Source organism: Zosterops lateralis (genome assembly GCF_965231275.1).
Source record: "Zosterops lateralis genome assembly, chromosome: 1".
Lineage (NCBI taxonomy): Eukaryota > Metazoa > Chordata > Aves > Passeriformes > Zosteropidae > Zosterops > Zosterops lateralis.
This window is the reverse complement of record NC_139762.1, coordinates 29,431,387-29,553,282: the sequence shown is the minus strand read 5'-3', so window position 1 is coordinate 29,553,282 and position 121,896 is coordinate 29,431,387. Positions and strand designations below refer to the sequence as shown.

The following is a 121,896-nucleotide window of genomic DNA, read 5'->3' as shown; positions in this document are numbered from 1 at the left end:
CAGCAACTGAGAAAGTTGGTCAAGAGCAGAATAAAATTATTATAGGTTTTCACATTTAGAGTAACATTATTCTCTTGCAATTGCAGGTATGCTGGGATGGGTGTGTGAAAACAGAAGGAGTAACAACACAAAAAATGAGTGGCTGGTGATGGATGTTTTCCCTGAGAGGGCTGTATGGGAAGGAGAGGAGTGGTGGGAACATGGTGCTTCCCTCTTCCTCAGCTGGACTGGACAAGTGAGTATGGATAGTGAGATCAGAAAGGAGGACAATTGAAATGTTATGGCAGAGAGTAATATGCTCCAGAATAAAGTGTAATGAAACAATTATAATTTCTGAAACAAAGTAGTACAAAAGAAGTAACCTGAATATTGTTAAAACCACCGCAGGGAAATTATGCAAAAGCATGTTTCTTTAGTTGCCTTTACACCATTAGCTACAAAGTGAGCCCTCAGAAAGGTCTGAATGAGAAGCTGGACTTTTCTGGCTTTGGGGCTTTCCTTGGTAAAGGCTGAACTACATCAGATCATAGAAGCCTGAAACTTTGTATCTCACAGCAAGACAGCGTCATGAATACCTAAATTTAACACCTGATTGTCGTGATACCTGGAATTTACTGCTCAAAGAGAGGACAAATATAGTTGTTATGAAACCACATAATCTCCTTTGGTGAAGCCTGGCAGTTCAGAAAGGCAAGAGTTTTTGGACCCAGCCTTCCAACAGCCACTCCGTTCAAAGAACAGAAAGCTTGCTTTCTTAGAGAAGTCCTCCGAACTCCTGAACTTGGTAGGTCCTGGCACCACTACACCAGAAATTCCCCTAGATCCCGTGTACGTGCACTGCCAAATTCCGTCCACAAAACCTAGAAATTATGTCATCCTCGTAGAAATATAAAATTGCTTTCTATGATTCAACGGAGAAAAAAAAAAAAAAAAAAAAAAAAAAAAAGAGGAAAAAAACCCACCCCAAAAAGGTCTAGCAAAACACCCAAGCCGAGAGCAGCCATGGGCCCCGGGATGCCCCCACCAGCCCAGCTCGGGACAGCGCGGTGCGAAGCGTCTCTGGGCGCGCTCCTCACCCCCGGGCCGCGGCGCTTTGCGGGGCCGCTCTGCCGCCAGAACGGGCGCGTGTGCCGGGGGGGGGGGGGGGGGAGTGTTTTGCTGTACGGAGTCAGGGAGGCGAAACTTTTTCTTTAATTTTTTTTTTTTTTTTTTTTTTTTTTTTTCGGTGAATGGAAGCAGTTGCCTTGCCCACCCGGGGGGGCGTGGGGGACACGGCGTACCCGCGGCAGGATCCCGGGATAGCGGCGGGCAGCCCAGTGCGGACTCCCGAGGCGCTGCCCCGCCGGCGGCGCGGGAGGGTCGGGACGGCGGCGGGTCCGGGTTCGGGGCCGGTGCGGGGCGGGCGGGCGCGCGGCGATCGGCGATCCGGCGGGGGGCGCGGGGAGCCAATGGGCGGCGGGGATCCGCCGGCGCGGCTCGGGGGCCCCTGGAGGAGGAGGAGAGGAAAAACCACGGGATTGAGCTCTGTCAGTGGCGCTCGCGGCTTCCGAGGGGGAAGTGCCGGGGAATAATTAATGTTTTTATTAAATTTGGAGGGAATTTTTTTTTGCAGCCGATCGCCGCGCGTGGCCTTCAGGTGGGTCTTCCCCCGCAACTTTGCCCGCCGGCCCGCGGGATGGCGGTGGGGCTGCGGGAGCGATCCTGAGGGAGAAGGGGCTGGTGCGCGGGGCGGGGGGGCCCTGTGTGTGTGTGTGTGTGTGCGCGTGTGAGGGGGAGAGCGGTGAGTGCGCGGCCGCCGCCGCGAGGTTGGCCCCGCGTTCGCCATTTCGAGTTGAGCACACGCTCGGGGCCGGGGCCGCCGGCGCGGATGGCCCGCGGGCGGGCGCGGTGTAAATAAACCCTCCCTGCCTCCCGCCGGCCCCGCCGCGGAGGAGAGCTCCTGCTCCGCGCTGTGCTGTGCTGGCGGGAGCGCCTAACCCAGGTGAAGGCAGAGAAGGGAGGGTTGTTTTTATGAATGGGACTCTTTGAGGTTAATTAGGTATGCAAATGCAGGCAGTTCATTCATGCTGCCTTTTTTTTTTTTTTTTTTTTTTTTTTTTTTTAAATCTAAAAGCCATCTTGTATTCCCCTCTAGGCTGATTGGAGTCCAGATCCCGAGGAAATCTCCAGATCAAATGCCCAGTAAATAAAAACACTGAGCTAAGACTCGTGGAAGAGCTGCAGAATGGATGGATTTTATGACCAGCAAGTGCCTTACATGGTCACCAATGTGAGTGATCAGTTCAAAGTTGGTGTTTATAAACTTGACTCCGAGTTATTTCTGTGGGGGAGTTTTACAGACACAGTCTCTGCTTTGTTACGGCTGTAGGGGCGACTCTTCATCTGGGAGCTTTGCTTGCAAGATGAGCCTGTCTTCTTAGTTATTGCAATAAAGCATCGTGTTCTTTTAAAGACAGTTTTGGGATGATTAAAAAATCATGCACATGATTAGCGGATGAGGGAGGCGAGAGCAGCAGCAGCTGCATTCAAAGTTTCTGGCTGTGTTTGCCTGCAACGTTCAAAAGAATGAAGTTGAGGCAAACATTAACCTTTTTTTTCCCTCTCTTTTTTTGTTTTCTTTCGGGACTTTGCAAACAATTTTATAAGTAACACAGGGAAACAAAGCAGTCTATTATAATTTCATATCTGGGTTCTCCTGTGTAGCTTATGCTATGGGGATTTAATGGGCTATTGTGTAGGTTTGTATACTTTAGATGCTAAAAATACGACTGGTATTGTGTTGCTGCTTGAGCACATTATATATGTATTGTACAAATAGATGTCTACATAGATAGACAGAAATGTGTTGCATTTAGACATAGGAATCTTTTCCTATGTTAGGTGGAGGATGTTAGGTGCTCAGCAGTATCTTTTGTTAGAAATTGAAGGCTTGCAAGAAGCCCCTGGTTGAAAATATAAAGAATTTATGCCAACTTTGCATATTCCTGATTAAATAAAAAAAGCCCAAAACAAACCAAACCAAATCTCAAACCTCAGATTTCTAAAGTAACTGATCTTTCCTGTTTATAGAATCCGCGTGGGAGAAACTGTAATGAGAGACCGACAAATGTCAGGAAAAGAAAATTCATTAACAGAGACCTGGCTCATGATTCAGAAGGTGAGGGTTTGTTGTTCCCCCCCCCCCCCTTCTCCCTTTCTTACTAATGCAGAGAGGCTTTTTGAGAGCTCTTTATTTATTTATTTATGTTGGAGATAAATATATCTAGATCAATCTGAATAAACAAGACAAGAAAACTGCATTTACTAATGCAAAACAAACTGGCAAAGGCAATAAATTTATAAAGTTGAAAGTCTTTCCTTGACTTACCCTGTTGCATTTTTTGCACATGTGGCACACGGATGTCACGCACTGAGGCCAAGCCTTTGCAGCGTCTTACACAAGTCATGGCACCTGGCTTTTTCACCATCAGGCCTCTTCAGACTCAGGGCATTCTTCATCCCTCCCATTTTTTAACGTCCTTTTCCCTGGCATGTCTTCAGTGATGGTAGCAGGAGTGAGAGAATGTGGGTATGGAGATTTGATTTTCACCAGCTTTACTGTATAGTTGGGCTTCTGGTGCCTGCTGGCCTGTTTCTCTTGTAAAACACTAGCAGGGTTAAAAATCCAGGGAATTTCAATTAAGGAAACCTAGAGTGGAGAAAGTTTTGGGAGGCCAAAGATTTGTAACTTAGTCCCATCAGTAGCCACTCAGGACTGTAGTTTTAGAACTGTAGGCTGGTAATAGCTGTTAACACTTCTTTAGGTTACAGGGTCTGTATTATGCTATGCCTACAGCCCTGAAAGTACATAAGATGTACAGAAAGATATGTAGAGGCCTATAGCTTACCCCTATATAAATCTTATCAGGGTAAGAACACACTGACACAGTTTTCAAAACCCATACTTACCTGGAAAAGTAGATTGAAAAGCAAGCAACTTTCTGATTTTCAGTTAAATCATTTCCCAATGTGCATGAGAGGTATCAGTCCACAGGATAAATAAATAGCCTCTGTCATTTAAGTATATGTAAATAGTTATCTGTCAGCATTCATAAAAGAGGAAGTCTCTCTCAAAATGCAGTAAATTAAAAATAAACCATTTGTTAGTTCAAATATCCTACTTAGTCTTAGCAAACAGAATTTTCGTAACTGAGTATCTGAGGCTTGCAAGTAGGCTGAATGCTGCTCTGGTTTACACCCATTGTAAGTAACTGATTTCAGTGAATTGCAAAAGATAAGCTGCTGCAAAATTCAGTCCATGAAGAAGATGGTTTTAGCTTTAAAGAAGTACAGTGAGCATAGAGGAAATAGTGGTGATTCTCATGTCATACGACGTAAAACATAAGGGGAAGTACAAAAGATTTCCCATTTCTCTTTGCTATTGCAGCATCTCAGGTCATGGCTTCAGAATTTTTATATGATAGTTATGACCCTACTGTTAAAAATACTCGGTTATTGCTCAGGCAGAACTGTGGAAGTCCAGACAAGCTTTATCTGGGGCAGATATTACAGGGGGAGGCCTGAATTGTATAAGAAGAAACAGCTCACCTGTAAGAAATATTATGATTTTTAACTTTCCTATGTGTTGCTGAATGAGCCTTTTATACAACAGAGCTCTGTTAAGATTCTGGTTATTGTTTCAAGAGCTGAAAATACAGTAAGTGCTTGGGTTTTTATTAATAGGTGTAGAAAAATCAGTAACTGATGCCTCAGAATGCTTGCTTTTTCTGTACATTTTACTGCCAAAACAGAATTAATGGGTATTGTTCTTAAGGAAAAATATATTTTTGAATATATTTTAATCTTGTGAAGAGATTAAAGGTGTGAGTCTTTTATGCATATCTTTATCTTTTTGCAGAACTCTTTCAAGATCTGAGCCAATTACAGGAGACATGGCTTGCAGAAGGTAAGTGAAAAAACTGCTTGTAAAATACAAAAAACAACTCTGGAGGGGAAAAAAAAAGTCCTGAACTTGCTGTCTTAATGTTCAGCCCAATTAATTGAGCTCTAAAAGAGCCACCTCATGTGTCATGCATACATTAGAGCCTCTGATGAGTTTGTCTTTGGGGACTCTGGGGCTGCTCTACCCAGTGTCATCACAAATTACCAGGAGAAATTGCTTCCAGCTCACAATCACATCTGCTTTTGGCAAGAACTAATGCACCAAGACTTCAAGTTCTAAGCCTCTGTTCAGATTTTAATTGCAATTGATCAGGTTTATATTATTGTACCTCGAGAGACTACATACAGCCAGAACTGGGCTTGCTGTTTCCTTTTCAGCAGCACATATAATTATTTGGTGTTCTGGTGGAGTACTTTTCTGATGGCAGAAATTAGTTTCTCTGGGTTCATCGGGACGGGATGCTTCAAGATTTAAGTGCAAGTGTCTTCTTTCCACCTTGTTCACAACACAGAACATTAGGTGTGTATGAAATACTTAACCGGTACTTTTTCTTTATTTCCTTTTTTTTTTTTTTTTTTTTTTTCCAGAAACCTTTCAATATTTTGCATGTTATTTTTGTCTTTGCATTTGTAGTTGTGAGATTCTGTGCCGGGTGATTAGAAAACTAACATCGGTCTGTTTTAGGCATGCATGTTCTTTTAAGTATTTCAGATAATCTTGCAGAGCACATTCTAATGAAGAGACAAGGGTTAAGAACAATAATGTACAAGTCTGAATTTTGAGTAGTTGTTGAGAGATTCATTTAACAGCAACAAAAATGTGCTGCTGCATTAGGAGAACTTTAACAAGTTGCAAGGTACCTTTTTTCTGTATTTGTTTTCAGCAACATTTTCTGATTTTTTTTTTTTTCCTTTGTTACTTGCAATACTGTCTATTTGAAGCATAAAGATTTTTGTGCCTTATCTATTCTTAATATTTCTGGTCAATTTTTTATGTAAACTTCTGCATCTGAAATAGACATAAATTTGATGCAAGTTAAAATAATCTCTCCAGATTCATCCTGATTTAAATGAATGTGAGTATTCACATAAGCTTAATTTTTTCCTGTACAGGACTATGCACAGCTGTTTATAGAAGAGATATTCTGGTTTTTTGGTTTTTCGGGGGTTTTTTTTTAAGGTTTTTTTTTTTTTTTTTTTGGATGGAGGGGGTTTGTTGGGTTTTTTTGGTTGTTGTTTTGTTTTGTTCTTGTTTGAAAGGAGGGATGTTGGGGTAAAATGCTTGCTGTTGTTGTTCATAGAAAGGAAAATATTGCTGATGTCTACTTGCTTATGCCCTGTTTAAAAGGGCATAAGAAGCTGTTTTAACAGCTTCTTTAATAGTTTCTTTACCTATAAGTAAGTTGTGAGGCATTGTTTATTTTGATGACATTTTTATTCTGCTAATATTAGTTTTAGTACGGGGTTATTTTGTGTGTAATCAAAAACCCCTCCTGAAATTAATGGAACAGAGGATATATTTTCATGATCTAATACAATTCTTCCCTAATAATTGAAAACAGGATGTCCTGTACTAAGATCATTTTTGTAGTATAATGGTCAGATGTAACTGTAGCTGTCTCCCTGTGGTAATTTTCCTGAGGAACTCTTTGCATTGTGTTATCTCATTCATGTTAGCAAATCAGAAACATGTTAAAATGCTACTTAAAAGATACTATGTTTTAATTTAGAGGTTAACTTTCAGTTTAATTTTTTTCACAGGCATGGATGGTTTTGTTTCTGAAAAATGATTGAATTTCTATGATCTTAAGTGAGAAAAAACACAGGCTGGTTCATAATGTATGTGCAGATAATAATAGAACTTTGAAAAATAATGCAGAATTTAAGACTAATTTGATCATTTGCATAGGTACATAAATTAATGTAATAGCAATTTTTATTCTGAAGGCACTGCTTATTTTAGACTAGAATCACTTGTATGAGAGCCTTTTTACCTCTTTATCAGAGTGTATTTCACTGAATAAATTTAGATAGATTTTGAGAGAGAAGGTGTCTAGTCCCATGCCAGTTAGGTTGAATAACCTTGTAAAGGCAGATAAAATGATCTGGGAAATGTTTAAAAAAGAAAAAAAAAAAGTTACTTTTTTTACCTAGCAGAAAGTAATAAAGCTAAATAACGCTATTTGTCCACAGTATATTGAAACTAAATATTACAGGTTTTTCAGTGTTTGAGAAATACTTTAAGAAATCTCTTTTTCGGGCCATGCCATAGTTTGAGTTGTTTCATGAAACACAAACTTAGCGTAGCTTTTCTTAAGGCAAAACTAAAACTGAAATAAAAAGTTAAGATGACAACATCAAATATTGAGCTATTAGCTTGATCCCAAAGTTTTATGAAAAAAAACCCCACCCTTAGAAACTTCTTTTAGTCTTTATAATATGCTGGTGTTTGAGGACATTGTAGCTCTGCTCAAATGTCTATATGGATGAGCGTAGCCAGGAAACAGATTTTGAAATCAGACTTGTTTACCCATTGCTGGATGTGTCCATTTATGTTCTTCTGGACCTTCCTAGGCTAGAAGGCTGCCAATTTGGCAGCATCAATACTGTTTACATATTTCTTTTCATAATGCTCTGGAGCCAGGGAAATGACCATGAAATTTTAAAACATCTTGACCCTTTTCAAGAAAAGCAGTGGCAGCTGACCAGGTTTCTCCCACTAGTTCGGATACTCACTGGAGAGTAACCAGGTCAAAAATCTACTTACTAGTTAGGAGAGGAAAAAATTAAGTTGCATTTTATGACACACAAAATAGTGCTTGTGGATTTTTCTTTGTTTTGCTTTTCCTGAAGCTGTCCTTACTGCATCACATACTTTAGCCTGAAGATTTTTAGTTAGTGTCACCTGTGGCAAGTTGGTGGTAAACAAGTAAACAGAAAAGAAATGTATTCTTTTCCTCTTAGAAATTGTGGGAGGTTCACTTGTATTAAAGTATTAATCCAAATGTAAACAATTCAGTAACCTGTTTAATATTTTATTACTACATAATTAACAAGCTGAATACTACTTACAGAGAGCTCACAAATGTATCCCACTAGCTGCATAGTAGATTTTTATGGAAATGAATTTTGCTTCTTACTCTGTGTAGTATTATATATGTAAGAAAGACTCTAAATTATGATGTAAAACTTATTCTGAGTAAGGTTGCCCTGTGTCAATTGTTAGTCAAGACAGAAGATAAAGTAAAACAGTTTTCTCATGCTAGAAATTGAAAATAGGAAGTCTTTAATATTTTTTTTAGTGTTCAACCTTGACATAGTTAAAGTTGCCTATTGCTAACCAAGACAAATATAACTTGGATTTTATCTTTTATTTTGTATTTAAATAACTCAGTGGCAACATTTTGACATGATAATACTGTAAAATGACTTTATTGATTCCATGTATTTGGAATCAGATTGGTTCTGTCAGGTAGCAATTGTTTGGTGACTTGAAAAAAGCAGTAAAAATATTAATCTAATATTATTTTGTCATGGTAGCTCTTCCTACCTATTGTAGAACAAAATGGAGAGAGAAGAAATTGTTAGTGAGTGAGTGAGAGTCTCCTTTTTATGGTGAAAGCATTTGGTTTTGGGGAATATTAGATTTCAGATTTTTAAAAAATATTATTTAGATACTAATTTCTCCTACAGCTTGTTCAAGATACGTAAGAGGCATCCCAAGCGAAGACAAATAATAAATTTCTGCACTAGATCTGCTTCTTAGAACAACAGATAATAAGCTTCTCAGATGGTAATATACTAAAAATAAAATATAATGTTCTTTGTGTGATTTGAAGCACATAGAGAAAGACTACGTAAACAGTAAGTGGTTTGAAATAACAGCTACAAGTAACGGGTTCATGCCTCTACTACAACTCAGCTAAATTGAGTGGATGGCTTCTTCAGGCTACTGGTATTCAGAAGCCACTTTTTAGTATCTGAATGTAAGTCATTTCTCACAAGTAATTATTGGCCAACTTTGGAATGAACTTGAGGAAATAAGTTTCTTCCCTCTGTTCTCCTAATGGGAAGGTCCCACCAGTGTTGCAGTGATGTCTAAGCAAGTGTTGACTTGTAGTTTATTTCTTGAATGAGGAGGTGTGAAAGGAAATAGTTTCTAGGTCTTGAAGGATTGCTTTTAATTAAAGAGAGTACTGGATCTTCTAATATTAGTCTAGTTAGAGTGACTTTGTTTAATCTAGCTAACTAGCTTTTTTCTGCCAAAACGTTGTAAAATTTAGCCAGTATAAGGCAGATGGTATGTAGCCACATTCAAGAACTATCCACATTTTTGTAGGAGAAGTAAGAGTCAAGAAATAGTAATTTAATACCTTCTTGACTGAAATCTGCCTGACAGGAGCAAACTTAAAAGAGTGAAAACACATTCAGTTTGTAGTACAGAGAATTTTATTTTTTTTTTTTTTTGTGGACTCTAGTGATCTAATACTCACATCTCCTGATCATAAATATCTGCGCAAAAAAATGAACAGTTAGATTAGGCAAAATGGGAGGGAAGTGGATGTTATTTAAAAAAAAAATCAAAAATAAATTAACCCAGTAAAAATCTACAAGTCTGAAAGTCTATATAATAATAAACTATTTCATGTTTTTCTTGTTTTCTAAGAAAGTACATAATTTTACTCAAAAATCATAATTTTCAAAACCATAGAGGGGTTTGCTAAGCATGAGGAAATGTAGCGAAATATTAAATGTGAGTACTCCTTTTAAGCTAACCTTTTTTCTTATTTTTAATATAGCAGCAAATGAAGAACAGATTCTGCAAACCCATCTTCATATTCCTAGGGATTATTCACATAAGATAGATTTTTGAGATCTGCAGCTAGTTTTAATGTGCATTTAAGTTTATTAGTCAGAGCATCTCACATTGTGTAAAAAGGGTTTGGGGTTGTTTTGACAGAAGATCCAGTGCTTATGGGAAATAATATTTTTTACCATCTTGAAATTTATCACTGTTTTGCCTTCCCAATGCTTCTTTGTTAGAAACAGTTGTTCCCGTGGAAAAAGAAGAGCCATCAACCAACACCCCCCCCCCGCCCCCCCCCTCCCCCCTCCCAGCTCTTGCAGGAATACTTACAATTTAGCCAATCTTTCAGATATTCAGAAGTGACAGTGAATCAAAGAAAACTCAATAGATCCATTACTGTTGAGGCCCAAAGTCTTATTTTAGCTAAGGCCAAAATTCTGCTGTTCATATAGAATTTCCTGTCAATTTCAATTTCTTTTGCCACTTTGAATAAATGATGGATATTTTAAAACTAATTGCTCTTAGCTCTAAAAGTGAAGCATGAGGTCAGAGCACACAGTACCGCAGGAAGTGCTCTGCTACCCAAAATAAAGTTTTAAGTGAAGCATTTTCAGCTTCTTGTTTTTCTGGGCAGTTTCCAGGATTTTTTTAACAGGAACACCTTTCTCTGGAGTGCAGCTGAGCTTTTGGAAGCAGTTTGTGAGTGGGAGAAGGAAGAGTTAAGCTTAAGCCCTTTATAGTTTGCTTAACTTTTCATTTATTAAATAACGTTCCTTAGCAGGTCTGTGCTGCATCTTGAGACAAAGCAGTGAAATCACTGTGTTTATGCCTAAAGTTCAAGTTTACTTTGCTGTAGCTTTCTGGAAGGGTGTGACATGAAAAGCTTGTGGTTGGGGCCACATGGTTCATGCTGGACTGTGTTTTTGTGAATGGAGGCAGAACTCCAGTTCTGACTGCTTGTCTTGAGGAATTGCTTCGGAGATCAGCTGTCTCATTCACTGGCAGAAAGAATGACTCATACATCTTCTGCCTTGTTTGGCTCCAGGTCATTGTTACAGTGGATAGAGCTGGTTTTAATTAAATATTAACTCCTTTTGTCCTGGATGCTTGTTAATGGGGACTTTTTGTTTACTTGCAATGAAAGCATGCTAACAGGCCGAGTTCTAAACTTTTGTTTTCGCTCCAAATTGCTTTCCCTTTGCAAAATGAGCCGTCAGTTCAGCCTTCCAAAGAGTGTTTAAAGCTCTAAAAACTACAAACAAATATTAAGTATTTCTGTGCTGTGAATGTTTGCATAGCTCAGTAGGTATTGAAATCATAAAACCTAAACTGATAACATCTCAGGATCATCATTAGTGTTTCTGCATGCTTTCCAAATCCTCTTGAGACATTATAGCTGTAGTCAGAAGAAAAAAAAAAAAAAAACAAAACAACTTTTGGTAACATTCTAGTCTGAGTTGGATAGTTTATGCTGCAGATGTTGTCTGCTTCAGGAGTCTGAGTCTTGATGGCTGTGAATGTGGAATGAACTAATGTAGCTGCTTCTGCTATAAGCAGTAAAAGCCACGTGCTTAATATCCTTAAAAACCTTTTATTAGTCTTTTGGAATATACATGCCTTTTCAGCCCCCCATAATTAGGTAGCTCAAGGAAATGTTCTTTCAGATGGGTGATCATTTCAGATATCTTTTTTCAATTTTCCTCTAAGAGGCAAAGTAAAAAAAAAAAAAAAAAAGTTTTGATGATTTATGCATTGTGTCTTGTGTATGTTAACAGAAGCTTTTATGGCAGTCTTGCTAAGTTGCAGTATTTGTGAATAAAAGAGAAAATGAATGACCTATGTATATAAATGTGTAGACAGTTGTGACACTGCAAGTTACATTTTCCTTTCAGATAGTCATGTCAAAGTGTCTTTACCTGCCTATTTAATTTGCTGCAAAATCTACCTGTAATTATCCAAAATCCAGGTACAAAAGCACTCTTCTGCTTGAGCAATGGGATGATGTATCCCAATGAAACAGCATCTTACAGCGAAGTGCTGGTGGAAGGAATCTCTCTGTGACAATAAGTGTTTGCATTTCAGCAGTATGGTCGTGTGCAAGTTTCAGTTCTGCTTGTTTAAGAATAATATCAGGTTAAGGGAAGAAATCATTTAAGTTCTCATTTCTACCGGTTAGCAGGTCCTTTTGATTTCTCCGTATAGGCTTGTGGGTTCATTTCTCAGGTACCGATGCTACTAAATTTACATTCCAGTTGGAAATGCATGTTCCTAGTTTGAATGTTTTGGATGCTGTTATTTGTCTTGTTTATATTTGGCAGAGTTTTAAACACTTCTTAACTTGCCTGTGTTACTTTCTCTACAGAGGCTTTTAAGGCTATGTTAATATTGCATTTAAAGTAAATTTTGACAGCACAGTCTCCACCTGTTTCTAGAGTACCGATTAAGTGATGTGCTCCGTCCGTCTCTATTAAATATGCCTTCATAAATTTTGGGGATCTATGAATGAAGTACATTATTCTTGTTTACTCCATAAACAAGAGCAAATCAGGGGTAATGGCAGTAATGTAGTGGTTTCCATGACAGTTCAACCAGATATATTTTGGTTTTTTCTTACTCTATGGTTAGGGGGGAAAAAAAAGGACCTTACTTACTGATATATACATAAATCTCTACAACAGATTTTTTTTTTTTTTCTGGACTAAGTCAAATTAAATTGATAAAACCAGAATGAAGCACTGGTGAAGCTGTCCAGTGCACAGAGGATGCTCTCTGGAAAGTTATATGAAATTTCTATTCCTGTTTTGCAACCACTAAATGTAGCCTCTTTATTTAAACAGAAGGGGTTTTGTTTTCTTTGAGGCTTTTAAAGAGATCCTAGGTTCTCAAATTTATATATATATATCTATCTACATATACATGTAGATATAAAATGCAGGTGCACATTAAAAAAATTAATTCTGCTAGCCTCCTTGCTGCATTTGAAAATGATAGCTGGCTTAAGAAAAATGTGTGGGATGTGTCTTTTGTAAACAAGAAGTTACTTGATCCAATTACTTTAACTCTGAATGTGCTCACAGATGCTTCAAAAGCAAGTGGAAATATAAGAAATCTTAGGAACTGATTTTTAAGTAGAAGACCTTGATTTCATAATCAGATTTTTCTGTGACAGTCAAATAGCTGGCATTTTTGTAAGGAAAACACCAAACATTCACATGTAGTCAATTGCATGAAATGTCAGAAATTGCTGAGAATTAAGTGTTTAGGCTCATCCTGTCCCTGAGTTCATTCTTGGTAAAACTTCTGTGGTTTCTCTGGGAGAAAGAGAAATTGAGTGCACCGATATAGTGGAAATATTTAGGTTGGTAGTGTTTTATACAGTTTCAAACTTCAAGGAATCAATATGTCTTCAGAGGTACTGGTTTGTTCTAAAAGGATGGGTTACTCTCGGGTTTGATTTTGTTTGTTTGTTTTTAATTAGAAACCCAAACAACAAAGCAACAGTAGCTATGCTTTTTTTTGTTTTTTTTCAAAGTAAGGCTAATTACACTTAGTGTATTTATCTTACTCACACTTCTTTTCAAATCTGTATTTGCACATTTCCAAGGTAGTTTTTTCTTTTAAGGGGTACTTGCTGCAATTAAGACAGTAAGATTTAAAATCTTTTTTAAAACCCAGAGCAAATAATTTTTCAGTATTATGAGCCTGATTCTGAACTCTTTACCCAGGAAAAAAAACTTCCAGTTAAGTCATTAGAAATATTTCCTGAGTAAAGAAGTGGAGATCTGGTGCATGAAGAGCACCGTAGTGCGCATTCAAAATAATTGTGAGTAATTTAAATTCAATATATCTTTTTACTTCAAACAAATTATATTAAAACTAGTAGAAATTGCACGTACGTGCAATGGGGAATATGCACTTCCTATGCTAGAAAGTGTTCCAAAGGGCATTAAAGTTACATTTTATCATTTAACGTATTTGAGAACATTCGATAGTCGCAGTTTCGATAAATGATTATATAAGCAGCATTTACCTTTCCAGTCTTGTTGGGTAACCAGATCACGGCAGATGTTAACTTTTAATTAAGATTGTATGAATTATTTGCTTGTCTTTGGCCAAGAACTGCAGAAAGTATTTTTAAACAATAATTTTATGCAGCTTTGCTGTGGCGATTCCAGTTAGTGTGTATGTTAAGGAAAAGATGACGAAGTTTAGAGAAGATAAGCTGGATCTCTCTCGTGTTGTACCAGTATCAGTCATGCTCTGAGGATGCCGTTTCTCTGTGTAATGTTCTGCAGTTATTTGAATGTATTCATCTATAATAAACATTTAGTGGTATTTCAGCTTAAATGGTTTAAATGAGTTTACCACGCAGTTTAGGAGATGGCTAATGTCTTAGATATATAACGAAAAGGAAATGTGGTACCAGAGGAGCAAAATTATCTATCAGCAGACCGTGAAATGTTTGTATTTAATAGCTCAGGTTTGTGATGGAAGTTTCCTAAAAGCAAAGACGATCTTACAAAAGGCATATGGATGTTAATCAGGATTTTTTTCTTTAAGTAAATCTTTTTCGATGTCTGAAATGTTGTCATTTAACCAGGAACTCCATGGTCTGGTAAAATCGTTCTTTTTGAATATTTAAAACAACAACAGAAAATCCCTACTGTATTGGCTGACTGCCATGAACAATTGGAATCACTTTTAAGTAAGCCGAAGGTGTGGTAGTTTAAGGTTAAAGAAGCATTAGTGTTAATCAGTGGGATCTGGTTTTATGTGGACTTTATGTGCAGATATTTTGAAAATTAGCACTAATGAGTTTTACCAGTGGCATGGTAGGTCCAGACCCTAGAACAGGGAGTGAGGAAGGGCCAGTGAGCCCCCACATCCTCCCATTCCCATTGCTCTGTGCTGGGGCTTCTGTGGACTCACACTGCACCACACAGCTTCACCCCAGGGTTTATTTGATATTAAAATTATGGGCTTGCCTGATTTTCATACTCAACAATGAAGAAACAAAAAGTCATAATTTTATATTTGAATGTGCTTTAAATTAAGTACAAGAGTCTTTATTTATGCTTTAATGGCTTCTTTTAATTCTTGTTTCTTGTTTTGTTTTGGTTTTGTTTTCTTTTCTTCAGCTCAGGTACCTGACAATGACGAGCAGTTTGTGCCAGATTATCAGGCTGAAAGTTGTAAGTATACTACAAATCATCACTTTCTTAAAGTAAATATATTTGTATATCCATGTCTTCATCTTTGCTATTTATTTTGTCATCCATGGTCATGTGATAGCTCCTTTTGCTGATCTGTGACATCAGTGTGATGAGTAGATAAAGCAAGTGGCATTTTGATGTGCAGCCAAAAGAACTTGTTCGGCTGAAGGTATAACCTTTAGCATGAGGCCCTTTCCTGTTATTTTCACCCACAGACCCAAGGAAGCATGGAAAAACTTAGGTTGTGGAGGTGGAAGGAGTTTCTTTGACTCTAGTGTGAGCAGAGAAGCTTTTTAGCCAGTACAGATCAGATCCTGTGGGATGTAGGATGCATCTCTGCTGAGCAGAAGTTAGGCTGCTCAACACGTTTTGTGTATGAATAAATAAATAAAATTCTCCACATAATCAGTCAAATACAGCTGCAGATGAAACATTTTTAAGTTGTCTTAGTGTGTGGCATTTTCTCACTCAAACAATATTTTCCTTTTAGTTAATTGGTGAAAGTGGGAGTTATAAGCTGCATGCTTTGCATTGTTTTCTACTTACTAAACAAAACCCTAAACTTATTTTTATCAGCCTGTACCCCTCAAGTCTTGCCTCTACCTATTAAAATGCTCCTATTCTGTTAGATGCTGGCTCAGTTTTGCTGTACCTGCTGTTCTGTGGTATTGGGTGGTTGCGAGGGCATAGCATGAGAAGCATCTGACAAAGTCACAGACTTCGGGAGCTTCTTTTTGCAATTTTCTTCTTCGTGGCAAGGCTTCTCCCCATCATCAGAGGTCTCTTCTAAACAGTGTCTGCTGATTGTAGCAGAGAACATGGTAGCTTTTCCATTTTGCTGAATAACTTAAATAGTTTATCCTATTGGAGTGAATTACTGCAGTTCACTAAACCAGATAGCTGTTAAATACAGCATTCATGTACTGAAATATTAAGATTAATATTAGAGAGATTAGGAAGAATTGCATTAAAATAGTCTTTAATCTAAAAAACAAATTCACGCTTGCTGAATTTTTCCTATAAATATTTTAGATTATTTTTCCACTCATTAAGAAGCTGTTTTAAGAACAATTTATTGAAAGTATTCATTTATTAAAAAAAAAAGCCCACACTTTTTTTTCAATCTCCTGGAATTTTATAGTGCCCCTGCACAGCAACAATTTAAATTAGTTTTTCTCTCAAAGTTCCTGTGCATATGCTAACCAGCAATCATGGTCACTTTAAACTTTGAAAATTGCCTTTTATAACAGAAGGTTTTTTTTTTTTTTTTTTTTTTTTTTTTTTTTTTTTACCTCTGTCTTCAAAGACTTTTTCTTTAAAAAATTATAATATGAAAGACAAAACAATCTATAAATCGAAAATCAGATATGTTACTTTACATATGGATCTGTGTCCAAATATAGTCATTCATACATATACCTTTGTGTAAGAGTACAAAGTTCAACTGGGGCTTCTATTAACCCACAATTATCGTTACACAACAAGTCAATGATTCTTGGAAAATAATTTGTGGACTGTGAATGAAAAGCCCCATTGAAGCTGGCCACTGCTTTTGGTGATAAAGAAATTCTCCTAATATGGCTATTTTATTAATGCTGTTGTGTTTCAAAGTTCCTTAGCCACAGCTTACACAGTATTATCAAAGGAACATTTATTTCTTAATTTCAGTTGGTTTCTTTATCTTAAGTAAAGGTCAGGAGAGCTTCCTGGAGAGTTACTCTGGCAAAGGTTATGGAGTTTCAGACATATACTTGGATATAATGTATGTAGCTGTGGGCTCTGCAAAAAAGGAATGGAGATCAACATAACCAAAGCCATGGGGAAATTACTGCTGCAGAAGTAGCACAATTGTTTTCTCTAGGACTCAAGCCTGCCTTCAAACTCCATTATAATGGCTTGCTCTGTATAATCTGTAACTGTGCGGTACTGAGCCCGTTACTGGCAGCAGTCTGGCAGAAGCACTTGACTTCTTTATTTTTTTAAAACTACTTAAATTTATTTTATTTATTTTAGTTTTTATCTTTATTTTTTACATGGGAGAGAATGGACAATCTTTCGTAGATTTAGTGTTTAATACATTTAATTGAGCCAAAAATAAGAAAGGAGAGAAGTGTAAACTGATGGAGGGAGTGACAGCCACTTTAGTTCAAAGGCATCTAAACTAAACTGTGCTTTGCTACAGAAATTTTGTTCATGGAGCTGTGTACAGATAGGGGTGTGTAAGTGATGTGCAAAGTGTGTAAAGAAAACTGAAGTGTTGCAGTGAAACAGTTACAATCTACAGTCCAAGTACAATAAATAATGATGTTTTATTTCTAGCTTCATTTCTTGAGAAAGGGGCTTTAAAGCCGAGACAATCTGTTCTGTTAAATTGAAAGTTGTGATGTTAAATTGAAACATTAAAAGGAGACTTAAGAAGCTTCAGCGACAGTGGCAGTTCTGGAACAATGTGGTTAAAATTTTCTTGCCTAGAAATCACCAGCTTGGTGATTTGAAGAAGTCAGCTCTTGAAGCAAGATGTGGAAGGTAGTGGAGGAACTGATACTGGCAAGATCATGTGCTGTGTCCTAGCACTGAGCAGGATTCAGTGCCCCTTAAAGTGCTGTGGCTTTTGCATTTATTTTCTGTAATAATGATTTTAACTAGTGAAACTGCACTGGTATTAGTAACTAGGGGAAACATTTAGTTTAGATTAGATATACAGTCCACTTTATCCACTCAGGGATTTAACTTCAAAGCTAGCTTGGGACCATGAATATTTCAATTATGAGTTGCTATTAAACTTCAATCAGTTTTTGAAAAGCAAACATAATATGTGTATTTATAGTTAGGTGTGGGCTTTAGATATTATGAGTGAGATCAACAGCTAGCATAACTTCATGTGGTTTTATTGACGTTGTTGGAATTACGCATATTTCTGTTAGCTAAGGATCCAGCATGTCAAGCTTTAAGCTTCAGTTCACCTGTTAAAAAGTGAAATTTATTTTGTTTCTTCTTTATGTCTTCTGGAAAGAGGCCCTTCCTACCATAAGAATCTTAGTAATGCCTGCACTTTCAAACCTTATTTTTTTGTCATCAAAGCTCCGTCTTCTCTTACCTTTTTATTAAATATTTTTTAACTTGGCATACCTATCACAAAGAACCTTTTTGTGATTTTGTTTAGTGTGAGTGGAATTTAGAGTAGATAACAACTAGCTTGTTAAGCTGAAATTTGAAAAATAAAACGAAGGTTTCTTGTATCTTTCTGCTTTCTGTGAGTACTGAAATTCCTGAGTTCTAAGAGACAAAAATGTGTATAAAAATTTTTTTTTTGGTTTGAAGTTATACTGGAAAAATATTGAATTGCATATTAAATAGTGTAATTCCTTACTTTTTCGTTTCCATTCTCGCAAGAATTAAAAACTCCACAGGAAGGAGGAATCACTTGTACAGGCTTTTACTCAAAAATTCCATTTTAGGCAGGTTGGTTTTTGTCTCTCTTTGAATCTGCTTCTATAATGCAGTTCACTTGTTTGCTAAACATTCAAGTAACTTCCTAATGACTATTTTTTAACAATAACATGAAAAGTTGAGTAAAGCAAAGGTGAAAAAATCTGTTTCCTCTAAAAAGGTGAATGTTTTGAGGTGGTTTTTTTAATCAACATTCTGTATGTGACACTGTTTCCTAATTGGTATCCAATTCATAAAACCTACTAAGTTGCTTTTCCCTCCATATAAAGTCTGTATCTACGTTTGGAGAAGGGTGACCTGTGTTAACTTCTTCTGATAAGGTTTCCTATTGTTTCAAGTCCATTTTCATATACTGAGGAGGAGCCAGATCCTGAACTGGTTGTAATCAGTGGCAAGGCTTTCAGATACTGTAGAACAGCAAGGACTTTCCACTTCAGCAGCAAAAATGAATAAAGTGTTCAGTTTGCTTGAAGTCAATATCTGTTGAGGTGAAGATTACTTGCTCCCATTGTTTGGATGGTTTCTGTGACAGACACAAGAGGAAGTAGGTAGGATTTGCTGATGTTTAAAAGATGTAGTTGGCAAAGGAAACTTGGTATTGTCAACACTGAATTGTAATGTGACCTTGGTACAGTTGGTTACAAATGGGGATTGCTCTACCAAACTAAATTGCCTGGTGTTTTAATAGTTAAACCATAATAATGGTTTATTTTGTTTTAATAATATGTAATTGTATGGATCTACTTTTTCATAGTTTTCTTTTTCATTTTTTTTCTTTTGCCCTGAAATGTCAATTACATATTTAAAATTAATGATAATTTCTAGGTTTCGGCTTTTATTTGTTACAGAGTTTCTGTTAATTAGGATTTGTCTTGTGCTTCACCTTCTTGATCAGTTTCCTTCCTTCTCGTTTATTTTGTTCTTGCATTGTTTCCGAGATCATCATAGCCTTAACACTGCCAAGGGGTAAATTTTAGTGTTAGACCACATCTGTTGACAGTAAACGGGAAGGGCTGGCTGTAAAAATCTATGCTTCTCCATGTCTGATTAAACTTTAAGATAGGAAAAATACTTTTTTTAGTAATGATTTTGTCACTGATCTTTCATGACCTTTATTCTTTCTCTTACCTCTTTTTTTGTTCCTCCAGGTTTAGTAAAGGTGCGCTTTCAATGTAGATGCCAGGAATCTTAAATTATTCAGGGATTTGCTTTTTAGATGCTCTGGCTTCAATCTTTAAAAGCCTGTTAAAGAGAGATTCTTTACATAGGCTTCAGGTAGCTGTATTCTTCTGTCATTTTAACTAATGGTGTAGGATATTCCAAATGCAGTTTAAATGAGGAAAAGCTTTAATATGTATTTTTATATTTTCAGTATACAAAAGAATGAATTTTTTCTGCATTACCAGATAAAAAAAAAGCTTTGTTTGTTTTATTTTCTTTTACTTTCTTCCTGTGATTTAAATTTCAAAAGTGAATTTCAGAATTAGAAGAGCATTTTCTGCTTGCTTTAGTATAGCAAGAGTTGGTGAGAAATTGATAGAGGTTAATTTTCCCTTATTTTGACATTATTTTGGAGAAGAAACCCCACACAATTAAAGTAGAAAACACCAGAATACTAGGACTTCTGACAGGTCTACTGAAGTCAAAATGGAATTGACTCATATTATTTATTTACTGGAATTGTTTTTGGTTTTGATGCAGAATAGTTTAATTTTGCAGCTTCTAGAAAAGATTTTAGTGGACTAAAAAAACTGTCATTTTTTTCAATGTGATGATTCACTTCTTAGGCAGCTGGTAGTCATGTCTTGGTAGTGCACAATGTTCTAGAAATTACAGTTGGTAGCGTTTTGGTTGTCTGCGTGTGGCAAGTTGCACACACCAGCATCTTTTCAGGTTGTTTTTTTGAGATTTTCTTTTTTTTTCAAAAAAAATATTTTGCCTTTATTTAGAGTCTCTGTGTCTGGAATAACCTTTTTCTTGAGTGTAGCTCTGCAAGTGTGGTGTTACAGCAGGCAGTCTGACTAATACCCTGCAAGGTGGTGCTACTTATTCCTGATGCTGAGCTATTCTCTGGTAGGGCTTTCTGCTGCAGCTGTGTTTTGTTTCTTGCCACTTGTCTTGAAACTACTTCCTTCCATAGGTCAGATGTTGTCAAATACAGAGACATTTGCTTACTTCTTTTAGTGCATGCCCGACTGTGATGGATTATTTCTTAAGGGCTGTGAGAGTCCGGGCTCTGTGGTGTGTTCCTGCCTTTAGCTTTGCATGACCTTGGGCATGTTGCTTAACATCTTTGTTTCTGGTTTGAAGTAGGCACAGAAATGCATGTGTCACTCTGCTGTGAGGTACACAGCTTTCTTAATGATCAGTTATCTGGAGATCTCAAAAGCATTTTACAAAGACAGTCCAGTGCAATTGCTGTTGTAAGAGCTGGAGAGGTCAGACTGAGGAGTCGATGCTGACCACCTTATCTCCCTTCATAGTTGCCTTAGATAGCCTTGCTTCTTTCATTGTATCCCTGAGCACTTGTTTCCTTTGTTTAAAGCAGGACTGAAACTGTTACCACCTGTTAATTTTGGTTTTTTTCTTTTCCCTTTTTTTTTTTTTTTTTTTTTTTTTTTTTTTTTAAGTTCACATTCAAAAGAAATTAGGATTTGGTGTCTTTCAAAAAACTCATTTTGTGGCTTATTGATGGACATTAGCCTGTGCTAATAAGGGTTTTGTTTTTCTTCCTTTTCCTTCATAAGATTTTTGGAAATATTTAAATCTGTCATATAGTTGTGCAGATTTAATAATTGATAATTTATTAATCTGCCATAATTGCAAGATTTGATTCTTGAAAAAGTTTTACCATGAGAGAGGTAGTCGATCGTAATGACTTTAACTTGTGATCCTAACAGTGGAGCATTTGAGGGCTTACTTTGATTTTAATAAACAGTTTCTATTTATTTGCCTTTCTGCTTATATTTTTATACTAAATTTCCAGCTTTGAAGGTGCAAAGATTTAAGTTTCTCCTGGATTGCAGTAGTGGTAGTGTCTCACAGATTTTGTAAATACTGGTGGTGGCAGTAGCACCTTGAAACAAATTAGAAGACCCCATCAAGAACATAGCTTTTGATTTTTAAAACTTCTAAAGCTGAAGCTTTCTTTCAGAGTGCCCAGCAGCCTGTGATGTGAATTTTATTGCTAATGGAAGGGTACCTGTGGGCAACTGCAGAAACAGCAGATACCTTATGCAGACTGGTTTAACTTCACAGGACCAATCTGCACCTGATGGTTTCCAGTAGTGTGGGGCATAGGGGAGCCCAGGCAGCTGTACAGGGCTCTTTTTGTGGGGTTTTGTGCCTCTGTCTCTCCAGCGCCCTTCCACGGCCATGTTCCTGCTCAGCCAAGCTGAGTAAGTTTCCTTTCCTTAGAGCCCCGTCCTTTTTTTCTGCTTTATTGCAGATTAAAGGCTTGGGTTGCATGTGAAGGTTATCAGCTAATGAATAAACTTCAGTCATCCTGTCCTGTGATAAATCTGTCTCTTAGATCAAAGATGAAGCATGTAGACCTTTTTTCTTTCAAATGGTAATTTCTTAAGGCTGTCAGATCACTTCCTAAGGTCTGTTTACATGAAAACAAAAACGTTAAACATATTTTATTCAAAATGTTGAATTCTCAGTTTTGAAAAAACCTTCTATTTCCTCTCTGAGGAAGCCTCCCCTTCTTCCTTCTGTGAAGGTCTCATCTGTGGAAATGCAAGCGATCCTCACGTTGTAAGTTGTCATGGCAGTATTTTCTTAACACTACCGTTATTTCTGTTTCAAACCAGATACTTGTTAATTTCATCAGGACTATGTATATGTATTAGAACATTTTTCGGTTCCAGTTGTGTTTAAGTGAGCATAAACTTCTTTTAGCTGTATTTCCACACTGAAAACAAGCAAGGCAGATTGAAGAGTTTTTGTGATTCTATTTTGATACAAAACACTTATTCTCCTAACAGTCCTTTCCATGCAGTGTTTTTGCAAAATGAGTTTTGTATTTCAAGAGCAGTGTAAATACTGATTTGAAAATCTATACGCTCTGGAATGGTGTAAAATAAGGAGGCAGTCTGCAAGCTGACTTCATCCGCTTCTATATATTACATAGGTTTCTTCATGTAAAATGTATTTGCGGTCTGTATATTTTTTTAAACTTTTTATTTCTGCTTGCTGCCTCAGCAACTGGAGATAGAAATCAGGCTCTCTTACAGAGTGCTGTGAAGTTTTCAAGGGATATAGCAGTTAAAAAAAGGAGGAGAGAGTGAAACTCCTCAAGACATCAATTAAGCACTGAGAAGTCTGTGACACATTTGTGTCATGTAGGACAGAGGTAGCCCTCTGTAAGCATACAGGAAAAACAGCCCTTGTTTCAGGTTCTAAGTCCTTTTGTTTTGATCCTGTGCATTTCAGTTACTAGGAAGTAATTACACTGAAGCATGCACTGAATGAGCATAAATGATTATATTTATTAATTCTTTTGAGTTTTAGAAGTCATCAGTGGTTTTTTTAGGAATGGTTTAAACATAGTTTAAACTTGTAAATGGAAAACTGATTATTTTATCAAGGCATGTGCTTGTCTTTTCCCTGAGAAAGATTCTTTTCTTTTCCTTTCACTTATTCTTCATTCTCTCTGTCTTCAAGACATTACTCTTACCAGTTCCTGGATTCTAGTATGACCTTGATGAGGTGAATGGAGAAGTGAACTGTCTTGGTAAAGGATATCTTTCTTCTTACATATCTATTTCTTCTGTAAGCTGAGGATTATGCATGTTAGAAAAGAGTGAATCATTAGCAGCTTTATTTCTGGTCGTCTTTTTTCCTGTGGCTGTTTATGAACTTATTCAGCAAATGTGGTTGCCAGTAAGTTAATGTAGTGAAATATTTTCTAGCACTGACATTTACTGCCGAGTCCTGCAGTCACTGAATAGGAAGGTTACTGACTGGCCAGGTTTTTGTCTTTGAATTTATACATTATGAGTCGTCATCAAGGACATTTGAAAAATGACATGCAAAAACAATTCCCAGTCTTGCTAATTTGATCCTCTTTGCTCAAAGGTTGTTTCCTTTCTGCTTAAAATGTATACCTAGAAAAGATAAACAGTTTAATTCTTCTTTAATACTCTGTCTTCATGCTGAAACTGCATGCAATGTTTCCTTACTAACCATCTGTTAATAAAATTTCTCATGACCAAAGCAATAAGAGAAATGGAGACAACAGGGACTTTTTAAAGTGTTAGTATTCTGTAAAGACAAAAAAGTTTCAAGTATTTGGGGTTAGAATTTGGGAACTGGATTAATACAAGTCCATAAAGTCAGTTTATGTGTGTATGTATATATGTGCATACATTGATACAGGAAATACAGCATGTAATTGTCAGCCTTACTGACTGTATGCACATATAAAATAAGCATAAAACTTTAGGAATGTTTGGCTTCAGGAAACATCAGCAAGTGTATTGGTAATGGACGTTCAGTTGCGAGCCTCATATACATTAGGAATGCTTTAAGTAGCAGCAGAAGCCTTAAATATCTGTGCTGAAAACTAGCACCTGGTTGCAGGTGGTCAAGCTTACACTGGCTCCAGAAAGAGCACTTCGCTAAGAGTCTTTGAAAATCAGCCTACTTAAATATAGTCTTGACTTTATGTTCCCAGACATAACCACTTCTGACAATGGCTTCTTTGTTTCCCTGTTGAATCAGTGATAAAAATTGTGAGCTGAATTTTACTGTTGACTTATTTCAATGGCCCACACCTTTTCCACTGAAGACTGCAGGTCTTGCAGTAGTTTTTAGTAGTGAACTAGAGAATTAGATTTCAGCTTTGCTTGAATGATCTGTAAAAGCGATCTGTCAGAGTTCTTACTGATGAGCATTTGTGAAAAATGAACATTAAAGCATGGAGGACACATATATTTAGAGTGGTGACAGTCTCCTTCTCCATGTGAAGTAAATAAACATCCCATTAGCTACCTTGAGTTAGTGTGTACTTGCTTTATGAATATATACTTATTGTTCAAGGCAAAATTGAATTAAAAATAATCTCAAAATGCAGTTTTGTTCCTTTTTAGTTCCTATTATTGAGAACTGCTAAAATAAAAATAAACTGTAAATAATCTTTTAAATTAGTTGTATAATTCATGCTAGAGAGCACTCAGTGTGGAGTCCATTTCATTATTTATTGTTTTTTCTTGCTTTTGCATATACTTGAGTAACTAGCTGACAGGCATGATTATCCTTAAGGATAATCTTTTATTAGGATGCTCTTTTATTATGAGGATATTCAAGTTTTTATAGGGACACAAACTGACACATTGGTTATGGGTCTCTGAGGGTAGGCTCCTGAGGCTGAGCTACTTCAAACTAGAATCAACCTTCTGACACCGGTTGTTTGGATCATGGCAGAACCAGCAATTAAATCCAGTTTCTTTCACATTTTGTCCAGCAGCAAGAACAAGATCAGTGGCCCTCTCATTTATAGATGGCTGTTAGCCCTTTGCATGAATACATCAGAAAAAAAACCCCAAAAAGGTAATAATTGTATTGATGTAACTTGAAACTTTTCTGTACGAGGGGAAATGAGGCAGAATCAGTTCCTGTTTGTTTTCTCCTATAGACATCTTTCCTAAATATCAAGCTCATGGTACCTTTAAAGCAATAAATAGAAAATACAAAATGGTTAATTTCAGTGTTTATTGTTCTGGTTAGGAAAAATGCTTCTTTTAGCTCCCAGAGTTTTCTTCATAATTCTGTTTCTACAAAACCTATTTAAATCCAGACTTGAAACTGTCAAACTGCAGTTACCTGAAGTGGAAAGTGTGTGTGTGTATGTGTAAAATGCTAGGATATTACTGGATATTTTAGTAATGGAAGTTACACAGTGCTTAGCCATTACCTCTCACAATTTAAATTAAATTTTGAAAATTGCTGCAAATGGAAATCCTGTCCTCAGAAAAGCACACAGACCCTGATATAGTGGCCAGCTCTTCTCTTTGCATTTAACTTTATTGATAATTCCCAGGTAGGAATACAATTTAAGTTTTCTCCCAGGCTTGATTTTACATTAAGAACTTCCTCCTTAGCAGAAGCTCTAACAGTGCATTGCCTCTTTTTGCACCGTGCCTGGGAGCCTTTGGAGCCAGATGCATTATCAGTAACTGTAGGAACAAATGCCCCATATCTCCTCCCAGGATTTTAACAAAGCAAATGCAGGTGAAGAGCAGCCCTGTTGCTCTGTGCAGTCGTGGAGGTTGCAGATCCAGAATAGAGGGATTAAAAATTCTTTGGAATTTTTTTTCCCTCTCTATAATCATCTTCAGCTATCCACGTGTTTTAGTTCAATTGCTACAGAACCCAGCTGGTTTAATTTTATTAGGTTACTGCTTCCTCCTCCAGAGAGCCCTAAGCCTCTGTTTATTTTGGGGGCAGGGAGAGCTCTTCGTCCTGCCTCACCGCCCCACCTGCTCTCCTCAGACATCAAAGTCAGCCAGTTCACTCCTCCTAGCTTAATCCTTCCCCTCTCCCTCCCACCAATGTTCTGCAGTTTTCCTTGTATTCTTCTCAGTTATCCAGTGCCTGTGGTATTTGTCAGCAGGTTCACTTTTGCCCTGGAGGTACCTGCCAGGAGGCAGAGACCTCCCTGGCAGCACTTTCCACTCGACTGCCTGCAGCTGTGAGTCTCCTACAGCTGGACAGGTAAATTGTCTGGAAAGGAAGGAGAGCACTGCAGGAAGGGGACATAAATCGGAATAAAACAGTGCCTGTGACAGCATTTCTGTGGGATTGCTTCTTTTGGAGGCTAAGAAACTGTGTTGGTAGCTGCAGCTCCTGCTGCCTGAAAATACCTTCCAGACGATTCTTAACGGGAAAGTGGAAATTTTTGGGGGATAGAGGCAAGGGGGGATCAGCTAACCAAAATTGTGCCAAAATGTTCTGTGCTTGGGGGTAGGAGAGTAGAGACCCTCTTCTAATACCGTGTGGCAGTTCAGCCAGGTAGCAGCTGCCCAAATACACTGTCAGTTTATAACAAAGGACCTATAGTGCCTTACCAGGTATTTACTAGAAGCCTCTAGAAAAGTTTGCCTTGGAATTGGTCTACCTTTGCATTTAGTGAGTAGAGAAAGTTACTCCCCCTACCTCCCAGTCGGGTGGCTTACCCTTTGGGTGGGCTTTTTAATTTTTGTTATACTGAATATACTCAGTGAATATACTATGCAATTTTTGACTGACATGGTCCTTTCAAATGAAAAGCCAAGTATCTACAAATATCTGAATTATCTCAATGGTGCCTTCAGCACTTCTAGTGTCAGAAGCTGCAGGTGTACCCTCAGTAACTAATGAGTATTTTAGAAATTGCAAGTGCACATACAAACAAATTAGGGATATCTTGCACTAAAAGTGAGGATTTATAGCAGTGAACCAATTATTATACTGAACGAGCACTCTAATATTGTGCTTCTTGTCCCACACTAACTGGGAACCCCTCCACTTCCCAGGGGAGGCTACATCTGTCATGGCAAGGGGGCCTTAGGTTAGCTGCCCAGAAATAGCTATACTGGCAAAATTTTTTATTGTCTTAGCACAGAAGCTTTAGAGAATTCCAGTTAAAGAATGACCCTTATTTTCTTTTGTGAAGAAGCTTATAGAAGAATTTCTTTTCTGAACAGGGGCAGGACTATCGTGTTTAATTGTCAAATAAGCTGTTCCTACAGGGAAATGGCACAAGCCTACATTTTAGGGATGTTTTTGTTGGTAACCTCCTCCCTGTGTAAAAATGCCCTTGTATAAACCTGCCTGATGGACACTGATGCAAACTTGGTGTGTTATAGGTGCAGTGAACTCTTTTCTGTTTTCTATTTCAACACTTTTTTTGGCCTCAGGTGCTAATCTCAAAGACTTCATGTTCATGCCAGATCATAGTCAGGATCGGGAAAATTATGGTGAATACATTGAATTAACATAATCTAGAGATTCACAGGTGATTCAGTTAATTTAAAATTAATTGAATGGGTTTTTTGTCTTTTGGTCATTATTCTGTAATGCTTTTTGCTTTAAAAAATAGGAAAGAAAAAATCTCTCTCACCAAAGCAAGGGCAAGTTATTTTAGCAAACAATACTGGCTAAGATGGATGCATTACTGTAAATCTTAATGTCCAGAATTTCCCAATATCACTTGTAGGAAAAATGAGCTGTTATTTAGCATCTTGCAACTCCTTGGTAGTAAACAAAAATAAATTCCATCTTCTGCTGCAGTTCATTTTCACCTGCTCGCCACTTTTTCCTAAGTCAAATACAAAATCAATATTTTTTTTTCTATTCTCATACCATGTCATCTGAGAAGAGTCCATGTAGGCTTTGAGGAAAAAAATCCTACCATTTTGGGTTGTCTTTTATTCTTTACTTCCCTCCACCCCATCCTTTCCCACCCCCTAAGGATTGTAAAGACTACACTATAGTGTAGCGTTCATGTGATTCAAGTAGACTGTTAATTGACATGCACAGTATTGTTAGCTTTAGTCTGGAAGAGAAAATAAGCAATTTGCTTCATTTTACAGCCTGAGTTCTAACCGTTATTAAAGTGCATTTGTAGTTGCATATTTTCCAGTAAAGGTGACAGATTACTTCAAAGCTGGTATTTTCTTTTTGTTAAACAAGGTTCTCAAATAGATCCATCTTGCCCACGTATTCTATTCTTGCCAGTTGGCTTTGAAAGCTGGTGCTTGGGCTCATCGTTCAGAACTAGCTTCCAAAAAATGAGGTCCCATGCTGTTTCTATCTTTTGAGCTAGTAGGGGTTGGAAGGATCTGATCTGAAGCCAAGGCAAAGACTGAATTGATGGAATCATATATTACAGCTTTGCCAATACTGCCCAGTCGTGAAGTCCCACTTTCTGGGAAAGAGCACTGAGACAAGGGGTGGCAGAGCATTCTCTGTTTTAAGGGCTGTCCAGAGATTTCCTTTTCTGGATTTAGAGTGAGGCTACCACATAAGAAAGAACTAGCTTTTTATTGAATGCTTTTTCACACATTTAAAAGTTGTTACTTTCTTCTGCATGCTGCTTACCCATTTTCACCCCAGTTATACATATCCATCTGAAGAGGAAAAAGCTTTCTGCTCTTTATTTTACAGGATTACACGTATTTTGACCATATGTAATGTATCATTGCAGAGGCATGCTTGAACATTCCGTATGCTTACCTTCATTTGACTCTATGTGCCATACACAGTCAAATACTCAAACACATATGCAGATTGTTTCAGGTGAATGGTCACTACTTGGTGAGTCTAGATGGAGCCCATTTGTCTTTAGGTCTAAATTCTGGATCTTGAAGGAGTTCTAGTTTCCTAGATGCAACTGTCAGATGGAAAATAATACTGAGATAATGTATTTCTTAAAAAAGATACTTGACAGGAATACATAGATTCCTCCCATCCTCCCTTCCCTTGCTAACAGCTTTCATTTGTAAGGTAGTGAAAGTTGAGGTCTCTTGTCTATGTTCAGCTTTTCTATAAACTGCCAGGATAGTCTCTGAAACCACAGTGATGATACATATCTGTGTGTCAGATATCCAATTTGTCACCAGCTTCTTCCAATATCTGGCAGAGAGCAGGACCTAAATGAAATCCAGTTGACTGGAGCTCAGCTAAGATCTGATAGAGGTGACTTTGATAGATAAATGGTTGAAGAACCTGGTGGAGTCTATGTAGATCTAATCTGTTCAGCCACTTTTAAATCAGTCCACAGCCTTCAAGTCTTGCTCATTTCTGCAGCTGTTGCAGTGGTCAGAAACAAAACGGTTTTTTTTGCAAGAGCTCGCGTAGGGTGAAAACAACTGCAGATCTTGCCTCAGTCATCCATGCTTGTAGTCGCTTCTGTCTTCAGCTGAAGCAGTTGTATTTATTTATAGGCTTTTAATTCAAAATCATTGGGAACAGTTTAGCTGGAAATACTTGATTACCAGCCTTTACTGTCCCACCTCTCTTCCTCTGCCACCTCTCCTGCCTGATGTTTTTATTTCAGGTTTTGTTAGTATACGAGGCAGCATACCTCATTCAGCTGTAACACAATAATCTCCAGAGTAGGGATGAATGGCCAGCTATGGCAGGTACCTGCTTCTGATGACTCTTGAGCATCTCAAACTTACCAGTAAAACTTCTCATCAAAATATATAGTACAATGAAATTGAAAGGGCACCCTGCTTTGGCATCCTGATGTCTTTAATCTGATGCTTATTAAATGATTGTTGAAATTCAGAGTGCAGCTGTCTACAAAGGTCTAAAGCTCAAATCATAATGATCTATAAATAAATAATCAATAAATGTCTTCCAGAATGCAGAAGACTATTGTTTCATGAGTTAAATGCAGATTTTTGAAACCTCTTTAGAAAACATATATAAAGCCTAGCATTCCCACCTAGAAAGCTATAGAGAAAGTATTTAGTTTCATAGCTCATTGCATCAGATATGCAAATACTTCTACTGAATGTATGACTCAAATGTTAAGGTGACCGTTGCAAAAATAAGGCATTTCAGGACTCGTGAACCCACAATGTTGTGCTTGGATTTTTAAAAAATGTTTTTTGATAAGAGCACCAAGGTCATTACTATCACCTAAGACATAACTAGCATTTTATCCTCTTTGACGAACTGTTCAATCGACCGTTTAAAAGCAGATTTATTTTTTTTTTTACTAATGCCTACCTGTTGTACTTATAGCATAAATAATTTGTTTGAATCATCAGGTGAGTGCTGTTAAGTTATAGTGAGCAAGGAAAATGGCAAAAACACAAATTAGGGTCCCTGTCCTTAAGTGTATTTCAGTTTGCATTTTGATAGCAGTTTAGAAATGTTATCGCCTGTTTTGTCACAGACATAATTCACATCTTTCTTCAGGCACTGTAAACAAGAGAAATGGTTTAATGGCTCCATAAAAGGCACTCTGTGCTGATAGCTGAGATTAGACCCTTTAGTAATGGATTTTTGTGCGTTGGGGGAAGGGGAGGGCTTGGCAGAGGTAAATGTACTGGAAAAGAATCTTGGAGAGACTCTGATGTATCTGAAGTGCCTGCTGCATTGCTGTATGTATCGAGAGATAGATTTAAAGTGTGACAGTGTTGGCTTTATCAGTACAGGGGCCTTTTCTTCTTGCATTTGAAATTTTACCAAGTATTATCTTGGGTCACTTCAGTCAGTCCAGTACCTGGAGTTGCAGTGGCATTAGCTTCTTCTGTGTTTTCATCTTGCTGTTGAGTCAAGTCGCTTGTATTCAAGTGTGTTCAAAAAAATCTCTCAAAACTTACATTGCATATTAACAATTTTACCTCAATCGATGATAAAATTAGTGAGTTTATTTACAGAATTGTGTTTAGAGAATGATTTCAGAGCACAAATTTTAAAAGCAGCTCAGAAAGAGCATATTTAAGCCATGACTTACTGTTACTTCCTTTTCTCTTCAGGTATTCAAAGTCCTCAAGCATAATATATATGAGTGTAGTATTACTTAGGAGACATCAGAGTTCAATAGCAGGAGCAAGTGTGGTATACAATCAACTTCTGTCAATTGATTTTATACCACATAATAAATGCTCGTGACCCACAAGTGTGGGATAGGACATCTTTGTCTTTTTGTTCAGTGGAGTCAACATTGCCTGCCATTAACCAACATCACTGAATTACCAGTTATATTTCATGGCTTTTAAAAGTATGTTTAAAACCATTCTTCCTCAGAAATAAGATTTTATCATGTGTTCTGGGCAGGAATCTAAAGTTTGAAAGTTAAAGTGTTACTTTTTGTTCAAAGGAGAAATGATTTGCCATTTCATATAACATATTCCTCATTCCTTCTTCATCTTGAATAATCATCTCTTAAACTGAAAAATATTTTAAGCCATTGCTTAATGCAGTGCATTTCAGGGCTTCAAAAGAAGTGGATTCAGGTCTGTCTGTACAGAGGTGGTACACTTCCTGTTTCTCAGACTAGAAAGTGTACGTATCAGACTCCTCTGAGACAAACCAATTCCTCCTTTGATTTCAGACTTCTTAATGAAATTCTTTATTTGAGTGGTTTGGTTCTTCATTCTTTGGGTGTTATGAACAAAATGTTCAGGGATTAGGCTGTTGAGGTAGCAAAGGAGAACAGCACTTCTGAAGAATGGATGGCGGGTTTCACCTGTGTTTTGGAATGTTATGTGTGAGTTTACTTTGTGGTGAAATCATTATAGCTTTGTATAAAATCTAGGACTGTACAACAGCACATTATGTATAATATGCAAGCCCTTTTACTTTGAAGATATAAATAGATATATTTATGCACAGAGAATATGCATACAGTAATGTATTATGCCTTCATCAATTTGCTACAGATTGTAGCAGTCCTTCTGCTTGCCTTATGTCTGTGTGATGGCTTCAGAGATGCTCCAGACAGGGTCTGTGGGGCAAGGATATGTTTCTGATACTGATAAGCCTGACTTTGCATGGTGGTTGAGATGAGGTGTTGAAGACATCCATCTAAATACACATTGTAAAATTGTTTGCCTTTCAACTTCGGAGGTAGTTATCTGTAAGTAATCACTCGGGATGAAATCTTGGCCCTTGGTCACTTTTTAATAAGATCATTATTAAGGCAGAGAGACCCTTTAATAGGTTGAGACTTTTGTTCTGGGGTTAAGTAAAATGAATTTACCATCCGGGAGAAAGAAGTGGTGAGGAGCTGGTTGTTTAAAATGTCATTTTGTTAATTTGAATGTGTTGGTAGCTGGTATGCTGCACTAAAATTAGATTGTATAAATAAGCAACCCTGCTCTCCTCGAAAGAAAGAAGATTGAGAACATAATATAAAATCCAGTTTAGCAAAAGAGTCTCTTTTAATAGGTGCACTGTAGAATAGACACACTTTTAATAGGTGCACTGTAGAATGAGTGTCACACTAAGATCAGAAGTGACGGGCGGAGAGTTTCAGTGATGATACAAAAACTGCTTTGAATGTTTGAAATTTTATTGTTAAAATAAGTCTGTCATCTTCAGCCACACTTAAGATATGGTCTGAAAGGGCAAGTAGCCTTCAAGAAAGCCCCCCAAAATGCAGTAAGTATTTTTATCAGCCTATCTTTTTTCCTTTTTACCTATAAAAGTGTACACTTAAGGAGTTATAGATAAAGCTTAGCATGGTGACTGTGTCAGGGGACTGCCTGAGGAAGGCTTTAAATTTTACAGCTACATTATCTTTCTGGCTGTAGTTAAGATAAAGATCTAATATAAAATCACTTTGGTCTGTAATGCTTTCTCTAAATGAAGTGAAGGTGTTAACCTACTTGATTTGAGACACTTTACCCTAGCTTATAAAGCTGGGAGGAAGGTGAGGTAAACTTTAATTAAAACTACAGCACAGTTGCCTTCCAGCACTGTGCCCTGTACCTTACTAGGACTGTACAGTAAGCAAAATAAAATGTACCTCGCAGTTGAGGCAGCAGGCTGGAGCCGTGTTCAGTGAAAGTAATTTAATTAGTGTTGATCATGACTCCAGATGATGGTGATTTGATAAGGAATAATTTAGTACTTAACAGCCTTTTACATGCACCAACTCCATGTGGGAAGGTAAAGCAAATTGCACAAAATGAATGTGCTGCTTTCACTTGTGCCTGTGCCAGTGAGCTGGAAAACTGCCTGTTAGCAGACGTTCAGGCTCTCAGCGCTGTGATGAAATACCCAGCCAGTTCTCCGCACAGGGCTGTAGTGTGGGAGTCTCTGTACTCCCGTTATTTAAAAATAAATAAGGGAAGTAATTTTTCATAACAGATTAACTCCAAGGAAGTAGCAAAGTAAAAATAATAATAATAAAAAAATAGAGCAGCATGTGGCCTTTGTGCAAATATGTGATACTGGCTTTAAAAAAGAATCTTGTTGCAGTTGTGTTTTAATTTTTTGATTCAAGTTCAAGAGATTGCCTACCTTAGCATTGGAGACAGCATCCCAGAGTTGCAGGGCCCATCATATGCATTAAATGCGTGGCATGCATTATTTGACCAAGACATAGAAAGGGGAGTCAGCAGTAAAAGTTCACTAGAACCATCCTGAAACAAACTACTGGCTATCAGCCTGCTTTGCGATTACTTTGGGAAGCTGACTGGGCTACATTTTGCTATATTATTAAATCTGAGAATCGCTTTACAAGAAGTCCGTGTGGGCTTCTTTTTAGTGCAAGTTCAGACAGTTTTATTCAGGAAGAGTTCTTTTCTTCTTGTGATGTTCACACTTTCCATCTCTGTTTCCTAAGTTGTTGTGCTGTGCATAAGCATTTCTATATGTTTTATTGTCTGCTTCTCCTTTCTAATCTTTCCACATAACTGACTATTATCCACCAAATATAATAGCTGAATAGCAATTTTCTGCTAACTCTTATGATTTTTGTGAAAATACGTGGCAAAATAGAATAGTGTTATGTTGCAGATGACTCAACTGAAAGGCAGTAGTAGAAGCCGTCATGTAATAGGGTACGAGAGGATCTATTTATGAAAGAGTTCTGTGAACATTGCCCAACCATGAGAAAACCCATGGCAAAAGTCTGGAATCCACAGATGCCAGAGTTTAGTGGTTCTGATGCTCACTTCTTAGACAGCATTTCATTTCTCTCCCCACTGAACATTGGTGTATGTATGCAGATGCATTAGCATCAGAAAATACGTCATCTGTAACAAATCGTCTTTTCTATGTTCAGGTAAAAGAGAAGGGGTAAGATGCTGCTTGATGGTATATAATGATAGCCTGATTTTTGCTGAGATTCCCTAACAGGAACTGCTGCATGTACATGGATTTTTATGTGGATGCAAGTGTCTATAATCAGGCTGGAATGTGATGTTCACACTATGGTGTTTTGATGACAACATCGAAAATCAGTGGTAAAATTATCTCTGAATTCTAGGCATCTTGGAGTTCAAAATGCATTAACAACCTCATTTTATTTAAAACTTGACAGGTTTGTTTTCAAGCTGTTACACACCTGTCTTTTAGTCCTTTGTGCTCCTAGCTAGTTACTTAGGTTTGTCAATGTCAGATGAACTTTGAATTTTCTTCTGCTTTAATTTTGGTTAAGATTAGATATGAAATAAGGAAAGCTGTCTGGCATAAACTAATTTGCTGGTTAACATTGCCTTTACCTTTGGCCTTTCTCTTAATACAGACCAACTTGTGCATCTAATTAATGCTGCATTTCTGTCACACTCCCTCTGGGGTTTTTTTTAGCTTTTAAAAAGTATGACTCTTTTTTTTTTTTTTTCCAGTTTGTGTCAATATCACATTTATTATTGAGTTTGGTCAGGCCAGGATTTTATCTTGTTTATTTTTAAGAAAAATTACTTAAGCCATTTCTTCTGATATATTTTTTTAAATGTTATGTATAATTAAAAGTAAAATCACCTAGTTTCAAGGGTTTTGCTGCTAAGTTTCAAGCATTCTGTGGGACAAAAACATTACTGATCATATACTTGAGGCTGATATATCTCAAATTTATTTTGAGTCATTTATGTGGCACTCTTTGAAGTGGTCTACTATTGCATTTTTAGCTAAAAGCTACCTCTGATATTACTTAGAAACATTTGGTGCCTGGGAAGTATTTTGTCTCTGACAACATTTACAGTAGTTAAGCCAAATATAAGTGGGCTGTTATTTTCCTGCTAATGAGATGGGATGCTGGCCATCATTCTATTAAACAATAGAAGTGATAATAGCCAATGTTAAGGATCTCTGGTGTCTATTTTTCAGTTGACTCTCAGAGAAATATTTAAAATGTTTATTTCCTATATTGTTTTTTTATTATTACAATGGTTTAATTAATCATGTGTTTAATTAGCAGTGTTGAGCTTACTTGGGAAAGCTAATTGTTGATATTGTACTTGGGTTTTAATTGCATTCTCCTCTTTGCAGTGGCTTTTCATGGTCTCCCTGTGAAAATCAAGAAGGAACCCCATAGCCCATGTTCGGAACTTGGCTCCGCTTGCAGTCAAGAGCAACCATTCAAGTTCAGTTATGGGGAAAAGTGCCTGTACAATGTCAGGTAAAGCAATTGGGAGCATGTTTGCAGTGAGAACTGCTGGTTTAAATGAGGACTGACTAAAGAGTAATAAAACCATAATAGAGATCTTATAAAAGTTACCTCTTCAGCAGATAACAGACTGATGAGATAATGCATTTAGCTGATGAACACTGATGGATTTGTTTACAGTTGTATCAAACACTTACATAATAATTTTAAAACACTTTTTTTCATCAAAATGCACATCCTCAATTCCTCCTCCATGGGAGCTAGCCAAAGTTTAAAAACCCAGGGTGCAAGTGTGAAATAGAAGGAAAGAGTATCTTGTTTTCTGTGAGTCGTGTTGAAAGTACTTTCAAAATGCATTATGCACATTAGGAAAGAGAGATCTGTGTAACAGGCAAGGGATTGGCAGGTCTGAGCAACACATTAGGTATTTGACAAATTGTGCAGATGTTGTATGTGCATATTCCGGGGTGATTACCTTTTAAAACAGTGTTTCATTAGTCCTTGCATCTTTGGTACTTACTCAAAAGCAAGTTGTCTTCTTTTATAGGCATAGATAATAAAAGCTTCATTTATTTGTGGGTGATTGAGGGGCTTGATACCTCTTCATTCCTTATTGACTTTCTTTTGGTTGCATTTACATGCCACTCCTTCCTTTAGTGTCAGCAGTGAAGGATTTCTTATTGACGTTACAGTCTATTTTAGAATCTTTTATCTAGCTTTGATTCTCATTAATGTATTATGAAAACTGTTAGCATTTAAAGCATTATGACATTTAACTTTTTGGCTATGAATGGGGTGGAGGAAAAGACTGGCACTTTTGCAAGTTATAAGAAATGATTTTGGTTTCAAAAATCAAATGAATCCATTGATGGGTTTGATGGGTGCTAAGGGACCTGACGTAGGAAAGTATGCAAGCTTGTGCTTACTATATTCCTAATGTCTGCATTTCTCCTGGTTAGAAACAGGGATGATCAAAATGTTCTTAAGTCCTTTCCAGATTTGAGACACCCTTGAAAATAGCATCTATTTCTATATCTATAGCATGTATTTGTAGGACCAGCAGTTTATTTTTGAGTGAGAGAGGGGTAAAAAAAATCTGTTGGGAGAGGCTGCTGACATCCTAGTATGGGTAGCTAAGCCAGCATACCATTGTTTTTCTGGGTCAGATCCTTTCCCTCTGGCTGTATTGTTTTACTGTCTCACTTTGTGGTTTGTGCAAAAGAAAAAGAGCCTTGACAGGCACTGTCAGCTCTTTGTGCTCTAGTCCAGGTGCTTCTACTTTTATGTATTTTGTATACCTCCTGTTAGAATGTGACTGTAAGACTGAGTCCTTTAAAAATACATTTCTGTACTGCAGAGAAGAAAATGCTGTGCTGAATCACTTGCCTCTAACATGACTTCTTCATTGCTCTTCTTAGTGTAAAGCTGAGAATTCTTCTCCCCCAAACTGTTCATAAGTTAACTATAATCAAAAGCTTCTAAAGGGGGCACTTGTGATTTTTTTCTGGATGTAGATGCTATGGTTTTGGGTTTTGTTCTTTCTTTGGAAAAAATAACTTGCCTTGCTTTTCTGTTACCTTACTAATAGTGCCTATGATCAGAAACCACAAGTGGGAATGAGGCCCTCCAACCCACCGACGCCATCCAGCACTCCCGTGTCACCACTGCACCATGCCTCCCCAAACTCCGCTCAGACTCCGAAACCTGACCGGGTTTTCCCTGCCCACCTCCCTCCATCCCAGTCCATTCAAGACAGCAGCTTCCCTATGGATCACAGGTAAAACACAAAACACGTGAAGGACCCATGCAGAAGGTGTTCTCAATTGTGGCTATGACTCTCTTATGTAGGGTAGTACTGGCTTCCTGCCCACAACTATTTCCTTTTAGGCTGGGGGATCAAGGTGGAAACCAGCAAGGTTCTTAGTGTCAGAAGTGTGTGTGTTTATGAAAGGCTGCACCCGGCTTGGTGCACTAGTGTACAAGTTCATATTGGCAATGACAGAATTTAAATAACATGTTGGTTCTGTCTTGTGAGGATGATTACAGTGTGCTGGATAATCTCATCTAGGCTCTCTTTTGCACAAAAGGTTGGGCCTGATGGTCTTTCAAGGTCCCTTCCAACCTGGGCTGTTCTATAGTTCTGTGATTCACTTGAGGCTAGAAAGCCCTTCGAAGTGATGAAGTCACTAGCAAGTGTGTTCCGAACTATAAATATCTGGCCTCTCGCTAAGCAGTTCACCTATCTAAGGGATGAGTGGCCATGTTACAGTGTTCTTGCTTCAGAATATTCTTTAGAAGGGTGGATCATTTTTCCAAGCGCTTTTGTAATATAGCATTTCAAAAAAAGATGCCAACATAAACCGTGCTTAAATAACATTAGTCTGAGTAAAAGCCACAAGAGTTAGAGACTAGAATTAAAGCTTAAACTGTCCTTAAGTCATCCTGTTTTGTTTTGATATGTTAGAAATCCCCAGACAACTATCTTTCTTAGCTTGGTTTTGCAACAGATGTGCTCAGTGGATTTCCCTGTTTTTTCAGTCCAAACACTTGTTTGTGGAATTCTTTTTACCCTAACCTTTATTGCATGAACCTGTTTTTGTATGCTGAGTTTTGATGGCTCTTGAACATTTAAAATTCCAATGATGTGTAAAGAGATATATATGTTCAGAAACTTGTTTTACCTCTTAATCGTTATCAAATTAAGAAAGACCTGAAAAGAAAAACAGTTGTTGCAAGTGTGATTTGCATGCCTCTGCTCTAATAAGGACTGTTATCTCCAGGGATTTGTGCAGATCACTTCTGAAAGAGGTTGCTAACGTTAACACTGCTGTTTCGTGCTCTGCTGCAATAGCTTTAAATACCACCAAGGTTCTCTACAAGCCCTTCTGGCCATCAAGAAAACTGAATCGGCCCCTTCACCTGCCATAGTCCCCATCTCCTCCCTAGCAAGGGACTGTGGTCTAACCACAAAGGCCCCCAGTGAAGCAAGGCAGTGGTTTAGATTACAGGATGGTAGATAAATGTGTTTCTGTACATAGACCAAAGTCAAGCTGCCAGGAGACTGAAATCAGCAGAAAGTGAATGGCTTATGTGTAGAGAACAGTAGTAAGATTTTTCAGATGAAAATATCTTTTGTTATAAAGCAGCTTAAGAGAGAGCACTGAACCTGTATGTCAACCCTAACTTGAGTATTTATAGACATTTGCATACATCCTAGTATAATTTCTGTAGCCATAACTCTTGCTCTGTGCAAGCTTTGTAGGCTCTTTACATGATTTCTCCTCCCTCCCTCCCTTCCTCATCTTTAATATTCATATTCTTTACGGCATTTTGCACTAATGCTTCCCTTCTATTACAGACCATCAAATGTTCTAGTAAAGTCCAAAATAGCTGACTCAAGAAAAAAAAATCAAAAAAATCTCATTTTTCTCCATTTTTAAAGAAAGGTGGAATTGTAGTGGAAGATATGAAGATATTTTTCCCCATTTTCTTATTTATTTTGAATCTTGTGTACGAAGTAAATGTGCATTTCATATTTTTGTGAAATTCAAATTTTCCCGATTTACAAGGTGAGATACTACTACAATGAGCGTATTCAGAAAATGTCATTTAAACAAATGACCTGCCTTTGTGAATTCTTATATGAATTTATAACGCAAGGCACAATTTTTTTGGAACATGCATTGGTGGTATAGGATAGCATTAATATCTAGTACGTACAGCCCATACATCTTCATACAGAGCATGAGTATATGAACGATAAGTGGTCCTAACAAGTACCAACAGGAAACAAATCCACTTGTATAAACAAATGGCTTGATTCCATACAAAGCTTCCAGTACAACAAGTATTATTAACTTCCTTTGAGGCTTTGTGAGCAAGCCTGTTTCTTATTTTATCTTCAAGTTGCAATTTTCTGATTCACTCCTTGACAGTTCTTAATGATAATTTCTGCTTCTTTTTTTGGCTAATGAAAAAAGGAAAAAAAGGAAATGAATGCAGTGTCAGTCAGCCTAACTGTTTCATAATACATTTGAGTTTCTAAGTTTATTTTCTGCAGGTGTAGGTGGAATTGCAAAACCCAATGTTGCAGCGCACTACTCTTTCTACTGCAAAAATTATAGTATTTACAGCACTATTAGAAATATTCATTTTGTCTCCACTACTACATTGTAGCAGTTTTTATCTCAGTAGTTTCCACAATATTTATAATTAAGCTAAGATAGTAAATATTTGTCAGAACAAGTTACTGCAGTATTATGACAGATGGTAGTAGAGTTTAAATTGTTTTAGAAACATGTACTACCTATGAGTTGATAGTCAAGGACTGAATTGCTTGTGCAATCAAACCCCTGTGTTGTGCTTCACTCACAAAGTTTTCTCCAAAATAAAGTCTTTTGGAGAAAACTGTGTGAGTGTGCAAAACCATTGGTTCAGATCTTCATTAGGTCTTCATTTTTTTGTGTGTGACATTAAGAAGTTTCCAAAGAAAGGCAAAAGTTACCTTTTTTTAATAATGTGTCTTGCTGTGATAACAGGACTAGTAAACAGTTTGTTGCAAGAACATTGCATCTGCTGTTGTTAGTGTGGTGGTGGTTGTTAGTGCTGTGGTGGTTACTACTGTGGTAATCTGCAGGAGATAATGGGAAGACATCATGCAGTTCATCAGGGCCCAGTGGGAAAATCCTGGTATTCTTCTGTATGCTTCTGAACCTGCAGATGTCCAAGTAATTACATTCAGGCCCTTCAGTTCAGGTAGACAGGTTTTATAGAAGAAAAAACAAGCATAGGTTCTTGAGAGTAGCATTGCATGTAAATCAAGATAATTTAAAATTAAATTATCTTATGCCTATTGAAGAGCATTTGGGCATGGCAAATGGCAGTGTGGCTTGTACAGATTACAACTTTCATGTAAAAATGACTGAGGGGGAAAGTTAAGGCAGGAGAGTAATTAATTGTAGCAAAAAATTGTACCCTCTCCTTTTGCTGGGGTGCTGACATTCCCTTCCTGTTACAGTTGGAATGCAGTGCTATCTTTGATAGTCCATCTCTCGTGACACTACCCTCGAGAAGAATGAACACTAGACTTTTACGCTGGAATGTTTCCAAATGTTAGAGCAGACAATACTCTGTTCAAAATGTGTTTATTGTGGTCAGAATGGTTTCCGTGTAACAGTAAGATGGGTAAGAGTAAATTAGAGTATGAGCAAGACGTTGCTAACCATTTGTGAAAGAGCAGAGAACTCTACCTATGCCTCCTTCATGTCACTGTGGTAGAATGTCAGTCTTTCTACTGTTTAGAAGCTGCTGCATTTCCTGTTTGCCGCCTCTGTTGAGGGAACATATTGAAAGCAAAGAGGATGTGGTGAGGACAGGTCTTAGTGCTGGTATTACTAGGTGGGATTTTTGTTTCTTTGCTTGCCAATCACAGTGATCCTGATGGGAGCATTTTGCATGATCATAAGCAAAATGTTTGTTATTAAGAAAATGATAAAGCCACTAATAATGACTTCTGAAGATCTTTGGGAAATGGAACGTAGCTCAAGTCCTTTACATGACCTCTCTAATTTGTGTTCTAGATTTCGCCGCCAGCTCTCTGAACCTTGCAATTCTTTCCCACCTTTGCCTGCAATGCCAAGGGAAGGACGTCCAATATATCAGCGCCAGATGTCTGAACCAAACATCCCGTTCCCGCCTCAAGGTTTTAAGCAGGAGTACCACGATCCAGTTTATGAACACAATGCTATGGTTGGCAGTGCACCCAGTCAAAATTTCCCCCCTCCTCTGATGATTAAACAGGAACCTAGGGATTTTGCATATGATTCAGGTAGGTGAGATTCTCCTTTAGTTCTGCATAGCAAAGGAATATGTGAGTTCAAGCCAGTGCTTTTGATGTTTTGATCATATGAATTGAAACTTGCTCTTTTGACACTTATATCTCACAAATTATGTCTGAGACGGTTTACAAAGTATTAAGATTGTTATATAATACAGTGTGACTTGTGCCACCATTTCTTGCTCTTTGAAGGATTTAATTTCCTAGAAATGTCTGTCCAGAAACGTCAAAGAAGTCGAGGGAGAAAGTCATGGGTGCAGATTTGCTTTGTTAAGAGAGAACTTGTTCTGTACTATCTCATCTTTGACCTCTGAATTTTTGTGCTCCATTTTATGAGTTCTTCCATTTGTCGGCCAGAAATAGAGGACTCTTCCTCCTCTTGCTTGCATTAGTTTATATCAGGAGTAACTCCACTGAAGTGGGTTATACAGCTATAAAACCGATGAGGGAGAAGAATTGGCCAAATTGTGTCAGCTTCTCAGTTTGTGCATACTGCTGTGTTTTGTGGAGGTACATAATCTGAGATGCCAGGTTGCTGATGTAGAGAACACATTGTTGCTATTAATAATGTTTATTGTGATTGTGCTTATGGGGCAACTGGAATGGAACCTTATTGCTCTACATACAGTACAAAACAGAGGTGGTGGCAGAGTCTGTTCTCAATAGCTTCTGATCAAAATAGAAAAGATAAGCAATAGAAAGGATAGAAAAATAAATCAAGGGAATAACATTGTAAATGCTTGACAAAAATTCAACATAATCTTTATATTATAATTGAGAAATGAATGAGAGAATTAAGAAGTCAAAAAAGAAATTTAGTAATGAGTAGCAAGGTGAAGGAAGCTACAAGGAAGCAAGCTGGAAAGGTGGCATAAAAAGAAGCTGAGATTAAAACGTGAATGCTCTACGTGGGGTTAAACAGTTGATTGGTATGGAGCCAAGATAATACAATCAAAATATTTTTCCATTTTAGTGTAAGTGATTTCTGCAGCTTTCATACACATCCATGCTGACTTGGGCAGAAGGAATGGATGGCTCTGTCTGACTTTAGTCTGACTCCAGTCTGACTCCCCCTTCTTCTTGGTGCTGCTGTACTCTCAGGGCTTTCCTTCAGGGTTCAGTCTCTGGCAAGATGCTTTTGCAGTTTATGTTCCAAAGGTGATATGACAATTGAGTTGAAGTGTCCTTTGAAATTTTAGCTCATGAAAAACTATCTTTCAGTTTGATATAGTGAGAACTGTTTTTTTATTTTCTTTCTGTAGCTAACTTTACACTGTCTATTTGGTGGTGTGTTTTGTGGTTTCACTAATGTAAAGTGCTTGTTATAGAGTTGATCTCAATGTTAGAATGGGAGAATTTAGAAAGTAGAACTGCTTTTTCCTTTCTTGTTCTTAATAAGCAAAGAACCAATCCCTAAGAAAATTTGAGTTAGCTCTTAACAGGGACCAGGGTTGAAATATTTTCCAAGCTGAAATATAAGACAAGATAAAAATGAAATCGAATTACAAGGACCAGATGCAGAACTCAACCCATTCATTAATGAAGGTTCTGAGATCTGTGGCTTTGTGGAGTTGTGTCTCTCTAGTCCTAGAGCATATGGGAGAGACTGTGTAGTTCATGTGGCAGTGGGTAATAAATGGGTTACTGCAGCTTCAGGCACTGCCAGTCCCTTGCAACCTTCACAAGCACTGTTATTCATCCTGCTAAATTAAAGGTCAAAAAAGGCCCTTTTGTAAATACGCTTTTTATTTGGCTCAGAAGTGGGATCTCTTTGTTGCATACTGTTATTTTAAACCTGGATTGGCTGCTAACATTCATATTTCTTTGGAATATTCTGTACGGAAGAAAGCTGGAAATTTTATTCTGAAATGAAGGTGTACAAACTTGTATCCATTCCCGTCATGCTTCTTTATTTTGTGCCAGCAAGAACAACATTCCACTTTATAATAATGATTTTCAAGCAAAATTGTTGCTTCTTTTGTAGATGAATGATTAGTTTTTAAAAATGAAATAGCTGTGTAACCAGTAGTCATGAAAAATTAATCTGTTGGTATCAGGAAGTACTTTTATTGGCCTCAGAGTCACTGCATTTAAGTTGACACATCTGTACACTCCATAAATTGCAGTCAACAACTGTGGTCTGTTGATATTTTGTCTTGTTACCATCTGTTCTCTAGAAACCATCATTTTCCATCCTTGCTAAGAGTACATTAAATAACCCCTTAGGAAACATAATGTATTTGTCACTGAATCATTGATTTCATTTTTCACCTATGGATGTTCAGGGAAGGAGGAATGCTGGAGTAAAGAGTCTTTTCTTTTTTTTTTTCATTGTATTTTATTGCACCTCAGATAAGAATATAGAAACATATTTAAAAAGTTCATTGTAATGCACTGAGATGTTCCTTTTGGGATGTTTTTGAAAGGAGCTCATAAAAGTTCATCGCTTTTGTGCACTATTCTTTTATACTTTGTGGGAAGCTGATGAATGAAAAGCATTATTATAGAATGATTACAACTCTATTAAAACATGACATTAATTATGACATGGGAAATGGCAGATCAATTAGTTGTAATTGTAATTGCAGGTATGCAATTTCTACTGCAGAATAGAGATAATGGAGATGTTTGAGATAATGGAAAAAGAAAAATGTCAACAGAGTAAATGCTCTTTCTTATCCATCCACGCTTCTAGAAGTCACAGTGCATCATATATGTTCAATCAGACATTTTCTGCCATGGACTTTTTTTTTCTCCCCCACGTCTGACAGTCAGATGTATTTAGTACTTGATGGTAAATCTAGCAACTTAAGTCACACAAGTGCAGTCAGGGACAAATAGAGCTTTGAGATTTTGCATAATTAATGAATATACTCCAGAAGGCTTCCTAAGACCTTTGTTTACAAGGTCTAATAGTGGATATTCCTCTACCCCTAGCACTTCTAGAATTCAGTAATGTGTTCAGGTACTTAAACAAAAAGGCCAAACTTGATACAGCTCGTCTCTTCTGTGCTTTACTTTTGAGCAAGATCTTCACAGGCTTAACCCTTCCTATGTGATGTAGTGTATTTGCAAGTATACTAAGGTATGAATCTAGCTCTGTGTGTCAATTAATACTAAAAATCAAGTCTTTAAATGACATTGTAAGTTATTAAGTTTAAGTCTTATATTTGGTTTTTCCCAATCAAAATAGTTATCTTGGTTGAGAAATTTCTGTGACCATGTCTTTGGAAACTGAAATTTGTCACACAGCAGTAATGGAGATGAATAGAGGAGGAACGGTTGCTTGCATAAACCAATTACTGTTTGCCAGGAATTTTCTGTTGAAATTTAGATAGATTCAATACTTCCTGAATGTGTTACAGGCATTAACAGGGCTCTTCTCACAGTTTTATTTCAGGGTAGCCTCACAATTAATATGCTTGAGCGGACCTTCAAAAATTTGGATTCTCTCCCTGTCACTTCTGAGACAGTAGTCACATCACTTAAAGAATGAACTCTCCAGACAGAATTATTAGCCTCCATGTCTTTCTTTCTGAGTTGCTCATCTCTTTAATTCCTGAAGCCTCACAAGCAAATACCTTCTGTTGGCAAGTGAGAATGGATGGGGAACTGTCCCTTTGTTAAGAGAAATGAGCAGAGGCCAAGAGACAAATCAGATATATAAACCTGTTTGTTTTGGATACCCAGTTAGAACTGGGTGATTTTTAAAAGAACATTATGTACTACGTATGTTCAAATCCTAACTCCCAGGAACTTTCTTTATATTTCTAGATGAAGAATTATGGAAATATCTGATAAGGGTCTCACTATAGGCAGTATAAAAATACATAATGTCAAAAATCTGGCAGAAGCAATGTGGCTACTTTGAAAAACCTTGTTGGAGCTGGAATGGGCTTTACTGGGGCTTAAATTTGACCATTCAGCTGTATTGTCTTTTCTTTTCTTGAAAACTTCTGCCTCAGTACATAGACAATTTCCAGCCCCTGTAACAAAGGAAGCAGGGGCTCCACCTGCTAAGCTGTTTGCAGCATGGCTCTCCTTCCCACAGAGTTTTGACCTGTGCACTCAAGACAAAAGTGCCAAAGCAAAAGGCTGTATCATATTTGCAGCAAAGGATTTGTATAAAGTTTGTGCAGGAAGTTGTCAATTATGACACTTATTAACTTCCTAAGTTTGCTCATACAGGTATAGAATGTTGGTAGCATTCTGCCATCCCTGTTATAAACATATTTACCTAATGACAGGAAACAGAATAAAATGCAAAAATTGTCTCAAATACCTGATGAGGTGTTTCTTAAAAGGCAAGTCAGTGGGTGTTAATGTGGAAAAAGATCCCTAGTAGCTCATTTTTCCCTAGGCATCAGCCAATGTATTCTTAAATTTGAGATTTTGCAGAATAGCATAAGAGAAAGTATTGAATTGAAATTTCAAGGAAAAAAAATCATGTTGTATTTATTTGCAGGTTGATTTTCTTTCCTGTATTTCTTTTTCAAACAGTTGGTTATTCTATTTTACTTCTGAAGGCAAAATTTAGATATTTGGAGATGCTAATGTGAAGAGAAAAAGTCAATTGGAGACAGTGGTGGTTTGCTTTTTCCAGGATATTCTCTAGTTCATTGACCAGTGCAGCATTTAAAGTGACACAAGTCATGGTGCTCACTACTGTTTATGATTATATTGGCTAAGTTTTGTACTGTCTTCTGAAAATATAAAGTTCTGTGTGAGTGCTAAACATTATTACTACTATTTTTCCCCTGGGAGATTATTTCACAGAGACACAACAAATAGACTTCACAGTTAAGAAATATTTCTGGATCGTAAGCCTTAATTTTCTCTTTGATCGGCTGCATTCCCTTGCTCATAGCTACACCTCTTTGTAAACAATTTCTTGGTGTTAATGTACCACCTCTAAGTCACTGTAGATGGATTGTGTGTATATTCTGTCAGTGTGACATGTTGAGATCTTGTATCTTGCTTCAAAAGTCTTCCAGCTGCTTAGTCTTTTCCTCAAATTCTCTCCAAGTTTCCTTTCTTTTTCTTTATTTTTTTTTCCTGTTCTTATCAGGCTGCAAATACTTGCAGTATTTTTGAATGCATTTTTATAAAATGCTCTGTGAAACAAAACTGATTCCATCCTTTTCCTGGATATGGTGCTTCAGTACACACATCTCAAAACTACATCTCCTTATGGCCTTAAAGAAATTCTTGTACACAGAAGTACAATTGTTCTCAATGAAAATCAGATGACATAAAGGCAGGAGGGGAGAAGGGACAGGGTTTTCCTCTTGAGTTAGGAGGTTTAAGAACTCTCCCCTCCTCTATTTTGGTTTTGCAGTTTTCCCTGTGGTTTAAAATATTTCATCCTTATGTTTTGGGAACTTGTCTTTGCTGTGTTGCTTCAGTGAATGAGTATGAATTTTGTTCAATAGTTAAGCTGCACTGGACTTTGTACTTGCTCTTAAAACACAAATCTGCTGTTGGACTATATGGCAGCAGAAAATAAGACCATCTGACAGGGAAACTCGGGAAACTTGGACTTGAAGATTGCTGTGAATGGCAGAAATTTAACTTTTCACCCGCTGTCAATCTAGCTGATTTCCTCTATTCACTATTTCTGTCTGAAATAAATCTGTAGTTAGAAATTATTTCATTTTGCAATGTTATCTTTGTGAACAAAGAAAAACCCGAATACCAAGTTAATGTGACTATACAGGCAGGAGGCCATACATGTATTTTTGTTATCAAGGCAGACAATACGATCTGAAAAATTGTCCTGCAGTCCCTGTTTTTCAAAGAAATGGATAAATATCCTCTAAATCTACAGTTACAGTAAGTGGCACTGGCTAATGATTTGATTTGAGGATTGAGAGCACAGTCTGGATTTACTCTTTGTGCATTAAGGCAGGTCAAATGGACACAGGCTGCATTTTAAATCAGTAATGGAAGGCTGAAGCCTGCCTTAAACCAATCACATCAGCCTTGCCCAAGACCAATTGATCCCGAGAGACTGAGCCCTGTGAGCACAGCTTTTATATGAATGGACTCTGTGCAGCCTGAAGTTTCATTCATAAAATGGATGCTGAAGGGAAAAAAAAAAAAAAAAAAAAAGCCAACCCACACACGCCAAACCCTGGAATGTCCATTTATGCAGAGCTGAAGGGTGTAGTGTTCCCTCAGCTGCTGCTTTTGCCAGTTGCCTTAAAGTAATGATTAATGCTGCTTGGCCCTGCTTGCCTGCAACCTGACACCATTTATGGCCTTGGTGTGTTTCTAATGTATAGTGAATGAGAAGGCTACATTCTCAAATCAGAAACATAAACAGGAACTGGTTGGTCTGAATTCCATTCAAATATGTCACTTCAGCCGTGCAGTGTTTGTCCAACTTCGATTTTACAGGCAGGGAATGGGGCGGGGGAGAAAAAGCAACACAGACATTTTTGCAGTACAATTACCAACAAAAGGAGCAAGGGAGAGAGAAAATACTGCTGTCTTTTGTTGAATTCAAAGGAGAGCAATGTTTAAGATACATTTTACAGTTACTGGGGTTAATAAAAGCAAATACATGATTTTAAAGTATGCTCAAAAGATCAGCTCCATGTGGAATTTCAATTCAGAGCTGAATGTATGAGCCTTTGTTTTCCCGTTCTGCTGTACAAAAAGTTACACATCGCCTCGACAGGCTGTTGACATCTGGTCTCACAAAATGCATTAGATGTTGTCATAGATCTGAAAACCAAAGTTGTGGAAAGGAAGACGTTTGCTTAAGGGTTTTTTTTGTATGTGTGTAAAATTTCCACTTAGACATGAGCCGGTGGGGCCAAACTTAATTCTCTGACAAGTTTTTGTGAAGTGAGGTGTAAGAAATTAAACTTTAACAATTTTAATTAGCTATTTTTGGAAGGAAGTGTATGTGTATCTATGAGTGCACATACTTTTAAGTTTTTTTTCCCCTAGATTGCTAGCACAAAGGCTGATGACAGAGAAAATGAATAAAACCTTCCATTCTGAATGTTTCTAAATTGCATAATGATTTGGGAAAAGATTGCCTAATTTTTAAACAGATTTGAAAGAATTTTTATCTGTTTTCACCCATGTAATTTCAGTGAAACTGTATTTTTTTCATGGTGAATCTTCTACTGAAATAAAAAATGCTGACTTTTCTATTGCTAGGACTTTACCAATTTGTAGGACTCTGTTTCTTACACAGCTTGTGAGGGAATAAACCTTTTAAAGGTGGTTGAACTAAAACTTGATCCACCAGCATTTGGTGAAACATGCTCAAGCAATTCCTGTATAAGGAGCTGGTAATTAGTTCCAGTATTTCTACCTGAATATCTCCTTTTGGGGAGATATGAGTTTGAATCTAAATGTGTTCTGCAGGTTTAAAAATCCAAAAGAATAATTTGTTACTTCTCCCTGCAAAACACAAATCATACATTTTTTGTAGTGACTCTGGGTGCTACTTGAGTGATTTGTTGTGTTCTTCTTTGCCTTTCTTACCTAAGAAGATCCTGGTTTCTGGTGATTTCATTATTATCTTCACCCTTGAGCTGGTCAGAACTTCTCAATGGTGTTGTAAACAGCTGCTTTCCGCCAGGAGGCTGAATGTGTTTCAGTGGTGGATGAAGTGCTCCTTTGTAAACAGTTTGTCAGTGCTCTTGGAAATCCACGAACAGGAAAGTTATTTGCAGCAATATTGTGACGTTTTCAGTTTAATGCCAAAAGTAGGATGTGTTCTAGTTTGAACATTTTATTTTTACAAGGCTAGTTTTGTCTATGCACTTGGTAAAAATCTTCCCCAGTACACCAACCACCTGCTCGTGTAGCCGGGAAGTGCTTGTACTGTGCAAGGGAAGCTCTGAAAGGCATGGAAGGGATGGCTGGTGTGTTCACAGGGTCAGGCTGGCACATGGGAGTGATACCAGGTTTGTCTCAACTACCTGAGGGACTTGTGCATGCCCTTCTATACTCAGTAGCACAAAGGGAGAGAATCTGCATGTGCTGCTTTTCTTGTCTATGAGAAGACAAAGTGACACATTTAAGTCTATCTGTATAGACACACAAACTCTGAATTACTGCAATAAGGGCCAAGTTTCACATAATTACCTTTCAAACCAAAAGGACAATTTAGAAATACTTGGTATAAGTGAAATTGTAGGATTGCCAGTGAATTCTCTTCAAAGTTTTGGGGAACAGCTCCTTTTAGAGCAGTTCCTTATGAAAACTGCTTCTAATATGACTTACTTGGTAATAAAGTGTATGTGGAAAAGTGGGCAGGAAAACAGTAAGAAGGTTCCAGTCTTACTGTCATCGCTTCATTTTAAACCTGTAGGGAAGTAGACATGTTTCACTATGACTTGAATGGTTGGTGAATTTGAGTGACTTGTTAACAGACTCTCTGACTAAGGCAGCTATCTGCCAGTGCAGCACAGTTTTCACCTGAGCTGCCACATGGAGGGTGAGGCCAGGTAGGCAGTTCCCTCCTTCTCCCACCTTGTTTCACATGGCCTGTGCCTTCTAAGGCTCCATCTCCACTCTCATTGCAATTCCTCTGTATCACACTGTGCTTTGTCACGAGCACATGGGGTGTGCCCTGGGCCTCCAGATCTTCAGGTGATGTTGATAAAGTGAACTGAAAAGTAATTCACAGTTAAGAGTGTAACATAACAATCTGCCCTTTAGTTAAGGAGTCTGTGTAAGGTCAGAAACAGGAACAACTGAAGAATAAATCCTAGTTCAGGTTTCTAGTTCCTGCTTTGCTTCATTCTGAAAAAGACAGTCAGTCACTTCGCCCCATAGAATACAGTCTTGTCATTTCATCCCTTTGCCTGCAGAAGCCCATCTTCTCTGTGTCTATTCTGGCTAGGGACACGGGCTGAAATTCTGGTTTTTTTCTGTGCAGGGTGGAATTGTGGAAATGAAATCTCATCCTTATCTCTGAAAAACAATCAGAAAAGAGGATTTAAGTGCTTTAAGTTACACAGGGCTGAGACAACCTAACCCTTTAAATTCTGACATGATAATTAATATGAACTACCTTACCAAGGGACCACTCAAGTGTCTTACTCAATAATGAAACTTAGAATGCCTGCTAAGTTCAATAGCAGATTTTTTTTTTTGTCCTGAGAAAGTCTGTGTGGGCTTTTTCTGCTTGGATGTATTTTGATGAAGGCATAGCAGAGCTTATTTCCATTATTTTTCTCTGTGATGGTCCTGGATGAGACGGCATTTTTGTAGTGTCTAGAATATGTGTACTTTTTAAAACAGCACCTATTGTGAAAAGAATGGTTTCATGGTCTATGATATAAGACCATATTCGTTGTTTAGGATGACTGCTATGCTTCTGTTAATAAGAAGAGCAATGAAGAATGACTCTTAAGTATTGATAATAAAAAATAAGAAGTTTTTTTACGTTTCCATGTTTTTGGCTAGTTTGTTTTGTTTTTGGTTTTTTTAGAGGGTTTTGCTGTTTTCGAGCTGATGTAACCTTACGATGTGAATTACTTCATTAACAGTCTGAAATAAGCTTGTTGTGTCCCTAAATCCAGGCACATTTTTCTTCAAAGGCTAAAACTTGTAAAATGATGATAAATCAGTCATCTCAAACACTTGGATCTTGCCCTGGAAGTAGTTCATGCCTGCTTCTGTCTTATTTGTTGTCTTGAAACAATGGTTTAAGGAGAAGAAAACATATAATTGCTCTATAATTTCTACACTAAAATGTTTTCTTTTGAAGTAGCTCCGCTTAGCATGTAAAAATACTTCTGGGTCTTAGTCAAGCATTTAGTACAATTTAAAACTGCAATACTAAATTTCATTGGTTGGACTTTTTATTAGATAAGGTAGAAATGAAAGCAGCAGGCAATTTAATTAGCAGTAATTTTTCTGGGCAAGTCATTACTTTGATGAACTTCAGAGCAATGTTTATGGCTCCTAATTAACCATGTTAGTCATTTGATTGAATAATCACTTTGGAAATGTTTCTACAATTTGATTAGAGTCTGACCCACTCTGATAGTCATAAATTAACTGATAGCACTTTAGGATAACAAGACTCTAGTTACTTTACGAGAAATAAACTCCTCCTTGCTGTATTTTTTTGGTCCTCTGTGGACTGTTTAAGCACAAGCTAACCAGAAGATTAAGTAATGTTGGTACAAACAATGCTTGCTTTAAAGAGACTCCAGATGTTAATTATAAATGACTTAGGAGCATGGGAGATGAAACCCCAACTTGGCTAAGAAGACAACTTCGTGGATGCTTGCATAATTCTTTATTCAGTATCCTCTGCTCTATCACTTTGCAGGAGTGGAGTTCATGAGTCAAAAAGGGCTTTGCTGCCAATACTAGAGAAGTTTTACCTAAAATAGAAAGTAGCATCTGTTTCAGTTCTACAGCTTCCTCTTTTTTACGTAGATTTTTCCATTCTCCTTAGAATTCAATCTACTTGGTAACATGAATGATTCCTTGCAGGTGAAGCACTGCTTGTAGCCTTGACTTCTAGTCTGCAGAGCTATACTTGACTCGGGTGATCACTGAGTCACTGATTCCTGTGGTTGCTCAGAATAGCTGCCTGAGACATGAGAGATTCTCTAGGCCTAAGGAGGCAGACACCGAGCGTTTTATTGAGAGAGGAGGTAATGAAGAGTTTGGCACAGATGTGCAAGAGGGACCATGGACTGTTAGAGGAAACTTATTATTACTGCCCTGTGTTTCGCTTGTTTGTGAAGTCAGTGTAAAACCTCATTTTCTTATCCTGCCAAATCTTTGATACTCATCACTAGTCAGTGAACAGTGAAATTTGGAATCACAGTCTGAAAGAGTCTGTAGGCAGTGTTGGAAAAATAATGTCTGCTCTTTCGACCTCTGTTTGCATCTCTTAAAGAGTTACAAGTTACTGGTAACAGATTGCATAGCTTAGGGTAGGAGTTCATCGCAAGATCAAATAGACTTTGTTAAGCAAGACTTTTGATATCCAAGAAGTAGGTTAAACATGGTCTAGAAGGGCAAACATTTATGGTGTGTTTCTGTTTGCAAGTCTCTGTGCACAGGATGTGACTACTTGGGGACAGTGCAGGACAAAGTGAAGAAAAAAGAAGACATTTAAAGAATACATTTTTCATTAGTTCTATTTTGCTTTTCTCATTCTTCCTGCAGATTTGAGTAGAGGTACAGAATAGCAAATAAATATTACTTAGAATACGCACAGTATTTTTTTTGGAAAGGTGTCATTTTTGTTTTAAAAACATACAAGTGGAGAGTGATATAGATAGACCTAAATTTCTAGATAAAATGCTTAGCAATTGCAGAAAATTGCATTAATCCTTCAAGTCCTTAACCAGAGTCTAAAAAGCATTATCCTACTCTAAATTGACTTTGACATTCCTTGTGTAAATGTAGAGTTTATAAGTCTCCAGTGTGACTTGCAGTCTTCTCAGCACAATTGATTGAAAACTTTGGGTTCAATTAGTTACAAGATGGATATGCAAGCACAGGGTTTTAAATATTCATGGTCACTGGTGCGGAATTTTTGTGAATGGTCCAAAGTGTAATTGCCATGCGAGTCAGCTTTTAGCAAAGTTGATTACAAAAGGTTTGGAGTTCAAGTGCCTACCGTAGGTAGGATCTTTGAGCCTGACATCATGACTTTCTCCTTGGCCATGCATGGTGTATGCTGCTCTGCAATGCTGACTGCGTGTTGACAGGTTCCCTCTCACTGTAATTTGCATCCTTTTTTGTTGCTCTTCTGTTTGCAGCCTGTGCCATCAATAACCTGCACACTTTTAATTCCAGACAGTCTTTTGACTTGCATTGTCATCTTCTCCTTTCAGAAGTGCCTAGCTGCCATTCCATTTACATGAGGCAAGAAGGCTTCCTGGCTCACCCAAACAGAACAGAAGTTAAGTTTTCTATTATGTATCATTTTTGTATCAGAGCAATGTAAAAAATTCAAAAAGCCTGGGGGTATTTGGGGTTCACTGGTTTAATTCTGCTGCTGGGAAGACTTGCATCAACCTTCTTTCCCTTTTCAGTGTTGAGTTTCTGATGCACTGATTTTTTTGTGCTTTCCTTTATTGCCATGGGTAGATCAGGATAGAAGCAATTATATTATGAACTTAACTCATTCTGCTTTTCAAGGCCTCTAGCACTTGAAAGGAAGAGACACTTAACAATTTGTCTGTTTCACCCATTCTGCTCAAGTGATATTTTCCAGGCTGTTAGCATGATAAGCTCAGTTAACTGTGTTAAGTAATCCATTTTATACTTTAAATTCAGTGAAGGTTTCGGGCTTTTCCTTTTGTTATTATTTTTGCAGTGTTTTGATGCACGTCCAATGATTTTAGTAGGACAGAGCTTACATAATTATCAAATTAATAATTCTGAGTGAAAGCACTTTATATGTTCTAAAAATAAGAAGTCCAACAGAACTAAGGTGACTGAAAGAGAGAGAGGTGATAGCCTCCACTGTCCTGTTTTAGTTTATCTGTCTTAACAATATATTATTTTCTGGCTTATTTGTTTGGGGTTTGTTTTTCTTCCAATGGGCAAATTTCAGAAACATGAGGAATCTGATTAGATTGATGAGAATCCAGATAGATGTGTGAATCAGTCTTCCAGAAAGACTTCATTTGCTAGTAAAGACAGAATCAGAAAGATAACATGTCTGCCCAAAATCCTGTCTGCTTCTGGGTTGAAATAAAGACAAAAAGGTAGTGTTTAACAAGGAAGGTGAAACAGGAGATGGAAATTTCTAAGTCTTATTATAGGAAATAATACGAAGTATAGAAACTTGATAAGAGAGGTGAAAGAGATGAAGAAAAAAAATAAACAAACTGCAGGGATAAGGGCAAAAGATTTTGATTTTTAATCACAGCACAGATAGGGAAAAACCCATCTTAGCTGTGTTATGCTCTTGTAAGGAGTTGGAGGTGGCAAAATGTTCATGAATGACGTAAAAAAAGCAGTGGTGTTTGCTAAATATTTGTTTTCTGTATTTGGAAATCAATCAACATAATTTTACAGAATAAAGGTCATGTCAAATCTGATTCTGTTCTTTGCTGAAAATAAAAATTTGATTAATAAAGATGCTTGTATTGTATAGTTAGACATTTTATGGCATTCAATTTGCCTCTGCATTACATTCTGATTAAGAAGTTAGCACAAAGCAGTATCAATAAAGTACACATTAAATACATTAAGACCTGGCCAACTGACAGATCTAAAAGAGGCTGTCACCAGGCAATCATCTCTGAATGGATTATAGTTCTGTAGGAATTGATATCAGGAGTGTTGCTATTCAATATTTTCGGTAAAGATATGGAACAAAGTTAATAGATAACTTTATGGCACAAAGATAGAGCAGTAAATAACGGGCAGGACAAGGCAGTCACACAAAGCAGTTTGAATTGTTTGGTTATCTGGGCACATTAAACAAAATTTTTTTTAGTACATGAATGTAGATCAGGTCTGTGGAACTGGGAAATAATATATTGGAAAAAAGGATTTTGAGATGGGCCTCCCCTCAGCTTCACAGTGGGAAACCAGCCCAACTGAGCACTGCAACCTTAAGGCAAAAAGCCTTCTGTAATACTTAGGTAGTCAAAAGGAGGGTCAGAGGGCAGCAGGAGAGAAGGAGATGTTTTGTCTCACTCAGTAGCACTGGTGAGACTGTTACTGATATGCAATACAGTTCTGGTTAAGCAAAACATGAGCATAATAGGAAATAGTAGGAATGTGTACAGAAGGGTGTGCTAGAAAGACTGCTGGGTTATAGAGAGTGTCTTTTAATGATGAAATAAAATTTTACAAAATGATCTTAATTGGAAGGAACAATGTGAGGGTGATTTACGTGGGTGTGACGAGGAAATACTGAGTGGTACTTCTTTAGTCTTGCAGGGAGAAGACCTGCAGGAACTAATGGTTAAATGTCAAAGCCATGCTAGTTTAAACAGGAAATGAGCAAACATTTTGTAATAAATCTTAGAGAAAAATGAGTGCTTTTTCATTTTAGCAGGTGGAGATTAACAGTCTTTTGGGAATGCTTATGTTAATTAAACACCCTTGTACTTAGGCCAAAATGTTGAGATTGGGCGGTATGTAAAAGATGTGGGATATTAATCTGATTCCTGTATAACTTAGTGTTCCCTCTGGCATTAGGCCTGTGATCTCTTTTTTTCTCTATGCATCTTTTATATAAACAACTCTCTCTTTTTAACTTACAGGCTGTATGTATGAAAAGGGACCTAGGCAGTTTTATGATGACACTTGTGTTGTTCCAGAGAAGTTTGACGGTATGTATGACACATCTCTCTTTTTCCTGTGTAGAGAGATTAAAAAGAAAGAGATGAGGAACTTTTCTCTGTTGCTGATCAAAAAAGCCCAGTAACATTCCAATTTAGGATTCCTTAACACACCATTTGTGGTGCGCCCAACCAAAGCTGACCTTTGTCTCTTGAAACCAAAGTCTCCTCTTCAATAGGATGTCATTCGACTTTTGCCAGCAAAAGATGCTGCATCCAGACTTGTGCCAGAGGAGCTCAGTTCCTGTACTGTTGAGAAGTAATAAGAGGATTTCCATTGCACTGATGATCACATACTGCTTGTTGTTTGAGATTTAATGAAAGCTGTACTTACAATTAACAAAACAGTGGAGAAAGAAGCAGCTTTGGTTTTACTGAGGATTAAGCCTCTTGTATTGCTGTCTATGAAGTGATGAATAGTGGGAAGTGAGTATATAGGGAGTATAAACATTTTTGTGTTTTGCCAATGTATTTGAACAAGGTTGAATGTACTAGTGGTTTATTTTTCAGTGGGATTGATAACAAATCAATGCTCTGTTCACAACATTACCAATTACAGCAGATTTTTTTTAAAGAGGAATCCTGAGGTCAATTAAAATGAATGGTTCAAATTATCCTCAGTTACTCTGACGTAAAATCAGTTTCCTCATGTAACTCAGTTGATTTCAGATTTATTTCATTATAAGCAATGTTGATGGACACTGTATTTCTTGCCAGTGACTCTGTTAGTCTGCAACTTTGAGAAGTAATTTAGAGACCAATTACTTAATTTGCTAGAATGGAGTTATGCATGCTAGTGTAGTGTTGTTAGTGTAGCTTTTGTGTTAGTGTGTGGGTGTCCAGCATTATTCATTTCAGCAGGAAAGATTAGATATTTCCTGATAAACTTGTGAACAAATCTTTGACTGCAGCTAAAAGTAGAGCTGGAGAATTGGTGTTTTTCTCCTACTTTGTTTGTTTTGTCCTGAGACTCACTTATTACAAAACTATTTCATGTTTAGCAGCATTTTTTTGTATTTGATGAAGATCTGGAGACTCTGAAACGAAAGTAACTCAGAGAATTGCACATTCTTCAGAGTTTCATATGTGTTTTTATGTTGGTAAGAAATAGATAAAGAATTTTAGACAATATTAGACCTAACTGAAGATTGCTCAGTCCAGTATTGCGTTGTCACTGCATTGACACAGTCACAGAAAAGAGTAATTTATTGAAAGTCTGCTTTTTACCTTGGCTTTGTAATGTGAGCTTGTTTGGGGTTTTTTAATTTTTTTTTTTTTAAGCACATCATATCAGGTATTTTTTTGTTTCCCACAAATGATTGTGGATCTGATCTGAGTACCAGTGTCAGATTTATATGTGCATTTATGGGAATGGGATCAGACCCTGTACTACAAGAAATTAAAACTCGTTAACAGTAGCATTTGTCTATGTCTTCCTTGAAGAACCTTTTGGTTAATTGAGATTTTTACAGGAAAGGGAATGAAAATGAAAAATAAATAAAAATACAGTAAAAGAAATAAATGTTGGAATGTATTTTTGTGCAGTCTGCTGCTAGCTTCTATGACTGCCCAGTGAGAGAGTACCTTGTACTCTAGATTGATCTTGTGATACAAATAGATGTGTTTATACTTGCAGCATGATGTTTTGAGGGAAAAATAGCAGATGTGTCATCATATTCTGGCCAGTAAAGCTAAAGTTGGATAAGCCCAGGACTAGTCTTGATGTTTCAGAAGTAGATTCTCAGCTGCTTCATCTGAAATCAAAGATCAGCACAAAGAATTTCATCCCGTATAATACTGCACTTGCTATTTGCACTTTGCTCAGCTATCATTACAAGAAAAAAAAAACTGTCCTTGAAAAAGAAAGACTTTCAACTTGAACCTCACATAAACCAAAAAGCCTTGTGTTGATTTATTTGTTTTCCACAGCTATTGAGTCAATTTTCTTTCCTGATTATAAAAGGAAGTACTCCATTTTTAATATTATTATTCTGCCTTTCACTACACAAAGCCATTTTGTAATGGCTGTCAGAGCATCCTAATGTTGTGGTTAAGTGTAAATTCCTGACTTTCCTTATCAAAGAGGTCACACTGTTTATTGGAGGCTTTTGATATTCTCATAGTTGAAATGAGGAATTTTACCAATATCTCTAGGATTCAGTCTTGTGTGGAGAAAAAAATACTGTCTGCTTCAGCATCAGACCTTTCAGCTGTTGTTGTTTGCATGAGTTGTTCAGTATAAATATGATTTAAAAACAACAAAGACAGTATGGATATAGCAAGATGTTTTTCTCATTGGCAATTTGCGGAACAGCTAGTAGAATGTTATTGATGTTTATAAGAAGGTTTTTCTAGACTTAAAATTTTAGAAAAATTAACTTATTGCTTTTCAGAGGGAATACTAATTTAATATGTAGATATGAGTAAAAGTAATTTTTGCTCATATGCAAGTCCAATATGCCACAGAGGAACTCGTGTATCTGCAGGATTTACATGCCTATACATAAAGCACATGCTGTTTAAGTCCAAGTCAAATACTTTGTCAAATTTTCCTTATAAGCATTTGCATGCAAGAGAAGTTTCACTCAATAGGATTTTGCAGCTTTATGAAGCCTACATTACTTTACCAAAACTGGGGCCTGTGCAAGCATAGTTCTTCACATATCAGAGTTGCTTCAAAAATAGTTTATGTTTTTTCAGAGAGAGGATATTATGAAAAGGTTTGCAAGAGATTTGCATTTGTCAAAACTACACAGGGAGATGCTTAGTGAGAGTTTCATAAATCATGAATGAATTTAAGTGCTTTTTAGTATATTAGTATGTTATTGTAAGTCCCCAGCAAACAGGGGAATGTTATGTTTGGGGGTGGCTGATTCTTCCCTCTGTCTTGTTACCCCTGATGATTGCCTTGCTCACTATCTGACGAAGCGAGCGATGGTGTTCCAGGCAGGGCATTGCTCCTGTAACGCTGTTGCTGCTGTGTGCAGGTGATGTCAAGCAGGAGCCAGGCATGTATCGTGAAGGACCCACGTACCAACGGCGAGGCTCGCTCCAGCTCTGGCAGTTCTTGGTAGCTCTGCTTGACGACCCATCCAACTCTCACTTCATAGCGTGGACTGGCCGGGGCATGGAGTTCAAGCTGATTGAGCCTGAGGAGGTGAGTTAGACAGCATGCCCTCACGTTCACTGCCCCGTCATGCAAATTTAACTGTGCTGCTTTGGAATTAGGCCTTATTTTCTTTCCTTAGTTTGTTTTAGTAATGCTTTAGAAGGGTGAAAGAAAGGACTGGCAAGGGAAGTGCTTCAGTTAGGACAGAGGTGTGGTTAAGCATAGACTTGGCTCCTAGACCCACCAAATGATAAAAATGTTGCAAGTACTAGAGTTAGTAAGTAGTTTGCATTAATTGTGGGATCCACATTTTTCAGAATCACTTCATGGATGGAACTGTATTCCAAAATTCTTTGAAAACTTGTCCCTTACTAGTCTTTCAACACCAAATATTAGATTCATTAGATTGAATCATTAGATTGTTTAGTACAGGCTTGATCCTAGGCTTGCAAATGCTCATGCACATGCATGGCTCTTCTGAACCATGAAGGACTCATGGGGTAGATAAAATTACTTATATTCATGAACATTTGCTGAAGCATGGCTTAGTTCGCTTGTGTGATAAACAGGAAAAAATTGAATGTTTTATTATGTAAACAGTTTTGGACTAGGTAATATTATGTAACCTAGCTTGCATTGTAAACTATCTTGGAAACTGTTGGAAGATCAGGTGTATGGGAATTTTGTTGTAAAATTGATGAGGAGGATTTAATTAGGGTTCTTAAAAGGCAGTATCATTCTGCTTTACTTTTTTGCCCCTTAAATAGGGTTTTCTAATAGAGGAGACCACAACAAGTTTTCTGACAGGATCCCCTTGAGTTAGAGCTGAGTGGGAAGGCTCGGGGGTGTAAAGCTGCTTCTTCATTCCGCCAGCTATTTCTGCTGTTTGCCCTCCATCTACTGGCATTAGCAGTCTGAAAGCTTTCTTGCATGTTACTTACATTGTCTGCTAACAGCTCTGTGGAGATGCTGGACTAGCTGGGGATGGTGTCAGGACTGATGTCCCTTCCCTTCCTGACATGGTCTGGCTGAGGAGCAGGTTGTTGCAAAGACCCCAGTGCTGGCTCTCGTTTATCTGAGCATCCCCTGCTCTAGTGATAGTCACCACAGCAGATCCTGGCATTGTGTATCTGTGGATTTGAACTCAAAACAGTCTTAGTCAATATGATGCTAAAAGTTTGCTGGCAAGTCTGCAGCCTTTAGCAGCCTACATGGATTCCTTAGTTGTGTAATCTGTTCCAGAATAGAGCAAAATCTTTGTAAAGTCTTTGGTTTGGTTTTGGTGAATGATGTACGTGACTTTCCCCCCCTACCCTCGTGTCATATTTTTTATTCTTTTTGTTCTGTCTTGTCTTTAAGGTACGTCCAATTTTTTTCCAGATTGAGGAGTTTTATTGAGAAATGGTTTCCAGCAGATGGTGCAAAAACTTTATAGATTTTATTAGCTAAGGAAAGGAAAGTAACAAACCCCTAAGGTTTCCTTATTGTGTAATTTCCTGAAGAACTGGATATTCTAATTTAACTTAAACAGATCATCTGCATGTCTGGCTATGTAGAAGTTGCCCTGTGTTTTTGAGCAGCATTGCATCCGAACTCTGGAGAAGGCTTGAAGCTTGCCTCACTCCGTGTTTTCCTAGGAGTACAAAGGAATCTAAGTTGTTTTCATATGGATGTCATGAATCTGACAGAAACAGTCAATTAAAATAAGAATAGCCTATGGGAAGTTGCACAATTCTGTTGGTTGCCAAGTGTAAATTGAAGAGAAATCAAAGAGCTTGTTGGTTCTGCTGTGGCAGGTTAGGATGTCAGTGACATGACCTTTCCATCCATTCCTTTCTGGAGGTTTATGCCCTCATAGAAAGAGTGACAACAAAAATGAATATGTATCAGCTCCTGGAGTGCCGTTGTTCATTCAGAAAGTGAACTAGAGAGCCTGAGAATTGGGCATAGGTCCATTTATGCAGGCCTGTCACAGGGACAGCTACCTTCAGCAGGAGGGTAGGGTAGAAGGGTAGAAGCCTGAATCCCTTCCACAGAGCAGGACTAGGTAAATGCTATACAATTCAGGGATGGGAACTGGACCTGATTGCTGTTTTAGGAGTGTCAAAATACCACACAATGTAACATATTCTTCACCATTATTTGTTGGTTTTCTTTGCTGCATATTTATTTATTTTGCAAGCCTGTTATGTTGGGAACTTCCAATTAATGCAGAAAAAAAAACTTTGAAGGAATAAAAAAGGAGTGATGTGGTCATGTGTTGCAAAAATGAATAGGTGAAACAAAGTTAGACATCTAGGCCAGATCTGCAGCTGGAATAAATTTGCATGATTGGAGATATGTTTCAGTACAGCTAAAATGCAGCTGAAGTTACCAGAGGTCTGATAATTTACATAAGTCTGAAAAACTGCACCACTGAAAGGAAATAATGCTTTCAAAAGAATTTTAGAAATTATTGTCCAGGTGGACATTGAAATCATGGATTTTGCTCAGTGCTGCATGTTGTCATGGCTTGCATCAAAAAGCTCCAGACACCTATGGGAAGTTTCACAGAGCAGTCTGCAGAGAAGTTGCTTGGCTACTCTGTCCTTTTTCAAGAGCTGCATGCATATGCACCTCTCAATCATTTTTATAAAATGTGCTTTAAAGAGTTCCTCAGCTCTGCCTTTTTTTCCCTCTGGTGATATTATGTCATTTTTACAGATAGTAATTGAAATGTCACCAATAGCCGATTAAATTTCAGGCAAGGAATAAGAAGTTAAATTCTTTAAACAAAGGGTTGCTTTGTCCAAAACTATCTTTAGCAGTAGAACAGGAAGCATAAAGTCAAGTAGAAAACATAAGTCAGAGCAGAAGGCATATTGTTCTCTATGGAATAGTTTCATGAGTTACTTGCAATTCACTTTTTATTGTTATTTTTAAGGGAAATTATATGACTGAAATGATGAAATTTCTGTTCCATTCTTCATGCCACCATACAGTTCTTCCAAGTGATTATTCTGCCTCCTCAGATTAATTAATTTTTTTTCTGAAGTAATGTTTATGACTGGGAGTTGTCTTTTGACTTGTATCTCCTAATAATCACAACACTGCTGTCATTCTAATTACAGTCTGTATTAGTTCATGAACTAAGTGTATATGCATGTGTGTGTAACTTACTTTTTTTTCAGACAGCAAGGAAAAGACAGGCACAGTACAATTATCCATAGTATCAAACTGAAGAAAGGTTTTGTGAAAGTTTTCTAGTGGAACTTGCTAAATATTTTTTGTCCATCATCTCTTTGTATGTCTTTATTTTTTCATTGGTTTTATTTATTAAAAAGCAAACAAAAACCCTAACCTTCCACCACATTTTCCAATAACTCTTTTTCAAGTTTAATGATGATGTACATGCAATTAAAATTCATAGTAGTACATGGGAAGTTCAGGTCATGGCAACCTTTTCCCATTTGTTGCACCTACAGGGTTTTCCCTCCTGCATCCCCAAATAAAGTATCTGATGATAAGATCTGCTTGTTAAATGCATTTAACGAATCATTGCTAATCCATTTCTGTGGCAGGTGGCACGTCGCTGGGGGATTCAGAAAAACAGGCCAGCTATGAACTATGATAAACTTAGCCGATCGCTTCGCTATTATTATGAAAAGGGAATCATGCAAAAGGTGAGTAGCTAATTTTTGTATTACATTTCACCAGTCTTGCATGTTAATCTATAGGTCAGTTAACTCAAGGAGTACTTGTAATTGCATGGCTTAGGTAATTTTTCATCTGTTTAGGCAAACAGGCATTTGGACCTACCAGGTCTAGCAATATGCATTAAGATTTTTTTTTTTTCTCTGTAAAAAATGTTTGTGGTTTTAGTGATATAATCATTTCATGATTATAAAGAAAGAAGTAACATTCAAAAATATCCAAAAGGGCTTCTGGCAGCTGGGAAAGGCAAACGGTAGAGTACAGTGTGATTGTTTTGCACATCTAAATTAGCTGCCCAGTGCTTGGGTACTTTAGTAAGTGCAAGATAGAGGAGAATAATTATGCCTATTAACATACCAAGTACTTTAATATTTTTACCAATAGTGTTGTAGTAATACTGGTTTTGAATGGAATTTAATATTTATAATAGACTGAATTAGGAGAAATATTTAACAATAATTTATATATTATGGGCTAGTCTTGCTGACAGTATTCAATCCATCCTCCTACTGTGTGGCTTGCTGATTTTTAAATCTTGCTGTGTAATACCATGTAGATTGACTTAGAAATCAATAGGAGAGAGCAGTCTGCTATATCTACAAAACTGCCAGGTGTGATCAAAGATTATAATAAACACCTTGGACTGCCAAACGTATTCCATATCTTTTCACATTGGTCTTGTGACCAGTGATGATGAACATGTTTAGACTTGTTATATGCCAATTCCATTAATGGAAACGGTGCTCTCAGCTCAAGTTACTGGGAAACTTTTCCAGTAGGTTTTGTGAAGTCTTACAAGTTCTCTTTCTTAGATTATGGGATTGTTGTAGTGCACTCCTTTTTCACTACCAGCAGTTAACTTGGACAACAATCTGGGCTTGGCTAGTATTGGCTTACAGTTCTTCAGTAGCTCAGCACCTCATTCATTTTTGTGTGTCACGTAAGTGTGCACTGAGTCTTTGTAAAGTGGATTGGAAGCTGGGTCCGCTCAGGAGGAAGCAGAAGTCCTTGGTTTTGCTGACTGGTGCTTCAGGCAGAGGAGTTCCTTGTTGCAGGTTACAGCTCAGCAGAAGAGGCAGCTGTGCTGCCAGCACACTTCAAAGGCAGCAGAGGCAAAAAAAAGAAGTAGCAGAGTAAAGTAAGTTGAAAAGGTGGAGATAGAAATACCAGAAGGCTGATAATGCTGCCCCAACCCACACATCCATTTAACATGGAAAGTTTACAAGTACTTTTGACAGCTAGCTTGCTATATCCTAAACTACTACTTTATTATCTACAAGAATGTGTTTAAGACACATTTTCAAAGCTAGCTTGTATGCTTATTTTTCTGACATAGCAATGTTTCAGATTTGTCCTGAGATCACTCTATCTGGCCAGTTCATGTATATTAAAAACTAATGGGGGTTGTAAATGCAAAGCAGGTTTCTTTATGGCAAAGTTTGTATGCATATTTTCCCTCTTTTATTTTTTAAATCATCAATGATAGCAGATTGTGCAAATGCCTGATTTCTGAATGCAGCCTCTAGTCTATCAAACTTGCTGACATTAATTTGATTTTAAAATTCTGCTGCACGTACAGTCCCTACCAAATTCTATTTGTAGAATAAATAAGCTGAAAGTTTAAGGAGGCGCTTCAAACTATTTTGCACCCATAAGAAGAGAGTTGTTAAGTTTGCAACACTTTTTCAATTTTCACTAACTCACTTCATTGCTATGGTAGCTAGAGTAGCAAGAAGCAGATTATATGATTTTTATTTTATAATCATTTAAATAAATTAAGAGCATGCAATCTAATGCATATTTTTAAGCACAATTTTTAAAATAAGGTACTTGAGAAGACACTATATGGACTTGTTTGTTGTTTGCAATAAGACAGCAATTCTGTGTTGGTTTTATCATTCTCTAACTTCTAGGAAATCGAAGCATAAACATTTAAGGCTGTTTCTGATTAAGGGAGAACTTTAGGATCTTTGGACAAATTGCCCCTCCATAAGCAAATCCAAATGTCCCAGCTTTGCATGAGCAATTGCTAGGTACATATTAGCCTACGTATTTGCTTACGCTGTCCCTGTACAATCAGCATGCACTGTAACTAAAGTGCTTTTATACGCAAGTATGAATCAATCTGTGTAAAGTGAAATCCAGATCTCTGTCGTGCAATGTGATTCTTTTTTCCACTTTGCACACAAAGTGTGTAATTTCATTTTGCCACTGTAGTGGCAATTTGTTTACATTTTCCAATAAGAACAGTTCCATTTGTGGTTAAATATAGGAAACGATCGCAAACAAATGTTTAGAAGTAGAATACTTAGTTCATCTTCCAACAGGATGTCACGTGTGGCAAAATCAAGAGCATTCTGCAGCCTGCTTTGGCAAGTCCCACTTGTCTTTGCTAGGTCATTGCCTTACCAGTTCTTCTGTCACATTATTAATTGTGTAACAAAGGTGAGTTCTTTACAAGATTGTTGAACTTGGAGCTGCAAAACACGAGGCCTTATGCTGCACCTTTTCTTCCCCTTCTGTTGTCCTAAGGTGGCTGGAGAAAGATACGTCTACAAGTTTGTTTGTGACCCTGAAGCGCTTTTCTCCATGGCTTTTCCCGACAACCAGCGCCCCTTACTGAAGACTGACATGGAGCGCCACATCAATGAGGAGGACACTGTGCCTCTGTCCCACTTTGACGAGAGCATGGTCTACATGCAGGACGGAGGCTGCTGCAACACCCACCCCTATAATGAAGGCTATGTCTATTAACAACAGTGACACTGAAGGGGTGTTTCCCCCTCCCTTAAGCTTCTCCTCTTTCTCAAGACCCAGAGGAAAGCTGAATCGACTTCAGTTTGTTTTCTAAATAGTACACTAAAAGGGGCTTTTCCTGTTGCATTACTCCTATGGTCTGCCATGGACAGCGCACTTTATTTGAAAGGGGAGGGTTGGAACCTAAACGTTATTCTGTGTAAAAGGAGGAAAAGGGTGGGTTTGCTTTTTACTTAAGTTTGGGAAGGGAACATACAGGTTTTAAGTACAAAAAAAAAAGCTATATCATGTCTGTTTTGTTTCATATCAGCATAAGATATTGTACATTTTCTTTGGGTATCTGTAGTACAGTTAATTCTCATTGTGCAAAATAACCACTTCTGATGATATCACACAGCATGCCTAGGGCATTTGTTTCTTGCCATTCTTAATTGCCTTTTTGCAGTTATAAAAGAGAAGCAAAGCATATACCACAGCATTTAATTTAGAAGTTTCCAGTGGCAGAACTTGTACCTTGCCTCTGAGAACAACCAGATAGTTTTCCTAATTATTTTTTCTTTTCTTGTGTGCATATGACCTCAAAAAAAATTTCCTATTTAATGACAAACTGGCCATAAGTACAGTGACCAAGCAGCAAAATCTCTGACTTCAGACTGCAAGCTGCATGCTGTATCTGGTGCCACATTGCTATACATATATGGCCCATGCTACTGTGTTGATTTTTCAAGATCCATTTGAGGGTAGTAATTACATGGAATAGGCTTTCTGATGATCATGTCAGCATTAAATACAGGATCATGATCAGGAGGGAGAAAACATTTTGTATCCTTCCATTTCCTTTGGTACATAAATAAGTTATTTAATCAATAGGAATTAACTGTACTAAGTCACATATCTAATTATGCTGTTTAGACACAGCAAGCACTCCTTGAGAAAAATATCCAATACACTAAATAGGTACTTTAGTAATTTTTAGACACAGTACCCATTAATATGCATTTAAGCCTTTTACTGCTGTGTTATGTTGATAACATATATAAATACTAGATAATGCTAATGCTTCTGCTGCTGTCTTTTTCTGTAATATTCTCTTTGATGCTGAATTTACTATGACCATTTATAAGCAATGCTGTAACTACAGGTAGCATTTCAGGACAAAATAGATGACTTGAACCATTTATTGCTTAGAAAATAGCTTACGCCATAGCTGTGCTATAAGCAGCTTTTACGCGCATCCACAAATGACTAGTAAGCTTCAGCTTGCTGAGGAAAGCTCTGCAGAACCTTTTGTAATTTTCGGTGGAACAGAGACGAACTGTCAAAGAATACCATGAAGTTGCTGTATGACGTTGTAGTGCTGGCACTGGTGTTACCAATCAACTTGTTTTGGACACTAAATGTAAATGTGATCAGATATGCTTGGAAGACAATTCAAATTTTGAGGGGTTTTTTTTTTTTTTGATTGTTTTGTTATTTTTTCAAATTGTTTTAGTTTTTGAGAGGGGTTCCCTTGAACACATGCTATTATGTATGTAAAACAAAAGCAAAAAGTGACAAAACCTCAAAAGTTTAAAATATTTATTAGCACCTTTTTTGAAATAGAATAACTCATAGTTTGAAGGGGTGGAGAGGGTGGTACAAATTGGATCTTTTGCCCAGTGAAATTTAAATAGTTGTTATATGAAGTACCTCATTTTCCTAGATTGTCAAGAAGTGGGAGTATAATGAATACATAACCATGAAAAAACAAGAATAATTTTCATAATATTGGATAGATTTCAAAGAGAGTCCTAGGTGGTGGGTTAATATTCTATCATTTTTCAGTTAAGACACTACTTCAGTTATGAATATTTTAATACACATTTAATCAGAAGTAAAGAAGTAGTGGTCACTTGAAACCACAGGTGCATAAAAAGCATTTGGGCAGGTATTTAATTTACCCAGATCTATGAGACAACGTATTTTATAACATATGCCTTAATATGCCACCTAATTCTGTCATCCATAGGTCTCAATGGCACTTAAATACTTGGTGATCAACTGAGAATAAGAAGTCTAAAATTGCAGAACTAGCAAAAAGAAAAGGGAAAATGTTGAGTAATATTGTTTAAAAAAATTGTGGTTTCCATTGAAATAAGGTTCAAATGAAACATGCTTTGATGAAAAGTTCTTGGATTGGTTTTGGTTCTTTAATGTCAGCACAGAGCGCCTCTTGCCTGTGGCAGGATGTGGGTATTTGGGAAAGGGGTTGGACAAAAAAAAAGGAAAAAAAAAGATTTAAAAATTGCATTGAATGTGTAATATTTAAGAAGAAAATATATATATATATATCTGTATACGGTAGTGACTCACTGAACAAAACAAGCAGTCAGACCAACATTACATGATCTCTCAGCAGAAGACAAAAAAGTCTTTCACTGAACTGATTAACCCTTTTTAAAATGTACCTAAGAGGTTTATTTAAAGTCTATTTTTATTCCACTTTTTTGTTTGTTTGGGTTGGGGTTTTTTTTGTTTTGTTTTGTTTGGGGGTTTTCAGGTAGAATAATAAATCTGGCAGCTGATTTCTGCAAGATTGTTGTGTATTGGATTCCTAACCATTTGGATTGGAGAGGACCCTGCAGAAAGATTATTCTTTTGGGAGAGGAGAGGATGGTCTGTCCCCAGTGCCTAGAATGGCTTTCTTCAATGTGTAACAAAAAAAGAAAAGGGAAAAAAAAAAAAAAAAAAAAAAAAAAAAAAAAAAAAAAAAAAAAAAAAAAAAGGTGAGGAGTATGTACAATTCATGTGTATGTATATATGAGTTATAGCCAGGAGTTAGATTATCAAATCATTGCATTTGACTAACAAAAGGGAGGAGGATGGTCTGTGTATATTTTGGGATTGATTCCTACTGAGAACACTTACACATTTTCAGAGGCATTTTAGTACCCTACTGGATTTGAATGTGGGATGTTTGGGGCTGAGGTGAGGGGGATGAGTTTTCCTTTGATTGGTTTGGGGGTATTTTAGTTTTGTTTTCAAGCTGTACCATAAGTGGAGGGAATATGCAGGTTTCACCTGTTTTTAGTAGGACCTGTAATAGAATGAGCTGGTCTCTGCTCATCTGTCTCTGTGCTGGGCAGAGCAGTGGGGCAGACAGGGTGGAGCTGCTGTGAGGCAAAGTCGGGAGGCATCACTGGAAGATCCAGCACTGTGGAACAGCTGAAGGGGCTCAGGTTTCATGTGCCATCACAGATCACTTGCACCAGTAGCTGAACAGAGGTGAAGTTAGTGAAGGACTTGGCAGATTCCCTCAGAATCCTTTTAACATTACGAGTTTAGGACAATTGGACAGATTTTTCTTTACAGATAGAACTTCTGTGTCAAAAAACCTGCCTTTTTCTCTCCAAGATTAACCGTCTACAGTTTCTTACACACCAGCGACAGGACAAACCTTAACATTACATTCACTAAAAGAGGAAATTTCATCTGCTTCTCAGACCAAATCTGCTTGCTGTACTGACAGTGGTCTGGTGATAGCAGGGGAAACAGGGATACATAAATGCTTTTCTCTAGAAATTCCCTGCAAAGAGCCCTTTGCTCAGAATTTTTTCATCTTCGGGATTCTCTGCTACATGGGACTATTCCCCAGGGATTAATATTTGGAGGTTTATTGCCCTTGACATCTGACTCGTTTGGGCTTCAAGTCTTATCTTCACAAAACAATATCATCTATTAAATATTTTTGCCTTCTTTGTGTGTGGTGTTTTTTTTTTTTGTTGTTGTTGTGGTTTTTTTTGGTTTTTTTTTTTTTTGTTGTTGTTTTTTTTTTTTGTTTTGTTTTGTTTTGTTTTTTTTGTTTGGTTTGGTTTTTTTTTTTAGTTGGTTTTTAAGAGCAGGAAACAGATCAATGTGTACAGAAGGTATTATGAGGAAATTTTTGAGTTGTTAATGGCCCTACTTTCTCTGAAGAGCGTTAGCTTCAGTTCATGTATTACAGGTAATAGCACCCATAAACAGTCCTATTCAGTGCTCACATTAATAGTACTGAGAACTTTTCTAAATATCTCCTTCAAAGATTTTTTGAGAGTCTTAATTAATATGGTATCTTATACTCTAAGAATCATCGCTTTGAAATATTCTGCTAACATGAGAGCCTAGAATCTAGCAGTAAGAGCCTAGGAAATTAATTTCTCAGTTCTCTGATTATCTGAGGGTTTTTCTGTTGTGTGTTTGAGTTTTTTGTTTGGTTTGATTTGTTTTGTTTTTTCCTGGTTTTGTTAGTTTGGTTTGGTTTGGTTTTATATCTGAGGCTACTCTGCTTGGAAGGGAGGTAGCAGCTGAGAGCAGTTGCCTCTGCCACAGAAACCCCAGTTCAAAGTCCACTGCATTTTGCTAAGATACAGGCTGAGAACTAGAGCATCTGCAATAAAGCACTGAGCCCTGCTCTCCCCGTGCTTTTACAGAAGAGGGAACTACAGTGCACTGGCTTTTGTTTCTTCTGCTACAAGAGCAGTAATCTCTGGCAAAGCAGCAGGATGGAAAGCTAGGGGCAGTAGCATTTTAAAACTACATTATTACCCAGATCTGTCTGTCTCAGACTCCAAAATGTACCAGCCAAGTGCTGTCCCTTACCTCCCAGCTTTCATGATTGTGTAGGTAGGTAAAGTTAACTTCAATCTTCAGGAGGCTGAAATATTGGTTTCCTCCCTGAACACCAATTTAATTTCTGTGGGAAGGAAATATCTGTGCCATCTTCTTATGTAATAGTCTGAAAATGTCTATGAAGTGTCTTCTTGACATTTTCCCAAAGAACATTTTTTGTGTGAAAATGCCACAAGACGCATCACCAAAAGAAAGGGTAAATAAACTCTAAGAAGTTATCCATACATCAGGTTCTCCAAAGCTATAGTAGTATTTACTCTAGCAATGTATCATGTCTTTAATACTGCTGTATTGTCCTTATTACATAGTTTAATTGGACTGACCTCAAAAATACTTGGTTTACCTTGAAATTTTGTTCCTTTTAAATGCACTTTTAAATGAATTACAGGAAGGTACCCCTGAGGCAGGGTTACAATCAAGCATTTGGATCTGGTAAGCCATAACTCTGCGTCTTTGCTCTTCCAAAGCTCTGTGGGCAAGTATGCTTTTTAGTTGTGTGGTGGAGAGGTAATTACAGCCACTGGTTGGATTTTGGGGGGTGGGGTGAGTAGTTTTTGAGTATCTACAACTGCCTTTGTTTCAGAAGGAATGTGTCTAAATGCATTACTTTCCACAGTTACTTTCCAAGTAACCAGGTAGAGAATTGGTGTCCAAAATAGCATTTTTGCTCTGTAATTTACAGTAGAGACTATGGTACTTCCTTGCTGCTGCCCTAAAAAGGAAAGAATTGAGATTTCACCATTTTCTTTTCCCTTCCCTTCAGTGATAGGACCCAGCTGATCTATCTGAAGATATTTTAGTGAATATTTTAGTGAACAGTCTGCTCATCAGTACAGTGGCACTTTGTAGAAGCTTGGGTACAGAGTGTTGAGTATTTTAGATGTACTGCAAAGGGCTTTCTACGGTGGCTTTCAGTCAAAATCTTGCATGGGCAGTGGCATATGGCTGTGCCACCTAAATAGAGGCAGAGAGACATTTTTTGCAGAGGCACCAGCTCCTCAGAGCTTGAGACATTTGCTGAAATCTGCAGTTTAGGCTGCTTCCTGGCCAGCCAGAGTGAGTCTGCCCTGGAAGATCTGGCAAGGAGCTCTGTGTGTATGTAGAAGACCAGAGAGAGCACGATTTCAGCATGCTTGAGTGAGGAAGCACAGAGATGGGGAAAAGTCTGTCAGGGGCAATCTGGCTCTACCAAGTAGCTATTCCAGAGCTGATTAGTACAGGAAGAAGGAGGTTATATGACTGATACAGTAAATCACAAAGATAATTATTTGAATGACATGCTGCAGGAGAATCATAAGAAATGATGGAAAGTAATAAACTCTGTAAACAGCAGTGATTTTTTAAGACCCTGGTGCTTGTGAGAGTGCTTCAGGAAAAGGAAGAGAGAAAGTAAAACAGAAAGGGATGATAATATTAGATGAGAAAAACAGGAGTCAAATCATGAACTGCATTAAGGGACTTGGAAGATTGCAGTGTTTTAGATAAAAGGAAGGGACGAAGTGCAGAGTCAGTACACTAAGATAAGAGCAAGAGAGAAAAGGTAATTGGAGGCAGTGCACTTTGTGGTCAGTGGGCCAAATGTGTTAGGCTCAGAACTGCACTGGGGATGTGTTTCGCCCTGGTAGCGTATCCCCAAGGACAGGAATATCAATTCTGACTTTGGAGTGATTGTTGATTTTTTAGTAAAATCATCTGCACGGTGTTTGGTAATTGTTAGAAGAGCAAATAAGATACTTGAATATGCGGAGAGTGTTTGGGGCTGTAAATGTAATGTCTTTTTCATCCCACTATACTAAAAAAAGAACCAACAAAACCCACAAACACAAAAAAAGAAAGAATACCTTTCAGGATAATGGGGCAGATTGTGGGTTGGTATAACTCAGCTTGGTTTCCTTGAAATCAGCTATGTAGTTTTATATTAAGAGAGACTATAGCCTGTATTTGGTAATGTGTATGCCTGTCTAGCATAGTATATCCACCGGACTTCTTTACTTGTTGCGTAATTCAGAAAGATATACAAATGATTAAGACCTGGGGCATAGCATGAGACCAATAATAAAACATGAAATTAAACAAAAGTACATGTCTTCTGAATTCTACTGATGTAGACAAGTCATTCTGCTTTTGTATAAAGCTCTTTGATGAAGCTCTATATACACCTCTAATCCTTGCAATTAACTTTTTTGACCAATGCTGGCAGACTCTGTGCTGGAGTCTCTGATCCTGGTGGCTCAGCACTACTGTCTACAAAGCTATCTGAGATCTGTAGGGTCAGGCTGCCTGCCCAGCTTGTCACAAAGACCATGTGAACATTCACAAGTCTTAAAGAGTGCACTAAACTTCCAGCCGTTCTCTGTATTAGCAAAAATCAGGTATATTGCGGATTTAGCCAGAAAGGCTAGCCTACAAAGGAATGTACCTTTGGCTACAGATGACTTGGATATACCTGGACATGCGTATTTGAAATGAAGGCACAATTTTTTATTGGTACAAGGTCGTGCTGTGTACAGCATTTTGTTTGGGTCCTCTAACTGAACTGAAAAGGAGGTAACATAGCCCACTTAAATAGTTTGGAATTTTTTACCCTAAATTGCAAGGGCCTGTGCATTATTACAGAGCTGCTGACATTGGGGTTGGAGTTACTTTTAAAGGGAGAAGAGAAATATTGCTGCATTTATATTTAGCTGGGAACTGTATGTCTTTCAACAAAGAAGAAATGAAAAGAACCATCAAGAATAAAATTTGACCAATTAGTGAGTAATACTCATTTTATATCCCTACCACTAACACCTAACGTATCACCACAATATTTGCTCTGCAGGACATTTTTGCATATAGAAAGCTAAGGCTATATAGTAACATAAAGGGTGGAAGTAGAGATAAGAAGTTATAACCCCCAAAAGTAAGGAGAGAGAAAAAATCCCCACTAATAAATGTCTTTCCATTCTTATATTGCCTCTAAATTTATCCCTCCCATATTCCATAATGCTCTAAGTTCCAGCCTCAACAGATAACATTAGCAGTATGTATCATAATTTTATCAAACTTGGACTCTTCCTTAAAACCTTAGGTGACTTCATACATTTGTATCAATTTTATCAACAGAGCATTGGACTCTCTTAAAGCAGGTGTGGATCCAAGACCAGATTTCTCATGACAAGAAGGTTTGGATTTTGATGGGATGCTTATGACAAACGCAGCAAGAGATCCAAATCTCTCATGTAAAAAAAACTCTAGAAATACTGTGTATGCAATGTCTTCAGTTAGTAATATTTATGGAAGACTAAAGGCAGTTTTATTTGGCTGATTTGTGTTACTTGGAGGTGACCATGTGCATAAACTATAATGGGAAGTCAGTATTTCTGAAAATTTATATAAGAGAATTTAGCCAGAGAAGTGTGACCTGCTGACTCATTGTCCCAAAATGGTATCAGTCTAAAATATCATTGCAAGTGTGAGCTGAATTCTCATACGAGCCCTAAATGGTACAGACAGTAGCTCCATGCATTAGGAAGACAGGCTGTTGTAGCTTTATCCAGTAGAGAAGAGCAAGGAAAGAATCCTAAAACCATTAATCATAATGAAAGAAGATTAAAAGTTTCAGTCATACAAATTGACAACTGCAACCTGTAAATTGTAATTCATGAGAAACAAACATTAGCTTAGAATTAGCTAAGAGACCTTTGATTCTGGGACAGCAGATGAGTTCAGCTTCTGTTGGACTGCTCACCTAGGACATGTAAGTAACTCAAGCCAATGAATTTTTGCACTACATTAAATGGTCTCAAATTTGCTTATAAAAAAAGCCCATCTGGAATGTTCAATGAGACATGCTGAAGAAAACATCATCGTGTAAGAAAATGAACATCTATACTGATAAGAGAAAAAAAAAAAAATAATCAGTTCATCAATAGTAACGTTATTGTTAAAGAAAAGGCCCTTAGAAGGATCTATATACATAGCAAAAAAGGACACCAAGAAAAGCAAGCCTCTACAATATCTTAGATTTTGAATGTTTAGACAGGTATAGGATAGCTTTCTTTCCTCATGACCCTGCTTTTGAAGTAAAATAAGCTTCTTTAAAATTCAATAGCTATCAAGATTCCTAATGTTTTCTTTTATTCTTGTTGTTGAAAGGTAAAATTCAGATTTAAAGCTAAAGCTTGTAACCCACTGTACTGAATACAGTTGTTGCTGTGTCATAATTATAGAATAATCATAGTGCAATGTGGTATAGGGTTTTTATTGACGTGGATATGAAGGAGTTGCATTACTGTGCCCAAGCTTCTTGTTACTTCCATGCTGTTTGTTTCTGGGGACAGAAGTACATTTTATAGTGTTCCCCCTTCCCAAATAAAAAAGGCTTTTGTAGCAACAATCCCAAGCATATTTTTCCCCCTGAACCTCATGTGCTAAGAAAAGAGAAAAAAAAAAAGGAGAAAGAGAAAACTATTCTTCAAATGTTTAGAAAATTTAAAATAGTGGCACAGATTTCTTCATTTTTCTACTTATAAATTTAATGACTGTGATGGGAAGTCTGAAGTCCTGACAAAGAATTTGAAAGTGAGATCAAAATAGAGCATCTTAGAGAAGCAGCACAGTTGTGTTAGCTAATACTTGTGTGCGCACACACATAATTCAAACTGCGTCTTTCAATGCAAGTTGTCAATTATTTCAGATTTTTATAAGATAGAAATTGGTGTTTCCTATTTTGCCTAAGCTTAATATTTTTTTTTTGAGAAAAGAAGGAAGACTTTATCAGAAAAGAAAATAAAAGAAAAAGGGGAAAAAAATAAAAGAAAATTAACTTTTCCAGATTGCTGGAATGTGAGATTGCCCAATAGAGCAGGAAAAAGGAAGTGAAAAATGAATGGATAATTATAATTGACATATAGCTTTGTGATTTACTACACGGATACTATTCATGTACATAGACTCTATAGGCACTTTATATAATAGCCATGTAATTAATGTATACATTATTAATATATAAGTGCTTCTATTGAGAAATGTCATTAATGATTCTGCCATCCTAAAGCTGTAAGATACAACTTAGTGTGATCCCCATAAGGCATTTTTCTGGTCTGTCAGAATTAAGACAAAAAAAGCTGTACTAAATTCTTGCCAGTACATAAAATCTTCTCATAAAAGTCTATGAAAGTAGCCAGTCTAATTGCCTTGGAAAGGAAGCACATAGGTTAATTTTTGGTGAAATGGGCAGAAAAGATTTGGAAGTGGATCAAGGAGGACTTAAAATATACTCAGGCCTTGAAATATAGTCAGATCTCTAAGAAAAAAAAAACTATAATAAGGACTGAACTGATATATATTCAAAGTTTTAAAATATAAAACTTTCTTGTTTTTGTTTGTCCAGTTTCAAAATAACTGTGGAAATTAGAAAGTGACTGAGCAGTTCTGAGGGGAAGAACATTTAACAGATTCCCATTACTTATTACTTGCATAAGACAATCAATTTATTTTTTGCAAGTTTCTGCATAACAATAGAAAAATGTTCCCCTTCCATTGAGAACTGTAAAACAGAATGTCTTCACAAGACTTCAAGAAAAAGAATAATAATTAGTGAATTGAAGGTTAAGTATAATAATTATAGCTGGTAGCAGAGAGATTGGGATTGCAAATATAATCAGCTCTGTCAAAATAAATTAAGGAGAAGAATATATAGTTACAATGTTTTAATGTACACAGTTCAAGTGTTTTCTCTGATTCTGCCTTGAGGTCTACAGACTTTAGGTCCCTCTGCCTTTTTTATACCTGTAGGTGAGGTATGGTTTCCTGAATGCGTGAACATTCTCTGAGCAGGTGAAACTCTGAACTGTGAAGGGACAGAGTTCAAAGGCCAAACACAATCAGAAGTATAAGTTTTTGTCAACATTTTCTAGCAGCAGAGCTCCACTCAATGGTTTGATAAGTTCTCAAGCATTTCCAGCAGTTCTATGAATTTTTCTGTACAATTTAGTTAAAACAAGAACGCATAAGTCTATTGAATTCAATAGGGCTGGGCCCAAGAATTCCCTACTTCACCTCATTTTCATATGGATGAAGATAATCTTGTATGCCTTATTGGATTTTTTGTGTTTGCCTGCTATGAGAAGACTGATTCATTCTGCCTCTGCCCCTTATTTATACATTTATTCTTGTATAGAGAGTGTGAATTGAGCAAGGTCAAACCAATCAGCACAAATGCAAATGAAGATAAAAAAGTAAAGAACTGGGATGCTGTGGCATCCAGTTGTTTTCTATCTTCTCCATGCAAATCCAAGATTTTTTCTTCCTCTGTCTTTTAGCAGTAACAGACTATTACTTATTTTTGTTCTGTATCTCTGTCAGCACCAGAATAATGCAATCTGCTTTTTCACCTCTTCAGATGATAAAAATCCTTTTTTCTTTTTTATCCTATCTATTTCCATTTGCATAGGTCCTTCTTCCCTGTTTCATACTCTTTCGTTGTGAAAATCCCATTTTCAGGAAACTAAGGCAGATATAATGACATATTCAGACAGGTTAACATATCTTACTGAGAGAACTGATACAGAAGGCAAATATCTGCAATATTTTGTCTTAGAGTATGAGCTATTCTAGCATTGTTCACTAAAATAAGCCCACTGTAGGTCCACAGAAGGATATTATGCAGTATTAAATACATTTTCCTTGATGAAACATGGACAGAAATATTTCAAAGACAAAGAAAGCATTACACATCTCTGCATTGTCCTTGATCCTGTTTTTGAGGTGACCATCCTCATCCTATAATGGGATGATGTTATTTTTACACTACCTATTGCCATCAATATATTTGAAAAAACTCTTTTTATTGTCCTTCACATTTTTGGCCAGGTTGAACTCCAGCTGAGCCTTGGCCACAGGAATTTTCTCCCTAGAGTAGAAAGCAGCATCTCTCTATTCTTCCCATGTCACTTGACCTTGCTTCCACTGGGCATACACCTTCCTTTTTTTGCCCTATTTCCAAGAGAAGATCCCTGTCCAGCCAAGCCAGCCTTTCGCCTCACCTGCTTGACTTCTCACACTTAGGAATTGCCTGCTCCTGTGCCCTTAGGAGGTGATGTTTAAAATGTAGCCAGCACTGATGGACCCCAGCAGCTTCAAAAAACAACGGCCATTCCCTGATTTCTGCAGGACTGCTGCCAGGACAGGCATCTCCTGCTAACCAGGACCCATAATGTCAGCTCCACTCAACTGAAAAGTATGGAATAAAGGTGGAGATTTTGGAGACTTTGTAATTTCAATACGAGAAAAGATCAATCAAAGTGCTTGTTTGTCAACTATGCTCTGGACATACTAGGAGGTTTTGCTATCCTCTTCCAATTCCATCTATGCCCAAGGTATTTTGTATTGTCAAAGAAATGATGGAGCAATACTGAAAAATTAACATTTTTACTACCATTCCCTAACTCACAAACCAGGATCTGTCTCATTTGCATATTCTTTGTTCATCGAGGAGGATGGTGCTTTGTCTTCCGCTGTTACTTTTAACGAATTAACTAAGTAGCTAATAATGACAGGGGCTAAAGATCTATTGTGCAATCCATCCAAATCACAGTGATCTTTCTTTGAACATGAGCTATCAAAAGTACATCATGAGCATGACTCATATGGGACCTCAAAATTTGTTTGCTTTTGTGCCTAATGCCAGAATTTAAACTCTGTTCTCTCAAGGCTGAAAGGCTAATGTACTAATTCACAATGTCGTGCAGCTGCCTATTTGGTTGAGTTTTCTGTTCTTCTCACAGAAGGTTAATTTCCATAAAAAGGATTTGGATTTGACTGGGCTTGTTTGGACAAGATTTTATGGGATTTGGTTTCAGTCATGATGTTTGATGTCTCACTACATAAAGAAATACAGCACAAGAACAGAAAATACTGTTGAATTTTTACTGCACAAGCTTGACTTTTTGTATTGAATGTGTGTGCAGGTATGTTGGCCTGGGCTGGTGGAGTATTTTACTGCGTCTAAGACTTAGCAACATTATGTTAAGCCAGAGCTCTTTATCACTCTGGTTTTTGTGGTGCTTATTTTCAAGAGATATATATATTAGAAAATAAAACTGGTTGAACTAGGTGCTAGGCCGTGGGAACCAAATAGTTCCACTTATCAGGCCATGGCTTCACAGTGATCTGGGGAAAATATTTGACTGCCAGAAAGTCATTGCAGAAATCCTAGGATTTTCACAGCCATGTGTTAGAAGTGTGACAAATGCACAACAACCCCAATGAGACAAAGCAAAGTTAAAGCAGTTGGTCGATGTGCACCTGATCAAGGCATACAGCTCTTGAAGAAGTTAGTTTCCATCAGTTGCCTTGTAATTAGAGCTAATACCATTGATTCATAATAGAAGGAAGGTGAAAGAACCTGTAGACTGTCATGACTCAGATTCTTTTTGTGTTCTGGCCTCTCCAGTGTGCGAGAATCAAAATGTAGAGCAAAAATTTCTATCAAGAAACAGTAATATAACTAAAGCAGAGGAAAGAAAAGTCTCAAGGCAGTAAACAAATTCATCTTCTTTAACTCTAGTGGATGAAATCTAAGTTGAGATCAGTCTTGTACAACCTTGCCGAATTTAGAGCCATCTGCACAGGGGTAACAGATGGCAGCATTTGCCCCTGCAACTCATTTAGAAATACATCTTCATTTGGCACAATCCAGCAGGGATGAAACACAGCAGCACTTTGTGAGCTCTGCTGAGCAAAAAGGTTTAAAGCAGCTGACAAGCACCATAAGATATTGTTGTACCAGTTTGTATTGATTGTGCTGGAGGGCACCTCCTTCTGGAAGAGGATTGATTTTTGTGTGTTTTCACAAAGAGATTTTAATAGTCTTTGTACTTGCTGTCATGTCACAAAGGCCCACAAGCAAGGCATGCCTGATACCACAGCTTTAAATGATCAGCCATCCAGCTTGCAATAGGCATCAATTAATACTGTATAAAAACATCTCCAATGCACTTATACTAAAAACCAATTTTTATAAGCTATAAGGTCAAATTTCTGCTATAGCAAAGAAATCAGCATCATCCAGGAATTAAATTAGCTCAGCTTCAGAGAGTGATTAAGAGAAAGAGTACTCTGTTTCTGATTCTTTGTTAAGAAGGTCAAACTCTTTCTAAAACTCATGAAAATGTGAAAGCTGTTAATTGCAATCATTTGAGTCATTGAATAGAAAATTGTTCCTAGAGTTTTTTCTTTTGTTACTTCACTCAGAAACTTAATGCCTCTGTAATTTCCTGAGGTAAAAATTTGCAGCAAAGAAATGACTAGCTAGTTAACTTTTTAAAATTTGGACAGAAAAAGCACAGAAATGAGTGTAGGTTTTTTGTGCTAGGTTTTTTGTGCCATATATATAGGCTAGGTCAAATGACCATAATAATATTACTAAAGCTTTATCATAGTGCATTGATACTGCTGTCAATACAATAGTACATCTCCATTTGGAAAACTCATGGAGAATTACACAGAACTGAAACTAGAAATGGAACACAAAATATTATATGTACATTTTAAAAATACATCTTTTCAGAGGTGTGATAACTATAGTAACTTTCAACAGGTGTGTCAGAAAAAATTTCTTCTCATCTATTGAGCTTTTCCATAAGATGAGGAAATCCTTTATAAATCAATGTCCAGTCTGCCTTCAGATGCCAGCTTTGCTGGGATGCAGTGAAACATCTGTTCTAGCAGGACTGAGGCATTGGTTGTTGTAGATGCTCCAAACAGCAAGTGGTTAATTTGTGGTTTTTCCTGACCACAGTAGGTGATGCCCCTTGCTGAGTCAGTAGTGACTTCTGGAATTGCTTGGTGCTTAAGAACACAACTGCAAGTGGCACTTGGGAAATGGTTAGTGATGGACTTGGCAGTGCTGGGTTAAGAGTAGAGCTTTACAGTGTTAGAGGTCTTTTTCAACCAAAAAATTCTTTGAATTCTCTGAATGTCCTCATGGGGCATGCTGTGAAATACTGAGCCCTGTACCCCAGATGCCACTCCAGATGTCATATTCTCCTCTTCCATCCCTCCTTCAGGTATAATTATCACTTTCTTTCTTAATGTCTCTCTCTTACTATGGGTATCGAAGAGGAACTGTTTTCCACAAAGCCAGCAGGTAGTGATGTGGTGCCGGAGAATCCCCTGAGCTAACCCTGACTTCCCGGTCTGTGCCAGGAGTGGCCGTGCCCAGGTCCAGCGATGACACGAGTGGCAGTACAGAGCAGGGCTGCTGCTGCTCTCAACAGTAGCTGCTGGTACAGTGTCCAGCATCAGGGCAAGGAACAGGGAGGAGCCTTTCATGCGCTTCTCAAAGGAGTTTATTCCCTGAGGAGGGGAGAGACAAAAAGCCGAAAATCACCATTGGGCACATTCTTAAATGGGGGAGGTACAGGAAGAGGGTACAGTCCTTCAACCAATCAGGGATACAACAGATTAGGGAAGGGTTCCCAATATTACAACCAATAGGAAAGACAATGGGAGTGGATAGGGTCACATGGGCCAATGGGGCCTCCTGGAATAGAGGAATTCCTGGATGGGGTTTAGTCAGGACAGCAAGGACTGACAGGGAACTTTCTAGAACCAAGGGCAGGGATTAAGGAGGATTCACATTTATGGAGATAGGGTAAAAGGCAGATCTAGGGAGCGATGGACAATGGGTAAGGAGGAGATAACCTGAGTGATATCAAACATGTCAGGGGGGAAACAGGGCTGATCTATTGGGAAAATAACGTCACAACAACTTAACAAAAACACACCACCACAAGGTAGTGCTATCTTTGCTTTCTGATTTGGCTTTTGGAAGCATCACTGACAATGCACATGCTTAAACTAGTTGCCCAAAATTAGGGGAAATATTCTCTGCTGCTTTGGTTTTGTTTTGACTTAGTGCTTACAGAATTTTCAGGAGATTGTATGTGAGTTGCAACCATTATAATGCAAATTACAGATTAAGCCCAAATCAATATGGAGGTAAATAAAATTAGTGGGACTATTTCCACCAACACCTATAATAGGTTGAGTTAATAAGATTTCTGAATAAAAACTTTTCTTTATTATATTCATCCAGTATTTTGTGAAGTGGGGTCTGGAATCTATTTTTTACTGCTGCTGCACTAAAAATAGCAGTGATGTAACATACTTTGCAAATACTGAGCTTCACTGTGAAACCTAGCTTTGTAGCTTCTAACTTTTTCTAGTTCGTAACTGCAATTTGTTACAACTCTACCTGCATATTTGGACAAAGAAAGCTGAAATGTTTGAGTGTTGGGGAAAGACCAAAGAAATGAAGTGATGGAAAATGTTGGATGGTTCTTATGAAATAAAAATAGCTTCCATTCAAAATAAGTGAAGAAAACTTTCATTTAGTAGCTGATTTGTCTAGAGCATAGAAGATGTAAGAGTGGACACAAAAAACCACGTATCTTAATGAAACATGAATATGGAATATTTCAAGACAAATCATGCTCTGGTCATTATCAGAACCATCAACACTATTTTTGGTGGAACAAATATGCAAACCAAGAAAAGATTGCATCTTTTGTACAATACTGATCAGAAAAATAGAGAAAAGAGTAGAGAAAATGTGGAAGACAGACAAAGAGAAAATGAGTAACACGACTTTGTGAATCAGCAAGTATTGGCAGTGCTCCTTAAACTCTTAACCAGCTGGGAATAGTTGGCTCTCACTGTAAGCTTAGACTATTTTATATTCTTCAGTATAACAGAAAAAAAAAAGAAAATATATTAACTAATTGTTTGAAGATGAAGGAAATTATAAGATTAAATAATATATGTGTACAATTCTTTCTATGCTGTATGATGTACATTATATATTTTTCATCTTGTACACAGGGAACAGCTGCTATCTCCTTCAAAACTGTGAATCTTAATCTCTAATGTAAGATGGTAGTATGTCTTCCATTATAGTGTAGCTTTCATCTTTTCTTCAGTAGCTTTTCTTGGGGGAATGGAAGGATCAGTTTATCAGAAAGAGAATAGGTGAACAGTAGAAGAGTCTTGAAATGACAAGGTTTTTCCCATGCAAACCCAGCAGAAGAACATCCTGCCTTAGAGTTAATTTTGAAAGACTTGTTTTTTTGTATGTGTGTGTGTATGTGACAGAACCCAAGAAGATTTAAAACAAAAGTGCTATGTGAGAATATTTGGGGATAAAAGCATCAAGATCCAAGGCACTTTGCCTAATTAAAAAATGGATCTTAAGAGGCAGGTCAAGATGTTCAGGGATCAACTGCACAAGTCTGTCATTCAAGGAGTATAGAAGCCTTTTCACAGATGTTTGTAAATATTATTTACTAGAGACAGAAAAATACTGTACATGTATTATCTCACTCAGCTCTCTGCTATGTGACTGTTTCATGCAATATTCATTGTACTGTTTTAAAAATATCACTATTTGATTTCCAGGTCTGCCTTTAAAAACAATGTTGAGTAACTAAGTTAATGTTCTTATGCAAATATGGTGCTTTATTCTTAGAATTAGCATGGAATAGATCATGAGAGGAAAGTAATGAGTTGTGATTGTATAGTTGATACTGCATAGAGTTTAACAGTTACTCTTGTGTGTATGAGGTAGATGTCAAATATTTTCTTATGCAGTCATCAAACATTTCACGTGATCCTCTACATAGTCAAATTCCCAGCTCTTTCTTTCTAGCCCCTCTGCACCATTAGAGCTGAATTCTGCTTTTAGGACCTTTCAAAGACCTCTGTGTGTATCAGCAGATATATTTCTCAGACAAGGGAGGTAGAATGATGATAACTGGGGTTGAACCACCTGCGAAAAGATGAGGAAGGAATGACCCAAGGGTTCCATTCTTAACCCAGAAAATGAGCATGTAGAATGAGTTTGCTGTGTTCCTTGTCAATTTAACTGCTTTCGTTGTACAGTGTTCTCAATGATGAAGTATGTTTTCATACCTAACAGTGGAATTAGTTTCTAGAGTAATTGTTTTCACCTTGGTATGAAATATCTCAGATAAGTGACTTTTCTTTAATGTTTATCAGGGGAAAGTATGCTTAAAATTTGTTGTCAAATGTTTTTCATATGCACTAGAGAAAATGAACAAACTTCAGTGCTATGTGTCCAGAACTATGTGTGTGTTCATTCAGATCTTTACCTGACCTACTTTACAAGGATGGTCACCATCTTCATTCTTTGTGCTCAAGTTCCCCATCCTCAAAATAGGAGTAACTGCATTGATTTGATATCCTCAAATATTATTATTAAGCATAAACAATTGTTCATGCAACCTGCTACAAAGACTAGGGTTTTTCAGAAATGGCAACAGGAGAGTTTGGGAGAAGAATGCCTAAGCATTCAAGAAGTATTGAAAACACAATAACTTTTATTAAGCTGTTGTCTGATTTTAGGAGTGTGGTTGCTGACATCCATGGAACTCAAGTACATATTTAGCCACAAGGGAAAGGTAGAGGACTGGCAAGTAAGGGGTTGAACAGAGAAACATGTACTTCTCTAGGCATTACAAAGTGAGAAGCAAAGAGAGAAGAAAATGAAGTGGGGGAAAGTAAAGAAAATGAGGAAAGGATCATTCTGTGACTAGAGCCATATGAAGAATTAGGATATTGGAGATTATTGGAGAATGGAATTAGGATTATTGGAGAACAGATAGAGACATTAGGGGGAATATCTAGAAAAGACAGAATGGAGAGAACTGGAGAGTCATAAATGAAAAAGGGGCAGATGCATCTGAATGAGGACCCTGTATTAAGTTCCTCCTGAACAATCTGGCCTTGAAGCAGATTGTACAAGGAAATACTTACCTACTTACAGGAGGATGTGATCTGGTCATAAAAAAACAGACAAGGTTCTAGGCTGGATCAAGGAAGTTATGACCATCAGACACTGAAACCCATCAGTCCCATTTCTGCTTTGTGATGTGTTGATTATATACTTCCCTAAGGACTTGAAACTATGATGAATGCACAGAAAGGACTACTCAGGACCTGTTTATTCTAGACTGGTCCCATGACTGGAGAGTCTGTTATGTGCCAAAACTCAGATGAGTACAGCAGTTACAGGAAAAGGGAGTGCTATTAGTACCTATAACTACTTTCTGTCATTCTGGGCAGCAGCTACTGCCTCACGTGGCTCCTTGGTTCCTCCTCCTTGGTTCCTAGCTCAGGTCGCATGTGGCCCATCCTGTTCAGGATGTTGATGCAATAAGTGACATTTCTAGGTGGTCCATCCACCACCCTTCTGTGGAATTGAAAAAAAGTGCCATAATATGACTCATTTAATGTTAGGGGGCTTTATTGCCAGAGATTTTACTAACAGCTTCCATATGTGCAGTACATTTATTATTACAAAAGCTAAATAGGGAGTAGGAAAGTGTTTTTAATAGTAGAGGGTTGCTGCAATTGTACATCTTGTACAGTATTTCAGGGGAGTCAGTCATGGTGGAATCCAGTCACTAAAATACTGCTGAAAGCTACTTGAGAGGAAAATCCGATCAAATTATAGGATTTAAAATAGAATTTTAAAAAGGGAAATATTGAGGTTGGGAAAGTTGCTAGAAGTATTTTCTAGCTAAATGAGATGGACTCAAAGGTATGTATTTGGAAAGCAAAAAAGCCAGCAATATTAACCTACTGGTTTATTATACTTTGTATAACTGCAGAGCATTCTTGGGGAAAAAAAAGAGGTTATGTTTAAATGGACCATAGGAACTAATTTGTAACTGAAACACTGATGATATTTTTATGCTTATTAGCTTCCATCATTTAGGAGGGAGATTAAGCTTTCTACAGAACCCATAAACATTTAGTTTGTTGTAACTACAGATTTTAATGGTTGAAAAACGGGCTTATCCATCTGTTGGAGACCAGCAAAACAAATACCTTGAGTTACCTGTATAAGCTGCTTTCTCTGTACACATAGTTCTAAATAAACATGACATGATCTGATAATAGTGATCATTTTTTAGACAGGATGTCAAATTTAGGGTAAATGATGCTAAAAAATATTGTAAAATGGTCCCCAGCCTCTGTCAGCGCAATAAAATGATTGCAGCAGGTTTTTTTCCTCATCAAAGCAGATGGCTTTAATGATTTTTCAAGCCATGCTTAATTCATCTGCAAACAACAGAGATTGGTTTCCAAATGTGTACTGAGAGAGAGAGATGTTACTGTTCATAAATGCTCTGCAAGTTTGTTTTGCCCCATCATTAGTGGCAAATGGTGTTTACTTAAGGTAAATTATTTTTCGTGAACTGCCTTGGAGTTAGTGTTACAGTTGCAATAAATTACCTGTAAAATGAAATGAGCATCACCTGGTTAATGTGGCTAGTACAGTAGACCTGATGTAATATACAAAATTATCTATTTTCTTTTGAATTAAAATTGCATTGCAGAAATGACTGCCATCTTTTCCAAATACTTGTTTGTTTGTTTCATACTGTAAAACTGAATGTTTTTGCTTTTTTCATGATTTTCTATTGTGAGTTTGTTATTGTTGTCATATTGTTCTTTAACACCAAGTTAAGAAAAAACCACAAAAACACATGGCTAATTCACATATGGGTTCATATTTTGAAAATATCTTTGTTTTTGTGTTGTGTCAGAAGTTAGAGAACAATTGAAGAACTAGTCTGTATAAAATATCTTATGGGAAGGGAAACTTTAAAATACACTGAGTAAATAAAAACAGTGATTCCAGCTTCTTTATGTCTCCATAGGAGGAAATTCAGTTATTCCTAAGATTATATCATTCCTCTATTTACCTAGTGACTGAAATATAAGTGGAGAAAAAAAGTTAGTGTTTAATGGATGTGTTTCTGAACACTGAAACTTATGTCTGCAGAGGCTTGCTCACATTAAAAGCCTTGGTTTTATCAATAATATTGTTGCTCCAGGCCATAAAGAAATAGAAGATTTTGTTTCTTTCTATAGATATATACCAAAGCCCTAAAAAAAAAAGGGTTTTTTTCCAGACCAAGCGTTTATCACTTATAGATGTGAGTAATGTATACATTTAGGCCATAGAAGGCTTGTTTTCTTTCTAAACTGATCTTAGTCGAAGTTAAAATATGTCCCATGATTTATGATTGATGGCTTGCCAGCTAAACCATTTAAAGTGTAGCAAGAACAGACAAAGGTGTTGGGATGACACTGACTATAATAAATAACATGAGATATGTGTTAAGAAAACTGTGAAATTAGATATTGAAGGGCATTGATGCTTGGGGTTGTAGATGTTCTTGATTTCAAACTCAAATTATAAAAAAAAGTTGTACTAAATAATTTCAAAGAAAGTTAGATGCAGGTGGTATTCCTGATATGAGCATTAGGCGTTTCTTCGTAGTCTAGACCTTCATGCTCAAGCTTCATAAAATATTGAAACATATATACCATTAATATGAACTGTTCACTTCCTTTCTGTGTCATATTGTGTGCTCTTCCCTATCACTCTCATTGCAAGTGTTGTAAAAAGCCCCAACTTTTTGGGTCAGACAGGGAAGTTCAGGGCTATGCCTGTAGAGAGAGTTTGGGTATGCAGAACAGAGTTAAGCAGAGGTGAGGACACCTCAATAAATCAGTATCTACACAAAAAAAGGATTTGTTGACCACTCTCCTTTCAGACCATGACTTTCAGATTTTTCTGTCTTGGTAAGCTCAGCGGTAAGAGATACACTGGGTTTATGTGTCAATATAAAATTTTCATTAGGCAGACAATAGAAGAGATATATTCCAAACAACCTTCTTGTTTCACAGTTAGAAAGAATATTTTTAAATCACCCTTTTAAAACTTTGCTGATACAACATTATTCAGGCTGTCAGTTGTCTGGGAGGAAGATAGCAAGCCCCTACATGCAAAGTTGTGACAATTTTGAGTCACAGCAATTAGTTCAGTTATCTAACACAATACAAGTGGAAGTGAGAAAGAATGGGCCAGAACAGGAATAATCTTCAACATGTCTTTCAATTCAGAAGAGGAGTCAGGGTTAGAAACATTGCATTCAAGATGTCAGAGACAGTGTTAGAGAGCATAATTTAGCAGTGACGTTCATGCCTAGTGCCAGGAAAGCAGCTGGCATCCTACAAGAAATACACTTGAATAGAACATAGTTCAAGACATTCAAGACCTTTCTGAGAAGTGAAAACCTAGATGAAAATACAGCCTCAGAGTATAAATGGAGGAGCTGTCTAGCACAATGCTGTTGACATTCTGTTAAAAAAAAAAAAAAAAAGAAAAAAAGAAATAACCCACAACAAAAACCACAGTTGGAAGGTGGGAGGAGGGGATTGTATCCTGCTAAACTATGAGTTTCAGTAATAAGGCTTCACTAAGAAAAGTGCAGCATAACTAAATTTAACATACATTCTAGAAGAGCAATCAAATCATATAGCCAGAGCTTCAGTGAATAATTCATGTGAAACCTGATGAGATAAAAGGACTGACATGAGAGAACACCATAAATAACATACTGTAAAAAGACTGAAGACCAAAGATCTAAGCTTTCATCAGCAGATATAAGACAACATTCTCCTTTGGAAGTGCTGGTGGTTCTTCACTCAATCTAGTCAACTTCATTTTCACAGTTTTTAGCTGGGAAACTGGCAGGAGGCAAATTTTCCAGCAGACAAAATTAGTATTTCTAACTTGCTACTAAACTCTGATTCTTGCCAATTTCCTTGTTTTCTCAAATTGACATTTTGCTGAACAGGATAATAAATGCAGGACCTTGTTGCCATTCCTGGTGAGTGAAAACACCAGAGTGATCTCTGCTATTTGGTCTGTAATCCACACAATACCTTTCACCACTTCTTGTATTTGGCATAGAATTGATGCCTTCTTATCTGAGTCACACTGCTTCTCTTCATCTGATCTAGGTTAGAGCAGAGAGATGTAAAGCACACACTAAAAGACTGAAAATCACTTTTCTGGGAAAAATGAACTTTTTTTTTGTATATGTCTCAGCTGCAGAAGATTAATGTGATGCAGCACTTTAAAAATAGTGATAATCCACTACTGCAATGGACCTAATGGCAGTAGTGTAAGTGCTGCATTGGCTAAAAGTCCATCTCTTCCCTTCCATAGCTGTGTTGCTCTTACCTGGGCTTTTTAGTTGTGGTGACTAAGACAGTGTGTTTTTCAGGTTGTTTTTTTTTTCCTGACCTTGGCAAGGACACATGTGTGATCTTTGTTAGCATCTGCCAAAGTGCGCCAGTGACAATCTGCTGTATTGCTTCTGATAAAAAAGGATACCTATGCTAGTGTAGTTAACCCCAAAGCCAAGCTGAAGAAAGTTGTAACTTTTCTTTACATTCTAGATGTGTTATGGTGTGGTGCAAATGCTTGACAATGTGTAAACCACTCTCCTTTTCAAGTATTTGCCTTAGTCAATGTACTTCTGACTACATGTTGGAATGGGATGCAGGCATAGTGCCTTTTTTCTTTGTAAACAAATACTGATATACAGGGAATAACAAGGTGTCTGTGACTTCAACAGGTTCTTTTAGTGTAAATAATCAGACCAAGGTGGTGGCCCACTGAATGAGTTTCCACTGATGGGAAAGAGTCAGCTAGAGACCACAGTGAATTGGAAATTATGCAGGTGCAGTATACATGCTGGATTGTTCTTGTGTTTAAAGTTAAATATACTTTACTCTGCTTTACTACACCAAAGCCAAGATGCCCAGCACTTTGTAAACCCAAAGGGCCTATAGCATTTAAACTAGATCTAGTCATGCTATTTTCAATTAACACATCTATTCTGTTCAAAATTGCAGAGTTTGCACACCAAAAAAAAAAAGCAGAAAAAGAAAAAAACCTACTTCTATCATTAAGGTATGGTAACTTATAATCTCTTAACAGCAATTTATTTTGTTAAATTAATTTCTTTTTAGATAAATTTAATATTAAAGAGTAGTTTCTGGTTTGGCTTTCTGTGAACAATTGTTCAAGTAACTCAATATTACATAGTCTAAGTCATTTAGAGAATTGCCTTGTCCACATTGAAAAGGAGAATTCCTCTTGTCACATAATCTTTGGAAATCCAGAAAGAGTGAAGCAGTATCACATGGCTCTGTAAGACATATTCAAACCAGATTCGAAGTTTCATAGAAGGAAAAATTTCTTACACCTTCACTTCTATTTGGTATAATGAAATTGTTTGATGTTGAAATGACTAGAAGCAAATTGCTTCACCTTTAGTACCATGGGGTTTTTTTGTTGTTTTTTTGCACTACACTGTGTGAGTAGTTCTGTTTCAAGTTGTCACCCTAATTTGGAATCATGATAAATATTAGTGTATGGCTATTGCCTATAAAGTGTGTCCCCACTCCTGCCTAGGTCTTAAAAACTTTTCTTCCTGGTCTGTCAGAGCTAATGCATCTTAGTGAACATTTTCTGAACCAGTGAAACAGCCTCCCAGAGCCCATTTGGATTGCTGTGGTGGGCCAGTGCTTTGTTCACTGCAATGCAGTGGTAAGCCACTATGTCTCAATAGATACTGCACTTTTTGGAATGCAAAGCTGGCATTAGTCATTTTAGTACATTGCACTGAACATTTAGGCATTTATACATTGCGCTGAACAGCTCTGCCTGTTCCAATGAGAAGGGCCAGAAACTAACCTTGGTTAATCACTGGATTCTTTCTTCTGGCAGTTCTCGCATCTGATACTTCTTTTCTTAATCTATGAAATTATTTCACAGGCTTTCTATTTATAATGCATTTAATGTCCCCTACTGGTGGTTTATTCATGGAGTATAGTGGTACAAAAATATGTATTAGAAGCAGACAATATTAGTCCTAGATGTACTTGTTGTCTCTGAATTTTATTGAGCAATTGTTTCTCTTGCCTGCAGGCACTGATTCATTACAACACAATCCAAAAAACAACCTTGGATTTCAAATAAGTAACTGAGGTCAGAAATTTGGCACAAAGGTCTTAAACCAATAGTGGAGGAAATTGCTTTATTACAGAGTTAGGCTGATATTTTCAGAGGCAAGAATAACTCCCATTAACATTGTTGGCAATCACACAGCCTAATCCCAAGCACGTAACTTAGAAAACTTCCCCCTGTGTGGACAAGTGTTCTCAATGAGTTTCTAAATTTATAGAAGCCTCAAAAGCCCATAGTCTCTTATGTTTTGTTGTTAGTCTGCAGTCAATTCCCAAAGGTAGGACTCCAGCATAGCAACAAGCAGCATTTTTATTAGGCCAACATTCAGCAAAGTAACATTGTTTATATTATACATTCTTATTTTTACACATAATTTTCATGATTCCATTTTAGCTCTATTCCCAGTAGATGTCTGAAGTACCATTGCTCTAATCTCTACTGACTAAGAAAACATGCAGTAGATTAGGCAGTTGTAATGGTTACCGAGTATGGGGCCCCTGCTGTTCAACTCCAGTGACAATCTCATCATGAGCTGTTTCTGATGTTCAGCTGTTTTACTTCAATATCCTTCAAGAAGCAAAGTTGGCAAGGTCTCTGCTCTGAGAACAAAGTGACAACATAAGAAAAGTCAGGGCCCAAATCACAGCCCTAAAGATTCCAGGAAAATGACTTCTTTGTTAGTATGATCTGTTTTTAACTTTCAAGGACAGCATGAAAATTACTTTTAAAATTACAGCAACATCAGCAAGAAGTTGCCATGACCTATGAGCCTTGTGTTATACTATCCATTCTCTATAGTTCAACAGTCTGTCTGAAATCTGAGTGCAAGTCAGGCTTGTAATATGGCTGTGTCTTGGAGATCACGAAGCAGAAGTTCCTTGTGGAACAATTTTGTTCTTGAGTAATATGAAATTGCAAAATTTGTTAATGTGGCAGAAAGAGAAGAAACTGGAACAAGAATCTAGCATCTGGATATACCCTGAAGAAGTTCCCATTTCTCAAAGAGGTGAGGTATTAATTTCTTTACCTTTTTTGGTATTGTGATTGCTATTAATTCTATTTTGGTAAAATTCAGGGCCTCACACTCCTCACCTTTGCAAAGACAGGACTTTCAAGCTGTCTGTAGAGAAATATTGAGTCACGGAAACGAGTAACTCCTTTGCATTTGCCATCTTCTGGTTTTGAGGCCCGTCTGTGAACATTCATATGTATTAGGTATATTCCAGAGGCTCCTGAGATATTGGTCTGCTTGTTGCTGGCTGTCAGCCTTTGTATTCAATTACCAGGAAGACATCTTCCTGGAAGGGAAAAGTAACAGTAACATTTGCAAAGTGCATGAATAAATAAATAGGATGCACAGATAAACCTTCTAAAATTCTGCTGGTCCTAGTCCTGGTTCAAGCAAGAGAGACTATGTGATCCTTGAATGATGGATATGCCAGTATCTAGCAACATGGTTCCACTCATTTTTATTTTAGTATGAAGATCAACACAAAGACAGCGTTAGGAGGAGTGCTCAGGATCCCAACTTTCTCCAAGGAGGAAGAGAGTGCTGCTCACCCAGTCCTTTGGGGGACTGATAAAACCAGTCCTGAAGCTGTGTCCTCTGTTTGGTTGATGTTTTGGGAAGGAATGAGTGATGGCTACAAGGAGCTGATGAAACCTGACAGGAGCAGGTATAGTATAGACAAGAGAGGTGACCTGGACGGTGACATGTAGCAGGGGTGGGCACCTACAGGCTCAACCCACCCTTTGGATGAGAGTAGTGGTGTGTGGTTACTGTTGTTGTCTGGGTTTGGCCAGGATAACACAAAGTCTATTTGGTCCTGATAGAGTGAAAGACAAATATTTGGAGTGAGATAATATTTGACTGAGAAAGACAAATAGGGTGTGGATGATGAGTTACGTATGAAAGAAGATAGGAAATCTCTGGAAGTCATGCAGGACAGGTGGGTACGCCAAAGAAAGTGAACAAAAAAGCACACAAGAGCCGACAGGATGGAGAGGATAAAATAGTAGAAGGGAAAAGTGTCAGTGGAAGTCCTTATAGGTAAGGGAATATGAAAATTTAGGAGTTTCCAGTATTTTTAATGACATTGGGAATAAAAAGGTAATAATGACAGAGAAAGAAGGCATTGTTGTGGTTGATCAAGCTGTTGTCCTGCAAATTATCTAATAAGCAGATAGACATGACTCCAATAATGCTTTTTACTTTTTGTTTGTTTGCTTGCCTTTGGGGGATTTTTCTGTTCCCAGAGAAGCTATTTTGAGAAGAATTTTCGCTTTTCTATTCCAAAAAATATAATTTTTTGAAGACTCCGGGAAATAGAGATCTGGTTTTTGATCTACTCATGCTTACTTTTAGCTGTCTTGTTCAAGAGAGGAAGTAATATTTTTAGATTAAGAGAACCAGTTGCTATTTCTTAATAAAACTTCTAGAATCCTCTCATGGCAAATTCCTCATTATTTTCATTGTACAAATTGTATAATCATTAGTACCTGAACAGAGGTACCTTAAGAAAGAACTGTATAACCAGAGAAAGTCAGTTCTCCAGCACAAAGGTTAGATAAAATATTTGCTATATATCTATATTGCTATATTGGCAATAAAGAGCCACTTTAGTTATATTGATGGCTTTTACCTTATTGTCAATGTACAGTTCGGATTTTTAAAAAGTGGAATCTATTAACCCTGTGCTTCAGAGTTACTATGTGTACAAGAAAAGGTGATGCAGAAGGACCGGTCTGGGCTTAATATGTAGCCTTGCTTGTGACAATTTCCCAGTTGCTTCCTGAAAAGCCCAGTCTTTTCTGTATTCATGTCAAAGCTGATATGTGTAAATTTCTTTGCAGTGGTAATAAATACGTTCCTGGTAAAAGGGGAAAAAGTAAATTAATTTCCTCTGAAAGCTGAGCTTAGTTATGAACAAGTCAAGCTTACACAGTAATTGTCTAAATCCTGTTTTTTTAGGTAGCTAATTCAAGACCCATGACAATCTTTAAGATACTGTTTACCTAGGTTTTCAATTATGCTAGTTAAAGAGTGTGTACTGATTCATAAGACATCCCAATAGAATGCCTATAGAGCTCAGATATATAGCAGGAATGAAATAAATTGCTATGAGCACCATATTTGGGAAAAAAACCAGCATCTGGATAATCCAGAGTCTAGATAATTTTCACATAGTCAGAATGTCTGAGGTTGGAATGGACCTATAGAGGTCATTTGACTCAAACCCCTCACTCAAGTGTAACTCCTTGGAGCCAGTTGCCCAGGACTGTGTCCATACAGCTTTTGAATATCTCCAAAAAGGAAGATTTCAGAGTTTCTAGAAGTGTTCCACCCATTCCCCTTTGTATCTGTTACTTTGTGCCATACACCAGCACGCACAATGCGTCACTAAAAGCTCAAGAGCTTTGATGTGAGCATGTATTTGCCCCATCCCTCAGAGTATTATTTTATAGTGGTGTGCAATCATCCAAAGTCACAGCTCTGCCTCTTTTCCCCAGCCTTTAAAAAGAAAATGATCTTCTGCTGACTCAACTCCATGAACTAGCTCAGTGCAAATTATAGAAACCCATAGCATGGCTGAGAATGAAGGGTTGGAACTGTATGGCCAGGGGAGAGATGAGGAGTAGACAGGATTATTGTAGTTTGTGTTTGAGTATGATTTAACAGTCACGAATGGCATAAGGTCAATGGGAAAAATATGAAGTACAGTTTATTCCCCTCATTGGTGACGAGCTGGCTCCTCTTTCAGTCCACAAAATGCTTCTGTCATCTAAGTAAGAAAAATATTAAGATATCTTTACTAAATTTTGAAAATAGTCAATGGTAATTGCAGGGTAGGGTAGAATAAAGTATAAATAACAATGGTAATCGTGTTGATAGCTAGTTCTTTTGTATTCAAATTTACTACCTTCTTTGGATAATACCCTTAGGTTTTTGTTGTAAGAAGTTAAGTATTTTTCTTCAAATATTGTAAGCAAGTTGAAGCTAAAGTCTCTTTTCTCATTCTGTGTCATGCTCAGCTACAAGATTCAAACTGAGTTACTGCAGTGACTTCTGAAGTAACGAATTACATTAGCAATGTGAGAAAATATTGTAAGAATATAAAAATTTATTAGATTGAAGAGATTGTTGAATTTTGTATTCCAGCCTCTTTGGATTTTACCAGGAGAAATTTAGGTATCTCTTCCCTAATGCCATATATATTCCAACTTTTTTTCCTGCCTGTTATTTCTTTATAGAAATATCATTATTCCAACCACATCAATTTTCAATGCAGAGCCTTACATGGGCAGTGGTTTGTGAAGGATTACTTGTAAAGTTTACACTACAATTGCCTGAAGTAAAAAAAAGGAAGAAAATAAAGCTTACAGTAAGGTAATGCATACTGGTAATATCAAATTGATTCTGCATGCAGAGTTTCAAGCCTGCTGTGTTTACAAAAAAATGTTGTTTCAGTTTCTATATGTCAAAGAACAATAATCCATCTGCAAATAAGGATTTGCTTTAAGATGTATTTAAGATATCAGGATTTCAACAAAAAAAACCTGACCACTAAAATTTTTAACTTCTATTGTTATTATTGTGCTTACGGGTAAGGGGGCCATTTTAAACCTATGAAACCAATGAAATTTCTTATTATGATTAGCATACTGATAGCACAACTATGTTTGCATGCCCCTGTATTAGATAATTTATAAATCCTGATGCTTAAACATCAGAGCTGTTGTTCGCTGTGTGCCTGACCAATGGGACTAGGTACCACCTTGTTCATATAAAGAAAATACGATAACTAAACCGATCTCTCCAGCTACACCGCTGTAATCCACTCAGATACAGCCTCATTGTGGTGAACTGAATCTAGCAGCACATCAGCTGTGCTCAGTTCTCTGTTGCACTGCTCTAGCTGGAGCAAAAACTTCACTTTATGCATCATTCCTATAAATATGGGGTCTGTTAGAAATGTAAAAGAGGAGTATGCAGTAAAGCCGGCGCATGTCACTCAAAGCCTATGTGTAGAGGCAATCAGGTGGTTTCAAAACTGAATACCATAGGAGGAGTTTAAGATTTGCTCTTCTCATCTGTCTATGCAGTACAGTGCAACACTGATGTAGTGGATGATGTGCTGTTTTCAGCTCCTTGTCTTCTGTGATGTTTCACTGTCTTTAAGACTAATGCAACTTCTGTTTGTCCAGTACTGCAATGTACTGTAATTTTCTCCCTGTGGGACAATCACCATTTTTTGGTTTTGCACTTCTTATTACCAGTATCCAGACATCATAAGTCTTAGGCAGATTTATCTTAAGCCTCCATAAGCAAAATTAATATTTACCTCCTACCTTGTTTGTGCCAAGGATGAGGAGCAGGGACTTTACAAGATTCAGGACCTTCTTACTGGAAATGTTAAAAGTGAAAACTAACAAGATAGGCTCTAAACTTTCTAAGTGACAGGTACAAGGCTGGCTTTCTTGAGACTCAGCATAAGCCAAAGAGGCTGTGCAATCATGCTCTGCCTAGATTTATGCCTAGATCTGATCTTCTTTAAAGCATCAGAGCTCTGTAATAATAACATATTTTTTGTATTTTTTAATGGCTTTTATAATTTTTCTAGTCTTCTTGATCAGATCCTCAAGGGCCACCTCACTTTTAATTTATTGAATGTTAGATACCCAGATGTAGCCTAGATGCACAAACAGGTTTGAGGTCTGAGTACTGCTGTGTACCCTCCCCTGGCCCTTCTTTTTAGGTGATCCTTGACGGTCCTTATTTTCTTCACTGTGGTAAAGTCTTCAGCCATGTATTTTGCCTCACTATTTGTGTATTTCAAACAGTATTTTAGTGCAAGGCTTGTTCTGGTGAGCTTTGAATTTATCATAAAGCCGTTTTCATATTGACTTCACTTAGATTTAGGTCAGGCCTAGATGCTGAGACGGGATATATATTTAAGGCATGCAGAGTTATGCAAATTCCTTTATTAAGTAATGAGAAAGTAGGGGATGATCCTTCCAGATAGTTACCTGCCTCTTATCAGTGAAGTGTAAGGCACTGTGTGCTCTGCATGGTGCTGTCCTGAGTACCTGAAAATGCCATCTAGTCTAGGTGGTGTTTTTAATTTCTGAATACCTGTATAAGAAGGTACGTCAGGATAGCACTCATCTTCACTTGAAATTGTATCATTTGACAACAGAGCAGGTGACCAAGGCAAGAGCTCCCAGATTTCATCTGATTTAAGATTTAAGGATGGCAAGTGTTTTGAAGGAAGGCCCTTCAATCCAGAGTTTAATCCTCCTTGTTGATATCACACAGCCTAGGTGCACAACCATTTATCTGTGAACTCTGGATTTCCTTAAAGGAATGGCCAGGCTTAAGTCCAGGCATAGAAAGACAGAGTGAAGGGAGGGAAGAATGGGTCACAACTGATGAGAGGCAGGTAACTGATACCTGTAATTATTTACAGCCATATGACCCTCTGAAATTTGGAATGAACTTTTAAATATTTCTAAAGCCATAAATGTTGCAAACAGGCATTTGTTGCAGTGAAATGGAAGAAAACAACTAAATCAAATAACTCTCTTTCTTCTAAGAATTTAGATCTTGCTTGGCAGGTCTGAACTTTTGACAACCTAAGTATTAAAGTTTCTATTTTGGAATCACATTGTCCTTTTCCAAAGAATAGACTTGAGATTGAAAAGAAGAAGAAAATAAAGGGAAAAAAAAGGCAGAAAATAAAAGTCGAAAGAAGAAAGCAAAATAAACTTCAAGAATTGATCTGTCTTTCTTTCTTCTATTATGTCTCTCTTTACCTCGCTCCTTCTCTCTTTCTGCTTTCTTGCTCCAACACTTGACTATATCATACTGTGTTGCTGGTTGCTGAGGTGCTGCTTCACCTTCTGCAATGTTGCTTGATCTTTGATTTCCTGTGAAGCACAATGAATCTTACATTAGAGTGTGCAGAGTCAGGTGGTGCACCATCTGTTCCCAAGCTCTGAAAACACTGAGTAACAGAGAGCAACAGAAAGCAAGAGCTACACCAGTTTCATCAGAATATTCATATTCACACAGTAACAAAAAACCAAATTACTCTATTTTCAAGCAGAAAAAAGCACTTAGTTTTTGAAGTTACCTATTAAATCTAACATGCTAGGCTGGTTTTCTTTCATTTTGTTAAAATATGCTTAATACTCATTAATGTGGCTCAGTCACAAAATATGTTAACCAATTCATAGTGCTTAAGTGATTAAATGTTATGGAAACCATGTGACATGGACTGCAAGTAGTGTTAATTTAACTGTATTTAAGAACATCTGTGCATGCAGTGACCAAAAGGCTGCTGGAAAACTATGGTACTTACATTGTGAGGAGCAGGTAATGCAGAGGATTGGTAATTCCCTAGCCTCCAACATATGATAATACTTTTTTCTTTTAGTGTACACTAATGTTCTGTTGAGAAAATGTTATGTATCCCTGACTTAGTGTTAGAAATTTCTGTGCTACCGTACTAAATAATGATTATGGTTCATAGGCTACAACTACTTGAATTCTATCTTTTTTTAACTGTGGTTTAATCGACAAAAGAGAAGTACCTTGAGTGCCTTAGAACATGCTTATTGGTTCAGAGCAAATCATCTACAAAGTTGCTAACAAAAATGCCTCTAATTATTCAAGATTCCTCTTCCATATTAATTCTAGAACAGCTTAAGTCAGATTTGCAGGAGTCCAAAATTGTTTTAACTACTTTGCTAAACATTGTGCTTATTATAGAAGAAACTAGAAGACTTATCACATTTTTAGAAACCATTTAAAAGGCTTCACTGATCTTCCTTTACTTTAATTTTCTGACACTCTTGTTTTGAAGCGCTATATTACAAGAAAAATATAAATGTTCAAAAATAAAATTGCTTCTGCCAAAAAATGAGGAAGTCACGGAAGAAAGAAACACTGTTTCATTTAGCACTGGTACATCAGTACTCTCTCTAGTGTCTTCCATCTCTCAATACACAGCACTGAAAATAAATTGTATCTCATGGGTAGGGCTGCCTATTCCCAGTTATGCTCATGATTTGTTGAATGATCTCGAGAATTTGTGTGCTATAGTTCATCCAGACCTGAGTAGAGACAATGATGATTGTATATAGAATGACTTTGTATATGCAGGATCTTTGATGCAGAAATCTTCACTTATTTTACAACCACTCAATTATCTTGCTCCATAATTTCCTTGAGAGATTACATATGTCTAGCTGGCAGCCACATATAGCATTGTATAGTCATATAATGCAAAGTGTGTTCTAATATTTGTATTATTTTACATATAATACATATGTGTGTATGTGCTATATGGATTATATATAGTATGTGTAAATGTAGCTGTAAAGACAGACAAATATACAACCCTCCATGATATGCAGTAAGGTTGCTGCATGGTTGTAAAACATTTGAAAATATCTGCATCAAAGAGACTGTATTAACACAAAGTAAAAAAAAATCCTACCTTAAAAAAAATGCTGAGCCCCTCACTGTTGCAAACAGGGCAATGGGGGAAAAAAAAGGTAACTCGAAAAGCTGACACAAACATATTCTGTGTCTTGGCAAATCTTAGTAGCAAAATTGATTTTGCTTTGTCTGAGTTTGGAATGGCTGATGATCAAGCTGCAATTCTGCAGAGGAGCTAAGTCTTTTGGCAGATAGGAATAAACACAGCATATACAAGCAAAATGCAGGACAAAAAAGACCCCAAACCCAGTTAAATTAGAGATAGCTTCTGATTTTCAGCCTGGGGGGTGCTCAGTGCCCAGATGGCTCACCCTTACACTTCGTTGGGATGACCAATAAAAATATTTCTCATTGCTTAATGTGCAACTATGTCCTAGGTCAATGAGGCTTGGAAGTCCTATAATCAGATGTCCTAAGCTTTTAACCTTTAGTAATTGAGCTGTAAGAGACAAGACCTCATTTTTCTAGAAGCCTTCAGGAACATGTGTTAGTTTATTCTTTGCTTGTTAATTGTTCATTAGAATGTAAGAGTCTGACCCTGTGTTTGCTGACCTAAACAGCAATATTTCCATTGAACTCAATGGATTTGTCTGCACTGTTGCTGCCGGGGGGTTGGTCATCTCTGAACCAATATAAACACATGGATGTTGTATATGCTGGAAACCAGCAAACAGCAAGCCAGAGATAAACTGTTAAGATAAAAGGTTTGCTGCTTCTGCAGCCCATGCAGATATGTTTGTGAATATTAAGCACCATGTAGACAGTACTGAGTTACTTCTAAAGAAGGAAATAAGATCAGTTCTGATGCAACACTGAAATGGTTTTCTAGCATTGGAATAGGCTGTCCAGGGAAGTGGCTGTCACCAGCCATGGAGGTATTTAAAAGATGTGTAGATGTGGCACTTGAGGATGTGGTTTAGTGGTGGACTTGGAAGTGCTGGGTTAGTAGATTCGATGACCTCAGAGGTATTTTCCAACCTAAATGATTCTGTTATTGCATCTGCAAGTTTCATCCTGGCCAATTTATTTAGCTCTGAGAAGTAAATGTGGGATGCCTATCTAATTTGGCTCTCCTACAGCTATAGCACAACTTTGAAAGACTTATTCCTTCAGAAGCAAGGAAAAACAACCTCTGGTCTAAAAACAGGCTACTGAGGCAGAGTTTTGTCCATGAATTTGTCCATGTTTCCACTGGAGTTCTGTGTCAGAACTAGAAATCAGAGGCAAATATTGCTGTATCAAGATGATTGGAGCCTTATTCCTGTTCTTCTTACAGCAACAACAAAGTATCCTTGTTGTGGGTTAAGAAATGGACATCAACACCATCCCCCAAGCTCCTCAGTCGTGTATAAATTCACCAACCAACATTCATCCATTCAGCTGGGACCAAGTTCTGCATTGAGCCTCCTTTTACTCTTTAGATATGAGCTGGATTTCCTGAGCAACGTAGAGATGACTAGAAGGGGTAATGTTTTCCAAAATTTAGTCTCACAAAAAATCAGTTTAAGGTTAGCTGACTTGATTATTACATTTTTCTCTCAAAGTAAGAGCAGAAGGTATGTGTGAATCTGTAAGTAGCAAAAGGTAGACCTTAGGGTAGAAAAGAGTTCATTCTTAAGCTCCCTCCACGTGCTGTGAAATGTCAGCTTCTGTTCAGGAACTCCTGGGGTTGTATCATGTCAGCAATTGCTATGGACTGATCAGAGCTCTCTGGTACAGATGTGTCTGGGGTGGGACTATGTGCAAAGACCATCCAGTTGCCAGGGTAATGGCACGGAAGGCAGCAATGAGTACATTCTCTGGGAAGAACATGGATAGGGTAGGGAGGGGCAGCAGTGATGGTGGATGGCATCAGCATATTGAACTGATGCATATATCTCTTTGGATTTAAAACTTTAACCATATAATCTTTTTCTCTGTTGATTTTAAAAATTTCATTATGTACTGCAATACAGAAGTTTAAATTAAAATTAATGCTGACCCATTGACTTGAATAGGTGATGGCTCTGAATTTCAGGGAGCTGAATTTGCCTATGTTCACATTTTGTTCAATTACAATGACAGCAGTTTTAATTTAGAATAATATTATCTGGTACATATTTATCTTTCTGCTGCCAAATAACATCTCCATGGAGAACCTGAAAGATTGTGACATAATTAGTAGAGAGAATTTCCAAAATGCCAGAAGTGAGTAAAGTTGCAGGCAATCCCCTCTTGAATTTACCTGCCAATATTTTTTTCTAAAATGTGTTATGGTTCCCATTTGTTTAATATTTATGAAAAACTACAAAGTACTTTCTAGTAGCTATGTTCTGAATTAATCACATTTTTTCGATTACACCTATTTATGACTTCATTAATTAATTATCATTAATTAATAATATAAATAATGTTTACATTTATTAATTATTAAGTATATTAATGAATTAATGGCCATTTATTAAAGAAAATGGAAGTGAACTATTTTGAGGCCCAACTTCCTCTTAGATTTATTGTAAAAGCTTGCAATGATAGATGCAACCTGAAATTATCCCACAGATGAAAAGCTATCATATAACAGATTTCAGAGGGCTGCCTGACACAAAATGCTAGCAATCTATATCATCATGGACCAGGCTCTAAGCCCCAGCTGAGATTTCACTAGACTGGACATGTTCTGTCTGAAATGTCAAAATGTTACTGAATCACAAGTAAATGTATATTCTCTTTGATTCAGCCGACAGCAAGGATCAATCCTGCTCAATAAGAGATCTCTGAATGCAGTAATTCATTTTAGAATCTATGCACTAGTAACTACTTTAACACAAACATAGGCTGACAACTTGCTTCTCACTGACAAGAAGAGTAAAAACAATTTTGCTCCTTTTGGCCACATGAAGTCAAAAGTCTGATATCACCCTCATATTTTGAAATGTGAAATCACATAAATTGTTCATTCTACTGTAAATTACCCCTTAAAAATTTCAACCTCACTTTGTGCTCTACCACATATGCTTAAGGAGAATACTGCATCTAGATTCAAGTTCAGTTGTGAATATGTATCAAAGGTTTTATACACAGTTGACAAAAAACCTTATTTGTCAAGATATATTTCCTTTATCCAAAGCTAATAACCAGTTTCATTTGCATCAGCTGCAGACAGTATGTGCAAAGCTGACACTGAGATTTTGCCTTTTTTGACTGAAATGAGGCAGGTGAAAGAAAAGAGGAAAAAACCCCAACAGCTGATTTTAGAAAAATTCTAATTGGATAGTGTTCATCTTGCAGAAGGAAATTCTTGCTCCGTTTTAACACAGTTCATCTTCCTTTTTAACATGCTGTATCATCTTCTGAGAAGACACAGCACATCTTGAGATTGTTACTGAAGTAAAAACCATAATACTGCCTTGTTGGGGGTTGAGTTAGAGCAGGGACATGCAATATGTTGTCAATGCCTAGGAACACCTCAGTTATGTCTATTCTTATGCTTTCCCACGTGGGTGGTAGATTACCCACCAGCAAGAAGTCTCCTGTATGAGGTAACATGCCTTGATACTTTAAGTGCCTATAGGTAAGCTGAACCTGAAGCTGAATCTATTCTGATTATATTTAGTGCTTATTTTATTTGAATAGTAAATGTGGGGTTTTGCCCCCACCCCAACATTAAAATATACAGATATTTATTTGCTCTTATTAGTGATGTTAGTGATGCTTGAAAAAGAAATAATTTTCACTGAACTTGTTGGATGTATTTCAAAGGTTAAGGAATGTGAACTAGCACTTGCAGCCCTCCTAGTAATAAGTATACTGCTGGATTTGAAAGAAGACAAGGGAAAAAATAATTTTTTCATCATTTGATAAATATTACAAAAATGTTTTAGATCAAGGTAAATCTGATAATTGTGTAACAGAAACATTTTCTTGAACATGAGTGTAATATGGAGTTCAAAGAGACACTCTCTTTTACTCTATTCCTATCAGCAGCTAAATAGAATAAAATGTAGTCCTTTAGAGAAATGACAGACCCTTTACATTTAGGACCCCTGGAGTAACAAGAGGAAAAAATATTGAAAAAGCTCTTCAACTTGACAGTGGTTCTGTGAGTTTGCCCACTGGTTTTCAGGAATACTGACATTACTTAGGTTTTCTTAGAAGTGGGAGAACCAAAGAGTCCTATATATTTCTTGTATATGAGAATTTTTCTCAATATTAACCAGACATAATATAGGACTTAACAGCACTTTCCCCCAGATTTTGTGTGCCCCATAAAACAAGTTGTTTGGAACCTAAACTGTTTATTCAGCTCTTGACATCTCTATACATGATGACCACCACCACCAAAAGAAAACACCCTTCCTCTCAAACACAGGTAAAGTAATACCATTTTTCTACTCATCTTCCTGTGGCATCCTATCCCTTACAGGTCTGAAAGAAAATACATTTTTATGGGAAAAAACTATCCACAGGCTACAGCAGATGTAAGGAGGGACGCCTCTTAAGGAATTTGCATCGTGGGCTACAAACCTACCAAGAATCATAGGAAGGGCAATGCATCCCAAAAATTAATAGTGTCTGAGAAAACAGGGCTGGATTTTTAAGAAGTAGTGTATTATTACAGGTCAATACTCACTAAATTCATAAGCTTTTAACATCTCCACTGTGCTGCTTTACTCTGCCCAATGATGTATCTTTTATTCTTTGTAGACTATCTTTAATTGGAAAATTGTTTAATAAATCCTCACATTTTATCTCATCAAAGACAGACATAGCGTGTGTAAATATTCATTACCACTTCATGTTTAAAACCACTTTGATAAATTAACTTCATAACCTTTAGAGAACAGGAAGAGACAGGAAGCCTGGATGTAACTGAGACGGTGCATTAAAAAATGGAATAAAAAGAAGTAACTCAACAAAGTAATTTGAAAATGTGTTTAGAAAGATTTTGATTGTGTCTATTAGTCAAAAGGAGATTCACATGAGCTCTCTTAGAGTAGAAGATGAATTGTCTTCTTGAGCTGCCAATCTCACTATTCTGTCTGTAGATGTAACTTCAGCCACTGGCTTAATATAACTTTAAAGTCGCTGTGAATCTAAATCTTGTGGATATTTAATAACTACAAACAATGTAGTACTGTAGGATGTCTTAGTCCAAGTTTTACAGCAGTCTGGTCTTCTGTAAAATGCTATTCCAATCATTTCTTTACCTTCTTTCTTCAAGCCTTTACAGGATCAATTTTTTCCTTTTTCTGCATCTTTTCCCACATTTGTTATGAAAGGTCTGAACTGCTTGCCTTCACCATTAGGTTTCTCCAGACCCTGTCTCCACCCTCAATATGCCTCCTCTTCACACCTGAGTCTTCACTATTCACTAGTTTTATCTTCAGTCACCTCTGAACTTCCTCTCCCCCTGCTCTTCATCCTGGGGAAAAATTTTCTGTTAGTATATACACAGCTACTTTATCATCCTCTTTTCATTGCCTCCTTAAAGCCCTCTTCTTTGGGACTATAAATTTTAGTGAACAGCTGACAGCAATTATGATGTGAATGTGCTTTGACCCCTATCAATCTTAGTGACCAATATTGTCTCATTTTTTCCCTTGTATTTTTTCCCTGTCCCATATGTCTGTATCTGTTGCCTCTATAATACTTCAGGTACATCTTCATAATATTTATGGAGCTAGCTGCAGAATAAAAAGAAAAATATCTGAAATATGTTTAAATGAAGTGACTTTATCATAAGCAGTAGTCTCCTGTACAGTATAGATGTATCCTTAAATTGTAATCTCCCTGAAGCAGAGCCTACTTTTTTTTTGGCAGGAGTAGCATAATTTCAGCTTGTAAATAAGCCTCCTAAGTACCAGGGCAATGCAAATAATTACCAATAATGCCAAGAAAAAATAAAAAAACTCCTGTAACTAGGCAAGCTGATTAGCAGCTGAAGCAAAAGTAGAGGTCTTGTCTGCATGAAGTGTTAAGAAACAAGCAAGTAAAATATCCTATATCACTTTGTACCAGCCCTCTTCAAGGTTTGCTTGTGCTAACGCTTAACAGCATATGCACATCATGCAATTTCTTCTACTTTAATTAGAGATCTGTGAGGAGTGAATTCTCTAGAGATAAAACTTCTGCTTATCCTATCCACTAATTATGTGCTTTTTCATTGAAAAAAAAAAAAAAATTTGATATTAGAATCTACTGTTCTTGAGTAGGAAAAAAAGTTACTCTGACCTTTGATGTGACATAATGCATAGTGAATGAATTTAGAGAATATGATGAAATGTAGTTAGATCAGTCTTTGCAGTAGTTAATATACAGCAAATAAAAATAATTGTATCAGGAATCTGGAGAGAGTGATACTTTTTCTGCATTTTTCTCCACAATACTACTGGGTGAATCAGGTTTGACTGTTGCCACAGAAAATATATTTACAGGGGTTCTTGCTGGAGTAAGACAATGGTGTCCTAGCATAAATTCTCCTTGTGGGGAAGGCAAAACAAATTGTCAGTACAAATCATGACCAGTCACCACTTCCAAGCTGCAGTCAGTCCTGGCTGTGCAGGGCTGGCCCCAGAAGCTGTGGTGTCTTTTCTGCCAGCTGCACGCTGCTCAGGGGAGCAGGAGGAAGGAAACACCCCTTGCCTTGGTGGCTGGAGCAGCTCCTGGAGCTGCTAATTTGATGCCCCCTCCGGCTGAAGGGAGCAGGGTCCTCCTTCACTCTCCTCGGGGAGTGCCTCTAACCACCGAGCTATTACATGTGGCTCCTCCTTTGGATTTATTTTTGAAATAAAACAATGGGTACTGCACAAAGAGCAATTGGTAAAGCTTCCTTCAGGAGAGCATTTGAGACTGAGGGTCCCAAGTGGGAAAGGAGTATCTGTCTGCTCACAGCTCAGATCAGAAAATCAAAATTCCAGAGGAGAGAGAAGAGATTGCAGACATGATTGACATTTCCTATTAGCTAGACATAGGAGATTCCCAGCTCTTTAGGAAGCTTCCCTTCACTATATGATTTTGTTTAGGATATGTTTTGGTGGTGCCTAATTTTTCATGTAAATGGCTCTGAGAGATTAGGTATCTAGCTCAGCTCTTGGGACTCCAGCAGAGGGGTTAGAGGTGCCTGGCATGAGCAAGAGTGGGAATAGTTGTAAGAAGATGATGCCCTGGGTCATACTCTCCATCTTCACTTTGATTTATTAATTAACTTGGATCTGATAAATTATGACTCTTTTCAAAGGGCTCATGAAGGGGACATTAAGACACAGGGAAATTTTAACTTTGTTATTAGACAATGTCAAGTTGCTCTCTACCCTGATGACTGAACTCTATATATACAAAACCACTGACTTCATAGATTTTTTAACCTCTCCTTCATGAACAGCAATTTTGTAAACCAGGCAGAGGACCACAATTGTAATTTCATATGTAAGAAATCTCCAACCAGAGGCCTTGCACCAGTTTTAGGTCAGTTCGATTTCTTGGAATTCTGAAGTGTTACTCCTAATACATACTGATCAGGTGAGATCTAAACCAGGCCCACAATACTGCAGGTTGTTTAGTGTACTACCCTCATCTCTTTGTACTCCAGTCTTTACAATAATGTTAATGTATTTATGAGGAAGACAGAAAAAATAGTGTAAAAGTGCTGGATAATGAGTGTTTTCCTTTAGATAAAGTATATACATTTAAAACAAAACAGGCTTGGTCACTTGAATAAATTCCACAATACTTTCACAGAAGTAGGAGGATTTACTACAAATTCCCAGTGTCATTCCCATTTTCATTCCTTACTCTTTCCATATAAATGATCTTGCGCTTGGAAGTTAGATGTGCTTTTGCGTGCACTGGGAACCAGGCAGGTTTTCTAGAAGCCCCCAGAAGCCAAAGAGTTTTCAGGGATGCTAGTGTGCATCACTGGCACATACAGAAATCCCAGCTCCCAATGAATGGGGACAGTTAATGACATTTGTACAGACAAGGCTACTTTGTCTGATAAAACATAGATACCTAAATTCAAAAGAGGGAGTCAGAGAGTCTACTTTCCATCATTGCCTAACTCTGATGGCCAGAATGAAAACAGATAAGTGAGACAGCAAATCTTTATCTTATTGATTAAGGATGCCGGCACGGTGTATGTGAGATCTGGGTTTTGATCTGTGTTCCCTGGGCTATTTATGCCTCATTACATTCTATGGTCAAGGTGAATAACAAACAAAGAGAAAAACGAGACCAGACTGTGAGAAAAGGCCCTTGACTTGTGATCAGCAGAAAGCACCATTAGAGGCCACCAAGGATCACTGCTGCCTTGCAGAGCCAGACTGCAGCTACTCAAAGGCTGCCTGCCCCCCAGAAAGGTAGCACAGCTGCTGAGGTGTCTTCTGTGCTGCATGGACTCTTCCTTCTGGTGACCAAGATTTACACCTGAACCTCTCAAAGGCTGCCAAGGGATTTCAAAAACAATTTCACTCACTTATAGACATGACTGTTAGTAAAAAGATAGGATGTGCTATGACAAAGGAACAGACTTTTCAGTAATTTTGTATTAGCCAGATGGGCAATTCTGAGGGTTGCTGTAGCTCTGTTGGTCACGGTCTCTTGTTCTTTAAAGCTTCATAAATAAAACTTTGAGCCATTGCCTTGCACCTAAATCTTGGTTTCCTACTGAGTTTGCATAATGCCCTGCCTTTTAAAACAGGCACCTTGTAAGCCTGTAAACCTTGTAAACACATCTGCCTTTTTTTCAGAAATAACAGAGAGAGCTGGGCATCATAGAATCATAAAATGGTTTGGGTTGGAATGAACCTTAAAGATCATCTAGTTCCAACCCCACTGCCATGGGTAGGGATGCCCTCCACTGGACCAGGTTGCTTAGAACCCTGTCTAGCTTGGCCTTGAACATTTCCAGGGATGGGATGTCACGACTTCTCTGGACAACTTATTCTGGTGCCTTATTACGCTCACCGGAAAGAATTTCTTCCTGATATCCAATCTAAATCTACCCTCTTTCAGTGTAGAGCATATGTGTGTGCTCTGGCTTACTGTCCTGGAATGAGTGGAACATCTTCTTAGACAGTGATATGCCTATGTTTTATTTATCATTGTAGCTTTGAGTATTGCTTGCTCAGCCTGAGAGTACCTCCACATTTCAGGTGGAGTCTAGTAAGTTCTGGAATAACATTTTGTCATGCTGCTGGGAGAGGTGTAGCCTATGATAGGTTTAGGTGAACTTACCTTCTCTAGTTTACCTGCTGTCTGAGCCAGATTGCCTTAAGCTACATAAAGATATCTCCGTATCATTCAGGTGTGTTTGCAGCACAATGTGTTTAATTGTGGAATCCTCCACAGATTTAACTAAGTCATACAAGGCAGATAAGCTGTATCATGAATGGCTATTTTTTGTAATAATATTTCTGATTAAAAATTCAAATTTCACAATCTGTTTTTGATGCTACTCTTACAAAAAAACACTCGTAAAGAGAATTAGAACTTTCATAAGCAGAAAAATGTAAGAAAAGCTTGACAGAAAAAAAAATACTGACTCTTTGATATACTTGATTTTAAATCCTGTAATGTAGAAAATTAACTCTACTGCAGCCAAAAACCCTCACAAGCATCATGTCAGTTATCATGTTAGTGGCAGTGGTCGGTGGGAATACATCTAAATCTCTCTTTTTTCTTTCTCTGAGACTCTGTCATTCATGGATGCCTTTTCATGCATAATGTGATAGCCCTGGGGTCACATACTACAGAACCTAGTATGACAATGTCATGTGCTTAACTGAAGATTGTATGATATTACCTTTAATGAGGGAAAAAAATTGAAATTAGCCAGGGACACAAATATACTAATTAACTTAATAATTTATTAATGAAGTTGGCTATGTTTTCTGATAATGCATTCTACTATTCTGTCACTCTCCTAATTGTTTAAAATCTTTGGAGGACTGGCTAGCAGAAAGGATGTCCAGTTCTGGGAAAGGGTGGAGAGTAGAAAATTCTCACAGAAAACTAAGCATGTTTGAGTGTTATGCTGCTTAACATAGGAACTTGATTTACATGTTTCTTAAGCAGATGTACAAGATATATGGTAGAAGTTAGCTTAATGCATAAAGTCGTAATAACAGTTTTGCTGTGAAATAAAGAAAACCCCTTTATCATTGCTAAAATTGTAACTTTTACACTCTCAGCTTAAAAATGGTTTTGTTAGCTTTCTTTTGGTCACCAATGACAGCAGAAAAGGCCTGATTCATTTAATCAAGGGATTCTTTGCAAAATAGTAAAAGAAAATCATGAACAGAAAACTGATGCGAGGATGAATCTGTCTTTATAGTTATGGAAAATGTACCATGGTCATGGTCATATTTGAGAATCATCCTTCCTAACTCAGAAGCTTCAGGTTCCTTGTTGTTATCCTATAAAATATGATCTGTTGGACAATGGCCTTCTAGGTGTGAATGGCCTTTCTACTGGTTTTCGAAGTGTTTTACAAAAGGGTATTTAATATATTAATTACTCTTTTCACTTCAGCAAAATATTTTCCTCCACAGTCTTGTTGAGGGCACTAAAGAGATTGTCAGAACTTCTCCCATTTTACCAGGCTCCGCCCTAATTTGTAACAGGAAGGTCCAGCCATATGAATTTATCTTCCTCTCCTTTCTCAAGACATAGGAGGGCACAGAGATGAGTGTCACTTACTGTCCCAAGAAGACATGGTAGAACTAGTCATCTCTTTCTCTACTGGCTTATTGTAAGTAACAAAGCAATTATTTGTAAGGGCATGGGAAGATACTAAAGAAAAGAGAAGAAAACAACTCATGTATTAAACATGATCCTTTAAAAATATAATTGAAATTATAATTTTATTTATTAAAAATTAATTAAGATTCAGTCATTTTTGAAAGACTGGGAATAAATCACTGATATGATATGATGTAGTGAGTGGTACCTCTAACTCTGCTTTTATTTTTCATTTTTAAATGATGAAACAGTTATTGCATAGTTAGTGCTACTAAAACTGTAAGTTCCAGATGCAGCTCTTCACTTGTGTAAAGTCTGAAATACAAAGACTTAAGTGAATGATATAGCAAAAGCTTTTTAGTTTTCATTTTGTTAATCTGCCCATTGCAGAATTAACACACAAAAATAATTCTCTTCTCAGCTTCTCAAGAAATGATTTGATGTTTCAGTGTTGTATTATGGTTTGAAACATTTGTTAGTTGTTTTCAATTAGTGATTTTTTTAGTTTTACAAGACCATGGGTTAACATTCTAATTATTATGTGGTGGTATACAATATATTACTATTTTACTATATCAAATTATATCACTATATATGGTTATAAATGATATGTACATTTATATATGTAATATTCTTATAAACAATAGTTGTAGTTATAATGTCAATTATTTATTTATGTAAGGGTTTCTTGGGTTTTATATATAATTAGTTTCCTGTCATTAAACGCAGGCATAATATACGCAGAAACTTCTTCTCCTTCCCTGTGAATCCCTATGCAACTTTTATTATCAGTTTGCTAGACCATAGAGAGGAATAAGTGTAGGTGTTAATGGTGCTTAGTTTCTATTAGAAGTGCTTTCTTCTTTTCGTTCTTATGAGAAATGTGGGAGGCCTCACAGGAACTGTGTTCCTATTGCTCTGAGCGGACACAGCAGGATGAGTGGCAGACGTAGGCAGCCAGCTGGATACGAGCCAGCAGGATGTCCAGGTGGCCAAGAAGGCCAATGGCATCTTGGCCTGTATCAAGAATTGTGTGGCCAGCAGGACCAGGGAAGTGATTGTGTCTCTGTACTTGGCACTGTGAGGCTCTGTCTCAAGTTCTGTGATCAGTTTTGGGTGTCCCACTTCGGAAAAGACAGTGAGGTGCTGCAGTGTGTCCAGAGAAAGGCTGTGGAGCTGGTGAAGGGTCTAGAAAACTTCTTGTGTGAGGAGGGGCTGAGGGAGCTGGGGTTTAGTCTGCAGAAAATGAGGCTCAGGGGTGACCTTATTGTTTTCTACAACTCTGTGAAAGGAGGTTGTAGCCAGGTGGGAGTTGGTGTTTTCTGCCATGTCTCAAGTGAAAGGATGAGAGGAATTGTTGCACCAGGGGAAGTACAGATTAAGTTTTAGAAAAGTATTTTCTGGAAGAGTGGTTAAACATTGGAATAAGTTGCTCAGAGAGGTGCTGGAGTTACTATGTCTGGAAGAAATCAAGAAGTGTCTGGATGGGGCACTTAAAGATACTGTTTAGGAGTTATTATAGTGGTGTTGGGTCGAAGGTTAGACTTGATGACCTTTAAGATCTCTAATCTTGATGATTCTGTGATTCTGAGCTCTATCTAGCTATTATTGATAACTTGGGGATATAGGGAAAATTTTCAAAATTAAGATGAGAACAACTTAGATAATCTACAGAACCCTCATGGGTAGCTTTAAGAATGGTGTTGTGAAATTTTGGTAGTTTTTTAATGATACAAGGACAACGACTGATTTACCTATGTAAGATGTAATTGGCATACTGTTATAAAACCTGATTATTGTTGGCTTTAATCAAGAATATACTTCTTCTGAATCTAAAATATTTTGATAATTTTCATTAACAGAGCTTCCTCTAGGGAGCAGGTTCAAGGAGTTCAGTTATTGGAAGTGGACTCGAGTCCTTTATTTGATTTCAGCTGATGATGTTAATGATTATTTTTATTAATTCAAATAATTTCAAGTGAGGTAAAGTCTGAAATTTAACTCTGGCTCTTCCATGTCAATTGCTTACTTATTCATTATAGTCAGTCTCTCTTTTTCTCAAGAACTAGTAGGGTAGTGAAAAAGTTTCATAATTATTCTTCCCAGAGCCATCATAAAACTAATTTTAAAATATCATACAATGATTATACATTAGGCAAAAAAATAGATGGTTTTTTTCACTCTTCAGAAAAAAAAACTCTCTTCAATATGTCTACTTAAAAATTATGACAACAGGGATATCTATTCAGCGTGGACTAAACTACATTTCCAATAAGAGTGACATTTGGAAGCACAAACAGAATATTCAGTGACATAAGGAAGAAATTTGATAAATTGCATTGTGTCTTGTGATGTAGTTCCAAGTGCATAAGGAACGTCAGTAAGTCTGAGTGGATATCATCTCTCTAGAGAAGCACATGCTCCTGGCTTGCTCTTAGTATATGACCTGTGCAAGAGAAGCCATTGCCAGACAATGGCAGTCTTATTTCCTACCACATTTTACACTAAAAGAGGTTGTGATAAGACAATTCAGTATAAATGCCCTGAGCCTCCATACTACTTGTGAAGAATTTTTACAATTCTGGTAGAAGATTATGAAGAAAGCATGCCTACTGTTATCAGTAACTTTCTAAATGTGATTGAAAAAAGGAGCTTGAACAAGTCCATTCTGTTATGTCAGCAAGGTGCTTTTTTCATTACTGAATCAAAATTAAACTCCATTGGTTCCAGGATGAGAAAGGCCCTTCAAGGGCTCCATTGCAAATTTCATGCCAAATACTCTAGTGCTCTTAGGGATCTATTGAGCTGAAATTATATGCTGGCTTCTATGGATCTGGCTTTTGTACCTAGATGAGCCATTCAGCAGGGGTATACCAAATAGGGCAAAAATACATCTTTGTTGAAACAAGAAGGTGTCTCCCTGGCTGGGCATCTGTGTGCATTCATCCATACATGCGTTCTGCCTTCTCTCAGTGATCCAGCAACCATCGAACTGCAGCAGAAATGCTGATCCCAAATAGCTGTAGAAAACATGACTTAATTTTGAAAAAATTAATCTTCTCCTTCAGCTAGCTTAATGCTGGTATATTCCTTTAGCCATTGGCACAGAAGCTCAGCACAGACATTCTCATTCCCACATACTTGGATGAGAGGCTGACCTATTGTACTCAAACGTGATGCACATACTGATTCTCAGCATGCCAACACTCATGACCATCTGCTAGGATGGCACTGTGCCCACCACAAAGGTGGGACACCATTCTCAAGAGGCCTAGGTGCCAATTGCCTATGGATTGAAAAGAGGAGTTTAGACAATACAAAAAGTGGCACTTTCATTGTGGGTGTTCTTCCTGATGCCACAAACTAGCTCAAATATTGTTTGCCTGCATCAGGCAAAATTTTGCTAATTCTGCTTGATAGCGTGTATCACCAGAAATATGATCTTTGAAATGATTCACAGACAAAATTCTAGACAGAAAAAAAAAAAAATCTTAAAAATGTTGCTAGGCAGAGTCAGAAACTATAAGATAGAACCTCCCCCAAAGTTGTGCTGAAAACACAGAAGCTAAGCAACAAGCATCTGGAGGAGTGGGGGGGACCTGACACACCCACTGCTGGGACATGGAGCTTCATGCAGCTGTGTCTCTCCTTCCTCAGCGCTCCTTGCTTTATTTTGGAAAACGCCGTTTCTTTCAAATCAAAGTGGTTGCACACAAAGCTCAATATGCAATCAGTCAGATTTTCAAAAAGATTCTGTGTGTACCAAAACAAATGTCATATTCCTCTCCAGGGGAAATTAAAAAGAACAGGGATGGCGGAGGAATAGGATTTTCAGATCCTTTAAGCTCATTTCACCTTTTTCTTTTGGCTTAGTCAGCTTTTAAGGACAGAAAATTTCAGTTTACTAAAATTTTTGGCCTTTAAAAGCCCTGTGAATCTTTCTAGAAGCAAACACCATCCTCTGGTACTGATGTCTGGATATTGATAAATCTGTATCAGAAATGTCCTTTTGTGGAAGACCTACAGGTAATGGTAGTGGAACATTATACAGGTTAAGGCCTTGCTGGAGGCATCACAACTGAGCATGTTAAGGGTCACTGGAGAAGAAAAATTAGGGAAGTCAGCATTTGTAAAACTGAGGGGAGGAAGACTTAGATGAATCTTGTTGCTGAGCTTGATTTATTTAACAAATCCACCATTCTTCAAGTCACCATCCAGATCATTGCCTTATCCATTTCAGTGTTATTGAATTTGAGTCCTCAAAGCATGTCAGGTGTATTTGACTACTCAGTCAGTCACTGCTGAGAGAAGAGTGACATCCTACAGACAGTCAGTGATTTTGAAGGGGTATGCACTGCTTTGCAATGCATTTTTGTCAAATGTGTATGTTATACTTTTTGTTCTGAAAACAATAAATGCTGTGATTCTTCATGGCTGAGCATTTTAAGATAGGATTTAGTTGGCACATAGATACGTGTCTGTACATATTTATTTTAAAGTAGGCAATGCAAAGAAAAAAAGAGCTTGTTTTTATGGTACAGCTTTTAGAATAAATGCTGAAAAGTTTGCATATTAACAGAATAACATCCTTAAAACTTCAGTACCTTAAACCTTCACTCAAACCTATGCCAGTACATGAAAGCAGGGCCCCAAATGACTAGTGTCTTAAGCTATATTGGTTACAACTTCACTGAAGATGCTGAGGGATCCCTTATTTCCATATAAAAGTATTTACTCATGGCGTAAAAAAGGAGAATATGTCTCACACATCTACACTAGCAGGAAAAAATTATGAAAATATGGGAATTTGCTGGGAACTTAAATCTGCTTATAAAGTTTCCAAAACAAGTCTAGATTTCTTTTCCCTCTGTATTCTATTCTTTCCATTTTCTGACTTTGAACATTATTAGATATTTATGGAATGGTTGCTGTGATCCGACATTAACACACTATTGATACGAAGTTAACAGGATGAAGTGACTTGTGTTTTACAAAGGTAATAGTAATATTCCCTTCTAGCCAGCAAACTATATGAATTTGGTTTTCTCTGAAAGATTTTTGTCTCCTCAGAACATTTTAAAATAAAGTAACTGAAATCAAAAACAAGATTGAAAAGAAACTGCTTTCATCTCATTTCTGTTTCTGCAGCATATCCTGGCCATAGCACAATGAAGATATGGAAAATAATTTGCACATTAAACATATATGCTTAGCTAATTTTACAAATAACTGTGAGGTTATATTTGTTATGTCTGGCTTATAAAAAATGAATGGGTTTATTTTACTCTCTTTCTTCCTCTTTTTTTTCCTGCAAAGCAGAACCTGTGCAACTGGCCTACACTCCCAATCAATGGTGTCTGCACAATTAACTACTAGAAAAGAGCGAAGCCCACTAGGTAGCTGACAGCTGCTTGAATTTAGGCTGACACCTTTAAAAACGAATAGAGATAGCAAACGTAGCTGATGCTGGGATGCCTCCATGGGGAATACAGTAGATTAGCTAGCTCAGTATACGGCTTCTATTGCATAAATACAAACTACTGAGCATTTTATGGGCCTGATCCTTTGAAGCACCAGGCTGACAGCATCTCCAGATCCTGCTGAATGTCCAGGCAAAGTGATGATAGCTGTGTTATACATAATATTTTCTTACCATTTTGTGGATCAGGTCAATTATCTTTTAGGTCCACTCTAGGGAGCTAATAGAAGTGTCTTCCACATGTTTAATTACACAGAGAAAGGAAGAAAAACAGACAATGGGCAGAAAGAGCATAAGAATTGATTCATTGTCTGACCACAGTGAAGTAGAATGGCAGGACTGAACTGAAGAGCAGTTGCTTGTGACCAGATGAACTCCAGAAAGTACTTGGACATTAGCATGAAATAATTTAAATTTCAACAAGTCCCCTTCTTTCCTTTCTCTCTTTACTCTCTTTATCCCCTCAGAATTCAGGAAAGAGTTCTAGAGCTGAAACTTTAAGTATAGATAATGATGGTGCTAGATGTGTATTTTCATTTTACAGATTTTTCAGCACCTAATAAGAGATGTAGTGACAGACAGTAAAGGCAACACTTTTCCACCTAAAAGGACTAGCCCAAGTAACTGTGTTATCATTTTAATCTTTCTCATAATCCGTTCAAATTAATCTTCTCAGGAGTTAACTACAATTTCCCAGTTTATGAATGTTGAGTTAGGAACTCGAACATGATTATTTAACTTACAGCTGTGTATAAGATACCCTACCAAGGATACAATCATTTTTTTGATACAGGAGAACAAGTGTTTGCTGTGAGGGTTTTATACTTTAAGGAAATATGATATTCAAAGAAAGAGAGAAAAAGAAATATCAGCATCCCTGTCTGGGGAAGAAGAGAATAGAAGGGGATTTTCAGCATTCAGCACATGGTCATGCAGAAATATATGGCAGCTGTAGGATTTAAACTAGGTCTCCTGAATTTCCATTCAATCCCTCTCTATAACTATTCATTTAATCTGAAAAGCATGCCAGCAGAAAAGTCTTGTGCTGCATGGTAGTGGACAGTGGAACTTTATACAAGAAGGTTCACTATCACTACTGGCATGCAATATGATTTCAGCAGAGCTGTATTCTGATTTTTCTTAAAAATTCCTTTAAAATGAAAGAATGGCATCCATTACTAACTGACAGTAATTTTTCTCTGCATCAGAATTCAAAGGCTGAATACATTAAACTTTCAATCCTTATTTGCAACAGGGGTTGTTTGGCTTGCCTTTTTTGTTGTTTCCAGTCCCCCCATGGTAAGAGCCCATAGGAGAGCAATCCAAAAAAAATTGGTGATAAAGGCCATAACAAAAATATGTATTGTTGTCTTCCTTGGTGTTCTTGGACTTGACCAACTTCTTTAGTCCTCACAAATTTTGGCACAAAATAGTCTTGAACTTATACTGATTAGACTGCCTTTGTTTTGGCACCCAAAACAAAGAGGTATGTAATAGATACTGAAAAATATTGTTCTAACCAGAACAGCTGTTCCAAATTATTTATTCTTTATTTAACCAATATGTGTAATTTTTTTTTTCAGGCCACTTGCTCGTCTAAGACCTTTAATATCCATATTGAAATGCATTTGTCTTCAGTCCATAGTAAATGGAAGTAGTATATAGAATCACATCTCACTTTTGGTTTGTATGTGAAAACTTAGAAACAGCTAAATGTTGTTTTGATCAGTAATAGAAATGAGGCATGTGTAGAGGATGAAGGTACTTACTATATATGTGGCTGGATCACTTACTTGCTTTCTTACATAGTCACATTTACCTTTGTTGTTTCTAGGTCCTTTTCACCTTTCTCTTTTTATTGGGTTGCAGTCCTGCCCTGTTTTCCCTGTACTTGGATACCCCTAGGCTAGAGCATGAAGGTATTTTTGAAAGTATCTGACACTGGTATTTTGAATAGTTGACACCTTTCTCTCTTACCCAGTGACTAGACAAGATATGGATAATTTTGATTTTGGTGTCATTGACATGAATATCCAGAACAGATCCCTGGATCAGTCCTGCTGATTTGGAATCCAGTAACATTCTCAAAGACATACAAAGTGGTGCCAAGGACAAATTCTCTTTTGTTACCACTTTGCAATGGTCAGTTAGAGATGGTTATTCTTCACTCCCCTTTTTCTACTGTGAAGACACCATTCAAATGGCTGTTGCTTTTCTTTCTTGCATTTTAGTGATAGATAAACACTGTTATACCTCTTTTATTGAGCAAGTCAATGTTTTTCGCAAAGTAAAGGTAAAAATCCAGATTGAGCTTTATGTCTGCTCTACAGTCTACAACATGTAAGGAGAAAGCTCTGTGTGTAGAGGGTTTGGATGAAGTTAGTATAGGGCCCTGTTCTCTGTATAAGGCTTACATTTTAAAAAATGCCTGAGGTATTCCCTGAATGCCTTTTTGGGCTTGAAGGAGCAAATTCCCTAACACTGAATGTCATGCTGCTATTATTATGTCACTCTCATTCCAGGTAATATAAAGCCATCCCTTCTCCACACTGTGAGGTTGGAGCTGTATCTTGTAAGATATTTTGTTTACAATAAATGATCACTTTTCTGCCTATTGTGCCCTAAACCAACTCCTCTTTTGCTTTTAGTGAAGTCTTCCAATCAACCAAATCAACTTCCAATGCTCTATAATTGTGTGGAAAGCAAGAGAATTTTTTTAGAATATGCTATTTTTTATAAACTGAAAAACATATAGCAGAAAAAGCTTTGAAAGGCCAAAAATATCTATGAAAAAAAACCCCTGATTATTAAAATTCTAACATATAGTTTTTCAAAGCAGTAAACTTGAAGATATTGATAAAACAATAAAGAGAAATGCGAACAAAAAGACTCAATGAGATGCAGTGATGAGGAAATTAGCCTAGGGCTTGGGAAAACTGTGCTCAGATTCCTGTTCTGGTACTGAGAGTTGACACAGTGCTGGGCAAATTCATTGCCTTTCTGCCATCAGTATAGTAGCATGAGACAGAGCAAGAGCATTTCCCAGCCTCACAGGAGCATTGTTTGGGTGAATGAATGAAAGACTTCAGGTGTCATGGTGATGGGGAAAGAAGAGAAGGAGGGAGAAGGGGTAGAAGAGAGAATTCTGATGGTTATATATTCCAAACAAGCAATAGAAAAGGTCTTTTCCCCCTACTTCTTCAATACATTATCCCAGAGGCATGACCAGCATTGGTGATGGGCTCAGCCTTTGCCAGTGGGTCTGTCTTAGAACTGGCTGTCTCAGCTGGACTTGAGGAAAGCTTCTACCAGCTGGTCGTAGAAGCCACTCCCTGTTGACTCCCTACTGCCAAAACATTGCCAGCCAAACCTACTGCATGTGCAGACCAGCCCCTGCAGCTGTGGCTTGTGATGGTACAACAGGAGGGCAGAAAATGTAGGAAGAATAATGTTGACAGGGGATGTGGGGACAACCACCAGGCACTGTGGCATTGGATGGGAGGTTGCACAAATGAATACACACGGGGCTAAAAATTGGATTTGGACAAATATGCAGACCGTGTTGCTCCTTATTTGTTCTTACTGCAAAATTCAGGACCACATTTTAATTTTTGCTTTGGGAGTTATTATGGCTAGCTCTGGGATAATTACCAAAATGAAAATAATAATTATTATAATTGCCATCTATTGTCAAGAAGAAAGGCGTTTTCCTTTCATGCCCTCATGCCCATTAATTTCAACCTTGGCAGCGATGTTTTGCAGAGGTAGTAGTTGTGAGAAGTGCACTGCAGCTCTTTTCTAGAAGCTCTTTCAGGGACCTCAAGCAGCTTTCTGGCCTGTTGAATGCTGCTTCTTCACTGTCACCCTGTGAGGCTGGTTGTGGTTGCAGGGCGCTTAGCCCCCACACCTCCCCCCTGGCACAGCTTGTACACAGTGCTCTCTCCTGACCTGAATTGTTTGCTGAAGGAGCAGCCACATTTACTGCTGCTGTGCTGAGAAAAGCACAGGAAATGCTTCATCTCCATTCTCAGCATCAGCAAAGGGGAGGGCAGACTGGTGGAGGAGAGGAGTGTCAGTAGCCAAAGGGGACAAGGGCCTCGGCCCTCCATCCATGAAATGGTTTGTGTTGGAACTGTAGATTAGTAGGGGTATAGAAGATTTGAAGGCTGCATGGAGCATCCTGCCTCTGTAGCCATGTGGAGACACTTGAATTAATTTTTAGACGATGGAAACAGAGCATGGGGTATTCAAAGGTCATGGTTTTCCACGTCGGATTTATAAAGGTTTGCATCCAAATCTGTTCTAAGTAAAGCAAGTAGAGGGGTTACACCTTGAGTCATTGTTTTGTGTAAAAATTATGATAGAAACACATACCTTAAAATATCACAGGGAATAAATTTTCCTGTTAAGATATGTCCTGGGGGAAAAAATGCCTATGCTTTCCTTCTTGCACATATTTACAAAAAAGAGATTTTTATCTTTTTTGGTATTTAAGAGTCTTTAAAACTTATGGATCAGGCCAAAACCATAGCAAACCTGCTTTTTGGATGTTTGAAAATAGTAATAATACCTAAATATACAATTGCATGATGATTTCCAATGAATAGCATGTTCTATATTTTATACCTTTTACAAACACTGGAAGTGTATCTATATTTATTTTTCAAAACAGTAGTTAGGTGAAGGAAAGAAAACTGCTTTTTTTTTTTTTTTTTTTTTTTTTTTGGTCTGAATTCAGTTTTATGCTCCAAACTTTCAATGATGAATTTGGACTAACTGAAAGTGAACTGAACTTTATCTTTGGTATCTGTAAGAAAGTCTTATTATTTGTTTTGTTTTGTGTCTGAATCTAACTAAAACATAATTTTGCACAGTCTTTTTGTCAGACTTCCCCAGTTTTCCATCTAAACTGATATGTGCATTCACAGTGAATCTTCATTAAAGATCAAGCCAAGCAGTCTTTAAAAAGTACAGGGCTTCAATGATAGACAGATGGTGGCTTTCATGATGTCAGGAAGTGTCAAATATTATGGTTGGCTGCAGAATGATGGCTACTTTCCAAACAGATTGAGAAACAGACAGAAAGAGCAAGAACACCATTTGTTGTATTTAGATACATTGTGAACAGAAGGAAGCAAGACAGAGCATACTTTTACACATCTTTTTTCCACTCCTTCTGAAAACAGTTTAGGATTTGTTACGTTATATTAGCCCTATCATTATACAAAAATATGTGAAAGCCAGAAATCCTGATATAAATATATATATATATAAATAGATAGATATAGATATATAGGTATAGACATGACTGTATTGATATATAGATATAAATGTAGATATAGATATATTTCCATTGTGACTTTCTGTGTATTTGCAGTTCTGTGGATAATTTTTTAATATTATAGGCAGATAGAAACCTGACATTTCATTTAATGGATTTGTTTATTGATTGACTGATTTTAGGAACAAAGCTGTGCTATTCAGATAACTTGCAAAAATATTATGGTTATTGTTATTATTATTATTATTGTTAAGACTCTATATGTTCTTCTGAACCCTTGTTTGGGATACTGCTTAGTAAAGGACTTACATTTAGATAATTGCTTTGGTGTTGAATAGGGGTGAGATTTTTTTCAATATTTGTGTTGGTGCTTCTGGATTTGGGACAGTTTTGGTTGTTCAGAATGGAACAGTATTGAAATATAATATGTATCAACAGCTAAATAGCAACTTTAAAAGAAAAATACTGTGCCTGGATGAGTAGCTTAAGCTGCACAGAGCCTGAATGACATCAAGTCAAAAAGTGCTCCTGTCTGAGGAAGGGACAGATTTTGTGCCTAAGAACTAATTAAGAACTAAAATGTTCTACTTGAGTATTTTTTTGGCCCATGGAATTCCATGTGAAGGATGCTGAAATGCATACCCTTAGTGCTTAGTATTATATTGTGGGAGTCTACATCAGGTCAGCATTTTGGTAAAGCAAACTGAATGTTCTCAATGACTGTAATTTTGAAAAGTATGTATTCCATATGGGTTTTATGTGCCTGGCACAGTTACTGGAGAGTTTGTCTGTCCTTGTGGCTGTAAGGGAGAATGGTCAAGTTTGCCTTTGCTTATTTAAAATCTTGGTTAGGCTGATCTGTCAGATGGCTAAGCAATGGCTCATTTAAAGATAAAGCAAGGAGCTGACCTTGGTCAGGAGGAGTAAAGGCAGAGAGAAGGTCTGTAGGAAAGATACATCTGAGAAGCTGGGAACTAGGACAGCTGCCCTGTGTGTATTCATGTTTATTTTACTTATTTATAAGTTTTTCCACTATGCCATTCACTATCTGTGTATAATCACTCCTTTCCTCCCTAGTTCTCTCACAGAAAATCTGTTTCTCTAAATTATCAAAATACTTAGAAAATTTATGCTTATATTTATAATGATTAACTCCCTGCAAAAATAAATTACCACATCTTGGAATATAGTCTTTTCTTCTTTTTGCTTGTTATCCATTCAACAGTGGACTAACTGAATCCATGGAACCATTCATCACATGACAATAATTTTACACTTCCAAATTATACCAACATTTACAAACACCATAGCAATTATGGTCCACAAGGAACCTCCTTAACCAGAATCGTGCAGCTCTGTGGAAAGAAAACAGAAACTCTAGATTGGAGCTTATTCCTGGCTAGTTGAATTGTATTTTTTGATTAATGGTGCAAAATGGAGTGGTCGGATTTTCCTGTTTTTCTGCTTTTGCCAAATTTTCTGTATGATTCAGCATTCCCCTCTTTGAATACTGGAAATATTTATTTTTTTTCTTTTTGTTGTTTTGGTATTTTTCCATCTTTTATAAGGATGTTTTAAGGACTGAAGGCCTTTTTTTTATCTAATTCATTTTTTGTAAGTAAACAAATATGGCATGAATAATACAAAAAAGTCCCCAAGGAATGATTAAAGTTCTTAATGACTTCTCTTTACCCATAGTCACACAGAGTCCACTCAAATTTGCTTCTTGGTTAAAGAGCAATCAATTGATATTTACTTTTAGCAGAAAGGCATAAAAAAAAGCAATAATGCAAATTTTGTTTCCCACGAGCAGTTATGGAAGTCTGATTTTGAGGAGGGACACACAACTGTGTGCACAGGAAATAGTGTTCCTCACACTACTTCAGGCAGGGAGAACAAACAGTGTGACCTGATTTACCAATCCTAAATAAGTGATGCAGCTTGAATTTCAAATATTTGCAATCTGTTTGCAGGGTAAAATTCAGACATATTTGTTGAGTATGTTTAAATGAGAAAATCATGATCTGCTGATGGATATTCCATGAGAAGAAAAAGAGGCTAATTTAGTCGAAGAAATTACAGGCAGAGAATTACTCACTCAGCGCTACTGGCAAATAGTAAACGAGTGGCACCAAGGTTTCAATTCAAACACTTAACAAAGAAAGCAACTAATAGCATCTTCCTTTTTCATCTGAAGTA

General features: G+C 37.3%; 1 protein-coding gene across 4 annotated transcripts; it reads left to right on the top strand.

Moving 5' to 3' along the window:
* Positions 1-596: 596 nt before the first annotated feature.
* ETV1 (ETS variant transcription factor 1) lies at positions 597-65,531 on the top strand. Of its 4 annotated transcripts, none has more exons than XM_083868009.1 (13): positions 597-1,636; positions 2,135-2,269; positions 3,070-3,157; positions 4,898-4,945; positions 14,887-14,940; positions 35,353-35,482; positions 37,059-37,247; positions 41,050-41,297; positions 53,141-53,209; positions 55,532-55,600; positions 58,597-58,766; positions 62,279-62,380; positions 64,944-65,531. In XM_083868009.1, exons 2-13 carry the CDS (start codon positions 2,225-2,227, stop codon positions 65,163-65,165), a joined length of 1,434 nt encoding a protein of 477 aa, XP_083724135.1. In that variant the 5' UTR covers positions 597-1,636; positions 2,135-2,224; the 3' UTR covers positions 65,166-65,531. The 4 variants fall into 4 exon arrangements, with proteins under 4 accessions (XP_083724135.1, XP_083724136.1, XP_083724137.1 ...); XM_083868010.1 differs by lacking the exon at positions 597-1,636 and adding an exon at positions 1,677-2,038; XM_083868011.1 differs by lacking the exons at positions 597-1,636; positions 2,135-2,269; positions 3,070-3,157; positions 4,898-4,945 and adding an exon at positions 5,154-5,461.
* Positions 65,532-121,896: the final 56,365 nt, after the last annotated feature.

Excerpts from the sequence above, each read along its gene's own strand:
- ETV1 (XM_083868009.1), top strand. The coding sequence starts at position 2,225 with ATGGATGGATTTTATGACCAGCAAGTGCCTTACATGGTCACCAAT. Across the intron at positions 2,270-3,069 it reads TGCCTTACATGGTCACCAAT|AATCCGCGTGGGAGAAACTG; the intron begins GTGAGTGATCAG and ends TCCTGTTTATAG. Across the intron at positions 37,248-41,049 it reads AGCTTCCCTATGGATCACAG|ATTTCGCCGCCAGCTCTCTG; the intron begins GTAAAACACAAA and ends TTTGTGTTCTAG.